Here is a 118,443-nt window from a genome sequence, read left to right as displayed (position 1 = left end):
TGGCCCAAGAAACAGGTGCGAAGAGTCTGAATCAGAATGATATGTCCTGAAATAAATTTTAATCAATAGACACAATTCAATATTAAGACAATTGTGTCATCACTACAATAACTTATGACATGTGACCTTTCCTATAATGAGAAGTTGTTCAGGGGTCCGGTCCTCAGTGCTGAAACAGCAGCTGCATCTACTGATCACATCAGGTCCGATCAGTGATCCTAGATCAGGGGGGGAATTCCAATTCCTTTATTTTTTCAGATAGATATAACACTATTCTCCATGTACTGTAATTTACAACTGTATAAGAGCTATCGATAAGAGCAAGGTATTTGAGTAAGCTATTTAGTTAAGGGGATTCTAAATATAAATGGCAATTGTTTTAGATATATTTTATCTTATGATCGCTGGAGACAAATATAACTTGCAAGGATGAAATTTGGAGACCCAAGCTATAGGCTTCTGTAGCCATGCACAAATGACAGTATAGCGCCAAATCTACTGAGTTGATTTATGATTTCTATAACATTTTATTTACATGGCCAGACTTTTCACTTTTTTTTTTATTTTTTACAATTTGTATCATGTTAAATATTAGCCACAATCGGTAGCCACAGTCAGTTATACCCACATACATTTACAACTGTTGTTTTGGTGTTAGTTTCCTTACATTTTGCATCATTCCATGACATAGTTAGTTTAGCTTTCTTTCATCTGTCACGTTCATGTTGTTGTTCCTGAGGATTGCTAGCGCTAGTGGATCATATTAGGCTAATTTATTACAAGTTGTGCATTAATGTTGGACATGCAGCCTATTTGTATCATTATGGAATGCAGACCATACATAACAGTTTAAACCTGGAGCCTGGTGCACGGTTCATAACTTCTGGACTTGAACCGTAGTCATCACAGTTCCATGATTAGAGAGGATTATTAGGGTTGATTTAAAGGACTACTGTTGAACCCCTATTGTGCACTTTTTTCACCTTCCAATATTCATTGGATTGAACAATTGAATAAGGCAACTTTCAGGATGAATCAAACCACTGTATATTTTTATTCACCGATATATTGTGTACGTAAAGGCTGTCCAAACCAGTTTTGTATTATTATTCATAAATAGTTGCCTAACTGTAAATAACATACAAGATCAGTCTTTTTAAATCCATGTGGTGCTAAAAAGGAGACAAAAATATAAGTGTATTTAGGTCTACATGGCTTTCTTTCATTCTTTCATTAATATTCTGAACCGTTCTCTCCATATATTCCAGTGAGTCTGGTGAGAAAATTCAAATTAAAAGGTACACCAAATTTCAAGGGATTGCTTTAGATAAATGTACTGAAACCCCTACTGGATGCAAGGGAATCACACCCGCATAAGGTAAGTCTGAATACCAACTACTGAGAAGTGTGTTGGAAAGGTGTAAATATCCTAAGTCTGAATCAAGCCCCAAGTGAACACAGACTTAGCTCTTTCTTGAATTGTATGTGTGTAAGTAAGTGGGGGCACAGATACAGGTGTGTGTGGTGGTCTGGCTAGTCATTTGTTAATGGGCTGTAGCTTCAGGCCTTTGCCTCTTAAATCTTTATTTTTTGTGCAATCAAAAGGAATATTCAGACCAGACCTTCAACTGTGTGGTGAAGAATCCAAAGCCGTGGATCGGACAGTGAGGAGACAGGATGTTCTGGTGCTCACCTCTCTTAGAGGCTTTTATTTACAATATTAACAGGTGTGCAGGATTAATTGGCCAATACACTTTGTACAGAAAATAACAATCAGGACTTGAAAAAAATCTAAGATATTCTCAGTATAAACTATTTCCTATTGCCTATTACTCAAACTCAGCCTGCTCTCCCCAAGGCATAAAACAAACAAAACAACAACAACTGAGTACCTAAATGCTATTTCCAGGAACTCCCTTCAGCTAGGAATGTTCCATTTTGATAGCTCCAAAGCACATTTCTACCATAGATGCGTAATTTCCCATGGACATATACCATCATAAACTACAGCTTTACATTAACATACACTTCAATAACTTGTACCATACTTTCTTCTTTAAGTCACACAATGCGCATTCATTAAGTTATTCACCCCCGGGATAATTCATCACTTTGTTTATTCCAGTCAACTGATAAATGTTCTTCAATGATTCGTAGACTAATTTACGTCAAGCGTAATGCACACTTCCATTTCAACAAGGAAGTCATTTAGCGCGGCGCTTCTGACAAACACACGAGGTAGGTTAAATGATATGGTTATACTCTACCAACACTTCGGTCTTTATTATAATAATATATTTCACATTGCTAGAGCATGTACTTTTAAAGGGACAGCTTTATACACGATAGAAACATGGTTAACAAGTTACATTGTTTTATGCACAACAAACACTCGACTTTGTCAAAGTACGGCATTGTTGGCAAACCGAATGCGCTATTCAATACAACATTCTCTTTTTTTTCAGGATTCTTGGCTTATACTTTGAAGAGATACAATAAAGAATATTTCTCCAACCAATAATTTAAGTGTCATTGTCTATAAATCATGGACATGCGCCCCATGCCAAACTGTATATGTTTAAGATATTTAATGGAGTGAGTGACAGGAGTTGGGGGCTTAACATTCAGGGAATTTCATGAATTTTGACATTCGCTCAGTACTTGAAAGGTTAATAGACCTCTCTCATTACTGCCATCTGGTGAATAATAATTGCACAACACGGGTTATTCAGTAAATACACCGCAATTCAGCCATTTGAGACTTGATGTAGGATTAATGATACTAACTTCCAACTATTGTCAGATTAAAAATATATTGAATAACTTGTGTATATAGTACCATAAGTAGAATAATACAGCCTGTCACATGTTTTTATACTTCATCCAAAATGCTTTACCTTAATTTTAAAACAGGCCCTAAAAAAATGGAAATGCTTGCTGAAGTGGATGGTGAATGCATTTGGCCAGTAGTGAATAGATGTGTGAAGACACAGTAACATCTTGAAATCTCATTTTGTCTTCGCTTGTAACTTATAAAATATTACATTAGATTTGATTTTGTATCAATTACATGAACTTTCATTTCTTATCAAGAGAAGGGAGTTTCTTCAACTAAACCTATGTACACCCATCTATCCACTCTTTCCCCCCCACACCCACATTCCTCCATACAAGTGCCATCTGTCAACTATAAGTAAAAGTCACACTTGAAGAAAATGTATACATTGAATTAAATGGATTTAATCAAAGGGTAGTTGAACCAGAGCAAGCAAAGTTTAGTATGAGAGGGATGAAGTAATTGATTTAGGCAGCATGGGATCGGTGCCAACAGCAAAACAACTTCCCCTAATATATAATGGAGAGAAAGAAAGAGATGATCGGCTATAAAAAGCCAACTGACATTTACTCCTGAGGTGCTGACTTGTTGCACCCTCGACAACTACAGTGATTATTATTATTTGACCATGCTGGTCATTTATGAACATTTTAACATCTTGGCCATGTTCTGTTATAATCTCCACCCGGCACAGCCAGAAGAGGACTGGCCATCCCTAGCCTGGTTTCTCTCTAGGTTTCTTCCTAGGTTTTGGCCTTTGCACAACCTAGGGTTGTTTTTCCTAGCCACCGTGCTTCTACGCCTGCATTGCTTGCTGTTTGGGGTTTTAGGCTGGGTTTCTGTACAGCACTTTGATATATCAGCTGATGTAAGAAGGGCTATATAAATACATTTGATTTTGATTTGAAAGCATGGGGCAGTTGAATCATTTAAATTCTGTAAGAGAGACCGTATTTAAAGACCCATGTTGTTACATGAGAATCAAGTAAATAGCCTGATTATGTGGACAACCATTCACAGGCAAGCAATCTGAAAGCTTGTAAGGGTCATCTACAGGTAATACCACACGACATTAGATAATTGAAGAGACACCCCTTGAGAGCATCATGCCTAACAGGAAGTGTAAAGAAGGAGCTTTCCTAACAGGATGTGTAAAGGAGGAGGAGGAGGGTCTCAGCTGAAGTCCAAAAATTCTAATATGTTCTGTCCAGTTGTTCCTCAAACAGGCCTGCAGGTGCCATCAACCAGCATTACATACCATCTCTGAGTGAACTGTGAGGATTGTCAAGATAGAGAGGGAAAGTTAACTGTTAATTTGTGATATATGTTAACATACTGTATGTGACTTGCTCTATCATAAATCAGTCACATTGACCCTAAAAACACATTTGGATTTTTATACAGTGCTGAAAAGAGGCAAATGTTAGCTTTCTAATGAAACCCACATGATATCTCTACTCCAAATATCAAGTGAGTTGCGCACCGTTACGTGCTGAGCGTGATTTTGAGAAAAACGCAGTCAAAGTTTGCAGTTACTTAAGAAATGTATTCAAATAATGACTAACAACTATTTACTTAATACAAAACTGCAGACATAGTGTCTGTTGCATAGTTGTCCGCAAACACGTATATGTGTACATTTGCACGTGTATGCGTGCATACATATGTGTACACATACAAGCATCAGAATGTGTTGGTTACATTCACTTATTTGCACATGTACACATGTACAGTACATGCAGATACATATGTATGACAGCAAAAAACTCACACCGCACATGTTCATGCCATGATACAGTATGTGCGAGGACTACAGGCAGTGTGCACGTGTTTGTGTTCATGTGTACACGCACATACATGTACAAATGTCCGCACCCCGCGTAGTCCTTGCACATATGGTTCTGGCCCTTGCCCCGTTGTTTTTCCATGTCAGATTACATTCGAAGATAAGGCTAGGGAGGATAAATACACAAGAAATTCCCACGTTAAATAACGTCTCTTATAAATACATGTAACAGAAAAAGTGTACAGCCTATACTCAAACACATTTTTTCCCTGGGTACAGCATACAGTATGTAGATGTGCCTAAGCAACCCTCTCACACACCCAGGACCTGCATGTTTATGAACACTGCACAGAGTAAGCATCTGAAAAGGGATAAAACAGGAAAGGGGATGGAGGGGCTGAGAGCTAAACAGGGTCAGAGTAAGCTCTGTTCTCTCTAAACAGCAAATCAATTCGAAATGTTAAAGAAAATATGACCACACACACGTCACCAGAGAGTAATGACTGATGGCCTATTTGGATCCGATTTGTGTGGGCATTGGTTAGTCTTTGCCGCTGGCCCACTTGCTTGAGATGTTGAATGTTGGATTTAGGAAAACACTCAACATGATTTGTACCTGCGCCACACAGAGGACTTGGTCTAAAATGTCAGTAGCACCTGGATGTCTGCCCTCTTAATTCCAGGGATCCATCTTAGGAGCGACATCGCGTGAACATCAACGTTTTTGACATAGTGAACAATTCGCTGAATACCCTCATAAGACATCACCCTTTTACTGGCGTGACGACGACCACCACACCTCTTCTTCCTTGAAGCCACACCATTTTCCTTATAGAATTTAATCACTGCAGTCAGCTTATTTGTAAAAAATACACTTTTTAAAACATGCTTTTAATATGTGCTGAAAGGCACAATGTATTCGCTGCTCTTTTTCCTATTCATGATACAGCCTACTATTTATTACTCATTCTTTCCTCTTCTGGATAGGACCTCTCAATTTCTGCCTAAAATGACATACCCAAATCTAACTTCCTGTAGCAAGGATATGCATATTATTGTTACTATATGAAAGGGACCACTTTTGAAGTTTGTGGAGATGTGAAATTAATGTAGGACATGAGTTTTCTTTTTGGGAATCATTTAGATGCTGTCCACAACAGGGCAACAGTGTGTGTGTGAAGTTTTAGACTACACAGTATTTACAATTATAGTATTTAGAACACCCACAGTCCTCTACACCAGATTGTGCTGCTGATGCCAAGTCCCATAGCTTTCTCTTTCTGCTGTGAAGCAGAGGGTAACAGCACAAGTAGTGCAGGGAATAGGAGATTTTTTGTGGCACAATGTGTGCTCTTTTGGCCCTGAGGCAAATTCAGTTATGTTTTTTGGCCGGGTGGGTGTGGAGCAGGGGTCAGACTGGAGGAACCAGTTCCTACGTTTGAATGAGTGGGGGATGGAGGACTTGAATGTGATCTCTTTGGCGTTGGCTCCCAGAGGTCATCTGAGTCTCTACCTCTACTCAGGATTTAAAAAAATTAAGTTAGAAATCAAGTTTACTATTACTTATTTTATTTAACCTTTATTTTTGCAGGGGGTGAGCCCTGCATCAATACTTTTACGGATGAGCCCTGCATCAATATATCAAGTACACAACACATATATACAAATATAATATATTGAGTATGGGGAACACAATCATTATAATTAAATATGTGGGCAAATAGGCAATAAGACATAAAAAAAACAGCCACAGAATGTCATAGCCAACATGACATACACATAGGCTATGCTAATACTTTGTATGCCTCAGGTCTATATATACACAGTGCCTTCGGAAAGTATTCAGACCCCTTGACTTTTTCCACATTTACAGCCTTATTCTAAAATGTATTAAATAGTTTTTTCCCCTTATCAATCTACACACAATAACCAATAATGAAGCAAAAAATATGTTTTTAGAATATTTAGCAAATGTATAAAAAAAAAACAGAAATACCATATTTACATAAGTATTCAGACCCTTTACTCAGTACTTTGTTGAAGCACCTTTGGGGTCTTCTCAGGTATGACGCCACAAGCTTGGCATACCTGTATATGGGGAGTTTCTCCTATTCTTCGCAGATCCTCTCAAGCTTTGTCAGGTTGGATGGGGAGCATTGCTGCACAGCTATTTTCAGGTCTCTCCAGAAATGTTCGATTGGGTCCGGGCTCTGGCTTTGCCACTCCTGCGTTGTCTTGGCTGTGTGCTTAGGGTCGTTGTCATGTTGGAAGGTGAACTTTTGCCCCAGTCTGAGGTCCTGAGTGCTCTGGAGCAGGTTTTCATCAAGGATCTCTCTTGACTTTGCTCCATTCATCTTTGCCTCAACCCTGAATAGTCTCTCAGTGCATGCCGCTGAAAAACATTCACACCAAATAGTTCAATCTTGGTTTCATCAGACCATATTGGTGGAGTGCTGCAGAGATGGTTGTTCTTCTGGAAGGTTCACCCATCTCCACAGAGGAACTCTGGAGCTCTGTCAGAGTCACCATCGGGTTCTTGGTCACCTTCCTGACCAAGGACCTTCTCCCCTGATTACTCAGTTTGGCCGGGCCAGCACTAGGAAGAGTGTTGGTGGTTCCAAACTTCTTCCATTTAAGATTGATGGAGGCCACTGTGTTCTTGGGGACCTTCAATGCTGAATAATGATCACACAGACATCTGCGTGATCACACAGACATCTGCGTGATCACAGAGACATCTGGAGCAGCTGGAACATGCATGCTTCAGTGTTGCTTGCCTCATAGCATAAAAGGCATTTAGCTTGTCTGGTAGGCTCGCGTTACTGGGCAGATCGCGGCTGGGTTTCCCATTTTGTAGTCAGACCAGAGAATCTTGTTTATCATGGGTCGAGTCCTTTCGGTGCCATTTGGCAAACTCCAAGCGGGCTGTCTTGTGCCTTTTACTGATGAGTGGCTTTCATCTGGCCACTCTACCATAAAGGCCTGATTGGTGGAGTGCTGCAGAGATGGTTGTCCTTCTGGAAGGTTATCCCATCTCCACAGAGGAACTCTGGAGCTCTGTCAGCGACCATCAGGTTTTCGGTCACCTCCCTTCCACCCCGATTTTTTGGTACCCTTCCCCAGATCTTTGCCATGACACAATCCTGTCTCGGAGCTCTACGGACCATTCCTTGGCTTCATGGCTTCGTTTTTTCTTAACATGCACTGTCAAATGTGGGACCTTATATATTCCAAATCATGTCCAATCAATTGAATTTACCACAGGTGGACTCCAATCAAGGTGTAGAAACATCTCAAGGATGATCAATGGAAACAAGATGCACTTGAGCTCAATTTCGAGTCTCATAGCATAAGGTCTGAATAATTATGTATGTAAGGTATTACATTTTTTATTAAATAAATTTGCAAACATTTCTAAAAACTTTTTTTTTGCTTTGTCATTATGGGGTATTGTGTGTAGATTGCTGAGGAACTTTTTTTATTTAATCCATTTCAGAATAAAGCTGTAAATTAACAAAATGTGGAAAAATTCTAGGGGTCTGAATAGTTTCCGATTGTACTGTGTATATATAGAAATCAAAGATTATTTTTTTGAATTAATATGCAACCATTTAAACTAATTTATTCTCATTAGCATGAGAAGCAAAAACATATTTTACTTACTGATCTAAAAGTGGATATTTTCCTTCCAAAAACATTTCTTCCACGCTGGAATCATAACTGTGCTCAGTCCTCATCCATTAGTTCTGTGTCACTGTCCCGGTCAATTTCTGCAATAATGTCATCCAAATTTGTATACTTGGACTTCGATTTAGCTTTTCCACTCTTACATGCTGACCACACCGCTCGCGTCATGAAATAAATTAGCAAAATTAATTTACACATAAATGTTATTCAATCATTGCACCAACACTGATCGCGTGTGTCAACGAGCGTCTGCGTAGCCAGGCCCTAAAATAGAACTTGGTTCTATTTGTGACACTTGATGCTTTGCAAGTCCTGCCTCCCCCATCTTCTCATTTGTTTTTGGACCATTTACCCACATGGATGATTGAAAGATTAACTGAGGTCCACACTCCAATCCAGTTGGTAGTGGTAATGCACATTAAAGTTGGTTGCCAACTGCCATATAAAGTCCAAAGAAGAAGAAGAAGCCTGAAGAAGGAGAGATTACTAGAAACAAACGTTTACCCTTTTATCTGTGGATTAATTGTTGGAGTCGAGGACCTTGTGCATTTCCGGTAAAATAACAACCCAATGTTTATATCCCAGGACAAATTAACTAGCAACAGCAAGCTAGCTAGCTAAATTTCCATAAATATTTAATTATTTTCGACCTGTCCCCAAATGAATATAGTTAGTTCAGAGTTCATTTTGATATTTCAACCTGCGTGTCCTGATGTGGCAACTGGTCTGGTGTGGGTGGACAAAATAAACATACGTGTGAGCGGTCTGGTCAGCATGTTAGTAGCCATGTTTTACCTTTTCAGTTTTGAGAAAAGATTGAAGAAGATAATTAACTGCTGCGTAACATAAACTACGGTGCATCCTGTTTGCTTTCCCCTTGAGAATGAACAATGTTGCGCACAGCTCTAGCTTGATGTCTGTTTGTCGTACAAAGGGCATTCACATACTACTGTAAAGCTGAGCTCATTGGCTATCTAGCTAGCTATGTTTCAAAATGACAGGTGGTCATTGGACCAAGACACTGTCAATGAAGTGAACACCCCTCGTCTCATTGGTGAGTAATGATGGCTGACCTTCATGGGCTAATTGATGTGTTGTGTAGCCAATACATAATGTAGAATGATGAAACACGTTTGGTTGCCTTCTAGAGTGTCTGCGGATTGCACAGAAACAGAAATTGACCGGATTGACTAGAGTTTTGCAGATTAGATTTCTTAAAAAGTTTTGTTGAAAGAGTCTGAATTAATGCAAAACGCTGTATACAACATGGATCGTGTTAGGATATAAAAAAAATTATTCTATCAAACAAAACTGTGCTACATTTTATCTCTGGGACCCTCAGGATGACACATCAGAGCAAGATTACTGAATATAAGTACATTATTTACCGACACAAACCTTCACATTACCGGTGAATGTATCAAATCGGTTGCCTTGATAATACCATGCAATCAATTGCATGGTATTTATTTTTTTTTTTACTGTAAATTGGACACTGCAGTTAGATTAACAGTCATTTAAGCTTTTTGACGATATAAAACATTTCTATGTCCTGGAAAGTTGGCTGTAGTTTACAACTCCATTGTAGTCAAATAACACATATTGAGAAACAACTGTCCTGATTTCGAGACACTGATCCAGTTGGGGTTAACTACCGCATAACATTTTTAATACTGTTGCAGCCCCAACAGAAACCATAAAGTTGTATTCCTCTTTAAGAAAACTTACATGTGTAGGAATTTGAATGTTTCTCTGCAGATTTGCTGGCTATCATGGAAAAATGATGTTATCTGATGATTCCTTTTTGTTTTCTCCTTTTTGAGCTGATTGTTTCCTTGCAGACGTTCATGGAACCAGCTATCTTGGCAATGAGCACTAGATGCTTTTCATCTGAAAAACAAATAACAATATACAATTGTTTAACATTCAGTCATCGTCATAATCTATTCTAGCCAATACATTTTCAAGTAATATCAACTCACTTTTTGTAACACTCACAAACTACTTATAACCTGCACTCATTAAAATGCATGGGTGAACACAGACACACACACAAACAGTACACACAAACATCACACAGCTAGTAACAAGTCCCATAAGTTACTAGCTACATAGCTAGCTAGGTTGCATGGGCTACACATACCCCACTTCTCTCTCTTTCCCAAGCCACACATTCACTCACACATACACACTTGGCTTTAATAGACTAGCTAGCTGTGCCTCATCACACACATACATAAACTCAGCCACTGACAGATAGACAGACACAGAAACACGCACACATTACTCACTCACAGCCAACTAAACTTGATTAATAGTTGAATGGCAAGCACTTACCATTGGTGAGTTCATTCATCTGGTCACGTCTCTGGACTATCCACTAGCTAACGTGAACTCACCCCATTCCGTACAAATGTGTGAACTAGGTTTCTATTCAAGGGTTGATCGACATGGTAATGGCTCTATAGTATTGGAGAAAAGTTGAAAAGACGGACCCTCCGTTACATCGTGGCGTGTCATGTCGTAACGTACAGCACGCATAAAGCAACTATTTCTGTCTTACAATCTCTCTCCACCAGGTGTAGCACTTCTCTCATCGTTTAAAAACAAGAAATGGACGGTGACGGGGGGATACCTAGTCATTTTTTTGCATCATCATTGCATGCGATCATCATTCTTAAAGCCTCTGCCTGGAATATATGTTTCCTGCACAATTTTTCCCCTCATAAAGCTCTTTTGTGGAATAATTCAGACATAACTGTAAGGAATAAGTCATTGTTCTACCCCAGCTTGCATGAAAGGAATATTGACTTTGTCCTTGATACAGTGCCTTGCGAAAGTATTCAGCCCCCTTGAACTTTGCGATCTTTTGCCACATTTCAGGCTTCAAACATGAAGATATAAAACTGTATTTTTTTGTGAAGAATCAACAACAAGTGGGACACAATCATGAAGTGGAACGACATTTATTGGATATTTCAAACTGAAAAATTGGGCGTGCAAAATTATTCAGCCCCCTTAAGTTAATACTTTGTAGCGCCACCTTTTGCTGCGATTACAGCTGTAAGTCGCTTGGGGTATGTCTCTATCAGTTTTGCACATCGAGAGACTGAAATTTTTTCCCATTCCTCTTTGCAAAACAGCTCGAGCTCAGTGAGGTTGGATGGAGAGCATTTGTGAACAGCAGTTTTCAGTTCTTTCCACAGATTCTCGATTGGATTCAGGTCTGGACTTTGACTTGGCCATTCTAACACCTGGATATGTTTATTTTTGAACCATTCCATTGTAGATTTTGCTTTATGTTTTGGATCCTTGTCTTGTTGGAAGACAAATCTCCGTCCCAGTCTCAGGTCTTATGCAGACTCCATCAGGTTTTCTTCCAGAATGGTCCTGTATTTGGCTCCATCCATCTTCCCATCAATTTTAACCATCTTCCCTGTCCCTGCTGAAGAAAAGCAGGCCCAAACCATGATGCTGCCACCACCATGTTTGACAGTGGGGATGGTGTGTTCAGTTGTGTTGCTTTTACGCCAAACATAACGTTTTGCATTGTTGCCAAAAAGTTCATTTTTGGTTTCATCTGACCAGAGCACCTTCTTCCACATGTTTGGTGTGTCTCCCAGGTGGCTTGTGGCAAACTTTAAACGACACGTTTTATGGATATCTTTAAGAAATGGCTTTCTTCTTGCCACTCTTCCATAAAGGCCAGATTTGTGCAATATACGACTGATTGTTGTCCTGTGGACAGAGTCTCCCACCTCAGCTGTAGATCTCTGCAGTTCATCCAGAGTGATCATGGGCCTCTTGGCTGCATCTCTGATCAGTCTTCTCCTTGTATGAGCTGAAAGTTTAGAGGGACGGCCAGGTCTTGGTAGATTTGCAGTGGTCTGATACTCTTTCCATTTCAATATTATCGCTTGCACAGTGCTCCTTGGGATGTTTAAAGCTTGGGAAATATTTTTGTATCCAAATCCGGCTTTAAACTTCTTCACAACAGTATCTCGGACCTGCCTGGTGTGTTCCTTGTTCTTCATGATGCTCTCTGCGCTTTTAACGGACCTCTGAGACTGTCACAGTACAGGTGCATTTATACGGAGACTTGATTACACACAGGTGGGTTGTATTTATCATCATTAGTCATTTAGGTCAACATTGGATCATTCAGAGATCCTCACTGAACTTCTGGAGAGAGTTTGCTGCACTGAAAGTAAAGGGGCTGAATAATTTTGCACGTCCAATTTTTCAGTTTTTGATTTGTTAAAAAAGTTTGAAATATCCAATAAATGTCGTTCCACTTCATGATTGTGTCCCACTTGTTGTTGATTCTTCACAAAAAATACAGTTTTATATCTTTATGTTTGAAGCCTGAAATGTGGCAAAAGGTCGCAAAGTTCAAGGGGGCCGAATACTTTCGCAAGGCACTGTATTTTCGACAACAAGGGTAATATTCTCACATATGAACAATTTATAACACTGAAAGAGTTTCCAATACATTTCAGAGAGTTTATTTCTGTGATCAAAGCCTTTCCCAGTGGTCTTACTACACTTTATGAAAAGTCATCTTAATTTTGGGAATGATCACAAAGTTTATCCAGAACTCAGATTGGAAGATGTGGGCTTACTTGAGAAATCTTGCTGTAATAAATATATAAGACAAATTCTTCATTCACAAAACCAACTTACACAGAGAGGAAAGTTTTTCTGGAACTTTGCTTATTCCTGACATTGTCTGGAAAAATGCATGGTTAAGACCTTACAAATACTGTATACCAAACAAAGTTAAGGAAGTGCACTTCAACATTTTGCATAAGATATATCCATGTAATTCTATGATTTCCAAATTTGTGGCTATTGATGATATCTGTGTTTTCTGTGAAAAAGAAGGTGAGAATCTGTCTCACTTGTTCTTTGAATGTAAATTTGTGTCCGAATTTTGGGAAAACCTTGCACGGTACTTATTTACCATTATGAACACTGCCTATAATTTTAACATAAAATATATAATATGTTACTATTGCAATGATGACAAAACCACTGAAATGATTATTTCTTTCATTCTTGTTGCCAAATACTTTCTACACAAACAAAAATTCCAAAATTCTATACCAAAATTACCAATTTTTCTGATTGAATTTAATTCTTATTAAAACACTAACCCTAGTGAATAACAAAAAGAATAACATCTTCATGAATCATTATAATAAGATATTTTCAGAGTGAATATAATTGCACTTAAATTGTTTATTTTATTTATTTATTTTTTTTAAATATTTTTTGTATGTTTGAGCATTGTTAATACCTGTGTTTGGTTTGCTAGACATGTTTGATGTAGCAATGTAAGTTGATTTTTGTATTATGAATAAAATACATTTATTAAAAAATAAATATTTATTTTTATTTTTTATTAACTTGTAAATAAAAAATATATATATTTTTTTTTAAAAGCCTCTGTTTTACTTCTAAGATTACTTTAGCACCGCCCTTAAAACCCGATTCAAATTCGACACAAATCTTCAAATAGGTATGTAATGACACATTATATAAACTCTTTATAGTGTTTTATTTACATTTTAGAGGCGATAAGGTGATAAGTTGGACAGATCGAGTGAAAAAAAAAACAGTTTTCCCACACGACAGCTCTCCTCACTATCACACATTAGTTTCGCATCCTCACCCGCCATTTTTTAAAAGACCCGACGGGGCTCATTGCCTGCTTGAATTATGCAAAAACGGGCAGCGTTTAGGTCATGTCATTTATTTTGTTGGAAAGGGGAGAAATTGTGCTTTACAATGGTATTGGCATTACAGTTGATCTGGAAGTATTACGTTTTTGGGGCGCTAAAATAAGGGCAATTGTACGGACCAAGGCGATGTACGAGTTTACGTTACTAACTAGCATGACTATAGCCAGTAACCAGGTAGGGCTAGCTAGTCTGCCTGCTAACTAGTCAGTAGCCAGCTAGTGCTAGCTAGCCAGGTAGTGATGGCTAGCTCTTCAGCTAGTGTAAACCAACTTTGTTCAGTATTTGTTGAGTTTGTTCTATTGGTATGCTAACTTCATAAGTTAACATTAGTAAAAAAAAAAAAAAGATCTTCGAACAGTCTAATTTCTTTATGCTGTAAAATCGTTGTGCTGCCAACCTGAATAAATGTTATTTATTTTCTGTTTTTCCATGTCCAATTTTGTCACAATAAGTAAGAAAACAAGTAGATTTCCAATTTTCATTTTTCAAGTTCAGAAATGAAAAACAAGCTATCTTACGTATTCCACTCTCAGTTTTGACTCGTAAATCAAAGTAACAAAAGGTACACAGAAACGGTCAACATTGTCCCAGACTTTTTTTTATACTTCACACCCGCTGCCTTCACAAAATGTACTTTGTCTTTTAATATGCCCTAGAACCAATTTGACGGTTTACACAAAAAACAATTGAGGACTGAAATACATTTAACAATTTAGGACAGATTTAGGGACACAAATTTGCACATATCAAAGGCACCACAAATAAAATAAAAACTCTAGAAGAAATAGCATGTGATCATGTAGGGTGTAATCTATTAATTCTAACACACTGAAAGGCCTGCATAATTCAGAAATAAAAGTGATCACTGAATTTTAAATGAATGGACACAGACATTTTAAAAAACAAAACAAGGGTGCTTTCATTGCTGTTGATGTAATCCTTGAACGTTTTACATAATCCACAACATTTTGCCCCATGTCTGGTCACAGGAGTGCAGTCAGTGGTGCTGACCTGCCTGCCAGGGCACTGACTGCATACTGGCCAACCCTGCCCCACTACACAAGTATCCAGCTACCTCAGCTTCAGAGGCCAACACTTGTGTTGCCATTGGCTGATGTTGCTCTCCAGGGGGTCTCTTTTGCTTAGCTGGCCGATCTGTGTTATATTTAACTGGTGTTAACCCCCAGGGAATGGCAAACTGAAGCTCTGATTTCAGAGATCTGTTACCCTCATTAAATGGCTGCCGTGGCTGTCAAACCCTGGGGGTGATAATGGAGGGGTTATGATACCCCCTCCCATACCTGTATGTATTGGGTATGACTACGAGGATGAAGTTGCAGGTTTTCGAGGAGACCCTATCAGGGTTACAAACTCTTCAACCACCAGAATACGATGGGCATCAGGGCCACGTTCAGTAGCCAAATGTTGGAGATAGAAATGGCACGAAGAGCCGATGCGATTCCTTATTCTACATAGCATATTTCTACCTGAAAGTTCCAAAATGTTGCCTATTGCTGAACGTGCCCCAGGTGTACCTCTAGTACACATTATACAACACTAATTTCAACTATTGCTCCTTGCACCCCTGCAATGCCGTGCAATAACAAACATGCTACTTGCTCGGTGAAATAAACATTCACTAATAGAAGTAGTATTTTACACATACTGTATAATGGACTTTCACTATATCTTTATTTGATCTAAACTGTTTAATTGGAGTTTGTCAGAATTGAAAAATATATATATACTGAACAAAAATATAAACTCAGCATGTAACAATTCCAAAGATTTTACTGAGTTTTACAGGTCATTTAAAGAAATCAGTCAATTGAAATAAACGTATTAGGCCCTAATCAATGGATTTCACATGATTGGGCATGGGTGCTGCCATGGGTGAGCCTAGGCCCACCCACTAGGAAGCCAGGCCCAGCCAATCAGAATTAGTTTTTCGCCACAAAAGGGCTTTATTATAGACAGAAATACTCCTCAGCACCCCTGGGCTGGCGTGGTTACACGTGGTCTGCGGTTGTGAGGCCGTTTGGAAGTACTGCCAAATTCTCTAAAATGATGTTGGAGGCAGTTTATGGTAGAGAAATTAACATTACATTCTCTGGCAACAGCTCTGGTGGACATTCCTGCAGTCCGCATGCCAATTGCACACTCCCTCAAAACTTCAGAGGCATTGTGTAGTGTGACAAAACTGCACATTTTAAAGTGGCCTTTTGTCCCCAGCACAGGATGCACCTGTGTAATGATCATGCTGTTTAATCAGCTTCTTGATATGCCACACCTGTCAGGTGGATGGATTATCTTGACATAGGAGAAATGCTAAATAACAGGGATGTAAACAAATTTGTGCGCAAAACATGAGAGAAATAAGATTATGAATATGGAACATTTGTGATATTTTTTTTACATCAGCTCATGAAAAATGGGACCAACACTTTACATGTTGCGGTTATATTTTTGTTCAGTGTAAAATTGGTTTCCACAAGTCAGAGGGCAATGATCAGCGACAAGCATACTCCAATTCTACACATTCAAGACAATACATTTTTTTTTATTGTTCGCAGTGAAGCATTTTACATTCGTTGCTTGAATTTACGATGTAAATAATACATTTACGATGTGTTAACACTGTGTTCAAATCTTTGAAGGGTGATCAAACAACCATAGCAAACCCATGTACAGAAAGAACTAACTACAAAGCCATTTATTACCAGTCAAATTATGTATTTTGGTTACGGTCATTGTCAAGTAGCATCTTGAACATGTGAAGAAATTAAAATCCAAACAAAAAGATAGACATCACAATACAGAGAGGATAGGTAGTGTTGATAGGTCATTCTGTGTTTTGAATCGTGACTGTAAAATCAGATAAGCCATCACAATTATACCCTAGCCATCCAATTTATCAAATATGATACTTTGATTCTGCAGTTGCGTAAGAACATCAACTGAGTCTTAGACAACTTAAATCCGACATCCGTCCCTCTTATTCTCCAACCTAAACAATTTATCAACAACTATAAAATTCCACACAATCTAGAGGAAATTACTATTACTGAGTGTCCTACAGTTTGTTCCCACAACAAAGTGAAAGGCATAACTGGGCCATCATGCCACTGTTGGTGGTTTAAAAAAGTAAATTTGACAGTCGGCCAAGTTCAGGCCTCTTCATCAGTAGTATGGTCTCCTTGGATTGTTCTGAAAACAGAGAAAAGACGTGTTACCAAAAACTCTTACCAATGCCAGGTCATCTGAACAGAACAGCTTGCATATTATGTAGTAATTACCAGTGGGTTAGGCCTGAAGCGGTAGGCTAGCATCATCCTCTTTCTGAAAGCGTCATACTCATCATCCTGTCCTGAGAGCTCAGCGGGCCGGTCCACGCCAAACCCTGCCCCGTCAATAGCCGTGATTCCCCTGGAGAAAACCAAACCACAGCAGCTGGTTAGCTGTGTATAAGACCTTGTATCAGCCAATAGTGTGCGTGTTCATGTCTAGTTTTTACATGTCTTCGTGTGACTATGCCTGAGTCCAAGTGTGTATACTGTGTCTGTGAATTCGACAGTCCCACACCTGTGGACAGGGGCCTTGATGCCCTGTCCGTCAGAGCCAAGACCATCGCCCTCCTTCCAGCCCATCTTCATTAGCATCTGAAAACCGAGGTTCTCCACCGTTAGCTTAAAATCCTTGTACTCCGAGTAGTCTGGGTCGCGGCCTTCCTGCAGAACACCACAAAACCCAATGCAAGAACATGAGATCATGTGAATAGAGTATGTGTTCCCCAAATGGTGGTTCACCGGTAATTCCTTTTTGGCTGAGGCTAGGCAACGAAGGGGTCAAGGGTTAAGTGGCAAAGAGAAAAGTTGGGGAGAAGATTTGGAACTGACCTTGAGTGCCTTGAAGGTCTCCATGAACTTCTCCAGCTCCTCTGGAGGTAGGAAGTCACCAATGAAGTGCTTCCCCTTTCCCATGTCAGTCAGCGACTCCGCCCACTCTGGAGGAAAAGACAAGTAGCCATTTACGTCAACACAAAATTACGACAGCAGGACACAACGTTTTGAACATTCAGATTGAACGAGGCCAGGTTAATATGAAGAAGTATCTCTCAGAGTTCATTAATGAATTGTTGACAAAATGTTCTGAAAGTAGTCGTTGATTAAACAAAAATTCTCGTAGTAATAAATTGATCTTTTCAAGAATCAAATCTCACATTCAAAAGTCCTTTCACTTTTTAACAAACACATTATGCGCATTTGACATTGCAGCTGACTTTAAAGTTGAGACTGACTGAGCTACAAATCTCCTTGTATCATAAATAACTACTCAATATTATTTATAGATCAGTCAGTCAGAATTTACCAATGATACATCACGGTTTTGATGATCTCGAACATGGCCATTGTCTTCATGAATCTTACCACGCGTTTTCTCCATCTCCATGTGCCGTAGGCGGTGCTCCCAGGTGCCAGCCTGCTGGTCCACTTCCTCATCACTGTCGTACTCGTGGGAGTGGTCCCTCACCGCCTTCTCCCACATCACCTGCATCTCTGCCATGGCACGCTTATGCTTCATGATCATGTCAAACATCTCCTGCATCTGGGGTGAGAACAAAGGCACACATGCATGTGCAGGCCGGACACATCTCAGTCAAGGTTTCAGAGACGGCTGAGAACGGACGCAACTGAGCCCATCTTGCCTTGTTAGAGGCTAGGTTTGAAGTATGCTGGGCAATCCCATACCAAACCATGCCCAAAATACTAAAATGATTAACACTGCCAAGTCCCCAACAATTCAAAACAGTGAAAGTACAATTTGCTGCCATTGTGTATTGTGCTCTGTCTGTCGGTCATGCAGTACCTCCTGTTGCTCTTTGAGCTGTTTCTTCTGGTCATCTGAGAGCTCTGTTACCCCAACCAGGCCCACAGGCTTTCCCTTCTTATAGCCCAGATCTCTCAGTTCATGAACTGAAACACACACCCCGCATGGATGGACACAACACAGGGCCAGGATAGACATACCTTACAAACACTGTTTTTAGTCTAAGATATACTAAAACAACTGTCTCTTCGTTGTAATATTTCTTAATTTTTGGGATTTGCGTGTATTGTTTTGTGTTGTTAGGTATTTCTGCACTGTTGGAGCTAGGAACATAAGCATTTCGTTACACCCGAGATAACATCGGCAAAATGTGTAAGTGACCAATTAAATTTGATTTGATTTCTGTGAGAGGCTGTGTACTATGGTGTGTGTGGGTGTACCAGAAAGACACGGGCTGGGCTCTGGCTCTTCCTCCTTGGGGATGATGATGGGTGGCAGCGACAGATCCACCTTGTCATCCTCTGATCCCCAGCGGCTCTTCCGCTTCCTCTTAACCATGGGGGGCCCTGCTACTTCCTCTTTTATCTCCAGACCCGGCTCAAGCTTCACCTGTCCCAGCAGGTTGGGGTACTGAGAAGGTAAGGGAGGATAGGTCAGGGGAGGAGCAGCTGGCCTCGTGAACCCCACTCCGGGCTCCTGCTTGATTGGGGGGCTCTGGTCCTTTTTGGCCTGGCGGTACTCCTCCACCTTCTCCTTGTAGAAGTGATGGGCGGGGCTTTGGAGGTCATAAAGAAAACTGAGAAGAGGAACAAGAAATAAGCCATCTTTAACTGTATTTCGGTCACTTTACATGTTAGGTTTTTTAATAATGTATGCAATACTATGACAAATCAATTTCTTCTTGGGGATCAATAAAAATGCAATTGGATCAATGCATTAAAACACTCATTACAATATCCGAGACTGTCACTAACCTGAAGGCGGGGTTGTCTTTGTTGTGCTGGGCGGCGATGGCTTCCACCTCGGGGCCTCCGTCAGCCACAAAACTGGCCAGCTTCTCAGCCACCCTCTGGGTCTCCTCGTCCACTGGGGGGGAGACTTTAAGCAGCCTATCAGTACTGGGGCTCAACTCACACTACTACCGTACTGTACTCAACTGGCCCTCACACACCAGTCTACAGCCAGTAGGGGATAAGAAGAGGGAGGAGGGAGGAGGAGCAGGGGGATATGGTGGTGATTGGGGAAGTGGATTTGATATTAAAATATAGGCCTAATTTTTGAATAAATAACCCCATGAACAGTGGGCATGGTAAATGCTGTCTGTCGTGAAGGACTTAGTCGTTTTCAGTAAATAATTGTGTCTGTCATTTGAAGCGTCAGCCCTCATCGCTTGTGTGTGCAATGGTACCTTTCAAAATAAACTAAAACTAAAAGGAGGGCAATATACAGTACCAGTCAAAAGTTTGGACACACTTACTCATTCAAGCGTTTTTCTTTACTTTTTAATTATTTTCTAAATTGTAGAATAATAGTGAAAACATGAATAAACACCTATGGAATCATGTAGTAACCAACAAAAAAAAAGTGTTGAATCAAAATATATTTTAGATTCTTCAAAGTAGCCACCCTTTGCCTTGATGACAGCTTTGCACACTCTTGGCATTCTCTCAACCAGCATCATGAGGAATGCTTTTCCAACAGCCTTTAAGGAGGTCCCACATATGCTGAGCACTTGTTGGCTGCTTTTACTTCACTCTGTGGTCCAACTCATCCCAAACCATCTCATTTGGGTTGAGGTCAGGTGTTTGTGGAGGCCAGGTCATCTGATGCAGCACTGGAGGTGTGTTTGGGGTCATTGTCCTGTTTAAAAATAAATGATAGTGGGACTAAGCGCAAACTAGAAGGGATGTCGTATCGTTGCAGAATGCTGCGGTTGGAACCAAACATTTAAAAAATGACTCAATAGGCCATAGGACAAATTTCCACAGGTGTAATGTTCATTTGCTCGTGTTTCTTGGCCCAAGCAACTCTCATCTTCTTATTGGTGTCCTTTAGTAGTGGTTTCTTTGCAGCATTTCAACCATGAAGGTCTGATTAACACAGTCAAGTAACACAGTGTTACTTGAACTCTGTGAAGCATTTATTTGGGCTGCAATTTCTGAGGCTGGTAACTCTAATAAATGTATTCTCTGCAGCAGAGGTAACTCTGGGTCTTCCTTTCCTGTGGCGGTCCTTATGAGAGCCAGTTTCATCATAGTGCTTGATGGTTTTTGTGACTGCACTTGAAGAAACTTTCAAAGTTCTTGAAATTTTCCGACTTTGATTGATCCATGTCTTAAAGTAATGATGGACTGTCGTTTTTTTGCTTATTTGAGTTGTTCTTGCCATATGGACTTGGTCATTTACCAAATAGGGTTATCTTCCGAATACCACCCCTACCTCGTCACAACACAACTGATTGACTCAAATGCATTAACAAGGAAATAAATCCCACAAATTAACTTTTAACAAGGCAAAGCCTTTAATTGAAATGCATTCTAGGTGACTACCTCATGAAGCTGGTTGAGAGAATGCCAAGCTGTCATCAAGGCAAAGGGTGGCTACTTTAAATGATCTCAATTCTAACATTTTGATTTATTTCAAACTTTTTGGGTTACTACATGATTCCATGTAGAATATAGTAAAAATAAAGAAATACCCTGGAATGAGTACGTTTGTCCAAACGTTTGACCGGTACTGTATGTATGCATGTATGCATACATAACACACACACACAAAAACAGTGCATTCGGAAAGTATTCAGACACCTTGACTTTTTCCACATTTTGTTACATTAGACTTATTCTAAAATTGATTAAATAAAACATGTCTCATCAATCTACACACAATACCCCATAATGACAAAGTGAAAACGGGTTTTTAGAAATGTTTGCAAAAAAAAAACAGATACCTTATTTACATAAGTATTCAGACCCTTTGTTTTAGACTTAAAATTGAGCTCAGGTGCATCCTGTTTCCATTGATCACCCTTGATATTCCTACAACTTGAGTGGAGTCCACCTGTGGTAATTTGATGATTTGGAAAGGCACACACATCTACATAACATACAGTTGACAGTGCGTGTCAGAGCAAAAACCAAGCCATGAGGTCGAAGGAATTGTCAGTAGAGCTTCGAGACAGGATTGTGTTGAGGCACAGATCTGGAGAAGGGTACCACAACACTTCTGCAGCATTGAAGGTCCCCCAAAACACAGTGGCCTCCATCATTCTTAAAAGGAAAAAGTTTGGAACTACCAAGACTCTTCCTAGAGCTGACCGCGCGGCCAAACTGAGCAATCAGGGAAGAAGGGCCTTGGTCAGGAAGGTGACCAAGAACCCGATGGTCACTGACAGAGCTCCAGAGTTCCTCTGTGGAGATGGGAGAACTTTCCAGAAGGACAACCATCTCTGCAGCAATCCACCAATCAGGCCTTTATGGTAGAGTGGCCAGACGGAAGCCACTCCTCAGTAAAAGGCACATGACAGCCCACTTGGAGTTTGCCAAAAGGCACCTAAAGGACTCAGACCATGAGAAACAAGATTCTCTGGTCTGATGAAACCATTCCTACAGTGAAGCATGGTGGTAGCAGCATCATGCCGTGGGGATGTTTTCAGCAGCAGGGACTGGGAGACTAGTCAGGATCGAGGGAAAGATGAACGGAGCAAAGTATAGAGAGATCCTTGATGAAAACCTGCTCCAGAGCACTCAGGACCTCAGACTGGGGCGAAGGTTCACCTTCCAACAGGACAACGACCCTAAGCACACAGCCAAGACAATGCAGGAGTGACTTCGGGACAGGTCTTTGAACATCCTTGAGTGGCCCAGCCAGAGCCCGGACTTGTGCAGTGACGCTCCCCATCCAACCTGACAGAGCTTGAGAGGATCTGCAGAGAATAATGCAAGAAACTCCAAATACAGGTGTGCCAAGCTTGTAGCGTCATACCCAAGAAGATTTGAGGCTGAAAATCGCTGCAAAAGGTGCTTCAACAAAGTCCTGAGTAAAGGGTCTGAATGCTTATGTTAATGTGATATGTTTTACATTTTTAGTACATTTTCAAGAAATTCAAAACCTGTTTTTGCTTTGGCATTATGGGGTATTGTGTATATATTGATGAGGGGAAAAAACTATTTAATCAATTTTAGAATAAGGCTGCAATGTAACAAAATGTGGATAAAGTCAAGGGGTCTGAATACTTTCTGAAATCACTGTGTGTGTGTGTGTGTGTGTGTGTGTGTGTATATATATATATATATATATATATATATATTAGTGGTCGACCGATTAATCGGAATGGCCGATTTAATTAGGGACGATTTCAAGTTTTCATAACAATCGGAAATCTGTATTTTTTTGTTATACCTTTATTTAACTAGGCAAGTCAGTTAAGAACACATTCTTATTTTCAATGATGGCCTAGGAACGGTGGGTTAACTGCCTCGTTCAGGGGCAGAAAGAAAGATTTCTCTTGTCAGCTCGGGGGATCCAATCTTGCAACCTTACAGTTAACTAGTCCAACGCAATAACGACCTGCCTCTCTCTCGGTGCACTCCACAAGGAGACTGCCTGTTACGCAAATGCAGTAAGCCAAGGTAAGTTCCTAGCTAGCATTAAAATTATCTTATAAAAAACAATCATAATCACTAGTTAACTACACATGGTTGATGATATTATCTAGCGTGTCCTGTGTTGCATATAATCTGACTGAGCATATACAAGTATCTAAGTATCTGACTGAGCGGTGGTAGGCAGAAGCAGGCGCGTAAACATTCATTCAAACAGCACTTTTGTGCGTTTTGTCAGCAGCTTTTCGTTGAGCGTCAAGCATTGCGCTGTTTATGACTTCAAACTTATCAACTCCCGAGATGAGGCTGGTGTGACCGAAGTGAAATGGCTGGCTAGTTAGCGTGCGCTAATAGCTTTTCAAACTTCACTTGCTCTGAGCCTTGGGGTGGTTGTTTCCCTTGCTCTGCATGGGTAACACTGCTTCGATGTGGTGGCTGTTGTCGTTGTGAGCCCAGGGAGGAGCGAGGAGAGGGACGGAAGCTATACTGTTACACTGGCAATACTAGAGTGGCTATAAGAACATCAAATAGTCAAAGGTTCATGAAATACAAATGGTATAGAGGGAAATAGTCCTATAATAACTACAACCTAAAACTTCTTTCCTGGGAATATTGAAGACTCATGTTAAAAGGAACCACCAGCTTTCATATGTTCTCATGTTCTGAGCAAGGAACTGAAACGTTAGCTTTCTTACATAGCACATATTGCACTTTTACGTTCTTCTCCAACACTTTGTTTTTGCATTATTTAAACCAAATTGAACATGTTTCATTATCTACTTGAGGCTAAATTGATTTTATTGATGTATTATATTAAGTTAAAATAAGTGTTAATTCATTATTACAAATACATTTATTTTTTTTATCTGCCGATTAATCGCTATCAGCTTTTTTGGTCCTCCAATAATCGTTATCAGCGTTGAAAAATCATAATCGGTCGACCTCATATATATATATATATATATATATATACACACACACACACACACACACACAAAGTCAGAAGTTTAAATGCATTTGGCTAAGATGTATGTAAACTCAGTTTATCTGAATTCCTGGCATTTAATCCTCATAAAAATTCCCTGTCTTTGGTCAGTTAGGATCCCCACTTTATTTTAAGAATGTGAAATGTCAGAATAATAGTAGAGTAATAATACTCAATTAGCCTATCAGAAGATTCTAAAGCCATGACATCATTTTCTGGAATTTTCCAAGCTGTTTAAAGGCACAGTCAATTTCGTGTATGTAAACTTCTGACCCACTGGAATTATAAGTGGAATAATCTGTCTGTAAGCAATTGTTGGGAAAATTACTTGTGTCATGCACAAAGTAGATGTCCTAACCGACTAGCCAAAGCTATCGTTTGTAAAAAAGAAACTTGTGGAGTGGTTGAAAAATGAGTTTTAATGACTCCAACCTAAGTGTATGTAAACCTCCGACTTCAACTGTATGTATATATCATTCACATTTATAAAGATAGATTGAATGGTGTTATTTTCATCTGCAGTCTTTGGAGCTGAGACCAAGCATATATGTGAGAGAGCGCGAGAGAGAGAGAGCGCGAGAGAGAGAGAGAGAGAACCGATATAGGTAATCTTACCATTAGAACATGACGGCGTCTCAGGTTTTGGGTTATCCTTTCGTAGTTCAGCAACTCTCTTTCGGTAATAAAGATAGTCCCGGCTGTTCTTATCATACAAGAATCTGTAAAGTGGAAAAGGAACAGATCTTTATATCAGGACAAAAAGAGGCCACATTACATACAACACAATATAAATTTGACATACTGTTAGTTCAGCCATACAGACTTACGAGAAAACAGGGTTGTCCTTGTAGTTTTCCTTGGCCTTCCTCTCTAGCTCAGGCCCTCCCTCAGCCACAAAGGCTGCCATCTTGTCCAGGATAAGTCGTGTGTCTGTGTCCTCTGGGGGAGAAACTTTAAGAGGGCTATGAGTACCTTACCTTTACTGTAAAAGGCTATGCAGACTCAGGAAAAGCACTATTCTCAGGCAAGCAGCTACTCTGTCACTAGAATACACAGTCAATGACATGGGTGAAATGACAACAACAAGTAGCCTAGTACAGAATCCGACCAGCACCCAGGCTACTGGCAGTCCTTAGATGTCTAAAACCAGATCATTGATTACCTTTGATCTCTAGGAAGCTTAAATCATCAACATCCTCCTCCTCATCATCATCATCATCTGGGGAGCTGAATATGCTAGGCCTTTGGGGGCGAAGCGGGGTCTTCTTTGACTGGGAGTAGTTCTTAAACTGGTTCAGCATGCTGCTGATGCCTAGACCGGGACGCTTGCCAATGAGAATGCTCTTCTTCTGGGGCTGAGACACTCCTGACGACGGACTGGGGATGGATGAAGATGGGGCTTTGGTGTCATTGCTGGAGCCTGGAGAGGGTACAGAATTGGGTTAAGACTCACTGCAGTGCTTCCTTAATTGTTTAATGAATCCAGAAGAAACAAGTAATTCATAAAATATTACTGTGTTATTGTTTTACTTCATAATTTCTGTACCATCAAAATAAAGCCCTAACATTTTCTATTGAAACCCATTAAGACAAAATAGCTACCCATCTCACCAGAGTCAGGGCAGGGTTTGTCCTTCTGCAGCTTCATAAACTGCTGTAAGAAACTTCCGTCATTCACATACTTGTTATTGTTCGAAGACGGACCCTGTAAACTGGGTAAACTGTGGGGATAAGAAGTCAAAATGAATGGCTGTAGTCAACCAGTCAAGTGGACCAATCAAGTACTTCCAGCTGGGATTAAGTATAGAGGTAGACCTATTTGTAGTGTTTCAGAAACCCAGGTCTGATGTACCTTGGTGGCAGTGGCCTGTTGGGAGTCGGAAGGCTCTTGGTCTTGGCTTGCTCTGCCATCTTAGCCTCAATCTCGCGCTTCTTCTGGGCGATCAGCTCCTCCTGACGGAGAATGTTCACACTCATCCTGTTCTTCTGAGGTGGCCGGAACTTGTTGTTCCAGCCTCCTCTCCCTGCAGTGGGAATAAAAGAGACAGTCAGCAGATGAGTTTGGAACACTTGTTGTCTGTGTGTACTGTTACCAATAATGTTAATCACAAGAGGGGATTGCTTTGTAATTGCTCTTTGAGAGTATTTTAGTAAAGTCACAAACGTGTTTGTTGCCACAGACAAGAGAAGCAGGCCTGGGTTGGTAAAAAAAAGGGTTTGCTAGTTTTAACTAGCTCGGGTGGCATCAACTCAGGTATTATTCTAGTAAGAAGTAGCTACCAAACTACAACCAATTCTTTCACGAATCTCACATATGCAGTTGATGCTGATTGTGGCAACAAATATGTTTGATGAGTTTTGATGCATCATCAACAAATCCTGTTGATGGGCGGTGGTAGCTAGCTACAAGAACCGGATTTGATGGGGCAATAGTTTAGCAATATTGGAATACATGTTACTAGCTTTATACAGGTCTGTCATTTCAAATATTGCATATTATTGCGAAGTTTTACCTGTATCTCCGGACTCCATAGCTGCAGCTAGCTAGATCTGTATTCGCTGTTATGAGCTAGCTGTTGCTAAATTCGTTTCCGCTTCCGGTCCGTCTTGCAAATTGAACCCGAAGGCAGCGAGTTATGTCCGTTGTCGCTACCCTTACACGTTCCGTCTCTGTTGTCTGGTAAAGAATCAGAAGATGGCTGAAGCTCCCCTACGGCCCTGTCGTTTTTTTTGTCACCAATGTTCAGCAGAGATCAACCCTCGTCTCCCGGTAAGCATTCCATAGAGGTTTTTGTCGTTTAGAAAAGAAAACCATGGCCAGCTAAGTGGGGTTTACGTTATTTCATTCACGATTGCCTCTGACTGAAGCGTGACAGCTAGCTGACGCTAAACGTTGGGTTGTAGCTAGAACGTTCACGTTGACAGGTGTGTTTTTGTCATTTGACAGCTGACTTAATTTATAATCTAGCCAGCTACCAAAATAGCGTGTAGTTTGTCTGTTAGGATGTTCCGAGACCATGCCTCCGTGACTTGTTGGATTAGTTGAGGCGCTAGCTAAATTAGCTAAATGAAAAAGCTAACCAGTAAATGCTCTTCCAATGACAGCGTGTCTATCTGTTCATGATTCTGACAGCTTGCCAGATAAACAGCGACATTGGTCCCTAGCCCCTCCAAAGGTAGCTTCTTTTGGAATCCAAGAGAGATCAAATATCTCCCATTAGCAATGGATCATTGAATAGATCATCAGCTATTGTTAAAATGATCAAAGTGTGAGGTCAATAGCCAACTTTTAATTTTTGTTTGTTTAAATTCAAGCCACATCTGGTTGAAGTTAGCTAAACGATCTTAATTCCCCAGTACTTACATAGGCATGTTTTTGTTTTGTTTTGCTTTAGATCAAATAAAAACATGAAAGTGTATGAGACTGACTGATGCAAATTTATGATTATGTTATAAATACGATTTATCTCTGCCTTCCTGCAGGACTACACCTGTCCACAGTGTGAATCTGGCTTCATTGAAGAGCTATCAGAGGAAAGAAGGTACAGTATTATCTGCTTGTCTATCAGAGTTCGAAACACTTTCAGCAGCAATTCTCCATTAACAGTACTGTCTGTGTCCCACATTGGTTCATAGTTGAAGATAAGATGAGAACACTTCTGATATTTCTTTCCAGCACTGAAAATGAGTCCACATCCATTGCCTCCACCAGCGATCAGAACCGTCCGACTTTCGAGGTTAGTGACACAGAACTGATATGTTCCTCAACTCAACATTTGTTCCTAATGAATTTATGCAGCTTGGTTGGACTTCAAGGTAGTGACCGTATGTTTTTCCATTTGTCCTCCCCCATCAGATTATGGACCACCAGCACATGTTTACATTTCCGCCCGGATACGGGCAGTTTTCTCTGGGGATCTTTGATGAAAATTTTGACCTCCGAGCGGGGATGCCGACGGAAGACAACCGCGAGACGGAGAACCGGCGGGAACGGGAGATGGCATCACGGCAACGGTACAGTGCCCGGCAACCACGGGGACGACACATTCCACGGCGACAGGGACAGAGACACGAGGGAGTACCCACTTTAGAGGGGTATGGAACACTTTACAGCTTGCTTGCCCTTTTGAGAGGAGATGAGAAAGGAATGATGCTTGCTTGTGTAGCGACATGGTTCAGTTTCCTTGAGGAAGGAATTCAGGAAATGACTAAGATGTTTCTCATTGTCCCTCTGCAGAATCATCCAGCAGCTAGTAAATGGAATCATAGCACCCACAGCCATGGCTCCAAACATTGGGATGGGACCATGGTATGTGTTATTATATAAATACCCTCTACTCTATGTTGTGTCTGTGAACATACTATTTGCTTTGAGTTTCTAGTAATTTCTTGGAATATTCTTGATAGGGGCATGCTACACTCAAATCCAATGGACTATGCTTGGGGTGCCAATGGACTTGATGCTATCATTACCCAGGTATACCCAAATCCTCTACACTTCACAAGGGATTCAATTACATGCAATGACATCAAATGCTGGTGACATTTCCACAACCTAATAATACAACTTTCCCTCTCTGCCCTGTAGTTATTGAATCAGTTTGAGAACACGGGTCCTCCTCCTGCTGACAGAGAGAGGATAAAGACCCTGCCCACCATCCAGATCACAGAGGAACATGTGGGTGAGTCAACAAATCATCAAGCAACCCCAGAGTTCAAAGGTCATATTAAAGGAATACTTCACCACAAAATTGGTTCTCTTTAATTCTAGGTTCCAGTTTAGAATGTCCTGTGTGCAAAGAAGACTACAGTGTCGGGGAGACTGTCAGGCAACTTCCGTGCAATCACCTGTTTCACAATGACTGTATAGTACCATGGCTGGAACAAGTATGTGGGCTGCGTTTACACCACATTTTCATTCATTTAAATGAAGTGGTGTGAATGTATGTGTTCTCATTGAAGCAGATGTCAGCTGAACCTCTTTTGTCTGTGTCCTACTCTTCCTCCTTCAGCACGACACATGTCCAGTGTGCAGAAAGAGTCTCAGTGGACAGAACACAGCTACAGACCCCCCGGGGCTATCAGGAATGAACTTCTCCCCTTCCTCCTCCTCTTCATCCTCCTCCAACTCCCCCAGTAACGAGAACGCTGCCAACAACTCCTAGACCTCCATCACCATCAAACCTCAATAACACCTCCTGCAACAACCAACACCTCATCCCCACCCCAGGCAGACTTACACCCCCACTCTACCACTGGCTCAGGATGGCCACCTCTCTCAGTGCTCTGCTAGGCCCTCTGGGAGAAGCTGCTGGGGAGATGACTCTACTCTGGAGGCGAAACAATAAACCGGTTCAGGGAACACAACTGAAAACCGGAAAATAAAGAAATTATTTGAGGAACAGAACCCGAATCAAAAATGAAACTGATCTATACAGTTCCGGAACAGAACCGTTATTTTAAAAGGATGGGAACCGGTTAATAACGTTCTTTCACGTTCCAGGCATTTTTTTCCAGTCCCACAAAAATTGCAACAAAGCGCCAATACAAAGCCCTCACGTCTGCCTGCCAGCTGGAAATCTTTGCTAGTGCGTGTGTGTGTAGGGTACCTGCCCCTCCCCTCTGAAGCATAGGTTACTGTATCCTACTGACGACGTAACAAGCGTGTATTTCACTGCTAGTGAAGGATACTATAGTTATCATGTTTCACGTTGGTTTTATTAACTACAAAAAGGAAAGATGTGTTTTTAATTATAATGGTGCTCTGTACACACAAGCTTGTTAGCTAGCGAGCTAACGTTTGCTCTGGTCTAATGTTAAACCAACTCGGAGGTTCAAAGACATTAAAGGTTCCTCCATAGAAGCCGCTCCTCCGTAGGTATAATTCTGTGGGCCTAATTCAGATAATCCATGTCATAACAAGTTGCCCAGCATTTCAAGGCAAGCTTCCTCCATCCTTGCTCTCTCTTCACCCTCAAAATGTCAGTTGCATCTCACACCCTACACTGTGACTGGCAGCACAGTGTGTATGTTTGTCTTTAATTATGATTAAACCATGCTGTTATGACGAAATACAATTGGCTCTTAACGACCTTCCTGTACAAATTAAATTGGTAACCCGCTCCACAGCAAGCTGCTGTATCCACACTGATTAGTAATTTAATGTTGAGCAAATTATAAATATATATTTAAGATGCTTAAAAAGGAACAGAAAGGAACGATATAAACCAGTACTGTTTTGGTGTTTGAACCGTTTCAGAACTCTTCAGAATGAAAAAAATAATGGTTCTGTTCAGAACGAAACAATTGAAAAATAATGTTGGTTCCAAACCCTGCAATAAACACAAAACGTTTATTTTACCCCCCTTTTTATTGTGAACTTTGAACACAAATCATTCCTCCCCATGAGTGTGTGAACTGGAGTGGACGCTGGCACTGTTCCTGTTACGATGCTTCTGTTAAGGGAAGGAGTGAAGACTAAAATGAAACTGGAGGAAGAGGATGATGAGCACAGGCTGAGGTATAATAGTATCCACAGAAGAACTGAGAGTGCGCTTGAACCGGAATGGACTTCGATTTGACTTCCTGCCACAAGATGGGGAAACATTTTATATTTAAAAGGGATTTTTTTTTTTTTTTTTTACACTCAACCGTGGTGTTACAGACTTCCATGCCGAAGGACAGAGAGATGTGTACATAGAGGTATTCATATTAAGAACATAAACAAGCAGGTCAACCACTGTACAGCCAACTAAATCTTAGAGAGAACTGAGTGTATGCATCTGATTTTAGGATTATTTATTTGCACTTTTTGTTTTGCGCAACATTTTGTTTGGTTTCAAGAATGTGACTTTTGGGAAATTACTACTGAGAAAAGATAGTATTGCATCTCTGAACAGTCATTTTAAGGCTCATATTGTGATTCTCACATTAGTCTCAATTTATCTGCATTTTTCAAAAGTTTTGGTTTTCTCTAATTTCTTGTAGGCTATCAATTGACAAGATTATCTTACAATGTCTTTCTAAAATGGAAAGCAAGTTCTCACTACTGTATGTTTCCTCCTTGAATATCCCATACAATGAATTTCAGTTCAATGCATTTTAACCTGTTCTAAGTTGTTGGGGTAAAGGCATAATAAAATACCAAAACTGGACTATACTGCAGTTTTGATCATAGCACCACTACAGTATTAGTAGAAATTGTGTTTTCTTCTGGAAGAGTCTAGAATGTTTTTTGATTGGTGAAATGTGAGCTGTCTGGAATCGAGTGCCTTGTTCCAATACTTTAGAAAAGCACCCTCCCTTCCATCCATTCTCGCTGATTATTCCCGATAGGTGAAAGTACAGTAGCACAAATAAGGTAATTTCACCTCAGTAGTTAGTCACGTCAAGGAAGGTAGGAAGGTTTGAAGCAACCCATCAGGGGCCTGAACTATATTACATATCAATGGCCTTAAGCCAGGCAATGGTCGCATTCCACCGCTTAGATGTTGCATGCATCAACCAATGGTTGCGTGCCATGTCATCGACTGTGTCATTGACTGTGTCATCGACTGACAGATTGCTATAACATATGATGTGGTAAACTGATAGGTAAAATACCTATCCAGGCGTTGTAAGGTCTGGCAAAGTCTAAGCAGTGGAACGTGACCATTATGTGAATCCATTATACAATATTTGCTAAGTGTTGCCATGCTGCAGAACACTGTTACAGCATGCTGATTAGTAACCCAATCAACATGGCTTAATTATGAGCTCAACCATGGAGCCAATCATAGCTCTGCTCCCTCAGGAGCCTTGTCCTGAAGGAGGAAATGAAGGAAGAGTGATGTCCTAGGCCGCAGCCTCTGGAAACATGTGGCCATTTAACACTTCTCACCCTGCCCAATGCACCCTCCTTTTCACTATGCGTATTTTATCGCCTTTTCAAAGATGGTACCTGACGTTGTACTGTTGACTCTTTATGTGCATAGTACAATGTATTTTGTGTGTTCTTGTGGCCCAGCGTAAATATTCCCCTAACCGCTACCCCTAGGCTTGCACCTATTGTCCCTGAAGGGATCATGGAAACATTTCAATGTTATTTCAGACCAAGCAATGTGTCGATAAAGATTAAAGTATGTTCTAGTGTGTGAAGACCCCCCCCCACCTAAGTCATGTCCTTATCAGTCCTGCTGGTGAGACTCATCTGTGTAAACTGTAGCTCTCCTCTCTACTGCTGCAGCCCTATCAGGCTAAACTCATTATGACCCATTTAGAGCAGCCTTATCTTTCTCTCTCTATCTCTGTGTGTGTGTGTGTGTGTGTGTGTGTGTGTGTGTGTGTGTGTGTGTGTGTGTGTGTGTGTGTTTGGAGGTGGGAAATGAGAGAAAGAAGAAAGGGGTGGGGAAAAGAACAAAAATAGAGAGAAAGAGACCACCCTGGCCTGGTGTTATCCACACCTTCAACTGATTGGCTTCCTGAGAAGAACAGGAGGTGGAGGAGGATAGAGAAGTGTAAAGCATTATTCTTGTGTTCCTCTCACTAAACCCTTTCCTGCACATGACTGACATGTTTATTGTTACTCTATGAATATGTTATGACCAGTCTTCATTTACATTTGACGTTTTAGTCATTTACAGTGCCTTGCGAAAGTATTCGGCCCCCTTGAACTTTGCAACCTTTTGCCACATTTAAGGCTTCAAACATAAAGATATAAAACTGTATTTTTTTGTGAAGAATCAACAACAAGTGGGACACAATCATGAAGTGGAACAACATTTATTGGATATTTCAAACGTTTTTAACAAATCAAAAACTGAAAAATTGGGCTTGCAAAATTATTCAGCCCCCTTAAGTTAATACTTTGTAGCGCCACCTTTTGCTGCGATTACAGCTGTAAGTCGCTTGGGGTATGTCTCTATCAGTTTTGCACATCGAGAGACTGACATTTTTTCCCATTCCTCCTTGCAAAACAGCTCGAGCTCAGTGAGGTTGGATGGAGAGCATTTGTGAACAGCAGTTTTCAGTTCTTTCCACAGATTCAGGTCTGGACTTTAACTTGGCCATTCTAACACCTGGATATGTTTATTTTTGAACCATTCCATTGTAGATTTTGCTTTATGTTTTGGATCATTGTCTTGTTGGAAGACAAATCTCCGTCCCAGTCTCAGGTCTTTTGCAGACTCCATCAGGTTTTCTTCCAGAATGGTCCTGTATTTGGCTCCATCCATCTTCCCATCAATTTTAACCATCTTCCCTGTCCCTGCTGAAGAAAAGCAGGCCCAAACCATGATGCTGCCACCACCATGTTTGACAATGGGGATGGTGTGTTCAGCTGTGTTGCTTTTACGCCAAACATAACGTTTTGCATTGTTGCCAAAACGTTCAATTTTGGTTTCATCTGACCAGAGCACCTTCTTCCACATGTTTGGTGTATCTCCCAGGTGGCTTGTGGCAAACTTTAAACAACACTTTTTATGGATATCTTTAAGAAATGGCTTTCTTCTTGCCACTCTTCCATAAAGGCCAGATTTGTGCAATATACGACTGATTGTTGTCCTATGGACAGAGTCTCCCACCTCAGCTGTAGATCTCTGCAGTTCATCCAGAGTGATCATGGGCCTCTTGGCTGCATCTCTGATCAGTCTTCTCCTTGTATGAGCTGAAAGTTTAGAGGGACGGCCAGGTCTTGGTAGATTTGCAGTGGTCTGATACTCCTTCCATTTCAATATTATCGCTTGCAGAGTGCTCCTTGGGATGTTTAAAGCTTGGGAAATCTTTTTGTATCCAAATCCAGCTTTAAGCTTCTTCACAACAGTATCTCGGACCTGCCTGGTGTGTTCCTTGTTCTTCATGATGCTCTCTGCGCTTTTAACGGACCTCTGAGACTATCACAGTGCAGGTGCATTTATACGGAGACTTGATTACACACAGGTGGATTGTATTTATCATCATTAGTCATTTAGGTCAACATTGGATCATTCAGAGATCCTCACTGAACTTCTGGAGAGAGTTTGCTGCACTGAAAGTAAAGGGGCTGAATAATTTTGCACGCCCAATTTTTCAGTTTTTGATTTGTTAAAAAAGTTTGAAATATCCAATAAATGTCGTTCCACTTCATGAGTGTGTCCCACTTGTTGTTGATTCTTCACAAAAAAATACAGTTTTATATCTTTATGTTTGAAGCCTGAAATGTGGGAAAAGGTCGCAAAGTTCAAGGGGGCCGAATACTTTCGCAAGGCACTGTAGCAGACTTACAATTTGTGCATTCATCTTAAGATAGGTAGGTGAAACAACACATCACAATCGTATCATGTACACTTTCCCTCAACAAAGAATTTAGGATTAGGGACTCCACTGTCCTGGCTAGAGGGAAGCATGTTCCACCATTGGGGTGCCAGGACCGAGAAGAGCTTTGACTGGGCTGAGCGGGAGCTGCCCTCCAGTAGGGGTGGAAGGGCCTAGAGACCAGAGGTGGCAGAACAGAGTGCTTGGGTTAGGATGTAGGGTTTGAGTATAGCATGAAGATAAGGAGGTGCAGTTCCCCTTTCTGCTCTGTAGGTAAGCACTAGGGTCTTGAAGATGATGTGAGCTTCGACAGGAAGCTAGTGGAGTGTGCGGAGGAGCGGGTGACACGGGAGAACTTAGGAAGGTTGAAATCCAGGTGGACTGCAGCATTCTGGATAACTTGCAGGGGTTTGATGGCATAAGTAGGGAGCCCAGCCAACAGAGAACTGCAGTAGTGTATATGGGAGCTGACAAGTGCCTGGATTAGAGCCTGCGCCGCTTCCTGTGTGAGGAAAGGTCATAATCTATGGATGTTGTAGAGCATAAACCTGCAGGAGCGAGTCACTGCTTTGATGTTTGCAGAGAATGACAGGGTGTTGTCCAGGGTCACACCAAGTTTCTTTGCACTCTGGGAAGGAGCCACCATGTAGTTGTCATCCGTGGTGGAGAGGTCTTGGAGCGGGCAAGCCTTTCCCGGGAGGAAGAGCATCTCCGTTTTGTTTGAGGTTGAGCTTGATGTGGTGGGCTGACATCCAAGCTGAGATGTCTGCCAGGCACGCAGAGATGTGTGTCACCACCTGGGTGTCAGAAGGGGCTAAGGAGAAAAGTTATGTCATTGTGAAATAAAAGGTAGCTGGGTTTTAGCTTGATGTTGACCTTAACCACAGACCTGAGACCAGATTACCATAACCCCAGTTTGAACCTAAACCATAGAAGGTTGAAAGAATAGCTGACATTGTGTCAGTGGTTATAGCTGCAACTTCAAATTCTCACACAACAATGATGAATGTTGACACTGCCTGTGTACACTGCTTCCAGGTCAGTCCCACCAGACCACCCCACAGCAGAATCTGCTCAACCAGCCTTCCATTCTGTCTCTCTCTGGGATTCCTCAGATCTCGTTGGATCTCTTCCAAGATCAATTATTATTTTTGGAACTCTGCCTTTTATGCAAATGAATCCAGAGCGTCATACTATACCAGGAAGTGGAACTGAGGCAGGCAGCCTCTGCAGAGCGAGAGACACTGTCTTGCAGCTCAGACTGGACCCGGCATCTCACAGACAGCGTCACTGTGAAAAGGTAAGAGACCTGCGGCAAGGAGACTTGGAACACGATAACCTAATTGACCGCAGGGAAACTTAGTTTAGTATCGCTGCATGGATGTTTGAGACAAGTTCAGTGATTGCAGACAACCTCTGAATGTCATTGACACAGAGTGTGTGCGATCAGCGGCAATGATTATGAAGGCTGTGTGTGTGTGTGTGTGTGTGTGTGTGTGTGTGTGTGTGTGTGTGTGTGTGTGTGCGCGCGCGCGTCCTCTCATGCAGGTCCCATTGATACTGTAACAGAAGAGCAAGGTCTCAATGTAGAAGGTAAAATATCAGGTTATATATGAAGTTATGTTCCAAAACATGATATATAATTTTTTGGGGGAAATTTTGGTAAATTGACATGAATTAAAAACACATCTTGTGAAAGAGAGAGAGCAATTATTTTTCCATCTTACCATGACATAGGCTAGTGGAAAGACAGACATTATTTTGTTTGAAATATATTGCAAGGTTATTTTATTTTAGAGAGACAAATAATCACGTTTTTGGGGCAAAACATCATATATCCACCCCAAACAACAGAACAATGGTATCCTGATTGGGTTTTAAACGTTACTTGTAATAAAGTAGCTATACTTAAATAAATATTAAAATAATCAACTATATTAAACAAATATCACCTAGCTGATTTATTGTATCCAGAGGGAGCAGTTCATACAATGTGTGTTTTCCTTAAGGACTTTTAAGCAACTTTTTTTTTATATAATGGGGATTTTACAGTTTTTTTGATGGATAAATCAAGGGAAGTTTTTTGAGTTTGATTATATAGCCTACACTTTAGGGAAGGATTTTAGGAATAATAAGAACATTGAAAGTATGTCACAATTAATTTACTGGTCAAGGATGGATTGATTCTTGAGTGACACAGCTCATTGTTTGCAGCCAGTATAGCCCATTATTGTTTCCCGTCGCTAGATCTTGTCTCTCCTGTTCATTCTCTTTTTTAGAAGAGTTAGTTTAGACCAACAGGAACAGATATCACAGGCTCTAAACTGTTGAAGGGATCCATATCCAAAAGGTCCACGACACACAAGAGCTAAAAGCTAACGTAACTCTAGGTAGCCACTGGGCGAGCACTTGAGAGTGACAGCTGTCTTTCACGGTATCTGGCTGACTACGCCAGGGGTGAATAATGAATAATATAAAAATGAATAATATAAGGTTCTGATTACATTCCTAAGTGTGGAAACAATATTTAGTCATACCTAATTTACGAATGAACAGACAAATATAATGAACATCATTCGCTAAATGACCCACTTTTGCGCCCGCTGCAAAAACCATACGGAACGTCCCGTCCATCTGGAGAGTGGATATAGCCATAGTCATATATTTAGGGTTCGTGCTATCCGGGATCCTTAACCCTACCCTACCCTACCCTTACCTTAACCACAACCTTTTTCCTAACCTTAACCTTAGCTCTTACCTTAACCATTTTGCATTTAAACTTCAATGGGATAGGGACATCCCAAGGACCATATATTTAGAGAGCTTGGCCAACTTTTAGAATTGTTTATATTGTTCTATTCTAGATATTCAGTTACATAGCATTTGTTTTAAATATATATAGCTATTCCCCATGTAGTGTTAATGGAGTGCTAACATGGCTACAAACTGAACGTTGTAGTGTCCTGTAAATGCATCATAATGCAGAAACCTCAATCTCTCATCCATATAAATAAAATGACTAGAACAAGCTTGGAATTTCTAACCCTGGCAATTTGACTGGTAAACTCACAATGTCTGCGTGGTATTGTGATGCAATAATTTCTATGGTATTGTAAACTCAATGTCCCAACCATAGAAATAGAATCGAATATCCTATAGCCCCTTCCATCAGGTCATTCAAATATATGTAAACTGATGGCTCATGCAAAGGAATTTATTTTTTGTAATTGCAGTTGCAAGCTTGTGGGAGGAGCTATAGGAGGATGAGCTCCTTGTAATGGCTGGAATGGAATTAATGGAATGTAAATGTGTTTGATACCATTCCATTTAGGCCTCTGGTCAGTTTTTTTTCTATATATTTTTTATTTTGTACCTTTATTTAACTAGGCAAGTGAGTTAAGAACAACTTCATATTTACAATGACTGCCTAAACCTGCCAATGGGACTATGGGACTCCCAATCACGGCCAGTTGTGATACAGCCTGGATGAGTTGAGTTGAATCAAAAATCACAGCACATATTGATGGGTACACTTCTTGCTTGTAGTTCCTGATTTTAGTTAATGCTTTGCTCCTATGGGTACACTTGCAATGGCCTCCAGTCCACCCATTATGCCATCATTGACTTGAATGGGGATGCCTGTTCTGAAGCACCCAACACTTTAAATACATGGCTCTGGATATAGCAGACTTGGCAATAAAGAAATACTGGCCACTTTTTCCCTAACCATTGATCTCCCTCAAAGGCATCCTTGTCTACTATCAGATCAGGAGTTGGGGTCCTTTTTCAGAGCTGTTCCTTAGTATCCTACTGTTGGTCTGGTTTGATCACTGTATGATTGATTAAAATGCAATACGTGCTCAGCTCACTGGGTTGTAAATGCTTGGATACAATTTGAGATGGATTGAACATTGTTTCTGTATTGTAGAGTAGTCCTGAAATAATAATGTGGTTACAATAAGTTATATGGTTCTGTTGATGGTGGTAACATCAGGCTATAACTGGAGATAGAATGTAACCCTACCAGAAAGAATCATTTGGTGCCTGTGAACGCTATGTATCTGTTCACTGATATCCTAATCTAAGGTCTGGGTGACTGTACCCCACTTCTTGGAAAGCTTGGTGTAAGATGAAAGCTGTATCTTTGAAGATAATCTTTAATGAAAACCCAAATATTTAGATTCAAGGACATGCTTATAAAGGATGCATTTTGATAGTTGCGGCCTCCTCCCCTTATCTCTTGATTTCCATTCCCTGAAAGTTATGGATGCCAATTGGAAAGTTGCTGTTACTGTGGGAGTTCACCGTCTCATCAGCGCAGATGAGTTGAGGTAAAGGAAAAATACTAGTATCACTTTGAGGTCTCTTTCAATGTATTCCACCTGTATGGACACTAGAGGGGGCTACACGCCTGTTTGACATATTGTCATTGAAAACACCCTTAAAAAATATATCATTGGTTCGTTTTAATATAGCTTTTGAATGCTGTGAGTCATTGACCCTAAAGGACTCCACATTATGATTTTAGCTGAAAGCTTGTTGAATATTTGGGAAGTTTGATTAATTAGAATTGCATTGCAGGTTAATTAAATAAGGCCTAAGGTTTACAGTATCTTTTGTCGAATGTGACTTAATCACAGAGCAACTGCTATCAAATTTGTATTATATGTGATAAAAGAGAAACTATCTTGAAGCGATGCTTACATGATCTCTGAAAGTGAGCACAGCCACAGATAACTGCTCTTGTAAAGTTTGCAAAGAAGTCACGTCCACCCTCCCTCTCTCTCCTTTCTCTCTCTCCCCTCTCCTTTGTTCCTGATTGGTTTTCTCTAAAGATAAATGGAGGCACAATTTGACATGCCCATGGACAAGAAGGCGACCATGAAAAAGAAGGCTGCGGGCGGAAGCGGATGTAGCCACATCAGCGCGCCCAAAGCTGCCGCGTCCAATTGTAGGAGCAGCAACAGCGGCAATTGTGTTGACTCTGTCCCCGCTGCTTCTGCCAGTCAGAGCGCCCCAAGTGTGAAGCAGCTCGTCGTGGCCAGCAACGCAGTCATGGACGAGGCGGAGGATGGTGAGGAGGAGTCCAAGTTTCATCATCCGCGGCTGCGCCGAGCCGGGGGGAGCAGCAGTAGCGGTGGTGGTGGAGGCGGAGGAGGTAGCATCAGAATGAAGAACTTTACGCCAGGAGGGGGAGCCGTGGCCACGGCTACCAGAAATAACTCTACAAACAACGAGCCCAGCCTACTGCAAGCGGCGAACGCGCCTGCTGCCACTGAGCCCACTGTAGCATCCAAAGCGATTGATACCACAACGTGTCTGGGAGATAATGCCGTGCGCGGCGAGACCAACAGAGTGGCAGGGGCGGAGACGTCTGGAGCCGCCGTCACACTAGAGGTTTTAAATGCGGCAGCAGGTGATGGTTGCAACAGCACCGCTCCAATTTCAAGAATGAAATGCAACAAAAACGGAGAATGCAGGAGGGACTCCGGGACCGGGAGCCTGCGCTCGATCATCTCCAACAAGACTGCCGGGGCGGGGAGGGCCGAAGACGGAGGGACCCTTAGGCGTGGTGCCTGTAACTCAGCCAGGGCCAGCATGGATGGCTCCATGACAATCTCCACCACGCAGGGCCACGGGGAAGTGGGCGCAAACCCCGGCATCACCCCGGTTTCCACCGGCGTCCCCGAGAAAAAAGACTCCAGGGTGTCCTTCTCCAACGCGCCGAGCAGGAAAGCCTCCTCATCGCTGCACGGCTCGACCCAGACCCAGACGACCCAGCAGCCCAGGAATTCTGTAACCTTCCAGAAGCCCGAGGAGGGACCCCAGATCCAGACCGAGGATGCCGAGCCCGGCGGAAGCACCTTCATGCAGCGACAGTTCAGTGCCATGCTGCAACCTGGAGTTAACAAATTCTCCTTACGTATGTATGGGAGTCAAAAGGCGGTGGAGAGGGAGCAAGAGCGGGTTAAATCAGCGGGCAATTGGATTATCCACCCCTACAGTGATTTCAGGTAAGGGTTAAGTGCTGCGGTTGGTATCTGTGAGTGTGCATGTTGGCATTGTCATGGAGGGCCTTTGTTTGGCCCCATAGCACCATCAACAAGTTATAATGAGAATCCAGGGGCCCAGAATTAGAATGCCTATTATCAATGTGCATTGTGCAGTCTATTGTCATTAGTTGTTATAAACCAGACATAATAACCCATTTTGGCCCACCTGTTCTGGCTGGTATTTTAGACTATACATTTCGATTACATTTTATTGAATGGAACCCATCTATGTAGTGATTTTCATTCAACAATAGGACATTGACAAAGACAGGTTTTTTAGTCGTGCTTTTTATTTTTAGTATATTTCAAAGACAACCTGAGCGCAAAGCTTTTTGGCAAGGTATAGGCTTTATGAATAGCGATGATATCGTGTCCTTTCAAGGTTGTAAACAACAGTCCTCTGTTGAATGTCTGGGATAACCAACCAAGCCTCGCATCGATCTCATTCAGAACAATATGCTAATCTTAACCCAACATTATTAAATCACGCCAATTACTAGGCAATTTACCGTGGGGCTAGATTAAAATATGGTTTGTTTCGAGCCGATGTTAGCGTCGTGGCCGGCTGTGCTCTAGATCCTTGACTGACAGGACTGCCGGGGTGTGTGATGGACTCAGTAATGGAATGTCACCTTGAGCAAAGTGTGCTAAAACCTCAAGCATGCTCACTCGAGACATATCCGCCTCTATGACTCCCCAGATCAAGCATTTGAATAATGACGGGTTTGCTTTCCCTTTTATCACGGTTTTATCAGCGATAAGGAGAATCGACATCTCACGCCTTTTGACATACATATGTGGGTCCTCTCGCCTTTGAGAGGGTCATGTTGATTATGAAATGCTTTACTTTCGCGAAATGGGCCCATTGTATACAGGGTCATAGAATTGCATCTTTGTGCCACTGAAGTTCGTGATAGACACATGGGCGCTTCCTTCCCTCGTTTCAGCACCACTCGCGTGTGGACAGCTCCCGCTTAACCAAGAGTGGAGCTGGCAGCTACTTTTAGCTACTTTCGATTCACACATCGCGCTGTTTCTGCTCAGCTCATGTTTACGTATCTGAACAAATCATGTTGATTCAATACAATACTTTATTGATACGTATCCAATATGTATAATTTGACTGTATAGTTTCGAAGAGAGACCAGAATTACAACACCAGAATTACAAGTCTCTCATGGGAGTAGGCATGACCGTAGTTCTCACAAATAGCGTCACTTACAGGGTTAATCAAAAATGATATTATTGTGGTGTAAACTGCAGAGCTGTGTTCACTATCTCTAGGTACACGGTTAAGACCTAGTGCGTCAGTCGCAGTGTAATGACTCAGCGTTGCACCTGCAGCGAGCCCCCTCTGACTGCCCGGCCATGAATACTCTTATCAATGAAAACAAGCCTACTAGCCCTGTACTTCTGGCTGTCATCCTCAGCAGCACCCAACCGTGTAACCAACCCTCTCTTTAAGCCTCGGCTCATTGGATTTTACTGAATTAGTTTGACCAAAATACTAGTACCATTTCACTTAAGCTATTTTCTTTTCCCATGCAGTTTATAGAAATATTCATAAACGTGCAATTAAGGCATATGCTGCTACTGTTGTTGTTGATAAGAAAAACAACATAGGCCTATGTTTACTACAATAATAAAACGCAAATATATACACTACATGACCAAAAGTATGCGGACACCTGCTCATTGAACATCTCATTCCAATGTCTTGGGCAATAATATAGAGTTGGTACCCTCTTTCCTGCTATAACAGCCTCCACTCTTCTAGGAAAGCTTTCCACTAGATGTTGGAACATTTCTGTGAGGACTTACTTCCATTTAGCCATTAGGGAGGTCAGGCATTGATGTTGGCTGATTAGGCCTGGCTCACAGTCGGCATTCCAATTCATCCCAAAGGTGTTTGATGAGGTTGAGGTCAGGTCTCTGTGCAGGCCAGTCAAGTTCTTCCACACCGATCTTGACAAATAATTGCTGTATGGACCTTGCTTAGTGCACGAGGGCATTGTCATGCTGAAACAGGAAATGGCCTTCCCCAAACTGTTGCCAAAAAGTTGGAAGTACAGAATCATCTAGAATTTTATTGTATGCTATAGTGTTAATATTTCCCTTCACTGGAACTCAGGGATTTATCCAGAACCACGAAAAACAGCCCCAGACTATTATTCCTCCTCCACCAAACTTTACAGTTGGCACTATGCACTTGGGCAGGTAGCGTTCTCCTGGCATCCGCCAAACCCAGGTTCGTCCGTCGGACTGCCAGATGATGAAGTGTGATTCATCACTCCAGAGAACGTGTTTCCACTGCTCCAGAGTCCATTGGCAGCGAGCTTTACACCACTCCAGCCGATGCTTGGCATTGCACATGGGGATCTTAGGCTTGTGTGCGGCTGCTCAGCCATGTAAAACCATTTCATGAAGTTCCCGGTACACAGTTATTGTGCTAACGTTGCTTCCAGAGGCAGTATGGAACTCAGTAGTGAGTGTTGCAACTGAGGACAGACAATTTTTATGCACTTCAGCACTTGGCGGTCCTGTTCTGTAAGCTTGTGTGGCCTACCACTTTGTGGATGAGCCGTTGTTGCTCCTAGACGTTTCCACGTCACAATAACAGCACTTACAGTTGAGCAGCTCTATAGCTGAGCAGAAATTTGCCGAACTGACTTGTTGGAAAGGTGGCATCCTATGACGATGCCAAGTTCAAAGTCACTGAGCTCTTCAGTAAGGCCATTCTACTGCCAATGTTTGTTTGTGGAGATTGCATGGCTCTGTGCTCGATTTTATACACCTGTCAGCAGCGGGTGTGGCCGAAATAGCCGAATACACTCATTTGAAGTGGTATCCACATAAACTCAGAAAAAAAGAAATATCCTCTCACTGTCAACTGCGTTCATTTTCAGCAAACTTAACATGTGTAAATATGTGTATAAACATAACAAGATTCAACAACTGAGACTTAAACTGAACAAGTTCCACAGAAATGTGACTAACAGAAATTAAATAATGTGTCCCTAAACAAAGGGGGGGGGGGGGGGGGGTCAGTCAGTATGTGGTGTGGCCACCAGCTGCATTAAGCACTGCAGTACATCTCCTCCTCATGGACTGCACCAGATTTGCCAGTTCTTGCTGTGAGATGTTACCCCACTCTTCCACCAAGGCACCTGCAAGTTCCCAGACATTTCTGGCGGGAATGGCCCTAGCCCTCACCCTCCAATCCAACAGGTCCCAGACGTGCTCAATGGGATTGAGATCCGGGCTCTTCGCTGGCCATGGCAGAACACTGACAGTCCTGTCTTGCAGGAAATCACGCACAGAACGAGCAGTATGGCTGGTGGCATTGTCATGCTGGAGGGTCATGTCAGGATGAGCCTGCAGGAAGGGTACCACATGAGGAAGGAGGATGTCTTCCCTGTAACGCACAGCGTTAAGATTTCCTGCAATTACAACAAGCTCAGTCCGATGATGCTGTGACATACCTCCCCAGACCCTCCGCCTCCAAATCTATCTCGCTCCAGAGTACAGGTCTCTGTGTAACGGTCATTCCTTTGATGATAAACGCGAATCCGACCATCACCCCTGGTGAGACAAAACCACGACTCGTCAGTGAAGAGCACTTTTTGCCAGTTCTGTCTGGTCCAGCGACGGTGGGTTTGTGCCCATAGGCAACGTTGTTGCCAGTGATGTCTGGTGAGGACCTGCCTTACAACAGGCCTACAAGCCCTCAGTCCAGCCTCTCTCAGCCTACTGCGGACAGTCTGAGCACTGATGGAGGGATTGTGCGTTCCTGGTGTAACTCGGGCAGTTGTTGCTGCCATCCTGTACATGTGCGCAGGTGTGATGTTCGGATGTACCGATCCTGTGCAGGTGTTGTTACACGTGGTCTGCCACTGCGAGGACGATCAGCTGTCCATCCTGTCTCCCTGTAGAGCTCTCTTAGGCATCTCACAGTACGGACATTGCAATTTATTGCCTTGATCACATCTGCAGTCCTCCTTGCAGCATGCCTAAGGCACGTTCACGTAAATGAGCAGGGACCCTGGGCAACTTTCTTTTGGTGTTTTTCAGAGTCAGTAGAAAGGCCTCTTTTAGTGTCCTAATTTTAAGCTGTAAGTAAGTGTCCTAAGTAAGCTGTTAGTGTCTTAATGACTGTTCCACAGGTGCATGTTCATTAATTGTTCATGGTTCATTGAACAAGCATGGGAAACAGTCTTTAAACCCTTTACAATGAAGATCTGTGAAGTTATTTGGATTTTTACAAATTATCTTTGAAAGACAGGGTCCTGAAAAAGGGACATTTCTTTTTTTGCTGAGTTTACTTCTGAATATACAGTGGGGCAAAAAATAATTTAGTCAGCCACCAATTGTGCAAGTTCTCCCACTTAAAAATATGAGAGAGGCCTGTAATTTTCATCATATGTACACTTCAACTATGACAGACAAAATGAGAAAAAAAATCCAGAAAATCACATTGTAGGATTTTTTATGAATTTATTTGCAAATTATGGTGGAAAATAAGTATTTGGTCAATAACAAAAGTTTATCTCAATACTTTGTTATATACCCTTTGTTGGCAATGACAGAGGTCAAACGTTTTCTGTAAGTCTTCACAAGGTTTTCACACACTGTTGCTGGTATTTTGGCCCATTCCTCCATGCAGATCTCCTCTAGAGCAGTGATGTTTTGGGGCTGTTTCTGGGCAACACAGACTTTCAACTCCCTCCAAAGATTTTCTATGGGGTTGAGATCTGGAGACTGGCTAGGCCACTCCAGGACCTTGAAATGCTTCTTACGAAGCCACTCCTTCTTTGCCCGTGCGGTGTGTTTGGGATCATTGTCATGCTGAATGACCCAGCCACATTTCATCTTCAATGCCCTTGCTGATGGAACGAGGTTTTCACTCAAAATCTCACGATACATACATGGCCCCATTCATTCTTTCCTTTACACGGATCAGTCGTCCTGGTCCCTTTGCAGAAGAACAGCCCCAAAGCATGATGTTTCCACCCCCATGCTTCACAGTAGGTGTGGTGTTCTTTGGATGCAACTCAGCATTCTTTGTCCTCCAAACACGACGAGTTAAGTTTTTACCAAAAAGTTATATTTTGGTTTCATCTGACCATATGACATTCTCCCAATCTTCTTCTGGATCATCCAAATGCTCTCTAGCAAACTTCAGACGGGCCTGGACATGTACTGGCTTAAGCAGGGGGACACGTCTGGCACTGCAGGATTTGAGTCCCTGGCGGCGTAGTGTGTTATTGATGGTAGGCTTTGTTACTTTGTTCCAAGCTCTCTGCAGGTCATTCACTAGGTCCCCCCGTGTGGTTCTGGGATTTTTGCTCACCGTTCTTGTGATCATTTTGGGGTGAGATTTTGCGTGGAGCCCCAGATCGAGGGAGATTATCAGTGGTCTTGTATGTCTTCCATTTCCTAATAATTGCTCCCACAGTTGATTTCTTCAAACCAAGCTGCTTACCTATTGCAGATTCAGTCTCCCCAGCCTGGTGCAGGTCTACAATTTTGTTCCTGGTGTCCTTTGACAGTTCTTTGATCTTGGCCATATTGGAGTTTGGAGTGTGACTGTTTGAGGTTGTGGACAGGTGTCTTTTATACTGATAACATGTTCAAACAGGTGCCATTAATACAGGTAACGAGTGGAGAACAGAGGAGCCTCTTAAAGAAGAAGTTACAGGTCTGTGAGAGCCAGAAATCTTGCTTGTTTGTAGGTGACCAAATACTTATTTTCCACCATAATTTGCAAATAAATTCATAAAAAATCCTACAATGTGATTTTCTGGATTTTTTTTCTCATTTTGTCTGTCATAGTTGAAGTGTACCTAATGATGACAATTACAGGCCTCTCTCATCTTTTTAAGTGGGAGAACTTGCACAATTGGTGGCTGACTAAATACTTTTTTGCCCCACTGTATAGTGTATTTTCTACACTGGAGGTGTACCAAAACAATAATTTACAACAATAATGCTCATTCTCATTCATCAATCATTAATTTTCATATTCCTTCAGGTTATGCTTAAATCTTATACCCCAACCTGGGCACACCATTCTGCCACCTCTGGTCTCTTGGCCGTCTCACCCCCACTGAGGGTCAGCTCCCGCTCAGCCCAGTCAAAGCTCTTCTCTGTCCTGACACCCCAGTGGTGGAACGAGCTTCCCCCTGAAGCTAGGACAGCAGAGTCCCTGCTCATCTTCCAAAAACAACTGAAACCCTACCTCTTCAAAGAGTATCTGAAATAAGACATCTCAGTCTTACCCTATAAAAACATAAATAAAATACAATTGCGTTTGTCTTTTCCTACTGACACTGACTTTGCTGGTAACTACTTTATTTAGGAAGAATGTACTTACTATGACTGTGATATGTAGTTGTCTAATCTTAATACGAATGCACTAACTGTTAGTCGCTTTGGATAAAAGTGTCTGCTAAATGACTAAAATGCAAAATGCAAATCAATATTAATCAGCTTAACATAACCCTTCAGCCTAACATATTGTAGGTCTTTGTAGTTTGCTTACGCACTCACCAGTTTTTGTTAGAAAGTCCCCAGTGCCTGTCTGTTTCCCTCCCTTGCCTCTATCACTCTGCTTTTGTCCTCTATTCTATCCTTTTCCTCCACCTCCACCTCTCCCTCTCGCTTTTACCTTTCCCTCATCCACACACAAATGCACTCACTCCCTCACACACACACGCACACACACAAACTCTCCCTTCTCTCTCTCTCTCTCTCTCCCTTTCTCTTTCTCCAGGTTCTACTGGGATTTCACAATGCTTCTCTTCATGGTGGGTAACCTGATCATCATCCCGGTGGGCATCACCTTCTTCAACGACGGGACAACCACCCCTTGGATCATCTTTAACGTCATCTCAGACACCTTCTTCCTCATGGACCTGGTCCTCAACTTCCGCACAGGCATCATCATCGAGGACAACTCCGACATCATCCTGGACCCCAAAACCATCAAGAAGACGTACCTGAAGACCTGGTTCATCGTGGACTTTGTCTCCTCAATCCCCGTGGATTATATCTTCCTGATCGTGGAGAAGGGGATCGACTCTGAGATGTATAAGACGGCCAGGGCCCTGAGGATCGTACGATTCACTAAGATCCTTAGCCTACTGAGGCTCCTGAGGTTGTCCCGGCTCATCCGCTACATCCACCAGTGGGAAGAGGTAGGACAACACTCCACACAGCCCCCCGAAATGCTTAATGGCCTATAATAATTATTATAATGGATTGCATCTATTTGTCACTTTTCACAATAGTTCTCAAAGAACTTGTAAGGGGGGGAACTCAAACTAGCCTCATCAACTATTTATTGTCCTGATGATAGGAGAAAGGATGATAACTATAGTATACACATAGCACCATTCTCCTGGAGCTTGTAAGATGGAAACTCATCTCATCCACTACTAATGTGTAGTACACACTCACAGCATCATGGCTACATAATACATGGTTTAGGATAGTCACCATAGATAACTATGCTAGAAAGCTACATGGCTATACTAGACAAGTACACGTATTGTCAGAGAGAAGGTACAGTAGGGAGGTGGGACAGCATTGTATAGAAAAGCAAGATGAGATAGGCTCACAGCAGCATCATGCAATTTCCCATGACAATAATGAAAATTATAATGGATTGGATTATTTATTTTTTTACCACACTTTCCACTGTAGGTCTAAAGTGCTTTACTCTAGATGTAAAGTGCTTTTACATTGTACAGTGGTCAACTTACCTCCTCCACTACTAATGTGTAGTTACCCTTGGGAGAAAGTAGGCTAACATCCCTACGTGACCCATGGGTTCAGGTTAGTCACTAGATGGCCATGCTAAAGAGGACAAGTGGCTATTGTCACGGAGGAAGTAGGCTAAGAGCCAGGATCGTGCTATTGCTGATGATTGTAATGAAAGTGGGTAGTGAATTTTAGGCAGTGATTTTGGGTAGTGATGGTTAGTGAATTGTGGGTAGTAAGTTTGGTAGTGAGTGGTAGTGAATTGGGTAGTGAGGGGTAGCCTAGTGGTTAGAGCTTTGGACTAGTAACCAGAAGGTTGCAAGTTCAAACCCCCGAGTTGACAAGATACAAATCTGTTGTTCTGCCCCTGAACAGGCAGTTAACCCACTGTTCCTAGGCCGTCATTGAAAATAAGAATTTGTTCTTAACTGACTTGCCTAGTTAAATAAAGGTAAAAAAATATATAGTGCGACAGGTTGTCCAGACAAGTTGTCTAGGTGGAAAATCATAGAATGCTCTGCCAAGCATTAAATATTTGACAGGTATACCGCACTGTTCTGTACCCAGGACCTCTTGGTCCCACATCCATTTGGACTTCTTTATAGATTAATATCAAAGCAGACTTTGGTCTAAGTGCTGTCAGGTCCCCGAGTTCCATCGAAGAACTTTAGTTGTTGGCTGACAACCAATAAGCTGTTAAACAGACGTTCCATCTGGACCCAGCCCTGCCTGTGTTTGTTCCCAGTCGTTTGTCGAGGGCCAGGAGGTTTACTTTGCTGTTCTCGACCTGTGTGTTGTTGTTGGCAGGAGGGTTTAAACTTTAAAACACACTTTGCATCCTAATCACCATCAGTGCCGTCGCTGTCTCCCCGTTTGACCCGCGACTCCCAGAAGGCGTCTGCTCATTTTGATAAGCAACATTTTAGAAGAGGCAAACACAGTTAATAAATTAAGAAGCCAAGGAGGAGCAGGTGGGGTGGTTATATAGCACACTATGATTATATATCTGGCTAATTGTTATTATTATTATAATTCAGTTAGGCTAGCGTTCCTCGTAGGTTAGCCTTTAATTGTGTCACCATTCATTTTCTGTCTCTTTGTTAGCTTCGGATGGTACTTGATTGGTTGGTTTGTCCTTTGGCCATTACTAGTTATTCGTTCATCTACAATATTTTTGTATTTTTTATTTTACCTTTAACTACGCAAGTCAGTTAAGAACAAATTCTTATTTTCAATGACGGCCTAGGAACAGTGGGTTAACTGCCTTGTTCAGGGGCAGAACAACAGATTTGTACCTTGTCAGCTCGGGGATTCAATCTTGTAACCTTTCGGTTAGAAGTCCAACGCTTTAACCACCAGGTAGCCTAATATACCTCTGCTCTATTAATTTTCCCCCTCTACTGTGTTCTCTTGGAGGGGCCTTGGTCTGTCTGGTCCGTCTATCTATCCCTCATCTCACATCGATGCCACAAAAGGTCTAATGGGGATAATGGGATCATTCTAACTTTTCTCTTATGAAAGTATTGGCAGGCCAGGCATCGGGCACAAGCTGGCATTTTACAGTGGTGTGGATGGTGGATGCACTGGGCCCTGTGTGTGCCCCTTACCTTTGGATAATTGGATTTCGGAAGACATGATGCGACAAACAAACAGAGCGATGCATGATGGTTAGAGGAGGATACTTGGCATGCATGGAAGAGGAGCGCGGAGATGGGTTGGTGTTAAATAGGCACAGACAGGCAGACAGCAGTCAGATGGACGGATGGAGCAGTTGGCAGATCCTTAATGACTGGCAGATCTATCCCTCAGATGCCATATTTGAATACTTCCGAAATGCATCCTTCCTTTTGATAATCACTGATCTGCATGTAGTTGGATAACTGAGTCCACATTTTCGCTCTTATTCATAATGTCAAACAAGGAGGCATAGATGGAATGAAGGAAAATGCTTGTATTAAGTGTTTGTACAGGAATGATGGAATGAAAGAAGGATGCCTGCATTGAGTGTTTGAACAAGGCCATAGAGTGGAGTTTGGAGAGGAAGTGTTGAAAGTCCCTCTCCACTGTTTAGGGTTGAATGGTGTGCCCTTAACTTACGCTGTACTCTCTACTAATGGGATTTGCCATGGCGATATAACTCTTTGTGCTGTGGTAGTAGCAGGTTTGCTTTTGTTGTTGTTATTCACTCGTCCAATTGATTACGTGAGTGTGTATTGTTTTACACACCAAAACAACAACGTTGTTTGGAAGACTTTTTATATTTTATTTCAACTTTATTTAACCAGGTAAGCTAGTTGAGAACAAGTTCTCATTTACAACTGCGACCTGGCCAATTTAAAGCAAAGCAGTGCGACAGAAGCAACAACACAGTCAATAGCACAATAGAAAAAAAAGAAAGTCTATATACAGCGTGTGCAAATGGCATGAGGAGGTATGGCAATAAATAGGCCAGAGTAGCAAATGGAATAAACAAGCGTACAGTCAATAGCACAATAGAAAAAAAAGAAAGTCTATATACAGCGTGTGCAAATGGCATGAGGAGGTATGGCAATAAATAGGCCAGAGTAGCAAAGTAATTACAATTTAGCAGATTAACACTGGAGTGATAGATGAGCTGATGATGATGAGCAGATGATGGTGTGTAAGTAGTGATACTGGTGTGCAAAGAGCAGCAAAGGAAATAAAAACAATATGGGGATGAGGTAGGTAGATTGGGTGGGCTATTTACAGATGGACTATGTACAGCTGCAGCGATCGGTTAGCTGCTCAGATAGCTGATGTTTCAGGTTAGTGAGGCAAATGTAAGTCTCCAGCTTCAGCAATTTTTGCAATTCGTTCCAGTCACTGGCAGCAGAGAACTGGAAGGAAAGGCGGCCAATGGAGGTGTTGTTTTTGGGGATGACCAGTGAGATATACCTGCTGGAGCGCGTGCTACGGGTGGGTGTTGTTATCGTGACCAGTGAGCTGAGATAAGGCGGAGCTTTACCTAGCATAGACTTATAGATGACCTGGAGCCAGTGGGTCTGGTGACGAATATGTAGCGAGGGCCAGACAACTAGAGCATACAGGTTGCAGTGGTGGGTGGTATAAGGCGCTTTGGTAACAAAACGGATGGCACTGTCATAGACTGCATCCAATTTGGTATTGGAAGCTATTTTGTAGATGACATCGCCGAAGTCGAGGATCGGTAGGATAGTCGGATAGGATAGTTTTACTAGGGTAAGTTTGGCGGCGTGAGTGAAGGAGGCTTTGTTGCGAAATAGAAAGCTGATTCTAGATATGATTTTGGATTGGAGATGTTTGATATGAGTCTGGAAGGAGAGTTTGCAGTCTAGCCAGCCACCTAGGTATTTGTAGTTGTCCACATATTCTAGGTCAGAACCGTCCAGAGTAGTGATGCTAGTCGGGCGGGCAGGTGCAGGCAGCGATCGGTTGAAAAGCATACATTTGGTTTTGCTAGCGTTTAAGAGCAGTTGGAGAGTGGCATTGAAGCTCATTTGGAGGTTAGTTAACCTGTTGCGACGACCAAACCCGGATCCGGGATTCTATTTATAGACCTAAGCTCATTACCATAACGCAACGTTAACTATTCATGAAAATCGCAAATGAAATGAAATAAATATGCTATCTCTCAAGCTTAGCCTTTTGTTAACAACACTGTCATCTCAGATTTTCAAAATATGCTTTTCAACCATAGGAAAACAATCATTTGTGTAACAGTAGCTAGCTAGCGTAGCATTTAGCGTTAGCATTAGCGTTAGCATTTAGCAGGCAACTATCACAAAAACAAGTAAAGCCTTCAAATAAAATAACTTACCTTTGAAGAACTTCTGATGTTTTCAATGAGGAGACTCTCAGTTAGATAGCAGATGCTCAGTTTTTCCAAAAAGATTCTTTGTGTATTAGAAATAGCTCCGTTTTGTACATCACATTTGGCTACCAAAAAAAAAAAAAAAAAAAACGAAAATTCAGCCCTCAAAACGTGAACTTTTTTCCAAATTAACTCCATAATATCGACTGAAACATGGCAAACGTGGTTTAGAATCAATCCTCAAGGTGTTTTTCCACATATCTCTTCAATGATATATCCTTCCTGGAAGCCTGGTTTCTCCTTGCTCTCAAATGGAAAAATAATTGCACCTGGCTTTACGCTCCAATTTCGACGCAGGGACACCAGGCGGACACTTGGAAAATGTAGTCTCTTATGGTCAATCTTCCAATGATATGCCTACAAATACGTCACAATGCTGCTAACGCCTTGGGAGAACGACAGAAAGTGTAGGCTCATTCCTTGCGCAATCACAGCCATATAAGGAGACAATGGAAAACAGAGCTTCAGAAATCTGCTCATTTCCTGGTTGACGCATCATCTTGGTTTCGCCTGTAGAATGAGTTCTGGGGCACTTACAGACAATATCTTTGCAGATTCTGAAACTTCAGAGTGTTTTCTTTCAAAAACTGTCAAGAATATGCATAGTCGAGCATCTTTTCGTGACAAAATATCGCGCTTAAAACGGGAACGTTTTTTATCCAAAAATGAAATAGCGCCCCTAGAGATCAAAGAGGTTAACACAGTGTCCAAAGAAGGGCCAGATGTATACAGAATGGTGTCGTCTGCGTAGAGGTGGAGCAGGGAATCACCCACAGCAAGAGCGACATCATTGATATATACAGATAAGAGAGTCGGACCGAGAATTGAACCCTGTGGTACCCCCATAGAGACGGCCAGAGGTCCGGACAACAGGCCCTCCGATTTTACACACTGAACTCTGTCTGCGAAGTAGTTGGTGAACCAGGCGAGGCAGTCATTTGAGAAACCAAGGCTATTGAGTCTGCCGATAAGAATACGGTGATTGTCAGAGTCGAAAGCCTTGGCCAGGTCAATGAAGACGGCTGCACAGTACTGTCTTTTATCAATGGTGGTTATGATATCATTTAGTACCTTGAGCATGGCTGAGGTGCACCTGTGACCAGCTCGGAAACAGGATTGCACAGTGGAGAAGGCATAATGGGATTCCAAATGGTCAGTAATCTGTTTATTAATTAACTTGTCTTTCAAAGACTTTAGAAAGGCAAGGCAGGATGGATATAGGTCTGTAACAGTTTGGTTTTAGGTTTGGGTCTAGAGTGTCACCCCCTTTGAATTTGACCACGGCAGCTTTCCAATCTTTAGGGATCTCGGACAAAACAAAAGAGAGGTTGAACAGACTGGTAATAGGGGTTGCAACAATGGCGGCGGATCATTTTAGAAAGAGAGGGTCCAGATTGTCGAGCCCAGCTGATTTGTACGGGTCCAGATTTTGCAGCTCTTTCAGAACATCTGCGATCTGGATTTGGGTGAAGGATAAGATGGGGAGGCTCGGGCAAGTAGCTGCGAGGAGTGCGGAGCCGTTGGCCGGGGTTGGGGTAGCCAGGAGGAAAGCATGGCCAGCCGTAGAGAAATGCTTATTGAAATGTTCGATTATCATGGATTTATCGGTGGTAACCGTGTTCGCCAGCTGGGAGGAGGTGCTCTTGTTCTCTATGGACTTTACAGTGTCCCAGAACTTTTTGGAGTTAGAGCTACAGGATGCAAATTTCTGTTTGAAAACTGGAGGGCCTCAGGGAATGAGTCCATCTAGTGATTAAATTTTCACACAGAAACGCTGAGAATACGCCTCAAATTGTTTTCTATTACTGCTTCCCTTTGGTTATCTGTTTACCGTCAGGAAGAACATTGACGCTGTCCATGGTGCTGATTAGAGCTGTTGGGTTCTGGGATTATGAAAATATACTTATTCATGTCGCTGATGGAGTGCTGAGGTAGAGAGGGTCTACACCAGAAGTTAAGGGTTACAGGAGGAAGGTATGTAGTCTGTGCAACTAAGCTTGGAATGTGTTGAGTGCAGGGAAGCGATTACATGTGGCAGGCATTTGATGAGGAGAGACGGGTGGAAATCTTAGAAACGAACAATGTCACTGAGGGAAAGTTACATTGTGTCAGGATATATCATTGTTAGCCATCAGGTATCCTCTGGAAGGAGAAGAGACACGGTCTGGTATCAATAACCATGACAGCCTTGAGTTGGGGAGGAGTGATCACTTTGGGGTAGAGATCAGGTTAGATGATGTGAGGAAGAACCGATATCACTAAGGTTCTGTCTAGCAACAGAGATGCATTGGCTGTTCTGCTGTGGAGGAGGAGACTCAGCTTAAGATAAAGGATTAAATACCAGTGCTGAAATGTGTGAAATGTTTTTTTTTGTATGAATTACAGCTGTGTTGGTTAAGCTTCTCTCGTGTTCGTGAGTTATTTACTCAAAATTAGAACCTAACAGAGCCATACAGTTTGCCAATCAGCTACATGTTGGCACCAAGCGTTCCATTAAAGTAGCATTCTAATCTGCATTCTCTGTAGAATGTAATTGTCTTGGAACCTGTGGGTGCCAACATGCTGCTCGTTCGGATCCTATATCTTAAACCGAGTTAGCAGAACTCTGTATACTGTTAATATGGCTCTGGTACTGTATATTTAGAAATCAAATCAAATCACATTTTTATTAGCATATGTGCCGATTACAGTGAAATGCTTACTTATGAGCCCCTAACCAACAATGATGTTAAAAAAATACGGATAAGAATAAGAAATAAAAGTAACAAGTAATTAAAGAGCAGCAGTAAAATAACAATAGCGAGTCTATATATAGAGTTAATGTGCGGGGTTAGTTGAGGTAATATGTACATGTAGGTAGAGTTATTAAAGTGACTATGCATAGATGATAACAGAAAGTAGCAGTGGTGTAAAAGAGGGGGGGGGGGCAATGCACATATAGTCTGGGTAGCCATATGATTAGATGTTCAGGAGTCTTAAGGCTTGGGGGTAGAAGCTGTTTAGCAGCCTCTTGGACCTAGACTTGGTGCTCCAGTACCTCTTTCCGTGCGGTAGCAGAGAGAACAGTCTATGCGTAGAGGTGGCTCGAGTCTTTGACAATTTTGGGCCTTCCTCTGACACCGCCTGGTATATAGGTCCTGGATGGCAGAAAGCTTGGCCCCAGTGATGTACTGGGCCATTCACACTATCCTCTATAGTGCCTTGCAGTCGGAGGCAGAGCAGTTGCCATACCGGGCAGTGATGCAACCATGCTCTCGATGGTGCAGGTGTAGAACCTTTTGAGGATCTGAGGACCCATGCCAAATCTTTTCAGTCTCCTGAGGGGGAACAGGTTTTGTCGTGCCCTCTTCACGACTGTCTTGGTGTGCTTGGACCATGTTAGTTTGTTGGTGATGTTGACACCAAGGAACTTGAAGCTCTCAACCTGCTCCACTGCAGCCCCGTCGACGAGAATGGGGCGTGCTCGGTACTATTTTTCCTGTAGTCCACAATCATCTCCTTTGAGTACAGTATTGTTCCCTGGGGTACAAAGATCAAAATCCACATGATGTACCTTCAGAGATACACATGTGATCTCACATGGTACTGTACGGTAATGCATTGAAGAAAGGTACATATTTGTACCCACCAAAAGATACAATGATGTTTTTACCACTTAAAATGAACTAACAGCTTTGTCACTGTGGTGGCACCATAAAAGGCCAATTAGTACCATAATCATTATCATTATGATATTTTCCAGCATGCTCCACTGCAGGTAGATTTTTTAGAATTGTTTTAAATATCAGTGTTTTTGCATTTACATTGATTAATCAATCTTATGCTACACAGAGATAAACAACAACAAAAAAATCTAAATTAATCCATTCATTTATTTTGAATTTTTGTACCCTTTACTGAAATGGTTGTTCCAGTTTAAATGCCTTAGGAAGTCTCCTCACAATGTCCCTAACCCATGGCAGTCATTCTGAATGCAGGTTGCAGGTGAATAAAAATTCCAGCTGATGGAAAGCCTAACTCTGGCTGGATTCCAATAGGAATTGCACATCACTTTGCATGCCAGTATAATGTGACTTGTAACTTCCCAATATTCCCAGGTTTTCCAGAAATCCCAGTTGTAAGATTCCTGGAAATGTGAAGAAATAAGCAAGAAATCCAGTATCCTTTAACCAGGATTTCTGGAAAATCTGGGAATTTGGGAAAAGTTACCGGAATTTTGCAACCCTGCTTGCAGGACTGATGTATCATGGTAAAAGAATGCCTCAAAATAAGGCCCTATAAAGAGTTTAGTTTTAATGATAACATTTGCCTAGGAACTAATTTGGTGAAGGACACAGGATTGAAAAAAAATTAATTCAACAGCTGTGTCGCTGTCACTAACAAGTATAGTCATGGGGGGTAACACTACAATGCACTTGAAAAGGCATGGCACACTGGGAAATTATATTGGAGGCATGGCTTAGTGGGGGTGTAGCTTTCAGATAGTTATTTTTGGCCACCCGTGAGTGTTGTACCAGTTTAAGTGGTCTATGGTAGGGATACATTCCTTATAAAGGCTAAATGTACCTTTTATAAAAGCACACCTTTGTACCTGTGGACTATATGTAAGAAAGGTACTATTTGAGTTATGAACTGGGGTACAATTATGTACCTACAGTATATCTGTCACGTGTGCTCCCTCTCAGACCTCTAGGTCACCGGGCTGCTCATTATGGCGCACACCTGTCACCATCGTTACGCGTACCTGCGCGTCATCAGACTCACCTGGACTCCATCACTTCCCTGATTACCTTCCCTATTGTGAGGACGTTGGTAAAATGAAAAAATGCAGTCAGGCGCAGGACACAGTTCTGAGTAATCATCCAAAATTTACTCCAAAATAAGTAAGATTCCAACAAGGAACAAATACAATAATCCCAAACACGAACAACGAGAACCCAAATGACAAACAATAACGCACAAAACAGAGAGGGAAATCAGAGGGTTAAATAAGGAACATAATTAATGGAATGGAAACCAGGTGTGTATGATCAAGACCAAACAAAACGAAAATGAAACATAAATCGGTGGTGTTTAGAAAGCCGGTGACGTCGACCAACGAACGCCGCCCGAAGAAGGAGAGGGACCAACTTCGGCCGAAGTCGTGATACCTATATATGTCCCTCCCTTTGGTTCCTTCCCCAGGCGTTATTGTTTCTGCTTCTGTTTCATGTCTGTGCTGTCACGTTCTGACCTTTATTTCCTTTGTTTTGTCTTTATTTAGTATGGTCAGGGCGTGAGTTGGGGTGGGCAGTCTATGTTTGTTTTTGTATGTTTGGTTTCTGTTTCGGCCTAGTATGGTTCTCAATCAGAGGCAGGTGTCGTTGGTTGTCTCTGATTGAGAATCATACTTAGGTAGCCTGGGTTTCACTTTTGAGTGGTGGGTGTTTGTTTCCGTGTGAGTGTTTGTCGCCACACTGTACTGTTTCGGTTTTCGTTGATGCACGTTATTTTGTTTTGTTCTAGTGTTCTGTTGTTTTTTCGTATTAACATAATGGACACTTACCACGCTGCGCATTGGTCCTCCGATCCTTCTCGCTTCTCCTCCTCCTCAGAGGAGGAGGAATGCCGTTACAGAAACACCCACCAACAAAGGACCAAGCAGCGTGGTAACAGGCAGCAGCAGCAGCAGCAGGAGAGGCAGCGATACCTGGAGAACTGGACTTGGGACGAGATTCTGGACGGTAAAGGACCCTGGGAGCAGCCAGGGGAATATCGCCGCCCCCAAAGCAGAGCTGGAGGCAGCGAAAGCAGAGAGGCGGCATTATGAGGAGCTAGCACGGCAGCGTGGCTGGAAGCCCGAGAGGCAGCCCAAACATTTATTGGGGCGAGGGACACGGGGAGTGTGGCGAAGCCAGGTAGGAGACCTGCGCCAACTTCCCGTGCTTACCGGAGAGAGAGAGGGACCGGGCAGGCACCATGTTATGCGGTGGAGTGCACAGTTTCCCCAGTGCGTGTGCATAGCCCGGTGGGGTACAATCCAGCTCCTCGTATCGGCCGGGCTAGAGTGGGCATCGAGCCAGGTGCCTCGAAGCCAGCTCTACGCATCTGTTCTCCAGTGCGTCTCCTCGGGCCGGCGTATATGGCACCAGCCTTACGCATGGTGTCCCCGGTTTGCCAGCACAGCCCATTCCACCTCGCCGCACTGGCCTGGCTACGGGGAGAGCAGTCAACCAGGTAAGGTTGGGCAGGCTCGGTGCTCAAGAGCTCCAGTGCACCTGCACGGTCCGGTCTACCCAGTGCCACCTCCACTCACCAGCCCTCCGGTGACAGCCCCCCGGTGGCAGCCCCCCGCACCAGGCTGTCTCTCCGTCTTCTGCCTACAGGTGTTCCCGCCTGTCCTGAGCCGCCAGAGTCTCCCGTCTGTCCTGAGCCGCCAGAGTCTCCCGTCTGTCCTGAGCCGCCAGAGTCTCCCGTCTGTCCTGAGCCGCCAGAGTCTCCCGTCTGTCCTGAGCCGCCAGAGTCTCCCTTCTGTACTGAGCCCCTAGAATGTCCCGCCTGTCCTGGGCCGCCAGAGCCTCCAGTCTGTCCTGGGCCGCCAGAGCCGCCAGTCAGCCAGGAGCCGCCAGTCAGCCAGGAGCCGCCAGAGCCGCCAGCCAGCCATGAGCCGCCAGAGCAGCCAGCCAGGAGCCTCCAGAGTCTTCAGCCAGCCAGGAGCCGCCAGAGCCGTCAGCCAGCCAGGAGTCGCCAGAGCCGTCAGCCAGCCAGGAGCTTCCAGAGCCGCCAGTCAGCCAGGACCCGCCAGAGCCGCCAGTCAGCCAGGAGCCGCCAGAGCCGCCAGCCAGCCATGAGCCGCCAGAGCAGCCATCCATATGCCTCCAGAGCCTTCAGCCAGCCAGGAGCGCCAGAGCCGTCAGCCAGCCAGGAGCCGCCAGAGCCGTCAGCCAGCCAGGAGCTTCCAGAGCCGTCAGCCAGCCAGGAGCTTCCAGAGCCGTCAGCCAGCCAGGAGCTGCCAGAGCCGTCAGTCAGCCAGGCGATGCCAGAATCGCCCTGCCGGAGTCTCCCGTCTGTCCGGCGCTGCCGGAGTCTCCCGTCCATTCGGGACACATTTCTAGGGTCCCCAGTCCGAGGTCGGCGGCTAGGGTCGCCGTGTTTAAGAGGCCACGGAGGCGGACAATGAGGAGGACAAAAACTGTGGTTAAGTGGGGTCCACGTTCCGCGCCAGAGCCGCCACCGCGGACAGACCCTCCCCTATAGGTTCAGGTTTTGCGGCCGGAGTCCGCACCTTTGGGGGGGGGGGGGGGTGGGTACTGTCATGTTCTGACCTTTATTTCCTGTGTTTTGTCTTTATTTAGTATGGTCAGGTCGTGAGTTGGGGTGGGCAGTCTATGTTTGTTTTTCTATGTTTGGTTTCTGTTTTGGCCTAGTATGGTTCTCAATCAGAGGCAGGTGTCGTTGGTTGTCTCTGATTGAGAATCATACTTAGGTAGCCTGGGTTTCACTTTTGAGTGGTGGGTGTTTGTTTCCGTGTGAGTGTTTGTCGCCACACTGTACTGTTTCGGTTTTCGTTGATGCACGTTATTTTGTTTTGTTCTAGTGTTCTGTTGTTTTTTCGTATTAAACATAATGGACACTTACAACTCTGCGCATTGGTCCACTGATCCTTCTCGCTTCTCCTCCTCCTCCTCAGCGGAGGAATGCCGTTACATGTGCGTTGTTTGTGTTTCTTGTTTTGTATTATGTTGCGTTTATTTATTAAGACACTCTTCCCGACGCTCAGCGCACTCGTTACAATATCTAGAGGTACAAAGGATGACCTAACAGGGTACCACCCCAGTGACAAGTGTTTGTACCCCTTTAGGAACAAAAATAATAATAAATCTAATAGTGTGTCTGACCCTCTCCTCCTCAGCCGGTTAACATGTCACTAATCACGAGTTGTCCTCTAAGCAGCAGTTGGACTCTTTATAAATAGATGTGATGAAGTGCAGTATTTTGTCAGTTTCCAGCTCATATTAGACACCAACTGTCACAGGGCCTGAAAGGTTAAAGTGGCATTTCGAAATATCAACTGGTGATTCATGTTCAATCACAGCCCTTGCAGAGATACTGTATGAGGACAAAGTCATCGGTCAGTGACTGTGAGTTAGCAATGCACCATACTCTGACTAAACTGCATTTCGTTTTCCAACTTGTATTTTCTTAATGCTTCCTCAGGGGTCATTGAAAGGTGATTGTCCTTGCGGTCAGTTTGGTTTCTTGTGCAGAAATACAGATGTATATCTTTTGGTGAATTTAGTCTAGTTGGGCATAGAGAAGCATAGACAGATTTTAGCTGGTCACCCCATGATTTTAGCCATCACACCAAAGTACTAATAGATGGAGGGCTTAAGTGACAATAATGATCATTGGTTGGCTAAAGTGACAACCTTGTGACTGAAGATGATTGATAAGTGAGATGACGTATCAGGAATCCTGATCGTTTCCTGTCCATCATACAGAGAGAGAGTGTGTGTGTGTGTCTGTGCCTACAGACTTGTGTACTGGTATGTGTTTGTGTGGTAGTGAGAGACTCCTGTCATGTGTGTTACATCTCTGATTGATGTGTTGCTCTGTTCCTGCTGTGTCTGATGGGGAGCTGTCTTTCCTCTCTCATTAATCATGCTTGGTATGGTCCAACGATACAGCAGGCAACATGGTACTGCTGACTAGAGTCTTCTCATTTAATCCTGCTTCTAGGACTTGTCTTCTTGATCACCAGAGAATTTTGCATTAAAACTCTTAAGGATCTCTATAGATCAGTGTCCCAACCGTGGAACATTTGAGCTAATGTGCGACAATTTCCCAGGACATAGACATACCTGGTATTGGCAGAAAGCTTAAATTATTGTTAATCTAACTGCACTGTTACAGTAGCTATTACAGTGAAAGAATACCATGCTATTGTTTCAGGAGAGTGCACAGTTATGAACTTAAAAGTTTTTATTAAACCAATTAGGCACATATGGGAAATCTTGATACAACATTTTGAACAGAAATGCAATGCTTCATTGGACCAGTCTAAAAAGTTGCACATACACAGCTGCCATCTATAGTGGCCAAAATCTAAATTGCGCCTGGGCTGGAATAATACATTATGGCCTTTCTCGTGCATTTCAAAGATGATGGTACAATTTTTTTTTTATTATCTTTTACCAGATCTAATGTGTTATATTCTCCTACATTAATTTCACATTTCCACAAAGTTCAAAGTGTTTCCTTTCAAATGGTATCAAGAATATGCAGGTCCTGAGCTACAGGCAGTTAGATTTGGGTATGTAATTTTAGGTGAAAATTGAAAAAAGGGGGCAGAGGTTTTAAACATGAAATCTCAAATAAAACAGAATTCCGTGACTGTGATTCTGTCTCTCGCTAGCTTTCTCTCTGTCTATTTATCTCTTTCTCTTTCTCTCTCACTCTCTCTCTTTCTCTATCTGCTTCTCTATCTCTCTCTTGCACAGATACACATACACACACTCACTCACTCACTCACTCACTCACTCACTCACTCACTCACTCACTCACTAACTCTCGTCCTTTCTCGCGGCTTGAACTAATTCTCTGTTTCTCTATCTCTGTTTCAGATCTTCCATATGACCTATGACCTGGCCAGTGCGGTGATGCGTATCTTCAACCTGATTGGTATGATGCTGCTGCTGTGTCACTGGGATGGCTGTCTACAGTTCCTGGTTCCCATGCTGCAGGACTTCCCCTCAGACTGCTGGGTCTCACTCAACAAGATGGTGGTATGTGTTTGATTCATAACATCCTTTACATTCATAAGTAAAACCAGCGAGTAGAGAGGCAATAGGAAACATCAGTCATGAGCCATTCATGAATCCGTTCTTATTCATAAACAATAAGAATAGTCTCCAACACTTACACAATACACATATCAGTGGTATTTAGTAACCACAGAGGCATTTCATAAGATAGGCTCAACGCTTGCTTTAATACAGATACTCTAGTTGATTTATCGATTGCTCAAAAGACCTTCATCTAATTGCTCTTGATGAAAGCTTCCTGATGAAGGCTTATTGGGAAAACACATCAATGTGTTTTAACTAGAAATCAATCCAATGAGTTGGATTGATTGATGGTTGTTTGAACTGTCTCCTGTTAGAACAGTCAGCCAGTGAGCCAGACACAGCCAGCAGAGCCATCTAAGGACGAGCAAGGGAAAGCCCTCTCGTTCTCTCACCGGGGTGGGGTGATGACAGGAAAGATTAAAGGGGTGAAATGGGAATGTGTCCAGGCAGCTGGCTCCTTTGTTCCTGTCTCTCTTCTCTGAGAGATAAAAGCCCGCTGTTTATACACTCTTAGAAAAAAAGGTTCCAAAAGGGTTCTTTGGCTGTCCCCATAGGAGAACCCTTTTTGGTTCCAAGTAGAACTCTTTTGGGTTCCATGTAGAACCAACCCTCTGTGGAAAGGGATTTACATGGAACCCAAAAGGTTTCTACCTGGAACCAAAAGGGTTCTCCTATGGGGACAGTCAAAGAACCATTTTAGGTTAAATATAACCTTTTTTTTCAAGAGTGTAGGTCCGTCCGTCAGCTCAGCCTTTTACAGACCCATGGAAAACTGCCCTGTCTCCCAGGCCCTAGCCACAAGGCACAGCTCTAAATGGGGTTTTAAACGGATTGGGTTCTGTTCCTCTGCCGCCATTGGGCCTGTATCTCGTACATTTTCTGTTAGTTAAAATTTTTCCTGCAGGGAAGATGTTGAAGTGTGTTCCTTTTTATAAACGTACAGAACTAATACCCCATCAAATGAGTCCCCCGGTGGGCCTTAAGCAATGAGAAGAGAAAACAAGTATTTTCCTTTCATCCAAGTTGTGAAGGAACACATCTTGGTTTGTGATGTTCGATTGAATTATGCTAGACTGTTATCTGTGCTGTGTTTTCATCTGTTTGATGTTTAAAATCAGGTCAGTTGATTGAGAAAGGTGATTACGACTTTGGCTCTGCTTCCCAATCTTACAACCTTGTTCAGGTGAGGGGTCAAGTGACCAGAATAGATATTAGTTGATCAGTTGATTGACCAGGTAACCATAATAATCTAAAAGGCTTGTTTGAGAAAGGCTTGTTTGAGAAAGGCTTGTTTGAGAATGTGATGAGAACAGTGAGGATCATGTGGATCGGCCAGGACACTCTCTCCAATGAAAGGTTCAGAACATCACATCCCTCCTGTCAGGAGCGTTATTGTCAGTTCCCATAATTTTGATGTCAGACTGTAATAAACCTCCATAACCTTCTCTGACAGATACTTAATGTCATTCATATGACAACCCAACACAGGCATTCTGACTGGCCACCTCAAAGCAAAAACTCAGAGTTTACCCTTCTATGATAGACAACTAGGGGTCCTGAGGACTGTGTTGTATACTGTATAAACTCCCACATGATACTCTCTCCAGAGGGCTGTCACTCTTTACCGAGCGGCCCAGGTTGGCAGGATGCAGTGTTCCCGAGGCCACCTGAGACCTCCCTCCTATTGAGTGGCTGGCTACTCGTAATATTATCCACTGTGTAGCAGCCAGGACATCCATCATCACTACTAGACCTACACACGCTAAATAAAGTACAGGCCAGTGGAGGTGACAGGAGGGCACACAGGCAGTAACTCATGGAGGGCGAGGTGAGGCGGATGGGGGCAAGGGGTTGTAACCCTTTTGAAGAGTATAAACTGCCTGTTCCCTTTTTTGTTGAATGGATGACGACACATAAGGCTAATAATTCAATCATAGAGCTGTAGAATTCCAAAATACACAATCTAGAACCTAAAGGGGTTCTTTGGTTGTCCCCATAGGAGAACAATAGCAATTACCATGGCAATTAAGCATTGATTCTTGAACATTTTAAATAGACGAATGTTACAACCACCAGGGAACGCTGATCAATTCTAGTCCGTTCTATCAATTTTAATTCTATGTTGGGAGGGATTGTGGATTAACAGTGAGAGATAGTTTGTTTTTCCTCAGCAGAGAGAAAGAGCCATGCGTCACAGGAGTGAAGGGGCTAAATGGATAATGATAGCGGCAGCAGCGGCAAACAGACAGTCAGGCTTTCAGAACTGTAATTATTGGTGTTGATTAAACACTACTGTAAAGAACAGACGTGCTTAATTGAAACGACTGGCCAAGAAATAGAGGCTCTTGTGTACCTTTAGAAAAACTGCTTCCTTGAGACGTCAGTCTCTGCCACAGGAATGGCAGATGGCAGATGGAGGAAGGCTCCTAATGGCTTGAATAGATTAATGGAATGGCATCAAACACATGGAAACCATATGTTTGATACCTTTCCATTTATTCCATACCAGCCATTACAATGAGCCCGTCCTCCGATTTAAAGTAACACCAGCCACCACTTCCCTCTATTTGTGCGTTACTGCATATACAATAACTAATCTATCTCAAACGGGAAAAACTAGTTGAATAAACATTGTTTCCACATAATTTACACCCCCAAAACCTATGTGATGACATTGAATCAATGTGGAAAACTGATTGGATTTGCAAGAAGAAAACATAAGGGCATTTCATATTTTTAACCTAAATCCAATGATGGTGAGATTTCTTTATTTCACATTGAATAACAACTCAACCAAATGTAAATCAAAAATAGATATTGAGCGGATGTCTGTGCCTAGTGGGATTGGACTAGTATGCAGTATCAGGGTGGGCTAAAGTGAATTTCGAGTTTCAGAGTCCGTATCCAACGCTGCATAATTAACTGTGATCAGACCCCCAACAGGTACCGAGTGGAAACAGTCATTTGAAATCAGTGAAGGATTTAGATATGAGTTTGTTGTCACTGTCTGAGAGAGAGGCAAGACAAAGGAAGAGATCATATTTAGCCCCATTAGCTGGTCTTGGTTTTGAGTGTGTGAATAATTCCACCAAAGTCATATGTTCCTGAATGTACAGCAGGGGGTGTATTGGTGGCTATGTGACAGTGCAAGGGGTTTTACACTGTCTTGGGCAGCGTTTCCCAAACTCAGTCCTCGGGACCGCAAGTGTTGCAAGTTTTGTTTTTTGAATCAGCTGTGTAGTACTAGGGCAAAAAACGAAATGTTCACCCCTTGGGGTCTGGAAAACACTGCCTATGCCGGACCTCCTAGACCAATGATTTAAAGGCAAAGGAGACAGATGCGCAGTGCAAACAAAGAGGCTTTTATTAAGAAAAGGCTAATTAAATCCTGGCTCTTTCAGAGCTCTACAGGGTCTGATGTTAAATGTAGAAAACAAAACAAAGTCAACAGGACTAGTCAACAGCTTAAACTCTCAACACCTTTAAATCTTTAGGCTGTCAATTAGAGGGCTGCCACATCCTCCTTAAAGGAACCGTGCTCAGCTGGAGCTTGTTCCCCTAGCTAGCGTTCCTCGTGCTGGCTAGGCATCCTCCACAGCAGTCAACTAGAGGGCTGCCACTCTCATTAAGGGAGCAGCGCTCAGCTGGAGCTTGTTCCCCTAGCCCTGCTGTACCACAAGCCAATACATTCTAACATATGGAGAACTAGGTTTTGCCAGAAAACAACATATTGAAACTAACAGCAACATGGGAACAAACAACTCTGTAGATTTTGTATAGACTATGTATATGATAAAGGGCATATTGGCAAGCAAATTAATCATATAAAGAGAAATGTTAGCTAAGCTTCTACCACATTGCATGTGGAGTTCAGTAGTTCCATGTTATAATAATAGTGTCTCTCTGGCCTTATCTACTGTACTGCTCCTCTGTGGAACCCAAGTAGCCCTATTAGACATATCCATCAGAGCTGCTGTTTCCCTTCCAAAAAAAGGCTTTATGAGAAAAGACTGACGCCATACAAACGGATCCAGACTCCCACACTAGACCCCATCATCATCGAGGCAGAGGCAGAGATAGATAAAAAAGAAAAAAAGGATGCCACTCTTCCTCTGGTGCTGGGAATGAATGGGCTCGGAAAAGAGGATGTCTGGCCTTCTGCTCACAGATTAAACAAATATATTACAATGTTGTGTTCTCCTCCCAGTGGTTTTGATGGAGGGAGAGCGATGGGGTGGGTGGGGGGGGGGCAGAAAGAGAGAGAGAGAGATGGCCTGGCTGTCGTTGTCTGTGGCTGGTCACTATAAATTCAGTCAAGCTAGTGTAATAGAGCCTGCGGCTCAACAGGGTTGGACTGTCGGCTTCATAACGTGCTGTACTATATCTGCTGATATTTGCTCAGCTTATCGCTCCCCAACTACACGTGTTGATTGTCTCTCGTTGGCTCTCTCTCTTTACGTGCCTATTATGGCCAAGCAAAGCCCTGGACCCCTTTTTGTTCTGAGAAAGGGAAAATATATGACAATGTGCCAGCGCAAAGCAAACATACATCTCTGTGTTCTGGGTTCTTTTGTTTGCCTGTGTTGGCTGTGACCCAGTTCCTTTGCGGTGAGGTTGACTGTTTTAAAATATATTTTTCACCTTTATTTAACCAGGTAGGCCAGTTGAGAACAAGTTCTCATTTACAACTGCGACCTGGCCAAGATAAAGCAAAAACAGAGTTACAAATGGAATAAACAAACATACAGTCAATAACACAATAGAAAACATCTATATACAGTGTGTGCATATTAGGTAAGATTAGGGAGGTAAGGCAATAAATAGGCCGTAGTGGCGAAGTAATTACAATTTAGCAATTAAACACTGGAGTGATAGATGTGCAGAAGATGAATGTGCAAGTATAGATACTGCGGTGCAAAGGAGCAAATAAATAAATATAATATGGGGATGAGGTAGTTGGATGGGCTATTTACAGATGGGCTATGTACAGGTGCAATGATCTGTGAGATGCTCTGACAGCTGATGCTTAAAGTTAGTGAGGGAGATATCAGTCTCCAGCTTCAGTGATTTTTGCAATTCGTTCCAGTCATTGGCAGCAGAGAACTGGAAGGAAAGGCAGCAGAAGGTAGGAATAGGCTTTGGGGTTGACCAGTGAAATATACCTGCTGGAGCGCGTGCTACAGGTGGGTGCTGCAATGATGACCAGTGAGCTGAGATAAGGTAGGGGCTTTACCTAGCAAAGACTTATAGATGACCTGGAGCTAGTGAGTTTGGCGACGAATATGAAGCAAGGGCCAGCCAACGAGCGCATACAGGTCGCTGTGGTGGGTAGTATATGGGGCTTTGGAAACAAAACAGATGGCACTGTGATAGACTGCATCCAATTTGCTGAGTAGAGTGTTGGGGGCTATTTTGTAAATGACATCGCTGAAGTCAAGGATTGGTAGGATAGTCAGTTTTACAAGGGTATGTTTGGCAGCATGAGTGAAGGATGCTTAGCTGCGAAATAGGAAGCCGATTCTAGATTTAATTTTGGATTGGAGGTGCTTCATGTGAGTCTGAAAGGAGAGTTTACAGTCTAAACAGACACCTAGGTATTTGTATTGTCCATATATTCTAAGTCAGAACCGTCCAGAGTAGTGATGCTGGATGGGCGGGCAGGTGTGGGCAGCGATCGGTTGAAGAGCATGCATTTAGTTGTACTTGCATTTAAGAGCAGTTGGAGGCCACAGAAGGAGAGTTGTATGGCATTGAAGCTCGTCTGGAGGTTAGTTAACACAGTGTCCAAAGAGGGCCAGAAGTTTACAGAATGGTGTCGTCTGCGTAGAGGTGGATCGGAGAATCACCAGCAGCAAGAGCGACATCATTGATGTATACAGAGAAAAGAGTCAGCCAGAGAATTGAACCCTGTGGCAGCACCATAGAGACTGCCAGAGGTCCGGACAACAGGCCCTCCAATTTGATACACTGAAATCTGTCTGATAAGTAGTTGGTGAAACAGGCGAGGCAGTCATTTGAGAAACCAAGGCTGTACAGTCTGCCGATAAGAATGTGGTGATTGACAGAGTCGAAAACCTTGGCCAGGTCGATGAAGACGGCTGCACAGTATTGTCTTTTATCGGTGGCGGTTATGATATTGTTTAGGAAACCAGATTGCATACCGGAGACGGTACGGTGTGATTCGAAATGGTCGAGGGATCTGTTTGTTAACTTGGCTTTCGAAGACCTTAGAATGGCAGGGCAGGATGGAAAAAGGTCTGTAACAGTTTGGGTCTAGAGTGTCTCCCCCTTTGAAGAGGGGGATGACCACGGCAGTTTTCCAATCTTTGGGGATCTCAGACGATATGAAAGACAGGTTGAACAGGCTAGTAATAGGGGTTGCAACAATTGCGGTGGATAATTTTAGAAAGAGAGGGTCCAGATTGTCTAGCCCAGCTGATTTGTAGTGGTCCAGATTTTGCAACTCTTTCAGATTGTCAGCTATCTGGATTTGGGTGAAGGAAAAGCTGCAAGTTGCTGTGGGGGGTGCAGGGCTGTTGACCGAGTTAGGGGTAGCCAGGTGGAAAACATGGCCAGCCGTAGAAAATTGCTTATTGAAATTCTCAATTATCGTGGAGTTTTCGGTGGTGACAGTTTTTCCTAGCCTCAGTGCAGTGAGACTTTACAGTATACCCAGAACTTTTTGGAGTTTGTGCTGCAGGATGCAAATTGCTGTTTGAAAAAGCTAGCCTTTGCTTTCCTAACTGCCTGTGTATATTGGTTCCTAACTTCCCTGAATAGTTGCATATTGCGGGGGATATTCGTTGTTAATGCAGTACGCCACAGGATATTTTTGTGCTGGTCAAGGGCAGTCAGGTCTGGAGGGAACCAAGGGCTATATCTGTTCCTGGTTCAACATTTTTTGAATGGGGCATGCTTATTTAAGATGGTGAGGAAAGCACTTTTAAAGAATAACCAGGCATCCTCTACTGACGGAATGAGGTCAATATCCTTCCAGGATACCCGGGCCAGGTCGATTAGAAAGGCCTGCTCGCTGAAATATTTTAGGGAGCATTTGACAGTGATGAGGAGTGGTCGTTTGACCGCAGACCCATTACGGACGCAGGAAATGAGGCAGTAATCGCTGAGATCCTGGTTGAAAAAAGCAGAGGTGTGTTTAGAGGGCAGGTTGGTCAGTATGATATCTGTGAGGGTGCCCGTGTTAACAGATTTGGGGTTGTACCTGATAGGTTCATTGATAATTTGTATGAGATTGAGGGCATCTAGCTTAGATTGTAGGATGGCCGGGGTGTTAAGCATGTCCCAGTTTGGGTCACCTAACAGTACGAGCTCTGAATATAGATGGGGGGCAATCAATTCACATGTGGTGTCCAGGGCACAGCTGGGGGCAGAAGGTGGTCTATAACAAGCGGCAATGGTGAGAGACTTGCTTCTGAAAAGGTGGATTTTTAGTAGAAGTAAAGTAGAAGCTCAAATTGTTTGGGCACAGACCTGGATAGTATGACAGAACTCTGCAGGCTATCTCTGCAGTAGATTGCAGCTCCGCCCCCTTTGGCAGTTCTGTCTTGTCAGAAAATGTTATAGTTAGGGATGGAAATTTCAGGATTTTTGGTGGCCTTCCTAAGCCAGGATTCAGACACGGCTAGGACATCCGGGGTATCAGAGTGTGCTAAAGCAGTGAATTAAACAAACTTAGGGATGAGGCTTCTAATGTTAACATGCATGAAACCAAGGCTTTTACGGTTACAGAAGTCAACAAATGAGAGCACCTGGGGAATGGGGTGGAGTTAGGCGCTGCAGGGCCTGGATTAACCTCTACATCACCAGAGGAACAGAGGAGGAGTAGGATAGGGTACGGCTAAAGGGTATAAGAACTGGTCGTCTAGTGCGTTCAGAACAGAGAGTAAAAGGAGCAGGCTTCTGGGCACGGAAGAATAGATTCAAGGCATAATGTACAGACAAGGGTATGGTAGGATGTGAATACAGTGGAGGTAAATCTAGGCATTGAGTGACGATGAGAGATGTTTTGTCTCTAGAGACATCATTTAGACCAGGTGAGCTCACCACATGTGTGGGAGGTGAAACAAAAGGGCTAGCTAAGGCATATTGAGCAGGGCTGGAGGCTCTACAGTGAAATAAGACAATAATCACAAACCAAAACAGCAAGGCATATTGACATTGAGAGGCATGCATAGCTGAGTGATCATAGGGACCCGTGGGTATCTAGGCGAGCGGGAGACACGCCAATTCAGACAGCTAGTGGGCTGGGGCTAGCAGAAGGGCCTTAGCGGGACGTCGCGATGGAAGAAGTCTGTTGTAGCTCTGTGTATGTAGTAAAAGGGTCCAGGCCAATTGGCAAAATAGGTATTGTAGCCCAAGAAATTGGCTGAAGGTCCTCTTCAGCTAACAGTCCGATATGCTATAGACAGCTTGCGGGCCACGGCTAGTAGGCTAGCAGATGGGCCTACAGGGGACATCTCGACGGAGGAGCCTGTTGAAACCCCTCGGGCAAATTACGTCGGTAGACCAGTCATATTTTTTTATTTATTTTAATCTTTATTTAACTAAGCAAGTCAGTTAAGAACAAATTCTTATTTTCAATGAAGGCCTAGGAACAGTGGGTTAACTGCCATGTTTAGGGGCAGAACGACATATTTTTACCTTATCAGCTCGGGGATTCGATCTTGCAACCTTTCGGTTACTAGTCCAACTCTCTGACCACTAGGCTACCTGCCGCCCCAAATGGATCGGCGGGGATCCGTGTCGGCAGAAAAAGGGGTCCAGGCCAATTGGCAAAATATGTATTGTAGCCCAAGGAGTGGCTGATGGGCCTCTTCAGCTAGCTGGGAGATGGGCCTAGCATGAGGCTAGGCCCATGCTTACTTCGGAACAGAGACATTAGCCAGGGGTTAGCCACTCTGATAGCAGATATCTGTGATGATCCAAGTGATGATCCAAGTGAAAAGGTTGAGAGCTTGCGGTAGGAACCTGGAGATGTGGAGAAAAATCAGTCAGGTATGCTCTGGGTTGAATCGCGATGTGCAGGCTGGCAGGACTTGCCCGGGCTAAGGTTTGCTGACTACTAGCTAGTAGCTAGTTAGCTGGCTAACTTATGTTGGGGGTTCCGGTTCTAAAGTATAGAAAATAGCAGATCTATACCACATTGGGTGAGGTGGGTTGCAGGAGAGTATTTTGAAACTGAGGTTAAAAATATAAAAAATATATATGAAATATTCACGAAGGTAAAAAAGATATACACGGGACAACGACAAAACAAAGACAAAGACATCTGAACTGCTACGCCATCTTGGAATCAATTGTACTAATCGAGTATAGCTTATGTATGGTCTGGACAAACTACTTGTGAGCCATCAGAGAGTCTCAAAGAAAATAAACTTTTAAAATATTGGGACACAGCCCCTAAGGATTCGTCAATTACATCCTGTTCTCCTCTACCTACTACTGTACTTCCAAGCCAGGCTCTCAAAACCTGAGCATATAGCCTCCTATCCCTGAAGTGTTTTCAGATGGGAAAGAACCAAATTGGTTTAAACAGTATGGGGGAAGCTCCCCGTAGTCCATAGGAAGCCTAGGTGGAGCCTCACTTGGTGAGGTATCTGTTCAACTATGAGGCCTTTCATAGTTGAACAGATTGTTTATACATGTATCACTTTGATCCTGTATGCTCCAGTGTGGTTGACCCCTGAGACTGCCTCTTTCACTCACTCACTCACTCACTCACTCACTCACTCACTCACTCACTCTCTTTCCCTCTGTGTAAAGGCTTCTAGGAGTAGTGGGTGGAGGAGTCAGGCGCAGAGAGCAGGGTTAGTTCAAACGTGGATCTTTATTCCAGGAACAGAGTAACGGTCACACCAAACACAAGGGCGCATAAATACCAAGTCCAACAAACAGGACGAAACTGTCCGGGTAAAAGGAATCCACAATAATCCACACACCATGAACAGAAAAACAAGCCCGCACAAAAGCAGGCGGGCCTACCGGGTTTAAATAGCCCAAAACAAAACCCAAACAAGAAACAGGTGAAACTAATCAGACAAAACTAACTGAAACAGAAAAGGGGATCGGTGGCAGCTAGTAGGCCGGCGACGACGACCGCCGAGCGCCGCCCGAACAGGAAGAGGCACCATCTTCGGCGGGATTTGTGACACTCTGTCTCTTTCTCAGCTGCCTGGGCTATTTTCAAGCCAAAGTGCTCATCATTCATCCATTATTCACTCTCTTTCACTCTACTGTTTCTGTTTCTGTTTTCACATCCACCATTTAGCCCCAGCCCCTGCAGTGGGTCCAACGGTTATTTTAAGAATCTCTCTTCCTTCTATTTTATTACCTGAGTAAAACAGTCCCTCCTTTCCACTCTAACCATTTAATACAGAAAATCCTAGATATGGATCAGCTAGTGCTCAGTGTTCTACTTCATGGATTATTTATTTATTTTATTTAACCTTTATTTAACCAGGAAGGGCTCACTGAGATTAAAATCTGGCCAAGATAGGTCATTACAAAAAATTACAGACAGACAACATGAAAAACTACAAGTAATCTAGTAAAAACCATTGAATTCACCAGAGTATAACAAAATAAAAAAACAGCAAATTAAAAACATTGACAGGTCAAGGAATCAGTCTCAAAATCCTTCATCAGTGATTTAAAAGCACCAATTCTTCCAGTTTAAAAGTATTTTGTAAGGTGTTCCAAGACGATGGCGCAGAGTGCCCTTTTACCAAATTCAGGTTGAACATTTGGAACAGTTGGCAGGATAAAGTCCAGCGAACGAAGAGAGTACCCACCACATTTCTGAACAATAAAAATGCCCAAATAAAAAGGTAGTAAACCCAAAATGGCTTTGTAAATAAAAGTATACCAGTGACTGAGCCTACGAGTGACTAGAGAAGGCCAGCCAACCCTGGTATGCAAAGTGCAGTGGTGCATAAGGGTTTTGCAGTTTAAAATAAATCTCAAAGTGCCATGGTAAAGAGTGTCAATTGATTTCAAACACTGAGCGGAAGCATTCATATATAAAATATCCCCATAGACTAGTATAGGCATAAATGTAGCTGATACTTGCCTCCTAATGGCTTCAAAAGAAAAACAGGCCTTATTCCTAAAATAAAATTCCAATTTCAGTTTAATTTTTTTTGTAAGTTGTTGAATATGCAATTTATTGGGGAGGGAATTTGTCTTGCAAGTACAACAAAGCTCTTCTCTTTCTCCTCTTTGTTTTAAACAGCTACATGTACACTCTTCTACTATAATATGCTATGTTGAAACAACATATATGCTCCAGTGTAGCTGATAATGCCAGAGAGCCAGTGTTTGGAGGATATATTGACATGGGTGTTGTTAGGCCCTAGACAAAGTCGATGGCCGGCAAAGCGTGCCAATATATCCTCCAAACACCGGCTTCGAGGGCATTATCAATTTTATACAACGGGTTACTAAAATATATTTCATCCTTCAACAAGATATAGTCCCGACACAAATCTAGTGTTTCTACCCAAGCCGGCTGGTCGTTCATTCTATCGGCATGGTTGCCAGAGACTCGACCCAGTCTTTCAGTCTTTTTGTTCATTATCTACGAGATCGAATTTGAATATTGAAACAATGTTGCAAATGTCAGACGAGACAGACAGCAAGGTTTATACAAATCCTTCGCTGTTGGAAACTAAATGTTAGTCTAAAAGAATTGTGAGATCATGTCTAGATGCTTTTTTTTGTGGAGATCAAGTTTATAAATTGCTTGGCTGGGGTGGATTGAGACAGTGGATTGCGCAGTCAGATGGAACAGAGTAAACAGTCATTTTAAAGTCACAGATTTAGCCGGAGGTAACTTGTGGAATAGACACCTGCTGGAATGCGGTTTTAACCAATCACCATTCAGGATTAGACCCACCTGTTGTATAATATATGTTGTTTCAACATAGCATATTATAGTAGAATAGTGTACATGTAGCTGTTTAAAACAAAGAGGAGAAACAGAAGAGTTTTGTTGTATTTGCAAGACAAATTCCCTCCCCAATAGTGTTTCTCTATTCTATCATAGTCGATTACATTTAAACCTACACCACTGAATGCAGTCTGGAGGGGAGAGCAGGACAAAGTGGAACATTTTGACTGCAGTCTCTAGCTGTACCCTTTCCCTGTTCTGCTCTGCTGTGTGTCGTGGGCGGTAGAGAAGGGCGTGGGAAATAAGAAATCTATGGAGGCCTTGACTTTGTGTCAGTACAGAACATTGTGTGCTTGGTAGGAATAATGGATAACTGAACTGCTTCTCAGTTGGCCACAAGGTGTTGTTGACATCAGAGGCTCCCTGGATAGGGGCTATGTTCCAACACTATCATCCGGTCCCAATTCGCCCCCTAGCCCTTCCCCTTGGCCATATCCCAATTTTGCAGATCTGTAAAGTGTTAGCAATATGGTTGAAGCTCCACCACAGCACTCCCAATACCTATCCATTTGCTTCAGATCTGGAAACGTCAAAGGGTTATTGGCCAAGGGGAGGGAGTATGGAGTGAAGTGGGACTGGCTGGCTTCCTTTCCTTGTGACCTTTCTTTCCACTAACAGACAGGTGAAAGGGTTGTAGAGGTCTCTTTAGCTGTCAACGCAATTCAAATAAGAATTCAAACAAGGAGAGGAGGCAAGGAAAGGAAGCTGTTCAAAAGTACTGGGACTTGGCCAGACTATTAGGACGTGGCCTTTAGTTGCTTCTTTCCTGGACATTTTCTGTTGACTACACAGCCCCCACTGCAATAAATTGCTGAGATTGTACCAAAAACAAACCGCAATATTTCGAATCGACCGGAGAACACTTACTGTAATACAAAATGAGTGGAATACTGCACCTCTGCACCTTTAAATGATTGGCGCCATCTCATAGACATGCATAAAAATGAATTCTGCTCCACAGTATTGTTTTTATTGGTTGCATAATGTCACCGTGTGTGTGTGTGTTTGTGTGTGTGTGTGTGTGTGTGTGTGTGTGTGTGTGTGTGTGTGTGTGTGTGTGTGTGTGTGTGTGTGTGTGTATGTTGTTTTGTTGTTGTTGCTGTTGTTGTTGTGGTGTGTGTTGATTGAGATTCAGATTTGTGAAATTGCATATTTAATTGCCTCTCATTAAAGGAAAATACCCCAAAACTGTTGGTATTTGTTTCATTAGTCGGCAGGGTAGCCTAGTGGTTAGAGTGTTGGACTAGTAACCGAAAGGTTGCAAGTTTGAATCCCCGAGCTGACAAGGTACAAATCTGTCGTTCTGCCCCTGAACAGGCAGTTAACCCACTGTTCCTAGGCCTTCATTGAAAATAAGAATTTGTTCTTAACTGACTTGCCTAGTAAAAAAAAGTATGTTATTGACATAGTCCCAAATGTTGCTTGTCATTTGTTGCTTGTAACTGAAAAAATACAGAAATCATCCCCGTATGATGCATTTTGCAAAATATATCTTGAAAACTTGATTGCTGACAAGCAAAACATTTTGGGAAAATAATCTCAGAACCTCCTCTACCTCTCACTGATTAGGCCTCACAGGATTCCCCCAATATCTCTCTCTCTTTCTTTGTTTCTCTCTCTCTAACCTTCTATCTTTGTCTTTCTCTCTCTCTCTCTTTCTTTCTCTCTCTCATTCTTTCTACTTCTTTCTTTCTTCCTCTCTCCTTTCTTTTTTCTCTCTCCCTCTCTGTCTCTAACCCTCTTTCACTCCCTCTCCCCCCCTTTCTCATCCCCCCTAATTATCCTCCTCGTCCTCTCTATCTCTCTCCCTCTCTTTATCTCCCCTGAGTCCTCATTTATACAACTTCCTCTCCTTGTCCCGTTTGTCCCCAATTCTCAATTTTCTGCCCTCTCTATCTCCTACCCTCCTCTCCTACCCTCCTCTCCTACCCTCCTCGGTCTCTCTCTCTCTGTGCGTTTTTGTCTCTTACTTTGAGTCACCAACTTCCTCCATTCCTTCTCCTCTCCTCCCCAAATGGGTAACTTCTGTCTTTTATCCATATTGAAAATATTTTCTGTTTAATTTCTCTGTCTTTCTGCAGAATGACACCTGGTCAGAGCTATATTCGTTTGCAGTGTTCAAGGCGATGAGCCACATGCTGTGTATCGGCTACGGTCGGCAGGCCCCGGAGAGCCTGTCTGATATCTGGCTCACCATGCTCAGTATGATCGTCGGGGCCACCTGCTATGCTGTGTTCATAGGCCATGCCACAGCACTCATCCAGTCCCTGGACTCGTCCCGACGACAGTACCAGGAGAAGGTAAGGAGCCTCTCCCTTCATCATCCTCCCGCTATTTCTCAATTCTGTTATAACTACGATCATGTTGCCTGAATGGTGCAGTGAAATTATAGCTTCCTTTCCTGTGAATTAATACATGAATTAATGAATAATGAATGAATGAATAAATTAACTGCCATTACTCCTTTACTGCTAAGCTATTCTTTCTCTTCATATTACTTCTGATATAAATAATTATACACTTATTAGCTATGTAACAATTACATACTAAAATGTAGTGATCATTAATGAAGTAATACTTACTTTATTTTATTATTGAACCACTAAGGACCATTTGGTTTTACCTAGTAGGTAGTAAGGTCATCGCAATATAAATTTTCTCCATTTGAGGGGGGGGGGGGGGTCCAATTATAAAATTAGGAATTGAGTGATGTAAAGCCACAAAATAATTTCCAATCAATTAAATGAATGTTGTGTGTCTCAGTCAACCAATCTCAACCTAATTGAACACTTATGGGAGATTCTGGAGCGACTCCTGAGACAGCATTTTCCACCACCATCAACTAAACACCAAATTATGGATTTTCTTGCGGAAGAATGATGTCACATCCTTCCAATAGAGTTCAAGTGTGGAGCGATTTCATTGCATTGCATTCATTGGATTTTATCATTTAGAATTTGTATTAGGATATTGCATTTGAATTAAAGAATGTTGAATGTTTAATGCACAAATAAAACTTGTATTTCCTGATTATAAACAGAATTGAATGAGTATTGCATTCAGTTTTAAAATAAAATGTAAATTTGATTGAATATTCTAACTCAATATTTTATATATTCAGTTAAAATATGTTAGATATTGCATTTATTGTCAAGTTTAGAAACCATAATTTCAAGTTAATCAAAGTTTCATATATTCAATGTAACGGCTTTCTTCCGTCGAAGGAGAGGAGGACCAAAATGCAGCGCAGTTCGTGTTCAACATGTTTAATAAAAGAACAATAACGTGAACACTACACAAATACAAAATAACAAACGTGGCAAAACCCGAAACAGTCCTATCTGGTGCAGAGAACACAGACAGGAAACAACCACCCACAAACCCCAACACAAAAACAGGCTACCTAAATATGGTTCCCAATCAGAGACAATGACTAACACCTGCCTCTGATTGAGAACCATATCAGGCCAAACATAGAAATAGACAAACTAGACATACAACATAGAATGCCCACCCAGCTCACGTCCTGACCAACACTAAAACAAGGAAAACACAAAAGAACTATGGTCAGAACGTGACAGTACCCCCCCCCCCCCCCCCCCCAAGGTGCGGACTCCGACCGCACCACCTAAACCTATAGGGGAGGGTCTGGGTGGGCATCTGTCCGCGGCTCTGGCTCTGGCTCTGGACGTGGACCCCACTCCATCATTGTCTTTGTCCACCTCCTTAGCGTCCTTTGAGTGGCGACCCTCGCCGCCTACCTTGGCCTAGGAACCCTAACAAAGGGCCCCACTGGACTGAGGGGCAGCTCCGGACTGAGGGGTAGCTCGGGACTGAGGGGTAGCTTAGGACTGAGAGGTAGCTCAGGCTGGTTGACGGCTCTGGCAGCTTCTGGCTGACTGGCAGCTCTGGCAGATCCTGGCTGAATGGCGGCTCTGGCAGATCCTTGCTGAATGGCGGCTCTGGCAGATCCTGGCTGAATGGCGGCTCTGGCAGATCCTGGCTGAATGGCGGCTCTGGCAGATCCTGGCTGACTGGCGGATCCTGGCTGACTGGCGGCTCTGGAGGAGACTAGCAGCTCTGGACAGGCGGGAGACTATAGCAGATCTAGACTGAGGACACACACCTCAGGGCGGGTGTGGGGAGGAGGAACAGGGAGTACTGGGCTCTGGACACGCACAGGAAGCCTGGTGCGGGGGGCTGCCATCGGAAGGCTGGTGCGTGGAGGTGGTACTGGATAGACCGGACCGTGCAGGTGCACTGGAGCTCTTAAGCACCGAGCCTGCCCAACCTTACCTGGCTCGATGCCCACTCTAGCCCGGCCGATACTAGGAGCTGGTATGTACCCCACCGGGCTATGCACCCGCACTGGAGACACCGTGCGCTCCACAGCATAACACGGTGCCTGCCCGGTCTCTCTCGCTCTCCGGTAAGCACAGGAAGTTGGCGCAGTTCTCCTACCTGGTTTTGCCACACTTCCTGTGTGCCCCCCCAATACATTTTTGGGGCTGCCTCTCGGGCTTCCTACCGCGTCGCCGTGCTCGTTTCGCCAACTCCATTCTCCTGTAACCCTCTTCACACTGCTCCGGCAAATCCCAGGCGGGCTCCGGCACTCTCCCTGGGTCGACCGTCCACCTATCTCTTCCCAAGCTGTATAGTCCAGATTCTGCTCCCAAGTCCAATAATCCTGACATCGCTGCCTCTTCTGCTCCTGCCCGTCACCACGCCGCTTGGTCCTGTTGTGGTGGGTGGTTCTGTAACGGCTTTCTTCCGTCGAAGGAGAGGAGGACCAAAATGCAGCGCAGTTCGTGTTCAACATGTTTAATAAAATAACAATAACGTGAACACTATACAAATACAAAATAACAAACGTGGCAAAACCCGAAACAGTCCTATCTGGTGCAGAGAACACAGACAGGAAACAACCACCCACAAACCCCAACACAAAACAGTCCTATCTGGTGCAGAGAACACAAAGACAGGAAACAACCACCCACAAACCCCAACACAAAACAGTCCTATCTGGTGCAGAGAACACAGACAGGAAACAACCACCCACAAAACCCCAACACAAAACAGTCCTATCTGGTGCAGAGAACACAGACAGGAAACAACCACCCACAAATCCCAACACAAAACAGTCCTATCTGGTGCAGAGAACACAGACAGGAAACAACCACCCACAAACCACAACACAAAAACAGGCTACCTAAATATGGTTCCCAATCAGAGACAATGACTAACACCTGCCTCTGATTGAGAACCATATCAGGCCAAAGATAGAAATAGACAAACTAGACATAGAATGCCCACCCAGCTCACATCCTGACCAACACTAAAACAAGAAAAACACAAAAGAACTATGGTCAGAACGTGACATTCAACTTCTCAGATACATTCAGATTCAGTTTTTAAATTAATTTCTCTAAATTCAGATTCAAAACCAGAGACAACATCCTGGGCCCGGTTTCCAAGAGCATCTTAAGTTAGGCTAAGTTAATCGTTAGAACCTTTGTAGGAGCTTCTTTAAATCTCAGAGCTGTTTCCCCAAACCATTGTTGTTAAAGTTGCATTTGAAAATGCTCTGAATCTAACGGCTCCCTCAGACCACTCGTAGAACAGCTAAGTGCTACGTTTTTTTGGAGCTGATCCGTTGTCAGTATTGTGAAATAATTACAATGTTAAGGAAAGATTTGAATGAAGAAAGCTGATTTGAGAGCAGCGCTTCCTTTCTTTCGATCCTATCAGTATCGACACATGCTCCAACTATGCACTTAGCGACCGTTCTCTCTGCGTGGTGTTTTTGGGAAACGCATGTTGCAACTTCGGACTTTGTAGGAAATATGCATTGTTAAAATACTCAAAAGCCTAAGTTACATCGCTATCGGCAAACTGGGCCCTGCTACTTTGCCAGCCAGGAAAGGTAGAGGGGATCAGATAGAATCAAGCACTCTCTCCAGAAGCTTCTGGCGGTTTCTGAAGCCAATGTGGCATGTTTAATATTTTTTTCCTATGAATTTGGCTCTGGCGTTTGAACCACTTTGGCTATAAGTTATTATGACCGCATTCCTGAAAGCTAAGACTCTCTGGAGCATGGATTTGTGTTTTGTTCCCTTCTATGATGATCGCGATAGAAAGGAGTGTCACATGAAACGCAACTTGGGCCCCATTAGAATATAGTTGATTAGCCCTGTCACAGCCCTTCTAAAGATAGCCTACATAGACAAAGCCCATAGGGATTAGACCAGGAAGCTAATGCAAGTCTTCAAGTCTCCAGCAAGGTTCATCGAACCACTTTGGTTCCATTTCGCCCCCCTTTGACCTCATACTCAGAGATCACGGAGCCAATATACTGTAAGTGACTGGGTTCAAAATGAGCCCTACTGCACAACAACAACACTTTCTGTGGCAAACAGAAGCAGAAGGATCTGTGCACCCCATTTAATGAGAGTGCAACAGAGGTTGTTTGGTCACCCATCCATGTGATGAGTACCCCCCTTGGCATTTTTCCTATTTTGTTGCCTTACAAACTAGAATTAAAATGGATTTTTTTGGGGGAGGTTATAATTTCATTTACACAACATGCCTACCTCTTTGAAGATGCAAATATGTTTTATTGTGAAGCAAGAAATAAGACTTGAGCGTGCATAACTATTCACCCCCACCTTTTGCAGCAATTACAGCTGCAAGTCTCTTGGGGTATGTCTCTATAAGCTTGGCACATCTAGCCACTGGGATTTTTGCCCATTCTTCAAGGCAAAACTGCTCCAGCTCCTTCAAGTTGGATAGGTTCCATTGGTGTACAGCAATCTTTAAGGCATGACACAGATTCTCAATTGGATTGAGGTCTGGGCTTTGAATAGGCCATTCCAAGACAATTACAGTTGAAGTCAGAAGTTTACATACACTTAGGTTAGAGTCAATAAAACTCATTTTTCAGCCACTCCACAAATTTCCTGTTAACAAACTATAGTTTTGGCAAGTCGGTTAGGACATCTACTTTGTGCATGACACAAGTCATTTTTCCAACAATTGTTTACAGACAGATTATTTCACTTATCATTCACTGTATCACAATTCCAGTAGGTCAGAAGTTTACATACACTAAGTTGACTGTGCCTTAAAACAGCTTGGAAAATGACAGAAAAGGATGTCATGGCTTTAGAAGTTTCTGATAGACTAATTGACATCATTTGAGTCAATTGGAGGAGTACCTGTGGATGTATTTCAAGGCCTACCTTCAAACTCAGTGCCTCTTTGCTTGATATCATGGCAAAATCAAAAGAAATCAGCCAAGACCTCAGAAAAAAATTGTAGACCTACACAAGTCTGGTTCATCCTTGGGAGCAATTTGCAAATGCCTGAAGGTGCCACGTTCATCTGTACAAACAATAGTATGCAAGTATAAACACTATAGGACCACGCAGCCGTCATACCGCTCAGGAATGAGACGCGTTTTGTCTCCTAGAGATGAACGTACTTTGGTGCGAAAAGTGCAAATCAATCCCAGAACAACAGCAAAGGACCTTATGAAGATGCTGGAGGAAACCGGTACAAAAGTATCCATATCCACAGTAAAACAAGTCCTATATCGACATAACCTAAAAGGCCGCTCAGCAAGGAAGAAACCACTGCTCCAAAACTGCCATAAAGTCATACTACGATTTGCAACTGCACATGGGGACAAAGATCATTATTTTTGGAGAAATGTCCCCTGGTCTGATGAAACAAAAATAGAACTGTTTAGCCATAATGACCATCGTTATGTTTGGAGGAAAAAGGGGGAGGCTTGCAAGCCGAATAACACCATCCCAACCGTGAAGCATGGGGGTGGCAGCATCATGTTGTGGGGGTGCTTTGCTGCAGTGGTGCACTTCACAAAATAGATGGCATCATGAGGCAGGAAAATGATGTGGATATATTGAAGCAACATCTCAGGACATCAGTGAGGAAGTTAATGCTTGGTCGCCAATGGTTCTTCCAAATGGACAATGACCCCAAGCATCCTGTACTTCCAAAGTTGTGGCAAAATGGCTTAAGGACAAAAAAGTCAAGGTATTGGAGTTGCCATCACAAAGCCCTGACCTCAATCATATAGAATATTTGTGGGCAGAACTAGAAAAGCGTTAGCGAGCAAGGAGACCTACAAACCTGATTCAGTTACACCAGCTCTGTCAGGAGGAATGGGCCACAATTCACCCAACTTATTGTGGGAAGCTTGTGGAAGGCTACCCGAAATGTTTGGCCCAAGTTAAACAATTTAAAGGCAATGCTACCAAATACTAATTGAGTGTATGTAAACTTCTGCCCCACTGGGAATGTAATGAAAGAAATAAAAGCTGAAATAAATCATTCTCTCTACTATTATTCTGACATTTCACATTCTTAAAATAAAGTGGTGATCCTAACTGCCATAAAATAGGGAATTTTTACTAGGATTAAATGACATGGAATTGGGAAAAACTGAGTTTAAATGTATTTGGCTAAGGTGTATGTAAACTTCCAATTCAATTGTAACTCCGAACGGTGGAAACCGACGGAGAGCAACAGACCACGGGTAGAAGTAGCTAATACTACTGGAAACCAACTATTACCAGGATGCCGCCCTAATTCAACTACAATTTCTGTTGGCACTGAAATCACTCCATATTCAAGACACTTGTAAATTCCATTGAAGCTGTTCTGGCAGCTTGTGGTGCCCCAACGCCCCATTAAGACACTATGTTGGTGTTTCCTTTATTTTGGCAGTTACCTGTTGGTACCAGAAAGCACCTGTAGTATAGTATTTTAGCGTCATATAGTTTCTCTGTAAATCCCAGGTAAATACCTGCAGAGCCCAGCTAGTAAACTGTAGTGTTATTGAGTAGTGTTGCCTGGTGTTAGCAGCAGCGATAGCAACACAACGCAGCGTGAGCAGCTCAGCAGCCTGGCTGTCTCCAAGCAGAGTCTCTGTGGCTGGGGAGATGGGGGAGTGTTACTGCCTCTCAGTAGCCAATCAGAGTGAGCGGGTGTGTTCGCCCAGGTAGCGCCAATTCGCTGTGGGCTGGGGCTGGCAGAGGAGGAAGGGGGTTGGGGGGGGGATAAGGGAGGGTGGCAGATGTGGGAGAGGAGGGGAAGGTAGGGTGGGCGGTAGTAATATGACGTCCCCCCACCCAGCAGCAGAATTGATGAGACAGCAGACCTGTGTGTCCTGCCGCCAATGTTGTTCTGACATTGGTCCCCTCTTCCGTTTCTCTCTCTCTTATACTTGATTGCCTTTCCCTGCCTCTCCCACTCTCTCTCTCACACACACACACACACACACACACACACACACACACACACACACACACACACACACACACACACACACACACACACACACACACACACACACACACACACACACACACACACACGCTGTCACTCTCATCCCATTCTGCTAATCTCTCTCTGTGAATCCCTTCTAGCTCTCCTTCTCCATCTTCTTCTCCGTTTTCCTCTTTTCTGTCTGTCTACTCCTCTCTCTCTCTCTCTCTCCTTCCATCTCTTAATATCGCCCTGCTTTTTTGTCTCCTCTCTCTCTCTCTCTCTCTCTCTCTCTCTCACTGGTGGCTGTGTCCTTGAAAGGTGCAGTGCTAACTGGCTGCTACAGGGAGCCAAGTGAGTGGCATAGGAGTCGAGGAAGAGGAGGAGACCTGTGGGCTATAGAGGGTTCGAAATCTCTTACCTCGTCTACATAAGCGTTCTATGCGCGATATGCGATTTTTGGGCATAGTCAGAGATGTCGGAACAATGATAGTCATTCTTTTCTGGGAAGATCCTCTGTTACGGCAATGCTCCTTTTCATTTCCTGAATGTAATAACCTAGTTGTAAATCATAACACTTGCCCCTGCTCTCACGAGATCGATGGTAGTGGCCGCTTTTACTGAACCTCCGGACAGCAGACAGTGACAGGGTTTACAACAGACAAAGTATTAAGGAAATCAGACAGAGCAGATGGAAGAGAGGCAGGGTGAATACTAATACAGCGATGACATATCAGAATGTTGGTGTTTTGGAATTTCTGCCTCCCAGCGCAAATGTACTTCCATCTCAAAGTTCTTCAGGAAGTACGTTTACACTGGTAGACAAATTAAAGTCCTCACGGTGAAAAGAACAGAATTCAAGATTTGTAATAGAGTTGTAATAACTCTTTAATTGGTGTGTACTGGTGCGGGGAGCTGCTACCGGAGGGCTGGGGTGTGGAGGTGGTACTGGATAGACCGGACCGTGCAGGCGCACTGGAGCTCTTGAGCACCGAGCCTGCCCAACCTTACCTGGTTGAATGCTCTCGGTCGCCCTGCCAGTGCGGCGAGGTGGAATAGCCCGCACTGGGCTATGCAGGCGAACCGGAGACACTGAGCGCAAGGCTGGTGCCATGTAAGCCGGCCCAAGGAGACGCACTGGGGACCAGATGCGTAGAGCCGGCTTCATAGCACTTGGCTCGACGCTCACTCTAGCCCGGCCGATACGCGGAGCTGGAATGTACCGCACCGGGCTATGCACCCGCACTGGAGACACCGTGCGCACCACAGCATAACACGGTGCCTGCCCGGTCTCTCTAGCCCCCCGGTAAGCACAGGGAGTTTGCGCAGGTCTCCTACCTGGCGTAGCCATACTCCCTGTGAGCCCCCCCCCCAAGACATTTTTGGGGCTGACTCCCGGGCTTCCTTGTGCGCCGCCGTGCTTGCTTCGCCAACTCCATTCTACGATAACCTTCCGCGCACTGCTCCATCGAATCCCAGGCGGGCTCCGGCACTCTCCCTGGGTCGACCGCCCACCTGTCTATCTCCTCCCAAGTAGTATAGTCCATACTCCTGCTGTCCATAACGTCCTCCCATGTCCATTCCTCCTTTCGCTGCTGTTGCCCGTTACCACGCCGCTTGGTCCTGTTGTGGTGGGTGATTCTGTCACGGTTTTCTGTATGTGAAAGAGAGTCGGACCAAAATGCGGCGTGTAGATTGCGATCCATGTTTATTAAACTGAAGCAACATGAATCTAAATACAAACACTACAAAACAATAAACTTAACGAAAACATAAACAGCCTAATACTCGTGCACATAAACACAGAATACGGACACTAAGGACAATCACCCACAAACACACAGTGAAACCCAGGCTACCTAAATATGGTTCCCAATCAGAGACAATGACTAACACCTGCCTCTGATTGAGAACCATATCAGGCCAGACATAGAAATAGACAAACAAGACATCTAACATAGAATGCCCACCCAGCTCACGTCCTGACCAACACTAAAACAAGGAAAACACACACGAACGATGGTCAGAACGTGACAGCATCGTTGTCATTCACTCAGCCATGCATTGCAGTGAGGCCAGATCAATACAGAAACTCTCTCTCTCCTTGTGATCTGTTGTCAGTTTTTTTCGCAACTCTACTCCTCATGGGATTATGGTCCCTGAGCTGAGGATGACGTTGGCTTTATTAAAATGTCCAGAGAAGAAACTGCCAGGCCAGTGAAGCTGCTCGCTGTCAGGGGAATTTGCTATGCCTCAAACTATTACCGAGTGTGTTGTTTAAACATCCTCCCTCTGCTGACCCGGAAGAGTCGGTGCTGCCTTGACAACAGCTAATGGGGATCCTAATAAAATACTAAATACTGAGTCAGTCTGTCTGTCTATGTGGGTTTGTGCTGTAGCACAGTGATGGCCACTACTAGCCAATCCTGGTCCTGGAGAGATACAGTAGGTGCAGAGTTTTGTTCCAGCCCAGCATTGAAACACCTAATCCAATGAATCAGCCAAGAGTCATTGGATTAATCAGGTGTGCTAGTGTAGGATTGGTCACCCCTGCTGTACCATATAACTCTAGACTTAGACTCTGATATTATAGTAGCTTAGTGATAAGCACAGGTCTTCCACAGACCAAGCTGCCTGGCTGAAGCATGTAAGAGGATGGAGGATCCGTCAGCCACAGCAGTGATCTGTCTACTCGGACACATTCAGTGAGTCACTAACCACCTCCATTACTCAAACTGAGGCTGGTTCTACTGTTGCCAGCAGTAGTACGTACTGTATGTATATGTTAAAACGGCAGTGCATATACTCTCAGACAAAAATATGCTACCGAGAAGCTAAAAGGTCTCTTCGGCTGTCCTCATAGAAGAACCCTTTTGGGTTCCATGTCAAACCCTTTTCTACCCAAAAGGGTTCTACCTTCTACAGTTTTACCTGGAACTAAAAAGGGTTATTCCATGGAGACAGACGAAGAACCCTTTTGGAACCTGTATAGCTCTTAGAATAGAAAACCTATTCATGTCACGTTCGTCGTATGGAGGGGACCAAAGCGCAGCGTGGTGTGAATCCATTATTTTATTGAATGACGAAAAACACAAAGAACACTTAAACAAAAACAACAACACGAACGTGACGCTATGATAACAAGCGCTTACACAGGCAACTACACACAGACAATCACCCACAACCCACAATGACAAAACAGGCGACCTAAATATGGTTCCCAATCAGAGACAATGACTAACACCTGCCTCTGATTGAGAACCATATCAGGCCAAACACAGAAACAGACCAACTAGACATACAACATAGAATGCCCACTCAGATCACACCCTGACCAAACAAAACATATAAACATACAAAGCAAACTATGGTCAGGGCGTGACAATTCAGCCATTCAACGGAGGAAAATACTCACACAGACAACCATCCTGTGGTCATTAGGTCTCTCAGTGTGAATCTGTGTTATTTTCCTCTTCTGATTTCTTAAAAATCTAATTATAACACAGCTGTGGTGACTTTAATGTTTCTGACAACCTAAAGTGTGTTGTTTTACCCACTGCTCAAATCTCCTCTGCCGGGATGGGGGACAGGGAGACAGGCTTTGACTTGGCTGTCACCAGCCTCTCTCTCTGCTAGATATATTATAATGAAGCGATTTAGGCTGGAATGGATTCATTAGTTATACATCTGAAAGGCTGTCCGCGCTGAACCAAAATTAGAATTCCTCATGGTGGGGAGCGAGAATCCAGGGTAGAGGAAAGGGTAGAGAGGAGAGAGGGAAGAGGGGAGGGTTTGAGATTAAAAAGCTTTAATTAAAGTACATGTAACTGATGTCATTGAAGCAGACATGAGAGTTGAGTTCAGCTTCAAGATAATGTGTGATGAATGGATTTGACACAACCTATTTCCATCTATTTCCATTGGAAATGGAATATTGGAAGATGTTTTTTTATGTTTTACTGTAAGGTATAAACAGTGTCACACAATTGTATACCCCTGGGTAGATGTGAAAGTGGTAGAATATCCCCCATCTTGCTGTCAACAGTGAAAGGAGAATCATTGCACCACCAAGTGCTAAATAGAAATCCATGAAAGCCAATGTTGAGACCATATCAAGATGTCCTCTCTCACACTGTTTTGCTGCAGCTTACAGAGTATTCAGACCTCTTGACTTTTTCCACATTTTGTTACGGTACAGCCTTATTCTAAAATGGATTGAATTACATTTTTCCCCTCATCAATCTATACAATATTCCCCATAATGACAAAGCAAAAACAGGTTTTTAGAAATGTTAGCAAACTTATAAGAAATTCAAAACAGAAATACCTTATTTACATACGCATTCAAACCCTTTGCTATGAGACTCAAAATTGAGCTGAGGTGCATTCTGTTTCCATTGATTATCCTTGAGATGTTTCTACAACTTGATTGGAGTCCACCTGTGGGAAATTAAATTGATTGAACATGATTTGGAAAGAGACACACCTGTCTATATAAGGTCCCAATGTTGACAGTGCTTGTCAGAGCAAAAACCAAGCAATGAGGTTGAAGGAATTGTCCGTAGAGATCCGAGACAGGATTGTGTCAAGGCATAGATCTGAGGAAATGTCTGCAGCATTGAAGGTCCCCAAGAACGAAGTGGCCTACATTATTCTTAAATGGAAGAAGTTTGGATCCACCAAGACTCTGAGCAATCAGGGGAGAGGGGCCTTGGTCAGGGAGGTGACCAAGAACCCGATTGTCATTCTGACAGAGTTCCAGAGTTCCTCTGTGGCCTTTATGGTAGAGTGGCCAGACGGAAGTCACTCCTCAGTAAAAGGCACATGACAGCCTGCTTGAAGTTTGCCAAAAGGCACCTAAAGAACGCTCAGACCATGAGAAACAATATTCTCTCTGTTTTCAGCGGCAGGGACTGGGAGACTAGTAAGGATTGATGGAAAGATGAATGGAGCAAAGTACAACGAGATCCTTGACGGAAAGCTGCTCCAGAGTGCTCATGACCTCAAAAACTGGGGCAGAGGTTCACCTTCCAACAGTACAATGACCCTAAGCATACAACGAAGCAAGACAATGCAGGAGTGGCTTTGGGATAAGTCTCTGAATGTCCTTGAGTGGCCCAGCCAGATCGCGGACTTGAACCAGATCTAACATCTCTGGGGAGACCTAAAAATAGATGTGCAGCGACGCTCCCCTTCCAACCTGACAAAGCTTGAGAGGACCTGCAGAGAAGAATGGGAGTAACTCCCCAAATACAGGTGTGCCAAGCTTGTAGCGTCATACCCAAGAAGACTCAAGGCAGTAATCACTGCCAAAGGTGTTTCAAAAAATACTGAGTAAAGGGTCTGAATACTTATGTAAATGGATTATTTCCATTTTCCAATTTTAATAGATTTGGTCCAATTTCTAAAAAACAGTTTTTGCTTTGGCATTATGGGGTATTGTGTGTGGATTGATGAGGGGAAAAAACAATTTAATACATTTTAACATAAGGCTGTAACATAACAAAATGTGGAAAAAGTCAAAGGGTCTGAATACTTTACGAATCCACTGTAGATGCCCATCAAAGTGACACACAGAAAATGAACGTCATTTCGACCGTCTTTGGATGTTTGTCAGTCCCCCTCCGGGTGCTGTGACATATAGGCTAACCCTTTGTCTCATTTCTCAATCACATTAGAGAACTGTCAGGTTGTAAAAATCTATCTGGCACTCGGACATGTTTTTCAAATGCATGTCTTTAAACCGCAGCTATTTTAGCCAATCAGCAGCCAAACAGATAGTGTTCTGCTGACTTATTCTGCTGTATTTAAAAGTCTAAATCCCTTGAGTCTGGTTTGACCTCTGACCTCTATCATCATCCACCAATCAGAAAGGGCAGAGAGAAATAAGGTTTAAAGGCGCTGCATGGTCAATCCAATGTCTGCATTGGTCGTGCAGCATTTACGGTGATATGGCCTCTGCATAAGTCAGGGCATTCATACTTCTTGCGCTTCGCCGAGCAGCGCAGAGCTGTTGTGAAGGAAGTGAGTTTATGATTATACAGGACCTCCTGCCCTCACCTACCGTCAACCAATCATGTCAATGCGGAGCTATACGGAGCCCTCTGCATTGTTACAGCGCACAGCGATGTGGTACTGTGCTCGATTTGGCCTCTGCGTGCCTCTGGAGGCTCTGCAATTGCGTCACACCCTCCATACGGCACCTCCGACCACATTTTCCGATCAAGCATAAATTGCCTCTTATGATCAACTGAGCCAAGGAGTAGTAGTATGGGGTGGGTATTTAAGTACCATTAGCCACTTAAAATACTCATCCAATTGACATTTTTAGCACCATGGGATACCACTATTCAATTGAACATCATGTTTTCTTGGTATAATCCATATTTGGGGTGGTAATTACAGAGATCATGTAAAGAATATGACTACTGGTATGTATGATAGAAATGGAATAGCAAGAACAGTATAGTTCTATGTTCTCACCAGTATGGGAACACTGGCTGCTGAAATGGCACCTTATTCCCTTTATTTGACCAGAGCCCTGTGTGTCTCAGGCATCCTCACCAGGACCAGTTGTTGTGATGGTTAGCCTGTCAGCATCACCATTAGGTCCTGGGCTGTTTCTCTCAGCAACACCTACGCCACCACACCTTCAGTTCAGCACCCCGTCTACCTGACAGAGAGCAGCAGCACTTACGCATCTGAAGTGTCTCATTACGTAACGCCATCATTTAGAGGAGCAGAGCGTTCCTCACCGATGGGAGATTTCACTTCTTTATTTTGCATTTTAATTATTCAACTGAGCTTGTTAGAGTTATATAGCTGTTCAGTTCCTTGATATGGTAGAAACCAGAGCAGGGTCAAACGGGGTTTGGTAAACCTTTACGGTACTACCGTTTAGTAATAGATCGTTAATAGATTATGAATAAGGCAGTTATTAACGCTCTATTACTTGACCTTAAAAGGAGGCCCTGTAAGTGTTTCTAAGGGCCCTGGCTCCTTTTGCAGATATCAAGGTTAACACCCCCCCCCCCCCCCCCCCCCCACCCCCACACACACACACACATTTATGCTTGTCCTCCTGCTAGGGGGGATAATAGGACAAATGTCTAACAGTTTGCTGACAATATTATTGGTTGCCAGCATCTTCTGCTGAAGATAATATTTTGTTTTCTGTTTGGTTCCTAAATGATGAATTAGATTCTGTTTTTGTGAATCTTTAATGGTTTGAGACAAAAGGGAAGGAAAAAAGTATGTTTGTGGGGTGTGTGTTTTAGTGTGTCAGTGCCGGTTAAGATCCAAGCCTGTGTTATGTTTGTGAAGGCTTTATGAGTGCTGGGTGGAGTGGTATGTTTGTGAGACCTCTGAATTGCACAGGGCCTGACATAAGAGTAATCTCTCTATCTCTTAGAGCTCTACAGCTTTTACAACTCCAGCAATTTCTTCCTGACTGCCAGGCTGGCATCCTGAGGAGGGTTGCCAGTTATACACCACCTGATACACTTCATTGATTTAGAGTTGGTCTGCTCTGGTTTCCCAGACACAGATTAAGTCTAGTCCTAGTATAAAAAGCACTAGTCCTAGACTAAAAAAGCTTTGCCATGAAGCATGGTATGCTTCATCTGTGAAAACAGGCCCTTAGTTTTCACCGTGGTCGGTCTGGCATCCACTTTAGTAATGGGCAAACTGCTGCAGCAGCAGTTCAACCATAATGTTTGATTGCTTGGTATTGGTTAGCTGAATAAATGGGCTAGTTTTGGTCCTTTGCTCATTTTCATGTTTTGTCCACTTTCAGTGGGTTTCAAACATCAAGCAAATTTCCCTCAATAGTACACAGGAATATGTCACTTTGCCTTCGATGGTGCCCTGATCGCGTGGCTGAAATGAACAGCTCTTTGTTTGCAACGGGCCTGTCTACCCACCTCTTGTTATTATTTTTCCAGAAAAATTTAAATCCAGTCATTTTAAAATCGAGTTGTGGAAGTTTGAGCTCTGTGTTGACTTTGAGGTAGTGTAAGTGACTTCACTACTTTATTCACTCTTTCAATCTCTCTCCTCCTATCCCTCTCTCTTTCTCTTTACAGTACAAACAAGTGGAGCAGTATATGTCCTTCCACAAGCTGCCGGCTGACTTCCGACAGAAAATCCATGATTATTACGAGCACCGGTACCAGGGGAAGATGTTTGATGAAGAGAGCATCCTGGAAGAGCTGAATGAACCACTCAGAGAGGTAAGTCCCTTAGTCCCTGCCTGGACATGCACAAACATGCACACAAACATTACTAACAAACTATGTCTATCTTAAGGAAATTGTCAATTTCAACTGCCGTAAACTGGTGGCATCCATGCCACTGTTCGCCAACGCAGAGCCCAACTTTGTGACAGCCATGTTGATCATGCTCCGCTTCGAGGTCTTCCAGCCCCGTGATTACATTATCAGAGAGGGCACCATCGGCAAGAAGATGTACTTTATCCAGCATGGAGTCTGTAATGTCATCACTAAGGGAACCCTGGGAATGAAGCTCTCTGATGGCTCCTACTTTGGAGGTATGGGCCTGAACCACAACACACACAGAATTAAATATAATTCAGCAAACAATTCATATTTAGATGTTTTGCCTTACATCTTTGTACTCTATTACCATGTTCTCAAATGATGAAGTGCTTTGTGTGTTGGGGTACTTTTTTGGAAGTGTAAGACAATCCCAGATGGCTGGTAGTTGAACAGATGCAGTGTGGTTTCTACAGTATATTTGAAACATAATTAAATATAACATTATTATATTGTATCTCTGCCACATGTTGCTCTATCTCTGTGTCTCCTGACCCTGTTTCCCTTTTCCAGAGATCTGTTTGCTGACACGTGGCCGGCGTACTGCCAGTGTTAGAGCGGAGACATACTGTCGTCTCTACTCCCTGTCTGTGGACAACTTCAATGAGGTTCTGGAGGAATACCCCATGATGAGACGGGCCTTTGAGACAGTGGCCATCGACCGACTGGACCGCATAGGTACTGAAGAGAGCTCTGGGCCCTGTACCAATGCACCTTGCTTGCGTCCTTCCTCAAAGTCATCACTGGTCTGACATTACTGGGTCTATGAAAGCTGTGGAATCGTTGCTTTCACCATCCATTTGTGTTCGATCAGTGATAACTACGGGAGGAAGGAAGGATGAATTTTAAAGTAGTTAAATAAGACCTTAGTTGTACTGCTTCTCTCTCTTAAAAGAGAGAAAGAAACTACCTGTGTGATAGCAGTTTTCATGCTAGTGGTACCCAGGTGGTTCCACAGGTAAAGGTTAATATGTTATATATGTTATAAATGTTATATATAAAGGTTAATATATGTTTTTATATTCGTTTTTTATTCGCATCCGTTTTTGAAATTGTTAGCTTTGTTTGTTTTCAGACCTGATCTGCTAGTTTTTATTCAGTTTTAGTTATATCAAAATATTTATATTTTGTTTTTTAATATTACTTCATATCAGTTTAAGTCTTAGTGTTAAGGATAGAAAGCATGCGTGTGAGGCATTGTTTTGTATAGTTTCTTTTGTGTTACTTCTTGCCACTGGGATGCAGTAATACATAAGGTGATGATGGGTCAGGTTCTAGGTCAGGTTTAAATTATAAAGTCAATTCCATTGTGACTTGATTTTAAAAGGAATATTGCTGAGACTGCTACAAAAAATATGGTTGAAGGAAACTCTCCAATGCTTTTTAATAATTTTTAAAAACTAGTAGTACATGTAAGACGAATCAAGTTGGCTACCTAGACAATTTTTTCCATGTTAGCTGGTGATAGCTAGTGATTGTTATGCACAAGCCATTTTTATTTTTAGTTTCAGTTATAGTTTACTATAATAACCTTGCCACAGATGCTGCAGTCCCCACTGTTTGCCAGATACATCAGTGTTCCAAATAATCGAGACCTGGTACAGATTTATTAAGTGGATCCACCTGTTATTTTCACAAGCTGGAAGAGGACAAAAACAAGGCTTGAAATATGACACTATCTATATTGATACTTCATATTCATATTAGATCCTAATGTTACGTATTGATATCAATGTTGTTGTTTTTTTACCTTTATGTTCTATCTTTTTATGTTTTACTCCCTCTAAGAAATAGCAGATGCAAACTAATCTATGAATAAGATCTTTATCCCAGGCAGTCAGTTGAGTAATGCTGTGGCTTCAGCACACTATAGGACAGTGTTAATTGATAAAGTGACACTATGACCCTCTTGTTTTCAGTATTTTCCTTGTGCATTGCTTCTTGCCCCAAGTTTGAAGGTCAGAATATGCTGTCTGTGATCCCCCACCCCCCTTATCTCTTAATTTGTTACCCCTACTTCTCCTCTTTCCTCTACCTCATCATGTTCTACTATTCTCCCCCTCCTCCCTTCATCACAGGCAAGAAGAATACCATTCTGATGCACAAAGTGCAGCACGACCTCAACTCCGGCGTCTTCAACAACCATGAGAATGAGATGATCCAGGAGATCGTCAAGTACGACCGTGAGATGGTCAAACTGGTGGACCTCCAGAGACCCCGCACCATGTCCATGACTTCCTCTGTCCCCGGGGGCATGTTCTCCCCTGCAGGCCCTTCCGGGGCTGGGGCCCTCGCCAGCCTCCAGCAGGCTGTGGCCATGAGCTTCTGCCCCCAGGGGATGGGGCCGATGGGGGGAATGGGGATGCCAGGGATGGGGCTGATGGGTATGCCGATGGGTATGGGAACTGGGCCGATGGGGCCAGGTCCGATGGGGCTGGGGATGGCGTCTGGTTCGGGGTCAGGGACGCTGCAGTCCCCCCGCATGTTGCGGAGGTTTCAGGTGGTCCATAGCCTGTCTCAGAGCCCAGTCTCCGCATCCCCTCTCCAGTCCCAGCCACCCCAGATGGCTCATGCAACAGGGGCGTTTGGGTCGGCTATCTCCTGCCCACCAGTCCAGAGCCCTCTGACGCACCAGGGACGGACATTCCAGTACATGGGAGGAGCAGGGCCCTCTGGGTCTCAGCTGTCCCTGGTGCAGCACCATGTTCCCAGTCCCACACACACCATCCAGAGGCCCTCCTCGCACAAGAGCACCCACTCCCTCCACTCGGGCACCCTGAGCCAAGACGCCCGTGCCCTCTCCTCCTCCCAGCTCTCCCTCCCTCAGGAAGGAACCCCTGCCGTTACCCCTAGCCCTCCCCAATCCACCCACCCATCCACCCATGCCTCCTCCACCTCCATCGGCCCTCCTCAGCCCACTCACCCTAGCCAGCCGGGGCCCTCCGTGGTGGGGGTCCAGGTTGAGGGAAGACCCACGGGAGCTCCACAGCGTGTGGCTTTCGCCTCTACTCCTCCCCCAGGAGCACCCGGGATGGGGGCGGCTGTGGTGGCAGCTGGGTCGGGGATCCCGGACTCTGGGGTCCCCAACAAGGATTTGATCGATAGCCTACCGGAGTTAGACTCAGCCCGGAGCCGGCTGTCTTCTAACTTGTGACCCTATGAGAGGTGCAGGATAGAGGCCTTTATGTAGGTGAATCTAAAACTCTGCCTGACTGGTTGGCTTCCTTACCGACATGGCCGACAGAATACGGGCCACATCGTCAGTCATTCATAAGGAATGTCTTGTGTGTCGGTCAGAGTCAACAAAGAGGAAAGAGGAACTCTGTGACTCGTGTGAGTCCAAACAATGAAACTAGTATAACAAAGGTTAGACTGGACTGTTCTACTGTGCCAGCACCTTTATTCTTAGTAGCACCCCTTACACTGCTTCCAAACACCTATATTGCTGTCTTTACTGTAAAGATATCGAGAAAGAAACTGTTGCACACTGTGTAGAATCCATACAGCGCAATCTTGCAGGAGCTGGACTTAAAAACGAAAAATCAGGGACTTCAAAGGACAATGATGACATTTTACGCTTTCAGAACGTGTTTTTGGGTGTCCTTTTTTTCTGTATACGCTGTTGTAGCAAAAATAAATACATTGCTCTTCACATTGTTTAAAATAGTGTTTTAGACCGCTGGTCGATCTTACATCGATATGTAAATAGTTGAAATAGTAAAAAAATGACCGAAAGATAATATCTTCATTGTATCTATTCTAAACCAAAGTTGAGCTTGAACACGAAGTTTGGTTGTGTCTGTATCAACTAAAAAAGAGATCCAGAAGAAAATGCCATTTATTTAACTGCCTTGATTCCAAGTTTAGAAGCCATAAATTTGGTTTGTGTGTGTATATATATATATATATATATGTGTGTGTGTGTGTGTGTGTGTGTGTGTGTGTGTGAGTGTGAGAGAGAGAGTTGGTATGCATGTTTTTGGTTCCATTCGGTTTTTCCAAAAGAGCTGACATGTGTACTCATATCTTTACACTGCTTTGTCAGGCATGGTTGGTTGGATTTGCTGGCAATGGCACAGGCAATATTTCACAGCTTTTCTGTTCAGCTAAATGTGTCTGGGAAGATATCCACTTGTCATGTTGGCAGAAATATACATATCGTGACACTGGAGGCAAAAATGGTGGTAAATTGTCAGCGCTTTATCAAAAAGAACCATCGCAAACAACCCAAACTGTATACTTGCTTGTTTTCATCCAGGTTTATTGATTAATACATGCAATATAATTCTGCAAAACACTTACCCCGCCTATATGTATAAACACTCAGTGGCCAGTATATTAGGTACACCACCCTGTTCACCAAAATGGTTCGCTCCTACAGACAGTGAGTCACATGGCCTTGTTATATGAAGCAGGCAGACAGCCATCGAGGCATTCAGTTACTGTTTGATTGAATGTTAGAATAGGCAACACAAGTTACCTAAGCTACCTTGAGCGTGGCTTTTCAGTGTCCAGGTTTTTACAGAGAATGGTGTGCCAAATAAAAAACATCCAGTCAGCGGCAGTCCTGTGGGCAAAAACAGCTTGTTGATGAGAGGTCGAAGGAGAATGCCAAGAATCGTGCAAGCTAACAGGCAAACAGGCATATATCAGTGCAGTACAACAGTGGTTTGCCGAATGGCATCTCGGAAAGCACAACTCGTCGGTTCTTGTCACGGATGGGCTATTGCAGCAGACGACCACGCTGGGTTCCAGTCCTATCAGCTAAAAACAGTGGGCATGCGATCACCAACACTGGACAATATTGAGGACTGGAAAAACATTGCCTGGTCCGACGAATTCTATTGCGTCATGCTGATGGCAGAGTCAGGATTTGGCTAAGCAGCATGGCCCCATTTTGCCTAGCGTAAATGGTACAGGCGGGTGGCAGTGGTGTAATGGAGAGGGGAATTTTTTCCTGGCACATGGTAGGTCGCTTGATACCAATTGAGCAATGTTTTCTTGCACTGAAGAATTCAGGCTGTCCTGGAGGCAAAGCAGGGTCTGACCCTGTACTAGATGGGTGTACCAAATCAACTGGCCATATACAGTACCAGTCAAAAGTTTGGACACACCCACCCATTAAAAGGTTTTTCTTTATTTTTACTATTTTCTACATTTTAGAATAATAGTGAAGACTTCGACAGTATGAAATAACACATATGGAATCATGTAGTAACCAAAAAAGTGTTAAACAAATCTAAATATATTTGAGATTTGAGATTCTTCAAAGTAGCCACCGTTTGCATTTATGACAGCTTGCACACTCTTGGAATTCTCTCAACCAGCTTCATGAGGTAGTCACCTGGAATGCAATTCAATTAACAGGTGTCAATTTGTGGAATTTCTTTCCTTCTTAATGTGTTAGCTGTGTTGTGACAAGGTAGAGGTGGTATACAGAAGATAGCCCTATTTGGTAAAAGACCAAGTCCATATTATGGCAATAACAGCTCAAATAAGCAAAGGGAAATGACAGTTCATCATTACTTGAAGACATTAATGTCGCAAAGACCATCAAGCGCTATGATGAGGACCACCACAGGAAAGGAAAACCCAGAGTTACCTCTGCTGCAGAGGATATGTTCATTAGAGTTACCAGCCTCAGAAATGGCTGATTCACAGAGTTCAAGTAACATACACATCTCAACATCAACTGTTCAGAGGAGACTGCACGAATCAGGCCTTCATGGTCGAATTGCTGCAAAGAAATTTGAGATTTTTGTTTCCAACCGCCTTTGTGAGACGCAGAGTAGGTGAACGGATTATCTCCGCATGTGTGGTTATATTTGATTTGTTTAACACTTTTTTGGTTACTACATGATTCCATATGTGTTATTTCATAGTTTTGATGTCTTCACTATTATTCTATAATGTAGAAAATAGTAAAAATAAAGAAAAACCCTTGAATGAGTAGGTGTGTCCAAATTTTGGACTGGTACTGTATACATACAGTGGGGCAAAAAAGTATTTAGTCAGCCACCAATTGTGCAAGTTCTCCCACTTAAAAAGATGAGAGAGGCCTGTAATTTTCATCATAGGTACACTTCAACTATGACAGACAAAATGAGGGGAAAAAAAACAGAAAATCACATTGTAGGATTTTTTATGAATTTATTTGCAAATTATGGTGGAAAATAAGTATTTGGTCACCTACAAACAAGCAAGATTTCTGGCTCTCACAGACCTGTAACTTCTTCTTTAAGAGGCTCCTCTGTCCTCCACTCGTTACCTGTATTAATGGCACCTGTTTGAACATGTTATCAGTATAAAAGACACCTGTCCACAACCTCAAACAGTCACACTCCAAACTCCACTATGGCCAAGACCAAAGAGCTGTCAAAGGACACCAGAAACAAAATTGTAGACCTGCACCAGGCTGGGAAGACTGAATCTGCAATAGGTAAGCAGCTTGGTTTGAAGAAATCAACTGTGGGAGCAATTATTAGGAAATGGAAGACATACAAGACCACTGATAATCTCCCTCGATCTGGGGCTCCACGCAAGATCTCACCCCGTGGGGTCAAAATGATCACAAGAACGGTGAGCAAAAATCCCAGAACCACACGGGGGGACCTAGTGAATGACCTGCAGAAAGCTGGGACCAAAGTAACAAAGCCTACCATCAGTAACACACTACGCCGCCAGGGACTCAAATCCTGCAGTGCCAGACGTGTCCCACTGCTTAAGCCAGTACATGTCCAGGCCCGTCTGAAGTTTTCTAGAGAGCATTTGGATGATCCAGAAGAAGATTGGGAGAATGTCATATGGTCAGATGAAACCAAAATATAACTTTTTGGTAAAAACTCAACTCGTCGTGTTTGGAGGACAAAGAATGCTGAGTTGCATCCAAAGAACACCATACCTACTGTGAAGCATGGGGGTGGAAACATGCTTTGGGGCTGTTTTTCTGCAAAGGGACCAGGACGACTGATCCGTGTAAAGGAAAGAATGAATGGGGCCATGTATCGTGAGATTTCGAGTGAAAACCTCCTTCCATCAGCAAGGTCATTGAAGATGAAACGTGGCTGGGTCTTTCAGCATGACAATGATCCCAAACACACCGCCCGGGCAGCGAAGGAGTGGCTTTGTAAGAAGCATTTCAAGGTCCTGGAGTGGCCTAGCCAGTCTCCAGATCTCAACCCCATAGAAAATCTTTGGAGGGAGTTGAAAGTCCGTGTTGACCAGCAACAGCCCCAAAACATCACTGCTCTAGAGGAGATCTGCATGGAGGAATGGGCCAAAATACCAGCAACAGTGTGTGAAAACATTGTGAAGATTTACAGAAAACGTTTGACCTCTGTCATTGCCAACAAAGGGTATATAACAAAGTATTGAGATAAACTTTTGTTATTGACCAAATACTTATTTTCCACCATCATTTGCAAATAAATTCATTAAAAATCCTACAATGTGATTTTTTTCTCATTTTGTCTGTCATAGTTGAAGTGTACCTATGATGAAAATTACAGGCCTCTCTCATCTTTTTAAGTGGGAGAACTTGCACAATTGGTGGCTGACTAAATACTTTTTTGCCCCACTGTATAAATAGGGTATATGTTTGTTTTTTTACTGTGAAACCTTAAAGAATCAGCAGCTGCCGTGGCTTCACTAGTTGAGATATTGTAGTCCAGCGACCATATTGTTACCTTAACCTAAAATGTCACAGGAAGTGAGTGGATGTAGTTTTTTTGTGGATCAAATGAGGCAGACTGGTTTCAAACCTGTTCAAGGTCACCTGCGGATTTCAGAATGGAGTTATGGAAAACAAGTCCCCAAACTGTCATTTTAAATGACATTTTAAAGTAATATTGTACGTTGTAAAGCAAGACTAACTAATCGACAGAATGCATGCCAATGGGAAATGGGGTGGGGCAGAAGAAAAAGAAAAGTATATCTTCATCTGTGTGAGTTTGGTGTTGTATGTACAGTATATTGAGCAAGAGCAGCTCCTTCGAGTCCAAAACTCCACGAATGTCTGTACGACAATAATTTATTCCTCAATAATTCATCAATTCAAGGCTGTGGCGGGTTGTGACTTTGAAGATAAATATTTAAGTTATTCTAACCCTGGTGTGCTTCAAGCCTTCTCTTGCTGAATGTATGCCATATGAGGGGGAAGACAGCTAATCAGAAATAAACTGCCATGTAAATACAAGGACTGAAATGATTACGGGTGACGATGCGAAGGGAGATTTTGCTGTATGTGTTTGTGTGTTTGTGTGATGTTTCTTAGGTTTGATGCTTCTGTCGTTTGGGTGTGTTCTGTATGTAAACTGTATGTTACCCTGTTCCCTGTTCTATGATGAGAGAATACACTTTTTATTTATTGGATGTACTGTAGCATAGAGAGTTGAAACCATTTCCAGTTTGTCACTGAGATCCAACCCTTTGGTTCAAAGCAACACAGCAAAGTTGAGTTCAGCATTTAAGCACATTGTGTCACATTACGACGTTTTAAGCAAAGGACAAATCACTGCTTCAGTCTCTTAGAATGATCACATCTGGTTAAATAAAGGTTCAAACATTTAAATAAATAAAAATACCCTAATAATGTCTGTGGACAAATCTGGGAGAAATTTGGCAACTGGCTCAATGTGCAAAAAAACTGGCTTTTGAAGCTTTGAACTTTATCGATCGAGAGCAAAGCTGTTAAATCATGATGATGGACATTTCACTCAGGTTCGCTACCTTTCCGGAAAGATATATCGTTTTAATGATACGTGATTGGTTTACTATTTATTTGTTGTAGGTACAGTTTGTTTATGTTCTTGTAATCAACTTGTTTTCATTTTGCATCAAGTTGGCCTTGAATTCTGATTAATTGCACCAAACACACAGGATATAGGATAATTAATAAGTTATATGTTGAAATAGAATGCAGAAGTTCTAAGCAAAGCCCTATTGACACTTTTGTTTTGATCTCCTAACTTACAGGTGTAGGAGGCCATTTTAGATATTGAAAAAATAACGATGGAAAATAATAGTGAATGTGAATTTCCAAGGGCTTCACTAATTTATGTAAAAGCTTCATTTTCATATACATTCAGGATCATTTCATTACAATATGTATTATTCACAAGTGTATTACTTATATTTTCAGTACATTCTAAGCCACAGTTCAAAAGCTTATCCTTTAAGACTATCATTTTTTGACTGTCAAGTCACATATTTTAAGTCAGGTCATAGTCCCCAACATATTAATATTCTGTTGATTTCTCCCATGGGAAAGATGCATGCCAAAATGCCAATAGAATTATGAATGAGTTAGGTCCAAAGGAGTGAATACCTGTTGATGCTTCAATGCTGTTTCAGTGCAATCAATTAGTCCTCTTACCCAATCCTAGTATGTGATAATACCAGAGTTTGCCCTATAAAAGCTGCAATAAGGACTGTGCTGATATTATTTGTAAGGATTTGTGTCCACAGTCAGTGAAAGAGAACGGGACAGAGAGAGAGAAAAAACCCTGCTTTGTTCAGTCAATATCATCTCTGTTTCATTGCAAGAGTTCCCATGCATCCAGCATAACATTTTATCAATGAATGACGACACCTCAGTGAATTTGGTTACCTTTTTCTTGAATCCCTGGCATCTGTTATATCATGCACGAGACACTGTTTTGCCGGTTTTAAGTCAAACGTTATTTTTTATTTATTGTTACTTCGTTCTCCATAAAAAAAGAGACTTCCAATGGAATAAAAATTAGATTCCCCATGCATGCTTGAAATCGACTGACGATTATTGAGAGACGATTATCTTAGTTTAAAAATCTATTTTTTTCCGTACCAGATATTAAGGGTACTAAATGTCTTGGTATTGATGTCTTAGCAAATCAGGGTATTCTCTGTTTCTGTTTTGAGAAGTGTCTTCTTTGTTTGTTTGTTTTTTGTTGTTGTTTTTTACCATTTGCCCCAAAGCACATGGACTGTGTATACCTTGTGCCTAGTATATCTAGTTTCCACATAGTCTATTTTTGTGGTATGTATGTGCCTGTAAAAATGCAAATATGTGTTTTTATTTTCAACTTGCAATATATGTACAAATGTTAGCTAAAGACGAGTACTGCTGAATTAAAATTATAATGTCAGTATATATCATTTTCCCTGATTTGGGAAACACAAAATTGCACATTTTTGTTGGTTTGAGCCTTCAAACACCATGTGCGCTGTACTCTGTTCTCATCTACTGTACGTGTGTTATACACAGAGTTGTGGGGGCACATTGTTACATTTTTACTACAATCTGGTGTCACCAAAGCATTTTGTACAATGAGAGGGTGACGTCAAACAGGCTTTTTGTGAAGTTTATGCAGTCTAGATATCACCTCAGTCAACAAACAGTTTGTGTGGACAACTGAACTCAAAATTGAACATAAAAAAATCTAGAATCATTCAATTGAAAATTAACCCCCAAAATGTATATCTGAAGACCAGGGGACCAACAGCAGTGCAAAGCTGCTTGAATCATGGTCTTTATGTCTGTCTGTTTGACAAGCCAATGCATTTGCTTCTAACCTAAAGGAGATGTTTGGTTAATAATTCCTCGTGGGACCTTCAAATCTAGACATTGCTGTGTAACCAACTACAATGATTTAAAAAGTCATCTAGTCTGACAAATATTATACCTTAGTGTTGTAGTTACCGTAGCCTGCTTATCTAAGCCTTCTCTCCGCTTCAGGACTCTCTGTATAATGTGTGTGAGTGTGTTTGTGTGTACCTGTGCCTTTCCTTCTACACTGTTGGTCCCACTTGAGAACACCAAGCTAGGTCTGCTAGCCCACCTCAAGCAAAAACAGACACAGACAGAGTTGGCATCTGAAAAACAGCTGTTTATTTTGGACAAAATACATTCTACTGCACTGTAGCCAGCGTTCCTAACAGTGGCTGTAGTACAAAGGTTCTCAGAACTCAAGTAGATACTATATTTCAGCCACTATGGGTTTTTATCCTATTCTGGCACTGAAAAGGTTGATTTCTCAGATCATTGTCACTCAGTGTTTGTCGCCCCTATATAGGTTGTCGTAGATCCAGCTTGTGTTTGGGTCTGTAAAGGTTGAAGTACTTTAACGCTTCACTGAACTCCATACTGTACTCTGTCTGAGCTGATATCTAACTGTCCAATCTCAAACTGACCCTTAACCCCTACTCCTACGTACTTCCTGTACTCTATATCTGCAAGGAGTGGATAGGTTTACTCAAAGTGGTAATAGCTCCCCCTTGTCCTTTGATAGGCTTGATGGAACTTCCACCATAATAGTTCCACCTACCCAGTACTTTCAGATGAACATAAGTACATAGGGGTAGGAGGCCCTAAAGGTGTCTTTGGGACAGGTTACACAGCTGCCCTCCAGCTCATCCAGAACACAGAGCCAGGCTCTAGTCTCTCATTAAGCTGGTCTGTCGATCAGTGGCAATGTTGTTAAATTGTCCCTAACCAAACAATTCAGTGTTGTGCAATAAAAAGATGAGCGCATTGGCATATTCACGAGTCATGTCCCTTCATTGATTCGTGTGTTCGAATTCGTGGTATACCTGACAAGATTGATTCTGACAATGATACACACCTCACAAAATGTGTTTTTCAGATATTTCACGAGGAAAATAATGTAGTCTACTTCTGCATGAAGAGGGGAGGGGGAGATGATCTATACAGGCTAACAGGATCCAAATGAGTTTTTATGAATACCAGTGGAAGACACACACATCAGTGGAAGACACACAGGCACATTTAGTCAAATAGTGTGGGTGGTTGTACTTCAGACCATCCATGTGAAACAAATGTTTTTGAAGATAACCACCACAGTACAAATATATAGGTCGACAAGGACTCACATTCTTTAGATGCCTGAACAGATGTATGGACCTTTGATTTGTTGTTACAAAACAGAAGCAACAAACACAAGCCCAATTAATCATACAGGGTGCTGTCTTTTTCTCTCTCTCCACCCTGGATACAAGATCTACCCCTCATTTTTTAAATCCCTCTATCTCTGCAGACAGGGGCTCTTCTGCATCCCTGATGAGGTGTCTGAGTCTGGGAGCCTCCTAACACGTGTGTGCGTGTGTGTGTGTGAAGAAACGAGTGAATGTGTGTATGTGTATGTTTGTTCATGCATGCGTCAGAGACGAGGGCAGCCCAAGGACACACTCCTCTGGCGCGGCCCAGGAGCAGCTACAGCACAGCTCCCACCCTCTCTGTCTCTCTCGCTTTCTCTCTCTCTCCCTCTCCTAACTATCTCTCTTCTCCTCTTTACCCTCTATCCCTTTTCCACCGTTTCTCTCTCTCTCATTTCTCCCTTTTCTTCTACCCCTCTGTGTTTCCCCTTTACCACCATTCCTCTCTCCCCTCCCTCCCTTCCTCCCCTCCCCAGCTCCACCACACCTCTCAGGACACACAGAGAGCAGCGATCCAGGGTGGAGCAGAGAGAGAGAGGGAGATAGGGAGATAATAGGGAGATAATAACAGGGGCACTGAATTATGAAGAACCATTCCTTGCAGCATAATTTCTCATAAATCTTTTTATAATGTGAATGAAGACACATACATTGTGTGTATAGCTTTACCGGGATTTGTACAGAAGTGGAATTCCTTCCCTTTCCTTTCCTCTTTGTTGGTAGTCCTCTACAGCGTCCCTGGATGTCCTGCTGGCCTACTTCCATTAATTATATCACCATTCTCACTTTACACCCCCTGGCTGATTCCCTCCAGAGGGGAATTTAGTCACTAACTGGTATCCCCATCCATCCCCTTCTAGTCTCCTTGCTTTGTGAGGCACCTAACAGCAACTTCTCTCTCTCTTTGTTTATTTTGGAACTAATTGACCCTTTTCTAAGCCCTGAACCCTTGGTTACTGTTGGTCAACAGTAACATTTTCCCAGGAAGCTCAATTCCCCATTTAAACTACTGGAGAAAACACCTCACAATATCTCAAACTCACACAACAAAATGAAACACAGGCTACCCCTTGCAAGATCAGGAGACTCGGGTATGTTGTGGTGGACTGTCATTCCAATTGCTTCACGGGATCCTGGTAAAAGGAATTTGTAGTGTGCCTAGCCACTATGGCTTTGAATGCACTGTCAGCATGCATTCAAGGCTACTAACCACATTCAGAGCTGACTAGGGTTCTCAAATCGTATATACTGATGTCGACAGCAGATGAGAGATTTATTCATAATTTAGCCAACGTCTTACTACATTGTTGGGTTTTGGAGATTGCAAGAAATGCATTTCACTGTACTTGTGCACGTGACATTAAAACTTGAAACTTATTGGCTAGCTAACATACGTTTAGAGAAAACAAGTTATATTAACTGTCTGGCTAGCTAGCTTTAGCAACATGTTTAACGGTGGTCAAAGAGACTAAGAGCTAGTTAATCAGCTAGCAAACAATGCAAAAAGGTATAATTTCAGATTAGAAAAATACTTAATCAATAGGCTCTGCATTTCATAAATCATAGTCACAGTACCACTGAAGAACTGTTAAATTATTTAGCCATTTAAACAATTATAAAATAAAAATGTAAAATTCTGTCCCCTTATTGTCTTCCATGCGCTTGAAACTGAAGCTTGTCAAAGTGGCGTTGGACACGAGCTTGGTTAGCGACAGTTGCTATCCACCGGAGTGCTGTGATTGGTTGTCCAACATTCTGGGACGGGCTTAGCGAAGGGTTTATTGGTACACTCCCCCTCTCCCTACCTACTCCCCAGAATCTCTCTAGTTAGGTCAGGATGGTTAGCTCTCGCCCGACTGCACCAATAGATCTCCCTGGAATAATTTGGTGGGTTCATGTCCTCCTCTGTTGATGTATATATGTATCTTTCTTTATCTACTCAACTGGTTATTCCCTCCAACTGACCTCCAAGGACTGCCAATCAGTCCACAGTTCAATAACATTAACAGTGATGTTCTTATTGATATACATAATGCAGTACGTGCACAAAGACAACGCTTTTGCAACCCAATCAAAACTAATGTTAAAAATCACCCTATGCATTAGTAGGACTATATCATTACACAACATATGATCATGACTTACAACCCCTATTCATGATGCATCATAATATGTTGTATCTTCTGGATTAACCATATTCAGCCTCTCGTGAAGGAAAAAGGAAGCTCAATTGAAATGTTATACAAATTGAATTTGTTTGTCATTATGAACCAAGACATGTAATCACTAAATCCGTATGAAATGATCAAAATGAAAAGCCAAAGCCAGGATACATTACACATACTGGTCCTACATAATCACCATAGTAAAACATCCCTTTAAATGCTTCTGTGGAGTGGGACATCTGTCAGGGGTGGTGAACAGGGTCAAGTGTTCTGTTACTGTAATAAACACAGCTCCAATGGGAGGAGGGTACTTGCACAACACACTGGAGCCAGGGGACAGCCTCCTGGCAGATGGGGACTGATGAGATGTGTGCAAATAATCTTAGTGCTGTGCTGTCTTCATGGTTTGTTTCTCTTATGGAAAAATCTATAAGTTGTTCATGGCCAGAATGAACCCTTTACTCAGTTGAGTGAGTTTAATTTGGAATTTAAATGACTTTGTTTTTACACTGAACAAAAATATAAATGCAACATGTAAAGTGTTGGTCCCATGTTTCATGAGCTGAAAAAAAAGATCCCTGAAATTTTCCATATGCACAAAAATCAGATTTCTCTAAAATGTTGTGCACAAATTTGTTTACATCCCTGTTAGTGAGCATTTCTCCTTTGCCAAGGTAATCCATCCACCTGACAGGTGTGGCATATCAAGACGCTGATTAAACAGCATGATCATTACACAGGTGTACCTTGCGCTAGAGAATTTTACAGTATGTCCAACCAGCCTCACAGCCGCAGACCATGTGTATGGTGTCGTGTGGGCAAGTGGTTTGCTGATGTCAAAGTTGTGAACAGAGTGCCCCATGGCGGTGGTGGGGTTATGGTATGGGCAGGCATAAGCTACAGACAACGAACACAATGACCATTTTATCGATGGCAATTTGAATGCACAGAGATACCATAACAAGATCCTGAGGCCCATTGTCGTGGAGCTGGGTCGGGGAGGAAGGGAGGGAGGGGAGAGGGGAATGGTGGTAAAACAAACCTGTCTCACGACGGTCTAAACCCAGCTCACGTTCCCTATTAGTGGGTGAACAATCCAACGCTTGGTGAATTCTGCTTCACAATGATAGGAAGAGCCGATACCCATCCATCACCACATGTTTCAGCATGATAATGCACAGCCCCATGTCACAAGGATATGTACACAATTGCTGGAAGCTGAAAATGTCCCAGTTCTTCCGTGGCCTGTATACTCACCAGACATGTCACCCATTGAGCATGTTTGGGATGCTCTGGATCGACGTGTACAACAGCATTCTCCAGTTCCAGCCAATATCCTGCAACTTTGCACAACCATTGAAGAGGAGTGGGACAACATTCCAGATTGCAGAATCAACAGTCTGCGAAGGAGATGTGTTGCGCTGCATGAGACAAATAGTGGACACACCTGATACTGACTTGTTTTCTGATCCACACCCCTTTTTGTTAAGGTATCTGTGACCAACAGATGCATATCTGTATTCACAGTCGTGAAATCCAGGGCTTATACAATTAGGCTTTAGCTAAGTGGGCAAACACAGCACTGAGTCACATAAATGCCTTCCATCCCATCTCACAGCGTACAGTATGTACAGATATATGATCTTAATTTGATCACTCTTTGGTTGATGAAATTTTTCCTGCAAACTTGTAGTGTATTCAATGTTTAAAAAGGCTTCTAAAGTTAGTGATTTCCACTTAAAAATGTCAGACTTGATTTGCCCTAAAGTAAAACATATCAACCCCTACAAAAAAGATCAATGAATTTTAATCCACATAATAATTGACATTTCCTGTTGCTGGAGGATTATTTTCCTGCTTTAGCAAACTGGTAAACACTTCCCATTTACGACCCAGAAATATTCATGAACTCCTGGCCGACTGCCGGTGTGGCAGTAATATGGTCACCTCAATAGCCCTTTATAATTATGCCCACATATGTGGTATTTTAATTTTAAAAATGTAATATTAGGGGGTGGATCAGCTTTAATATTGTGGATAGATTGTTGCTTCCATCAATGTAATTGTCTGCATCATCTATAAATATAAATACACATACCCATATATATATATATATATATATATATATATATATATATATATATATATATATAAACATTCATACATACACACATACACACTTTTAAAAAAAATAATACCTTCATTTATTATTCCCTGCAAACCCTGCAATGATATAATGACTCTGCCTCCTCGCAGCAAAATCTGCAGAGCTGGGAAGATTGTATCCCCCATATATATAACATTCTATTGGTTGCAAGAATTTTGTACAATAATTTAAATTGAACAATTCAAAGTTTTGAATCCGGAGTCGTTTTGCATGTCAATTCATAAACCAAGTGCCATGGAATCGGTACATCGAAGAGCAAACATTTTTGGTCCTTAAATGAAACTGGTGTATATTTTTATTTATCACAATTTTCTTTAACCAATTTTGGTCTTTAATGCAGGGCAGACTGGTGTCACGTTCGTCGTATGAATGAGACCAAGGCGCAGCATGAGTAGAGTTCCACATAATTTTAATAAACTGAAACTCATCTAACAAAACAACAAACAAACAGACAAACAAGACAAACAAGACGCTATAGAAATAGTGCAGACAGGCAACTATACATAGACAAGATCCCACAACTAACAATGGGGAAAATGGCCACCTAAATATGATCCCCAATTAGAGACAACGATAAACAGCTGTCTCTGATTGGGAACCATATCAGGCCAACATAGACATACAAAAACCCTAGATGACAATACCCCTAGACATACAACATCTAGAGTACCCACCCTAGTCACACCCTGACCTAACCAAAATATATAGAAAAACAGAGATATCTAAGGTCAGGGCGTGACAACTGGCAAGTTTTTTAATTTTTCCCCCTTCCACTTTCCTCTTCCATTTTTGTGGTAATGCTGCAATTAGTTGGTTGTAATTTTGGGTAGCGCAGACATTTCCATATGTCTGTGTTAGCTGCATGTGTGACAACTCCACCAGTCCTATTTATAATATAATTTACAAAGATTATACCGTTTTTTAATCAATTTGTATATTTGATTTTAATCACAACATTTGTTGTATTATTTGTTCTGTCTTTTCAGGTGGATTAAACTGAAATTGCAACCAACTTTCTATGGCTTGTTTAAAAAAATAACGATATTTTGGAGATGACTCACAACAACAATACCACACAGGTGGGAATAATTATAAATTCACAGTCAGTATTGGCTCAAATCCCTGCAGAGGGAGCTGTGGGGGAAACATGAAAATTAAATAAAGATCTACAGACACACAATACAAATACATTATGATGGCATTACTTAAATGTTCAGCCTATTTATAACCTACTACAAAAACACACTACAAAATCTAGAAGAATGATATTCCTCATTAAGGCCTGCTGGGGCAAGAGTGCCCAAGCGGTCTATCCATCATGTCTCTTTGAAGAAGTCATTGAACCCCATCTCCTCCCCTATGTGGCGCCTTCACAATTTGAATACCCATAAGTATTAAGGCACTTAGGTCATGATTATGGCTATTGAAATGACTGGCAACAGGTGATGTTTCATCATGGTTGTGAATGGAGCTCTTACGCTCACATATCCTTGTCTTAAATTCACGTTTGGTCTAACCCACACAATAACAGTAACGGGAACACTTAAGTAGATACACAACATACTGTATTTCGTGTTACATGTTATTCTACCTCAAACGTTTATCCTCTCACCAAAATGGGGATGGATAAGAGAGTTATCTCTGATCATGGCATAACAGTGGACTCAGTTGTGACAGGAGAAATTGCCATCAGGAATGAAAGACATACAATGTGTTGCTTTTTTCTTAGGCAATTCTGACCTTACTAAGCAATCCCATAAATGTGAGGGTCTCTTTGTCACACCCTGATCTGTTTCACCTGTTTTTGTGCTGGTCTCCACCCCCCTCCAGGTGTCGCCCATCTTCCCCATTATCCCCAGTGTATACCTGTGTTCTCTGTTTGTCTGTTGCCAGTTCGTTTTGTTTGTCAAGCCTACCAGCGGTTTTTCCCTTGCTCCTGTCTGTTTCTAGTTCCTGTTTTCTTTGTTTTCACGGTTTTGACCATTCTGCCTGCCCCAACCCCGCCTGCCTTTTCTGTACCTATTCACACCACCATGGATTTCTGACCTCAGCCTGCCCTTGACCTGTCGTTTTGCCTGTCCCCTGTTTTGTTACTTTGACATTGTCTGCATGTCCGGGTCTTCCCTGAAAAGTGACCTGGGAACAACCTTGAAATAGGACTGTAGGTGGACACCAAAGTTGCAGAAGAAGGAGAGGGATTACTTTGAAGTGGTAGCAATAATGCATTCAACTCGGTTTGTTTTACTATCTTAAGGAAATTGTACAATAATTATTCTTCATACCCTCTTGTTTGGATATACAATACCATGTGAAAATGTGTTTTTCACACGTGGAGTTTTCTTATATGTGAATATGCAAATGTTATTTTTTACATGTGATTCAACTTCACAGGTGAACTTGCAATTCCACATTTACATTTCTAGCTAATAGACTGTTTACACTCCTTCTTCCAATGGACTGTCGGGAGGTCAAAAAATGACATTTTCTACCAAATCTATTCATTTTAAAATGTTTACTTCTACTTGCCATTATCACTTGGCTGATGATAAGACAATACATGTTGTTGTTTTTTTTTGCTAACATCCCTGGGTCACCGGATTAGCCTGGGTGGGGTCCCTGGGAAAGCTGAGTTCGAAAACATTAAATGACCCCATTTTCACAAATTTGATGATATTAACACCAAGCCCATTCAAAAGATTAGGGGACAGGACCCGGAAGTATAATTTAGGAGGATGTCAGTTGCACATCATATATTCCGTAGTGGACTTTAACATTCCTTAGAGGATTCCAACATTCCATAGTGGGTTGAGTGAAAATTGATGAGTCTAGTGGAGTCTTACATTATATAGAGGATTTAAACATTCTGTAGTGGAATCCAGCATTCCATGGTAGACTAACATTATGTAGGACTCCAACATTAAGTAGTGGGGTGAAGATTGATGACATCACATGCAGCAGGGTGGCTTATTCTGGGCTGAGGAACACCATGCAGCAGTGGTTTAATTGCCAAGAGAGCAGAGGAGAATCCCCTCAGCATTTATCATCATCATACAGCATGGCCCAGGGTCGTAGAGAGAGCACATTGTTCCATTCCCTCACATGTTCTCCCCATAGGGTTGAAAATAATGTTATAATGTTACTGACAGTGTATCTAGACATTGTGCAAATAATCCAAATGGACTATGCCCAGAGTGCACAATAATAACAACATTTAGTTTTTATATGTACACCCAGCAGGCAAAACTGTCATAATGACGTCATTGCAACCAGTTTTCTCCTCTGGGCGGGCTCAAGATCCCTCTGCCAGAAACCCTTTAACATGTCTAATCAGCTATATAACCATGTCATACTTTGTTAACCACTGTTCTAACCATGAATTTAACCTTACTGTGCATTCGGAAAGTATTCAGACCCCTTTACTTTTTCCACATTGTGTTACGTTTTCCTCATCAATCTACGCACAATACCTCATAATGACGGAGCAAAAACAGGTTTTTAGAAATGTTTGCAAATGTATTTTTTTTTTAAATATAATATTTCCATAAGTATTCAAACCTTTTACTCAGTACTTTGTTGAAGCACCTTTGGCAGCGATTACAGCCTCGAGTCTTCTTGTGTATGAAGCTGCAAGCTTGGCACACCTGTATTTGGGGAGTTTCTCCCATTCTTCTCTGCAGATCCTCTCAAGCTCTGTCAGGTTGGATGGGGAGAGTAACTGCACAGCTATTTTCAGGTCTCTCCAGAGATGTTCAATCGGGTTCCAGTCCGGGCTCTGGTTGGATCACTGAAGGACCTTCAGAGACTTGTCCCGAAGCCATTCCTGCATTGTCTTGGCTGTGTGCTTAGGGTCATTGTCCAGATGGAAGCTGAACCTTCACCCAAGTCTGAGGTCCTGAGCGCTCTTGAGCAGGTTTTCATCAAGGATCTCTCTGTACTTTGCTCTGTTCTTTGCCTCAATCCTGACTAGTCTCCAAATCCCTGCCTCTGAAAAACATCCCAACAACATGATGCTGCCACCACCGTGCTACACCAAATGGGTGTACCAGGTTTCCTTCAGACGTGACGCTTGGCATTCAGGCCAAAGGGTTCAATCTTATTTTCATCAGGTAAGAGAATCTTGTTTCTCATGGTCCGAAAGTCTTTAGGTGCCTTACTCCAAGCGGGCTGTCATATGCCTTTTACTGAGGAGTGGCTTCCGTCTGGCCACTCTACCATAAAGGCCTGATTGGTGGAATGCTGCAGAGATGGTTGTCCTTCTTGAATTTTCTCCCATCTCCACAGAGGAGTTAAATGATTAAAATGGCGCAGAAAGAGAGGGCTGCCTCGCTTCTAGTACTTAGGAAACTTAGCAGTATTTAGTTTTTTATGTATTATTACTTATATATTACTTGTTAGATATTGCTGCACTGTTGGAACTAGAAGCACAAGCATTTCGTAACCTCTGCTAACCATGTGTATGTGACCAATACAATTTGATTTGATCTCTGGAGCTCTTTCAAAGTGACCATCCTGTCATCTCCCTGACCAAGGCCCCTCTCCCCCGATTTCTCAGTTTGGATGGGCAGTTTGGATGGGTGGTTCAAAACTTCTTCCATTTAAGAATGATAGATGCAACTGTGTTCTTGGGGACATTCAATGCTGCAGAAATTGTTTGGTACACTTCCCCAGATCTGCGCCTCAACAAAATCCTGTCTTGGAACTCTATGGACAATTCCTTCCCCCTCATGGCTTGGTTTTTGCTCTGACATGCACTGTCAACTGTGGGACCTTATATAGACAGGTGTGTGTCTTTCCAAATCATGTCCAATTAATTTAATTTACCACAGGTGGACTCCAATCAAGTTGTAGAAACATCCCAAGGATGATCAATGGAAACAGGAGGCACCTAAAATCAATTTTGACACTGTGTACTACTCTCTTCACAGAAAAGCACAAACTGGCTCTAAACAGACGCCTCACAAGTCCTCAACTGACAGCTTCATTAAATAGTACTCGCAAACACCTGTCTCAACGTCAACAGTGAAGAGGCGACTCCGAGATGCTAGCCTTCTAGGCAGAGTTGCAAAGAAGAAGCCATATCTCAGACTGGCCAATTAAAAGAAAAGATTAAGATGGGAAAAAGAACACAGACACTGGACAGAGGAACCCTGCCTAGAAGGCCAGCATCCCGGAGTTGCCTCTTTACTGTTGACATTGAGATTGGTGTTTTGCGTGTACAATTTAATGAAGCCGCCAGTTGAGGACTTGTGAGGCGTCTGTTTCTCAAACTAGACACTCTAATGTACTTGTCCTCTTGCTCAGTTGTGCACCGGGGCCTCCCACTCCTCTTTCTATTCTGGTTAGGGCCAGTTTGTGCTGTTCTGTGAAGGGAGTAGTACACAGCATTGTACAAGATCTTCATTTTCTTGGCAATTTGTTGCATGGAATAGCCTTCATTTCTCAAAACAGGAATAGACTGACGAGTTTCAGAAGAAAGTTATTTGTTTCTGGCCATCTTGAGCCTGTAATCAAACCCACAAATGCTGATGCTTCAGATACGTGCTAGGAGTGATGGTTGCTGATAATGGGCTTCTGTACGCCTATGTAGATAACCATAAAAAATCTGCCGTTTCCAGCTACAATAGTCATTTACAACATTAACAATGTCTACACTGTAATTCTGATCAATTTGATGTTATTTTAATGGACAAAAAATTAGCTTTTCTTTCAAAAACAAGGACATTTCTAAGTGACCCCAAACTTTTGAATGGTAGTGTAAGTAATTTTTGGATACATTCTGTGTCTGTCTGTTTGTTGACTATGACAGATACACACAGAGGCCTGTTGGAGACAGGGAACACTCTTAATCAGGGACCTAAACTGATTTGAGTGAGATATGGAAGCAGTTTCCCCCTCATTCCTCAGGCTCAGCTCATCTCCTGCCCTTCCTGCACTGCTGTGACCTCTTCATGACACACACGCATGATCTCAGGCACACACACACACACACACACACACACACACACACACACACACACACACAGTATGCGCACACTAACATTGTTTCTTCCCGATGCTTTAACCTGACTCAAACAATGACCAACACTGGTGGAATTTATAAGAACGAAGGAGTTCGAACTGTTTCGCAAACGGTCCTAACTGTCCACACACACCAATGCTCAATTCTCCTCTCTACATTAATGATCCGTTCCCTCTATCCATCACAATACCCGGAGCAAGACTGAAGAGTGTGTTTGTCAGGCTGCCAGCAGCCCAGGCCATTTTTATCTCTTTTCTTCTCCTCTCTTTTCCTCTCCGCTCCTGTTATCTCCTCTCCTCACCGCAGCACAACACAACCATCCCAGTGTGGGTCTATTTCTGTCCTGCTGGCTCCCCACTGTCAGCGGATGTAGCCGGAAGCATCAACCAAGGGGAATTGTGAGTGAAGTAAGAGTCTGAATAATATTAGACCACTTTATGCTCCATTAGAGGGCATCAGCATTGACGCTGAGATGGCTCTGTGGATAGTGTTCGTTTTACGGGCTCCTGACCAATTCTGCTATTTTGTGTTTTTTTATATACAAATCTTAACTTTTTTGGTACATGTCTCAGCCATCATTTCCTGTGACTGAAAACAGCGTCTGGACATCGGAACAGTGATCACTAACAAATTCACCGCCATTTCCTTCTGTTCTGCTGGTGAATGTACTGGAGAACAAACTGGATAAACTCAGTTTGAGACTATCCTATCAATGGCACCTGAAGAACTGTAATATCCTATGTTTCTCAGAGTCTTGGCTGAGTAAGGACATGGAAAATATACATCTTGTGGGTTTCTCCATGTATCGTCTAGACAGGACGGCAGCTTTAGATAAGGCTATGGGGAGGGGCGTGTCTCTTTGTTAATTGCAGCTGGGGTGTGTTCTCTAATTTTAAGGAAGCCTCGAGTTTTTGCTCACCTGAGTTAGAATACCTCATGATAAGCTGTAGACCATGCAGTATACGAAGATAGTTTTCATCTATGTTTTTAGTAGCTGTCTATTTACCACCACAAAACCAATGCTGGCACTAAGACCGCACTCAACAAGCTGTATAGGGCAATAAGCAAACAAGAAAAAACATATCCAGAAGCGGCGCTTTTCGTGAACGGTGATTTTAATGCAGAGTAACTGAAATCCGTTTTACCTCATTTTACCTGTGCAACTACAGGCAACAAAACTCTTTATCACCTTTACTCCAGACACAGAAACACACGTAAAGGCTCTCCCTCCCTTTGGCTCTACCTCGCCCTCCCCTGAGCTGCCCAGTGACGCAAGCCTACCAATCGAGCTAAATGCCTTCTGTGCTCACTTCGAGGCAAGCAACACTGAACCATGCATGACAGAACCAACTGTTCTGGGCAACTGTGTGTTCTCGCTCTCTATAGCCGATGTAAGACCTTTAAACAGGTTAACATTCACAAGGCCAGATGGATTACCAGAACGTGTACTCAGAGCATACGCTGACCAGCTGGAAAGTGTCTTCACTGGCATTTTCAACCTCTCCCTGACCATGTCTGTAATACCTACTTGTTTCAAGTAGACCCTCATAGTCCCTGTGCCCAAGAATGCCCAAGTCACCTGTCTAAATTACTATCGCCCCATAACACTCACGTCAGTAACCATGAAATTATTTGAAAGGCTGACCATGGCTCAAATCTACACCATCATCCCCGGCCCCCTTGGACCCACTCCAATTCACGTATCACCCCAACTGATCCACAGATGACGCAATCTCTATTGCACAACACACAGCACTCTCCCACCTGGATAAGAAGAACACCTATGTGAGAATGTTGTTAATTTACTACAGCTCAGCATGCCCTCCAAGATCATCACTAAGCTTAGAACCCAGGGACTCATTACCTCCCTCTGCCACTGGATCCTGGACTCCCTGATGGGCCGCCCCCAGGTGGTGATAGTAGGCAACAACACATCCACCATGCTGACCCTCAACACATGGGCCCCTTAGGGGTGATCGCTTAGTCCCCTCCAAGTACTCCCTATTCACCCATGACTACGTGACCTAGCATGACTCCAACACCATCATTAAGTTTGCTGACAACACGACGGTGGTAGGCCTGGTCACCAAAGACAATGAGACAGCCATAGGATGGAGGTCAGTGACCTGGTAGTGTGGTGCCAGGACAACAACCTTTCTCTCTCAACGCCCCTATCCACATCACTGGGGCTGTAGTGGAGCGGGTTCCTCTGTGTTCAAGTTTGGGGCTCGTCCGTGATCTTGTTTCCCATGAATATGGTGGTCCCTCTATTCACCTACTCTGAAGCTCTGCTGTGCCCAGATATTTTAGTGTTCAAAATACACTTTTGTGGTAGAGTTTCATTCACTGAGATCCACCCTGAGGGGTTATAAGATTGGTTGAATCATTTTGAAAGTTGCATAAACACTTTCATGGACTTTCATGGATGCTAAAATAATGTACAAAGGCGAATATGCTTGTCATTTCAAAGCATTATGACATTAAGGGAGCATCAGGCGATCCAAAAGCAGTAGTCAAAGAGTTGATCTGTACTGCTTTGGTGGAGGAGGAAATCCTTCCGGAGAGGAAGGTTGATGAAATGGGTCCTACGGGTGATAGAGTACATCCCGTAGTGGTGCAAAACATTTGTTTTAAAGGCAAAGTTGGAGTAACAAAAATTGGAGATTGAAAACCAGAAATTAGAGCTTGAGCACAGGGAAAGAGAATAAGAATGAGAATGTGCAGCCAGACTTGAACAAGAACAAGAAAAATATTTGATTGAAAGAGATGGAGTTGGTGTTCACATCACTAAGGAATTAACATGGTCAGGACACACCAACACAGTTGTGAAGAAGGCACAAGAAGGCACCTCTTCCCCCTCAAGAGGCAAGAAAATGTGGCTGGGCCCTCAGATCTTGACTGGATGCCAGGTGCTATAGAGGGTAGTGCGCACGGCCCAGTACATCACTGTGGCTGAGCTCCCTGCCATCCAGGACCTCTATACCAGGTGGTGTCAAAGGAAGGCACTAAAAATAGTCAAAGACTCCAGCCACCCAAGTCATAGACTGTTCCCTCTGCTACCGCACGACAAGTAGTACCGATGCACCGAGTCTGGAACCAACAAGACCCTGAACAGCTTCTACCCCCAAGCCATAAGACTGCTTAATAGTTAACCAAATAGCTACCCAGACTATCTGCATTGACCCACCTTTGCACTAACTCTTTTGACTCATCACATACACTGCTGCTACTGCTTATTATCTACCCTGTTGCCTAGTCACTTTACCCCTACCCATATGTACGTATACCTCAACTACTTCATACCCCTGCACATTGACTTAGTACTGGCACCCAGTGTATATCGCCAAGTTATCATTTACTCATTGTGTATTTATTCCTGTTATTACTATCTTTCTATATATTTTTTTATTTTTTTCTCTGAATTGTTGGAAAGGGCCCGTAGGTAAGCATTTCACTGTTAGTCTACACCTGTTGTCTACTAAGAATGTGACAAATGACATTTGATTTGATTACAATGAAATTCATATTGTTAAGGAGACTGTGTAGCAGTCTTCAATTACACTTACTGTTAGTTAACGTAGCTGCCTGAAAGTCAATTTATACATGATACATTTTATGTCTACATTTGCATGTTTTAACTTCAGTTTTTAAATGTAATCATGTCTGACATTAATGAAGATGAGATGTTGGCCAACATTTAGTTTCACCCCTGAAGTAATGAGACTAATGGTGATATCCTAAGAAGGGACGAAAGGATTATTCACACCCTTCATCTGGGTAATTGGAAGTAGAGTGCGATGTTCTCTCTCTCTCTCTCGCTAAACCTCCTCCAGCTACACTGTAAAAAAAAGTTGATTCAACATACAATTAATTGTAAGGCAACCAGCTGCAATAAGACTGTGAGTTTGATCAACATATGGCATATACAGTAGCTGAACCAAAAGACATTCTCAAGTTTAATTGTATGTTCACTCAACTTTGAATTGTAGGTTGAGTGAACATACAATTCAACATGGTGAATGTATTCTACCCTGTTTGCATATTTCCCAGTGTAAAATGAAACTATATGACAACACAATACATTTCATGAGGCCTGTTTATGAGGGCCTAGCTACACCCTAACAGAGTGGTCTGAAAATCCTGGTTTACAGGCCACATCAAGCCTGCAAATCACATTATGTTGTCTTGCAAAGTGATGTTTAATTTCTATTGTCCAGCAGAATGAGGACGAGAGTGAGGAGAGTGAGGAACTCCAACAATTGGAACTTTTAATCACCTGCAACCTGCATTCAGAACAACTACCGGGTAGGGAAGATTGATTA

The 118,443-nt window shown here is 42.8% G+C and overlaps 3 protein-coding genes across 3 annotated transcripts; 2 read left to right on the top strand and 1 right to left on the bottom strand.

The window, feature by feature from the left end:
• Positions 1-16,592: 16,592 nt before the first annotated feature.
• LOC139376310 (SURP and G-patch domain-containing protein 1-like) lies at positions 16,593-27,118 on the bottom strand. The gene is made up of 14 exons (XM_071118697.1): positions 26,983-27,118; positions 26,322-26,493; positions 26,081-26,190; positions 25,632-25,889; positions 25,297-25,420; positions 25,085-25,188; positions 19,855-19,978; positions 19,321-19,676; positions 18,920-19,026; positions 18,481-18,658; positions 17,950-18,056; positions 17,636-17,781; positions 17,350-17,479; positions 16,593-17,260 (listed from the first exon to the last, which is right to left on the bottom strand). Exons 1-14 carry the CDS (start codon positions 26,999-27,001, stop codon positions 17,234-17,236), a joined length of 1,962 nt encoding a protein of 653 aa, XP_070974798.1. The 5' UTR covers positions 27,002-27,118; the 3' UTR covers positions 16,593-17,233.
• On the top strand, positions 27,114-31,658 carry LOC139376311 (E3 ubiquitin-protein ligase RNF126-like). The gene is made up of 9 exons (XM_071118698.1): positions 27,114-27,239; positions 27,953-28,011; positions 28,146-28,206; positions 28,326-28,564; positions 28,707-28,778; positions 28,877-28,946; positions 29,058-29,151; positions 29,241-29,356; positions 29,482-31,658. The coding sequence occupies exons 1-9, from the start codon at positions 27,165-27,167 to the stop codon at positions 29,632-29,634; spliced, it is 939 nt and encodes a 312-aa protein (XP_070974799.1). The 5' UTR covers positions 27,114-27,164; the 3' UTR covers positions 29,635-31,658.
• Positions 31,659-39,577: 7,919 nt separating this feature from the next.
• On the top strand, positions 39,578-94,993 carry LOC139377415 (potassium/sodium hyperpolarization-activated cyclic nucleotide-gated channel 2-like). The gene is made up of 8 exons (XM_071120443.1): positions 39,578-40,752; positions 47,564-47,987; positions 62,026-62,187; positions 76,300-76,518; positions 91,591-91,737; positions 91,814-92,054; positions 92,353-92,517; positions 93,918-94,993. Exons 1-8 carry the CDS (start codon positions 39,578-39,580, stop codon positions 94,991-94,993), a joined length of 3,609 nt encoding a protein of 1,202 aa, XP_070976544.1.
• The last annotated feature ends 23,450 nt before the right edge of the window (positions 94,994-118,443 follow it).

Source organism: Oncorhynchus clarkii, chromosome 20 (genome assembly GCF_045791955.1).
Source record: "Oncorhynchus clarkii lewisi isolate Uvic-CL-2024 chromosome 20, UVic_Ocla_1.0, whole genome shotgun sequence".
Lineage (NCBI taxonomy): Eukaryota > Metazoa > Chordata > Actinopteri > Salmoniformes > Salmonidae > Oncorhynchus > Oncorhynchus clarkii.
Note: the sequence above shows the minus strand (reverse complement) of the source record. Positions and strands in the feature narration are given on the sequence as shown.

Excerpts from the sequence above, each read along its gene's own strand:
- LOC139376310 (XM_071118697.1), bottom strand. Across the intron at positions 25,890-26,080 it reads CAAACCCTGCCCTGACTCTG|GCTCCAGCAATGACACCAAA; the intron begins GTGAGATGGGTA and ends TACCCTCTCCAG. Across the intron at positions 17,261-17,349 it reads GCTTCAGGCCTAACCCACTG|AACAATCCAAGGAGACCATA; the intron begins GTAATTACTACA and ends CTCTGTTTTCAG.
- LOC139376311 (XM_071118698.1), top strand. The coding sequence starts at position 27,165 with ATGGCTGAAGCTCCCCTACGGCCCTGTCGTTTTTTTTGTCACCAATGT. Across the intron at positions 27,240-27,952 it reads AGATCAACCCTCGTCTCCCG|GACTACACCTGTCCACAGTG; the intron begins GTAAGCATTCCA and ends GCCTTCCTGCAG. Across the intron at positions 29,357-29,481 it reads TAGTACCATGGCTGGAACAA|CACGACACATGTCCAGTGTG; the intron begins GTATGTGGGCTG and ends TTCCTCCTTCAG.
- LOC139377415 (XM_071120443.1), top strand. The coding sequence starts at position 39,578 with ATGGAGGCACAATTTGACATGCCCATGGACAAGAAGGCGACCATGAAA. Across the intron at positions 47,988-62,025 it reads ACATCCACCAGTGGGAAGAG|ATCTTCCATATGACCTATGA; the intron begins GTAGGACAACAC and ends TCTCTGTTTCAG. Across the intron at positions 92,055-92,352 it reads TGATGGCTCCTACTTTGGAG|AGATCTGTTTGCTGACACGT; the intron begins GTATGGGCCTGA and ends TCCCTTTTCCAG.